Raw genomic sequence first — 144,179 nt, forward strand, 5'->3', positions numbered from 1 at the left:
TTACTTTTGTCACATAAGGGTGATCAGACTATTTCTACTGTTCTGTACACCCAAAATTGTTCTGTTTTTGTGTTTGCCAGTTAGCGATCAGTACTCAGCTGTTAGCAGCCAATGGCTAGTAGTTTCTTACCAGCAATAAAAACAGATTTACAATTTTAAGTCAATACTGAATTATTTAATGTAAGAAATCAAACATTAAATAATTTATGATAAGCTCGTCAACAATTTAATTTAGACCCAGCGTTTTATTTGCTATAATGTTTTCTGTTGCCCAGCTATTAAAACACAGGTGGCTATTTGAGACTCAGGGCTTAATTAATTGCAGTTTTACGGTAATTGAATACTAACGTCTGTTCGGATATTCAATTAACCATGCCCCTCCCTAAACTAAATCCATTTCAATACGAAAGACACCCATTCGTCTGTCTGAACATGACATACAGTGCCTTCAGAAAGTATTCATACCCCTTGACTTATTCCACATTTTGTTGTAGCCTGAATTCAAGATTGTTTAATAACCCATGACAAAGTGAAAACATGATTTTTGAAACAAATGAAATGTAGAAATATCTCAATTGCATAAGTATTCACACCCCTGAATCAATACTTTGTAGAAGCACCTTTTACGATGATTACGGCTTTGTGTCGTCTTGGGTATGTCTGTCAGCTTTGCACATCTGGATTTGGTGATTTAAAAAAAAAATTCTTCATTGCAGATTTTCTGAAGCTCTATTAAATTAGTTCAGGAGTAGCTGTGGACAGTGATTTTCAAATGGCATTCAAGTATGGCCTTTGGCTGGGCCACTCAAGGAGTTTTACGTTCTTGTTCTGGAGCCATTCCAGCATTTCTTTGGCTGTATGCTTGGGGTCATTGTCCATTTGGAATGTAATTCTTTTCCCCAGTCTAAGGTCGTTTGCTCTCTGAAGCAGGTTCTCATCAAAGATTTGCCTGTATTTGTCTCTCTATACTCATTGTTCCCTCAAGCTGTACCAGTCTCCCAGTCCCTGCTGCTGACAAGCATCCACATAGCATGATGCTGCCACCACCATGCTTCATGGTAGGGATGGTGTTAGACGGATGATGAGCTGTGCCTGGTTTTCTCCAGACATAGTGCTTTGCATTCAGGCCGAAGAGTTACATTTTTGTCTCCTCCGACCACAGAATCTTTGCCTTTTTGCAAACTGAAGGTGTGCTGTCATGTTTTTTTTCTTCTCAGGAGTGGCTTCTTCTGGCCTCCCATAAGGCCCAGATTGTTGAAGTGCTGTAGAGACTGGAGAACATGCCAGAAGGACTACAATCTAAGCCAAGGAACTCTGTAGTTCTGTCAGAGATGTTATTGGTCACCTCCTTGACCAAGGTCCTTCATGCCCGGTTACTCAGTTTGGTCAGACAGCTCTAGGCAGAGTCTGGGTAGTTTTGTATTTTTTTCAATTTCCCAATGATGATGACCACAGTTATTGAAAATACTCAATTTATGGACAGTTCCTTGAACTTCATGGTATAGTTTCTGCTCTGACATGCACGGTCAACTGTGGGAACTTAGAGAGGTGTTTCGAAATCAAACAATTGATTTGGCCACAAGTGGACTCCAAGTTGTAGTGACATCTCAAGGATGATCAAAGGAAATTGGATACACCTGAGCTCAATTTGGAGCATCATAGTAAAGGGGTATGAATAGTTATGTAAATTAGATCTCTGTATTTAATTTTCAATAAATTGGCTAACGATCAAAATAATCTTTTACTTTGTCATTATGGGGTATTGTGTGTAGATGCGTGACGAAGAAAAAAAATATTTCAACTATTTTGAATTCAGGCTGGAACACAACAAAATGTGGAATAAGTCAAGGGGTATGAATACTTTCTGAAGGCACTGTATTTGTGCCCCATGGTGTAACTATTGCCATGTCAGCATAAAATCTTTCCATACTGTTTGAAGCAAACACTCACTCTGATAGAATCCTCAGCACAGCTAAAACTTTCATGTTTCCCAACTTTGATCTAACAAGTGCTGGTACTCCAGAGACTATAGTGACAAGATGAGACATTTTAAAAGGTAATGCTGAAAGGTTAGCTTTTGACAGGCTGGCAGGTTGGCTGTCTGTTTGCTTGTGGTCTAGTGTCACATAGTTTGCTGTTTTGAATAAAGCCCCCCCCCCCCATCTACTGTAGTTCCCTTTTTTGCTTGCTCTGCTTTTCCTACCTGAGGGAGACAGACACAGCATAGCTCGCCCACAGAGGGATGGGATTCCCCCCTCGTTACATTGATATGGTTTTACTTTTTTGCTGAATGTGCCCCGGTAGAGCTTGCTATGGAGAACCGATGGAAATTCTGGAAACCACATGCTATCTGATCTAACTGAAATGTCTAATTGCCTCCTCCATAGCAATTTTTGTTGGAAATTGTGTTGAGGTGGCCTAACAATCAGCCACGTAACAACAACGTGGCTGGCTAAGTTTTATTATACAGCGTGAAGAAAAATGTATTTTGGATAGTTATTGCCTGCAAAACCAGAGATGGGGTAGTTGTAAACTAATCATTCCCATTCTTTCTCTCTTACAGGTATGGCCTCAATGTTGGTGTACCCACCACATGTTTATCAAACACAAACGAGTGCCTTTTGCAGTGTGAAGAAACAGAGTTGAGCTCAACAGCTGTTTTGTTTTATGATTGGACCCTGTCGACCTATATAATTGGAATAAACCTTGGCATTGCCCAGCCTACCAATATCCTCCATTTAAGACAAACTTCAACATCTTGTAGACCCCTGTTTGGGCAGGACATATCTTTGCAGGCCGCTGCATCCCTGAAAGAAGTACACAGTGAGTTGCTCCAAAAAACACCTCGGACCCAGGACCGAGGCAACTGTCCAGAGAAGCCGGAACAGCAGTGGAGCTACAGGGGCAGTCAGACTGGGTAGAGGGGACTGTGGCCAGAGAAGCAGCAGTGAAGGAGGTGAGGAGATAGAGAGCGGGGGAGGTTTGAACTCGTTGAAAAGCCCCCTGCAATGTGGGCTGAAACGTCAGGGTGAGCACCCGGAGAACAGTGGGAAAGCCATGCAGATAGTGGAGGACGTTTCCATGATACCTGCCATGTTGCAAACTAATATAGGGAACACGGTGGGGGGAGTGCCCCGCAAACAGAATGGGGGAGGGACTGGGGCTCGCAATGCGGTCGGGGATGGGGACTACCAGTTGGTGCAGCACGAGGTCTTGTGCTCCATGAAGAACACTTACGAGGTGCTGGAGTTCCTGGGGCGCGGCACCTTTGGACAGGTGGTGAAGTGTTGGAAGCGGGGCACAGGAGAGGTCGTGGCCATCAAGATCCTAAAGAACCACCCATCGTACGCGCGACAGGGCCAGATAGAGGTGGGCATCCTTGCCCGTCTGAGTGGCGAGAACGCAGATCAGCATAACCTGGTGCGGGCCTTTGAGTGCTTCCAGCACCGCAGCCACACCTGCCTGGTGTTTGAGATGCTTGAGCAGAACCTCTATGACTTCCTCAAGCAGAACAAGTTCAGCCCGCTGCCATTGAAGGTGATCCGGCCGGTCTTACAGCAGGTGGCCACTGCGCTGAAGAAGCTCAAGAGCCTGGGCCTGATCCACGCTGATCTGAAGCCAGAGAACATCATGCTGGTGGACCCGGTGCGACAGCCTTACCGGGTGAAAGTGATCGACTTTGGCTCGGCCAGCCATGTGTCCAAAGCTGTGTGTTCCACGTACCTGCAGTCACGCTACTACAGGTAGGTTGGGCCTGCCCTTTTACTTCACAATAATACAGTTTAGTACTGTGACCTGACTACATGAATAAAGTGTTGTTCATGCCTTTATCTTCATAGAAATATTTTAAAAGTTGGGATGAGAAATCAGGACAACTCCAGTTAGGCTACCAATTAAGCGCTGACCAGTCCAAGATACAGGGGTAGCATTTCACAAGGGTTAGTCTATTGTCCAGAGCTTTATGCATTTAGGCCATTATGTAATATGAACAAAGGGCCCTGTAATAACCTGCAGGTTTTTCAGAGGGAGCTTGACGGCATGCAAACACTTTTCCTGCACTGCCTCTGTTAACCATCAGACGGTCACACCCAAATGGGCCTACATTACGTAACCTGTTGAAGGAACAGAAATGTTTACATGAACAAGAATGCCGTTAATGTTTTACATGTTTCCGGATGAGACACATGGAAAATTCTCGATGTCTAATCCTTTTGGCCACTACCATATATAGGCCTACGCTTCCAATTTAACAAGTATGTGAAATGTTGAAACGGTGTTACGTAACACACCTCCGTGACCCGCTTCGGTGTTATGGTGCTTCTCAGAAATGGTCCTGGTCTATGAAGAGCTTAGAAGGCCAGTTTATTCTCATGGCTTGGCTGCATATAGCCAGAGAGGTCAGTAGGCGGGGGGAAGAATGTTGCGTGTAAACGCACATTTAGAGTCCGGAGAAAGGCATTTGGACGTTCCTCTGTTTTAGATTGCACGTGTGTGTGCAGCACACGGCACCAAGGTATTTTTATTTTCTTTCCATCTGCATCTTGGTATTGGGAACAGCAGTTCTCATGTTCAGTCAGCCATGGAGCTTGTGTCAGAGGCTGACATGAGGTTCACAACAGCTAAGGCTGGTTGCCTGCCTTCTGAACTGTACACAGTGAACAATTGGCTTCTCTTGGATTAAGATTTCCATATCATTATGTGATAACTGTAGTTTATCTAGGTGTAGACATGCCAGTATGTCCAATGAACTCAACCTACGCAAACAGCAATATGTGAACACCCCTGCAGTTGCACACCTGCTAAACTTCCCCCTACGCTGCTCATGTAGGTGTTGGACTTATCTAATTTCTTGATGTTGATTATGTAATGTTTCAGTGAGGGTACAGAACCTGTGTGTGACTTTGTTGCACTCAGGTTATCAGTCAAATAGATATAAAAAGGAACTGAGTGCACAAACTGGAGGTTGAAACCGAGTGTTTCGTAAGAGGGATATTACTTCATTCATAGCGCTACTTTTTTACTTCTCAACTAGACCCGGAATGCAGCTCTCAACTATTACTGCTGGATTAAATCAGAAATGTGTTCTAATTACAATGCATAGACTGCTGCCTGTGACATGTATTTTAGGCCTTATCGTTTTATAGCAGTGGTCACCAACCTTTTCTGAGTCCAGGTCACTTTGAGTCAAAATGTAAGCTGAGCTCTACCATATTTTTTTATTTTTTTTTTGTAATATGATTTAAACTTAAGCCTATGCAACATTAACCAATTAAAAGCAGTTCTGTAGCAATAAGGTTTGTGCAGTAGGCTATAGGCCCAATACATTATCACAGCTGTGCTTGAATTGCCCTGCCAATGTTGTTCTTGTCAGACTGTTTAAACATTTTTGGTATACACTAGTAATAGATCATTTGTATTACTTGTGGCACAGCTGAGTGAGCACAATGTATACGTTTTTGTTACTGGACTGTTGGCCTGCATCTGATGGTCAGTCTGAGGGGAAGGAGGGAGCAGCCGTGAGGCTGCCTCTCACCAGACACCGTCCCCTCCGCTCTCCCTCATTCCGCTGAGAAAAGGGGACACAGTCTTCCAGCTGATGGCGAAATTTAACTCGCACTGCATTATTTCTGCCTCCGAGACCAGAGAAAGCGCAATATTCCTTGATATTAAATAAGACACAAGCCGCAAATAATAACGGAAACACTTTGCTATACTCATTCATTGCAGCTGGTTGTAGCATGAGTGGAAGTAGGGAAAACGCACATTTCATGGCTTTATAAAGGGTTGAACAAAGTGTTGACAGGGCCGAATAACAACTTACACATGAACTTACTCATAAAAACAGCAGCTCTTTGCTGTATTCATTGAGTCTCTCTAGTCGTGGCTTTGAAGGTTTTGAAATCTCACATCAACTTTGCTGTGCATTCAAGGCTTCTTTTTACAGTCTATGGCATGAGGTAACTGAACTCGGATCACTGTCTCCAATCTGATTGGAGAGCGGTAGCCCTATAAGTGGACTTAATTTGCTCTCCGGGCCTGCCAGGTAAGTGGAGTTCGACCTTCAAACACACATGGTTCAAAATGGGAACACTTTTTTTCCTTCCCGGCACTAGGGCTGCTGAATCAAGTGCACCTATCGTCAACAGCGCTGTATTTTTTTTATTAATTAAAAAGAAAAAATGTTTTTGCAGAAATTTTGGGTGATTGACTGAATGTCTTGGAGACTACTAGTTGGTGACCACTTTTTTTTTTTATCGGAACATGTAAAGTGAGTTTTCTGAGGTACCATACTGTGCCTTAAAAGCTCTCGTTTAGTTTTTTCAAAGTCACTACAATGTCTTTTGCCTCTGCTCTCATTTGTACCTGTTGTTTGCAGTCTTCACTTTGCCTCCCATAAAGGTTACCTATATGTCTGGCATGTTTCAAATGGTAACCTCTTTTCTGACATCAATTATGCAAATCCAAGGACTGCAGGAAAACCCTGGTCTTGAGGGCTTGGTAAAATACCCTTAAAACCTCAGGATCGGTGTCCCTATACTGGGACGGTTGTTGCCTAATATGCCATAATGTGACAAGAAAATGTTGTATACAACAGTCAACTTTCTGGGACATAGACATGCTTTATATGGGCAGTTAGCTTAATTTCTTGTTAAAACAGACAAACAATAAATGAGGACGGTTGCTAAATGTCATGTGCCTTTTTAAATTGAAGTAGTTGCGTAGGTGTGTCTTTGCCTATGGTTTTGGGTTATGCCATTAACACATGCATCAGTTTCTTATTTTCAATGTGGTCAGTACCATAAACACACTGTTATTGATTGACCACGGTGAAGAGCAGCCTTTATTCATAGTCAGGCTCGTATGCTGGGTTGTCATGACTAAGCACACTTGAGGGGTGTACACAGTAATTTGTTTTTAGAAAGGCATCAATCCAACGTATGGTCAGACTGCTCCGAACTCTAATCACAGAAAGTATTCAGACCCCTACTTTTTCCACATTTTGTTACGCTACAGCCCTATTCTAAAATGGATCCCCCCCCCCCATCTACACACTACCCTATATAATGACAAAGCAATAACTTTTTTTTTTTTTTGCACATTTATTGAAAATAAAAAACTGATCACATTTACATAAGTATTCAGACCCTGCACTCAGTACTTTGTTGAAGCACCTTTTAGCAGCGATTACAGCCTCAAGTCTTCTTGGGTATGACGCTACAAACTTGGCACACCTGTAATTGGGGAGTTTGTCCCATGCTTCTCTGCAGATCCTCTCAAGCTCTGTCAGATTGGATGGGGAGAGTCTCTGCACAGCTGTTTTCAGGTCTCTCCAGAGATGTTCATGTCCGGGCTCTGGCTGCGCCATTCAAGGACATTTAGAGACTTGTCCCGAAGCCATTCTTGCATTGTCTTGGCTGTGTGTTTTAGGGTCGTTGTCCTGTTGGAAGGTGCACCTTCACGTAGTCTCAGGTCCTGAGCGCTCTGGAATGGGTTTTCATCAAGGATCTCTCTGTACTTTGCTTCGTTCATCTTTCCCTTGATCCTGACTAGTCTCCCAGTCCCTGAAAAAACATCCAGACAACATGATGCTGACACCACCATGCTTCACCGTAGAGATGGTGCCAGGCTTCCTCCAGATGTGACGCTTGGCATTCAGGCCAAAGAATTCCATCTTGGTTTCATCAGACCAGAGAATCTTGTTTCTCATGATCTGAGAGTCCTTTTAGGTGCCTTTTGGAAAACTCCAAGTGGGCTGCTGTGCCTTTTACTGAGGAGTGGCTTCTGTCTGGCCACTCTACCATAAACACCTGATTTGGTGGAGTGCTGCAAAGTTGGTTGTCCTTCTGGAAGGTTCTCCCATCTCCACAGAGGAACTCTAGAGCACTGTCAGAGTGACCATCAGATTCTTGGTCACCTCCCTGACCTAGGCCCTTGTCCCACAATTGCTCAGTTTGGCTGGGCGGCCAGCTCTAGGAAGAGTCTTGGTGGTTCCAAACTTTGTCCGTTTTTAAGAATGATGGAGGCCACTAGGTTCTTGGACCTTCAATGCTGCATACATTTATTGGTACCCTTCTCCAGATCTGTGCCTCGACACAATCCTGTCTCGGAGCTCTAAGGACAATTCCTTCGACCTCGTGGCTTGGATTTTGCTCTGACATGCACTGTCAACTGTGGGACCTTATATAGACGTGTGTGTGCCTTTCCAAATCATGTTCAATCAATTTATTCTCCCACAGGAGGACTCCAACTTGTAGAAACATCTCAAGGATGATCAATTGAAACAGGATGTACCTGAGCTCAATTTCGATTCTCATAGCAAAGTGCTTTAATACTTATGCAAATAAGTTCTGTTTTTTTTATTTTTAATACATTTGCAGAAATGTCTGTTTTCTCTTTGTCATTGAGGATTTTTTTATTTAACCTCTCTAGGGTATGTGGGATGAAATCGTCCCACCTACTCAACAGCCAGTGGAATCCCGTGGCGCGATATTCAAATACCTTAGAAATGCTATTACTTCAATTTCTCAAACATATGACTATTTTACACCATTTTAAAGACAAGACTCTCGTTAATCTAACCACACTGTCCGATTTCAAAAAGGCTTTATAACAAAAGCAAAACATTAGATTATGTCAGCAGAGTACCCAGCCAGAAATAATCAGACACCCATTTTTCAAGCTGGCATATGTCACATAAACCCAAACCACAGCTAAATGCAGCACTAACCTTTGATCTTCATCAGATGACACTCCTAGGACATTATGTTATACAATACATGCATGTTTTGTTCAATCAAGTTCATATTTATATAAAAAAACAGCTTTTTACATTAGCATGTGACGTTCAGAACTAGCATACCCACCGCAAACTTCCGGTGAATTTACTAAATTACTCACGATAAACATTCACAAAAAACATAATTATTTTAAGAATTATAGATACAGAACTCATTTATGCAATCGCTATGTCTGATTTTTAAAATAGCTTTTCGGCAAAAGCACATTTTGCAATATTCTGAGTAGATAGCTCGCCATCACGGGCTAGCTATTTTGACACCCACCAAGTTTGGCACTCACCAAACTCAGATTTACTATAAGAAAAATTGGATTACCTTTGCTGTTCTTCGTCAGAATGCACTCCCAGGACTTCTACTTCAATAACAAATGTTGGTTTGGTTCAAAATAATCCATAGTTATGTTCAAATATCCTCTGTTTAGTTCGTGCGTTCAAGACACTATCCGAAGGGTAAGTTACATAGCATATCGTGACAAAAAAAATCGAAATATTCCATTACCGTACTTCGAAGCATGTCAAACGCTGTTTAAATCAATTTTTATGCGATTTTTCTCGTAAAAAAAGCGATAATATTCAGACCGGGAAACCCTGTTTTCGTTCAAAGACAAAAAATCTAAAATGGTCTCCTCACGTGCACGCGCGCCCCCGTCTCATTGTTCTCAGATCGACCACTTACCAAATGCGCTACTGTTTTTCAGCAATGGCCTGCAAAGTCATCATTCAACGTTCTGCCGCCTTCTGAGAGCCTATGGGAGCCGTAGGAAGTGTCACATTACAGCAGAGATCCTCAGTTTTCAATAAAGAGAGTGTAGAAGGCCAAGAAATGGTCAGAGAGGGCACTTCCTGTTTGGAATCTTCTCAGGTTTTTTTTCCTGCCATATGAGTTTTAGAAGCTTTAGGGTGTTTTCTATCCAAATCAAACAATTATATGCATATTCTAGTTTCTGGGCAGTAGTAATAACTAGATTAAATCGGGTACGTTTTTTTTTTTATCCGGCCGTGCAAATACTGCCCCCTACCCTAGAGAGGTTAATACATTTTAGAATAAGGCTGTATAACGTAACAAAGTGGTAAAGGTCAAGGCGTCTGAATGCTTTCCGAACGCACTGAGCGACTGCATTTAATTATACCGCATCTGGTAGATGTGTGGTAGCTATACTGAATAAAATATAAACGCAACTATTTCAAAGATTTTCCTGAGCAACAGTTCATATACAGTGAGGGGAAAAAAGTATTTGATCTCCTGCTGATTTTGTACGTTTGCCCACTGTCTAATTTTAATGGTAGGTTTATTTGAACAGTGAGAGACAGAATAACAACAAAAAAATCCATAAAAACGCATGTCAAAAATGTTATAAATTGATTGGTATTTTAATGAGGGAAATAAGTATACTGCTCAAAAAAATAAAGGGAACACTTAAAAACCTCTTACATCTAGACGTTCCGCTAGCGGAACACCTGCTCCAATATCCAATGATAGGCGTGGCGCGAATTACAAATTCCTCAAAAATACAAAAACTTCCATTTTTCAAACATATGACTATTTTACAGCATTTTAAAGACAAGACTCTCCTTTATCTAACCACACTGTCCGATTTCAAAAAGGCTTTACAGCGAAAGCAAAACATTAGATTGTCAGCAGAGTACCAAGCCAGAAATAATCAGACACCCATTTTTCAAGCTAGCATATAATGTCACAAAAAACAAAACCACAGCTAAATGCAGCACTAACCTTTGATGATCTTCATCAGATGACACACCTAGGACATTATGTTATACAATACATGCATGTTTTGTTCAATCAAGTTCATATTTATATCAAAAACCAGCTTTTTACATTAGCATGTGACGTTCAGAACTAGCATACCCCCCGCAAACCTCCGGTGAATTTACTAAATTACTCACGATAAACGTTCACAAAAAACATAATTATTTTAAGAATTATAGATACAGAACTCCTTTGTGCAATCGAGGTGTCCGATTTTTAAAATAGCTTTTCGGTGAAAGCACATTTTGCAATATTCTGAGTAGATAGCCCAGCCATCACGGCTAGCTATTTAAACACCCACCAAGTTTAGCCCTGACCAAACTCCGATTTACTATTAGAAAAGTTTGATTACCTTTGGTGTTCTTCGTCAGAATGCACTCCCAGGACTGCTACTTCGATAACAAATGTTGGTTTGGTTCAAAATAATCCATAGTTATATCCAAATAGCGGCATTTTGTTTGTGCGTTCAAGACACTATCCGAAGTGTAAATAAGGGTCACGCGCACGACGCATTTCGTGACAAAACATTTCTAAATATTCCATTACCGTACTTCGAAGCATGTCACCCGCTGTTTAAAATCAATTTTTATGCAGTTTTTCTCGTAAAAAAGCGATAATATTCCGACCGGGAAAGCGTGTTTACGTACAAAAGAGAGAGAAAATAAAAGCATGGGATCCCCTCGTGCACGAGCCTGAGTCTCATAGTACTGTGACTGGCCACTATCCAAACGCGCTAATGTTTTTCAACCAGGGGCTGCCTCGATATCATTCAGCTTTTTGCCGCCTTCTGAGAGCCCATGGGAGCCGTAGGAAGTGTCACGTAACAGCAGAGATCCCCTGTATTGGATAGAGATAATCAAGAAGGCCAAGAAATGGTCAGACAGGGTACTTCCTGTACAGAATCTTCTCAGGTTTTGGCCTGCCAAATGAGTTCTGTTATACTCAGACACCATTCAAACAGTTTTAGAAACTTTGGAGTGTTTTCTATCCAAAGCTAATAATTATATGCATATTCTAGTTTCTGGGCAGGAGTAATAATCAGATTAAATTGGGTACTTTTTTTTATCCGGCCGTGAAAATACTGCCCCCTAGCCATAACAGGTTAAACAACACATCCTAGATCTGAATGAAAGAAATAATCTTATTAAATACTTTTTTCTTTACATAGTTGAATGTGCTGACAACAAAATCACACAAATAATCAATGGAAATCCAATTTATCAACCCATGGAGGTCTGGATTTGGAGTCACACTCAAAATTAAAGTGGAAAACCACACTACAGGCTGATCCAACTTTGATGTAATGTCCTTAAAACAAGTCAAAATGAGGCTCAGTAGTGTGTGTGGCCTCCACGTGCCTGTATGACCTCTCTACAACGCCTGGGCATGCTCCTGATGAGGTGGCGGATGGTCTCCTGAGGGATCTCCTCCCAGACCTGGACTAAAGCATCCGCCAACTCCTGGACAGTCTGTGGTGCAACGTGGCGTTGGTGGATGGAGCGAGACATGATGTCCCAGATGTGCTCAATTGGATTCAGGTCTGGGGAACGGGCGGGCCAGTCCATAGCATCAATGCCTTCCTCTTGCAGGAACTGCTGACACACTCCAGCCACATGAGGTCTAGCATTGTCTTGCATTAGGAGGAACCCAGGGCCAACCGCACCAGCATATGGTCTCACAAGGGGTCTGAGGATCTCATCTCAGTACCTAATGGCAGTCAGGCTACCTCTGGCGAGCACATGGAGGGCTGTGCGGCCCCCCAAAGAAATGCCACCCCACACCATGACTGACCCACCGCCAAACCGGTCATGCTGGAGGATGTTGCAGGCAGCAGAACATTCTCCACGGCGTCTCCAGACTCTGTCACGTCTGTCACGTGCTCAGTGTGAACCTGCTTTCATCTGTGAAGAGCACAGGGCGCCAGTGGCGAATTTGCCAATCTTGGTGTTCTCTGGAAAATGCCAAACGTCCTGCACGGTGTTGGGCTGTAAGCACAACCCCCACCTGTCGCCGTCGGGCCCTCATACCACCCTCATGGAGTCTGTTTCTGACCGTTTGAGCAGACACATGCACATTTGTGGCCTGCTGGAGGTCATTTTGCAGGGCTCTGGCACTGCTTCTCCTGCTCCTCCTTGCACAAAGGTGGAGGTAGCGGTCCTGTTGCTGGGTTGTTATCCTCCTATGCCCTCCTCCACTTCTCCTGATGTACTGGCCTGTCTCCTGGTAGCGCCTCCATGCTCTGGACACTACGCTGACAGACACAGCAAACCTTCTTGCCACAGCTCGCATTGATGTGCCATCCTGGATGAGCTGCACTACGTGAGCCACTTGTGTGGGTTGTAGACTCCGTCTCATGCTACCACTAGAGTGAAAGCACCGCCTGCATTCAAAAGTGACCAAAACATCAGCCAGGAAGCTTAGGAACTGAGAAGTGGTCCCCACCTGCAGAACCACTCCTTTATTGGGGGTGTCTTGCTAATTGCCTATAATTTCCACCTGTTGTCTATTCCATTTGCACATCAGCATGTGAAATTTATTGTCAATCAGTGTTGCTTCCTAAGTGGACAGTTTGATTTCACAGAAGTGTGATTGACTTGGAGTTACAGTGTGTTGTTTAAGTGTTCCCTTTATTTTTTTGAGCAGTGTATTTGACCCCCTCTCAATCAGAAAGATTTCTGGCTCCCAGTTGTCTTTTATACAGGTAACGAGCTGAGATTAGAAGCACACTCTTAAAGGGAGTGCTCCTAATCACAGTTTGTTACCTGTATAAAAGACACCTGTCCACAGAAGCAATCAATCAATCAGATTCCAAACTCTCCACCATGACCAAGACCAAAGAGCTCTCCAAGGATGTCCGGGACAAGATTGTAGTCCTTCACAAGGCTGGAATGGGCTACAAGACCATCGCCAAGCAGCTTGGTGAGAAGGTGACAACAGTTGGTGCAATAATTCGCAAATGGAAGAAACACAAAAGAACTGTCAATCTCCCTCGGCCTGGGGCTCCATGCAAGATCTCACCTCATGGCTTTTCAATGATCATGATAATGGTGAGGAATCAGCCCAGAACTACACGGGAGGATCTTGTCAATGATCTCAAGGCAACTGGGACCATAGTCACCAAGAAAACAATTGGTACCACACTACGCCGTGAAGGACTGAAATCCTGCAGCGCCCGCAAGGTCTCCCTTCTCAAGAAAGCACATATACCTGCCCGTCTGAAGTTTGCCAATGAACATTTGAATGATTCAGAGGACAACTGGGTGAAAGTGTTGTGGTCAGATGAGACCAAAATGGAGCTCGTTGTTATCAACTCAACTCGCCGTGTTTGGAGGAGGAGGAATGCTGCCTATGACCCCAAGAATACCTTCCCCACCATCAATCATGGAGGTGGAAACATTATGCTAAGGGAGTGTTTTTCTGCTAAGGGGACAGGACAACTTCACCGCATCAAAGGGACGATGGACGGGGCCGTGTACCGTGTACCGTCAAATCTTGGGTGAGAACCTCATTCCCTCAGCCAGGGCATTGAAAATGGGTTGTGGATGGGTATTCCAGCATGACAATGACCCAAAACACACAGCCAAGGCAACAAAGGAGTGGCTCAAGAAGAAGCACATTAAGGTCCTGGAGTGGCCTAGCTAGTCTCCAGACCTTAATCCCATGGAAAATCTGTGGAGGGAGCTGAAGGTTCGAGTTGCCAAACGTCAGCCTCGAAACCTTAATGACTTGGAGAAGATCTGCAAAGAGGAGAGGGACAAAATCCTTGTGAGATGTGTGCCAACCTGGTGGCCAACTACAAGAAACGTCTGACCTCTGTGATTGCCAACAAGGGTTTTGCCACCAAGTACTAAGTCATGTTTTGCAGAGGGGTCAAATACTTATTTCCCCCATTTAAAATGCAAATAAATTTAACATTTTTGACATGCTTTTTTATGGATTTTTGTTATTCTGTCTCTCACTGTTCAAATAAACCTACCATTAAAATTATAGACAGATCATTTCTTTGTCAGTGGGCACACGTACAAAATCAGCAGGGGATCAAATACTTTTCTCCCTCACTGTAAGGAAATCGGTCAATTTAAATAAATTCATTAGGCCCTAATCTATGGATTTCACAGGACTGAGCAGGGGCGCAGCCATGGGTGGGCCTGGGAGGGCATAGGACCACACACTTGGGAGCCAGGCCCAGTCAATCGGAATGAGCTTTTCCCCACAAAAGGGCTTCATTAGACAGAAATGCCACCCCTCCCTACAGGTGGTGAAAGCCTAATGTGGAGGTCCTGGGTTGGCGTGGTTACACGTGGTCTGCAGTTTTGAGGCCAGTTGGATGCCAATTGCATGCTCCCTCAACTTGAGACGTGTGTCATTGTGTTGTGACACAACTGCACATTTTAGTGGCCTTTTATTGTCCCCAGCACAAGGTGCATCTGTGTAATGCGCTTTAATTAGCTTCTTGATATGCCGCACCGGTCAGGCGGATGGATTATGTTGACAAATGATAAAATGCTCGCTAACAAGAATGTAAACAAATTTGTGCGCATTTAAGAGAGACGGTTTTTTTTTGTGCGTTTGGAACATTTCTGGGATCTTTTTATTTCAGTTTATGAAACATTAGACCAGCACTTTACATGTTGCGTTTACATTTTTGTTGGTTGTATTTTGCACTTGCCTTGAGTTTTCTCTCTTCAACTACGGGTTGAGGGTGTTGTTACAGTTTGGCTGAGGAGTGTGTAAGAGACGCTGAGCATGATACACTGCTGCTAGAAATAGGCCTAGCCTTTGGGTGTTGGACAGTGCAGTCTGACTGCTACAGATGGTGAGCTGCTGGCATGGGTCACAGTAAAACATGCCAGAAGTAAATCCCTAAGGGTCACACTCTTCTGGCTGATTTCGGATCAGTTTGTAGATGAAATTATACTTTCTGAATATTCCAGGATAACTTTCTTTTTTTGGGGGGGGGGGGTTCGTACTCTTAAAAGTAGAATAATTGTATGCAATTCACTACTGAGTGTTTGCCATCGATATCGTATGGCTTTCTGCTATAAGTCAAAGATCTCTGGATGAGTAGTCTGTACAACTACCATTTCTTTTACCCCTGTGCGTCCTTCTATTTTAATTTTTTTCTCCGTTCTTTTCCACTCTGCTCCGTGTACACATGCATGCTTTTCTGAAGGAAAGAGGCATCACAACTCTGTTTATTTGCACAATTTAGCTCATTCACTTTTGCTTGTAAATGTCCACACTCACTGAAAATGACATTTGGTAGCTATTAGCAATGCTTAACTTTGAGCTCGAGTTGCCTATCTTTGCAATTTTGTTTACGTTCGTTTTCGCACGTTAGCATTTGGTTAACGATTTCGCTATTAGTTTGTGCAAATTGTCTTAGCGTTCTGTTAATTGAGGCCCAATGGGCTTTTCTTATGTTTTAGCACTACAGTTTTGGCAAGTCGGTTAGGACATCTACTTTGTGCGTGACACAAGTAATTTTTCCAACAATTGTTTACAGACAGATTATTTCACTTATAATTCACTGTATCACAGTTCCAGTGGGTCAGAAGTTTACATGCACTAAGTTGACTGTGCCTTTTAAACAGCTTGGAAAATTCCAGAAAATGTCATGTCTTTAGAAGCTTCTGATAGGCTAATGGACGTCAATTGGAGTTGTACCTGTGTATCTATTTCAAGGCCTACCTTCAAACTCAGTGCCTCTTTGCTTGACATCATGGGAAAATCGAAATAAATCAATTGTAGACCTCCACAAGTCTGGTTCATCCTTGGGAGCAATTTCCAGACGCCCGAATGTACCACGTTCATCTGTACAAACAATAGTACGCAAGTATAAACACCATGGGACCACGCAGCCATCGTACCGCTCAGAAAGGAGACGCATTCTGTCTCCTAGAGATGAACGTACTTCAGTGCAAAAAGTGCAAATCAATCCCATAACAACAGCAAAAGACCTGGCAAGATGCTAGAGGAAACGGGTACAAAAGTATCTATATCCACAGTAAAACAAGTCCTATATGGAAATAACCTGAAAGGCCGCTCAGCAAGGAAGAAGCCACTGCTCCAAAACCGCCATTAAAAAAAGCCAGACTACGGTTTGCAACTGCACATGGGGACAAAGATTATACACTGCTCAAAAAAATAAAGGGAACACTTAAACAACACAATGTAACTCCAAGTCAATCACACTTCTGTGAAATCAAACTGTCCACTTAGGAAGCAACACTGATTGACAATACATTTCACATGCTGTTGTGCAAATGGAATAGACAACAGGTGGAAATTATAGGCAATTAGCAAGACACCCCCAATAAAGGAGTGGTTCTGCAGGTGGGGACCACAGACCACTTCTCAGCTCCTATGCTTCCTGGCTGATGTTTTGGTCACTTTTGAATGCTGGTGGTGCTTTCACTCTAGTGGTAGCATGAGACTGAGTCCACAACCCACACACGTGGCTCAGGTAGTGCAGCTCATTCAGGATGGCACATCAATGCGAGCTGTGGCAAGAAGGTTTGCTGTGTCTGTCAGCGTAGTGTCCAGAGCATGGAGGCGCTACCAGGAGACAGGCCAGTACCACAGGAGACGTGGAGGAGGCAGTAGGAGGGCAACAACCCACCAGCAGGACCGCTACCTCCGCCTTTGTGCAAGGAGGAGCAGGGGAAGCACTGCCAGAGCCCTGCAAAATGACCTCCAGCAGGCCACAAATGTGCATGTGTCTGCTCAAACGGTCAGAAACAGACTCCATGAGGGTGGTATGAGGGCCCGACGTCCACAGGTGGAGGTTGTGCTTACAGCCCAACACCGTGCAGGACGTTTGGCATTTGTCAGAGAACACCAAGATTGGCAAATTCGCCACTGGCGCCCTGTGCTCTTCACATATGAAAGCAGGTTCACACTGAGCACGTGACAGACGTGACAGAGTCTGGAGACGCCGTGGAGAACGTTCTGCTGCCTGCAACATCCTCCAGCATGACCGGTTTGGCGGTGGGTCAGTCATGGTGTGGGGTGGCATTTCTTTGGGGGGCTGCACAGCCCTCCATGCGCTCGCCAGAGGTAGCCTGACTGCCATTAGGTACCGAGATGAGATCCTCAGACCCCTTGTGAGACCATATGCTGGTGCGGTTGGCCCTGGGTTCCTCCTAATGCAAGACAATGCTAGACCTCATGTAGCTGGAGTGTGTCAGCAGTTCCTGCAAGAGGAAGGCATTGATGCTATGGACTGGCTCGCTCGTTCCCCAGACCTGAATCCAATTGAGCACATCTGGGACATCATGTCTCGCTCCATCCACCAACGCCACGTTGCACCACAGACTGTCCAGGAGTTGGTGATGCTTTAGTCCAGGTCTGGGAGGAGATCCCTCAGGAGACCATCCGCCACCTCATCAGGAGCATGCCCAGGCGTTGCAGGGAGGTCATACAGGCACGTGGAGGCCACACACACTACTGAGCCTCATTTTTACTTGTTTTAATGACATTACATCAAAGTTGGATCAGCCTGTAGTGTGGTTTTCCACTTTAATTTTGAGTGTGACTCCAAATCCAGACGTCCATGGGTTGATAAATTGGATTTCCATTGATTATTTTTGTGTGATTTTGTTGTCAGCACATTCAACTATGTAAAGAAAAAAGTATTTAATAAGATTATTTATTTCATTCAGATCTAGGATGTGTTGTTTAACCTCTATGGGCTAGCGTCCCACCTACTCAACAGCCAGTTGAATCCTGTGGCGCGTTATTCAAATCCTTAGATTTGCTATTACTTCAATTTTTCAAACATATGACTATTTTACACCATTTTAAAGACAAGACTCTCGTTAATCTAACCACACTGTCCGATTTCAAAAAGGCTTTACAACGAAAGCAAAACATTAGATTATGTCAGCAGAGTACCGAGCCAGAAATAATCAGACACCCATTTTTCAAGCTAGCATATAATGTCACATAAACCCAAACCACAGCTAAATGTAGCACTAACCTTTGATGATCTTCATCAGATGACAACCCTAGGACATTATGTTATACAATACATGCATGTTTTGTTCAATCAAGTTCATATTTATATCAAAAACCAGCTTTTTACATTAGCATGTGACTAGCATGTGACTAGCATTCCCACCAAACACTGCCGGTGAATTTACTAAATTACTCACGATAAACGTTCACAAAAAGCATAACAATTATTTTAAGAATTATAGATACAGAACTCCTCTATGCACTCGATATGTCCGATTTTAAAATAGCTTTTCGGTGAAAGCACATTTTGCAATATTCTCAGTAGATAGCCCGGCATCACAGGGCTAGCTATTTAGACACCCAGCAGGTTTAGCACTCATCATAGTCAGATTTACTATAAGAAAAATGTTCTTACCTTTGTTGTCTTCGTCAGAATGTACTCCCAGGACTTCTACTTCAATAACAAATGTTGGTTTGGTCCAAAATAATCCATCGTTATATCCAAACAGCGGCGTTTTGTTCGTGCGTTCTAGACACTATCCTAAAGGCTAAATCAGGGTTACGAGCATGGCGCAATTCGTGACAAAAGAATTCTAAATATTCCATTACCGTACTTCGAAGCATGTCAACCGCTGTTTAAAATCAATTTTTATGCCATTTTTCTCATAAAAAAGCGATAATATTCCGACCGGGAATCTGCGTTTACATAAACAGACAAAGGAAAACAAAGCATTCGGTCGAAGCGGGCACGCGCCTAAGCCCATAGTACTCTGAGTGGCCACTTGCCAAAAGCGATAAAGTGTTTCAGCCAGAGCCTGCCTCGATATCGTTCAACGTTTTCCCGGGCTCTGAGACCCTATGGAGGACGTAAGAAGTGTCACGTTATTGCACAGATCCTGAGTCTTCAGTAAAAAGAGCCAAGATGAAACACTACTTCTCAGACAGGCCACTTCCTGCTTGAAATTTTCTCAGGGTTTGGCCTGCCATAGGAGTTCTGTTATACTCACAGACACCATTCAAACAGTTTTAGAAACTTTAGGGTGTTTTCTATCCAAAGCCAATAATTATATGCATATTCTAGTTACTGTGCAGGCATAGTAACCAGATTAAATCAGGTACGTTTTTTATCCAGCCATGTCAATACTGCCCCCTATCCCCAACAGGTTAAGTGTTCCCTTTATTTTTTTGAGCAGTATATTTTTGGGAGAAATGTCCTCTGGTCTGATGAAACTAGAATTGTTTGGCCATAATGACCATCGTTATGTTTGGAGGAAAAATGGTGAGGCTTGCAAGCCGAAGAAGACCATCCCAACCATGAAGCACGGGGGTGGCAGCATCATGTTGTGGGGGTGCTTTGCTGCAGGAGACACTGGTGCACTTCACAAAATAGATGGCTTCATGAGGAAGGACAATTATGTGGATATATTGAAGCAACATCTCAAACATCAGTCAGGAAGTTAACCTCTCTTGGGTAGGGGGCAGTTTTTTCACGTCCGGATGAAAAGCGTGCCCAAAGTAAACTGCCTGTTACTCAGGCCCAGAAGCTAGGATATGCATATAATTCATAGATTTGGATAGAAAACACTCTAGTTTCTAAAACTGTTAAAATAATGTCTGTGAGTATAACAGAACTGATATGGCAGGCGAAACCCCGAGGACAAACCATCCCCCCCAAAAAAAAATAATTCAGCCTACCACTATTTTCAATGGCTGTCTCTTATTATAAGGCGAAGTCCTCCCAGATTGCAGTTCCTAGGGCTTCCACTAGATGTCAACAGTCTGTAGAAAGAGTTTCAGGCAGGTTTTTGGAGAAATGAGCCAGAAATTGTAGTTTTTCTAGGTGGATCTCATTTTGCCTGTAGTGTTTCCAAGCGCGTGAATGAATGCGCGTTCTTTGGTATTTTTCTCCGGTAAAGACAATAACGATTCTCCGTCTTAAAATGTAGTGTTTATTTACGTATTAGGGTACCTAAGATTTGATTATAAACGTTGTTTGGAAAAGTTTATTAGTAATGTTTGGGATTCATTTTGTATACATTGGAGGGAGACTGGGTGGATTATTGACTGAAGCGCACCAGCTAAACTGAGTTTTTATGGATATAAAGAAGGACATTATCGAACAAAAGGAGTATTTGTGATGTAACTGGGACCTTTTGGAGTGCCAACAGAAGATCATCAAAGGTAAGGAATTTATTATATCGCCATTTCTGACTTTCGTGTCGCACCTGCCTGGTTGAAATACGTTTTTCATGGTTTTGTATGCGGGGCGCTGTCCTCAGATAATCAATCGCATGGTGTGCTTTCGCCGTAAAGCCTTTTTGAAATCTGACACAGCGGCTGGATTAACCTCTCTGGTATAAGTGGGACGGTAGCGTCCCACCTCGACAACAGCCAGTGAAATTGCAGGGCGCCAAATTCAAAACAACAGAAATCCCATAATTAAAATTTTATAGATCAACTTTTTGTTAATCCAACCACAGTGTCAAAAAGGCTTTACGGCGAAAGCACACCATACGATTATGTAAGGTCAGAGCCTAGTCACAGAAAACCATACAGCCATTTTCCAGCCAAGGAGAGGGCTCACTAAAGTCAGAAATGGCGATTTTTAAATTAATCACTAACCTTTGATCTTCATCAGATGGCACTCACAGGACTTCATGTTACACAATAAATGTTTGTTTTGTTTGATAATGTCCCTCTTTATGTCTGAAAACCTCAGTTGAAATTGGCGCGTTATGTTCAGTAATCATTGTCTCAAACAAACATCCGGTGAATTTTCAGAGAGCCACATCAAATTACAGAAATACTCATCATAAACATTGATGAAAGACAAGTTTTATACATAGGATTAAAGATAAACATCTTGTTAATCCAGCCGTTGTGTCAGTTTTCAAAAAGGCTTTACGGCAAAAGCACACCATACGATTATGTTAGGTCAGTGCCAAGCCACAGAGAACCCATACACCAAGGAGGAGTCACAAAAGTCAGAAATGGCGTTAAAATTAATCACTTACCTTTGATCTTCATCTGGTGGCACTCCCAGGACTCCATGTTACACAAATGTTCGATAATGTCCCTTTCTATGTCCAAAAACCTCCGCTTTGTTGGTGCGTTTAGTTCAGTAATCCAAAGGCACAAAGTGCGCTCTCAACATCTAGACGAAAAGTTAAAAAAGTACAGTAATAGTTTTTAGAAACATGTCAAACGATGTTTAAAATCAATCCTCAGGTTGTTTTGTCATAAATAATCAATAATATTTCAACCGGACAAAAGCTTCGTCAATAGAAAAGGAGAAACAAGAAAGGCGTGTTCTTGAGCACGCTTTTCATCCAAAATTCCAAATGCTGCCCCCTACTCCAGTGAAGTTAACAAGAAGTTAAGCTTTATTTGATGTATTACACTTGTGATTTTATGAAAGTTAAATATTTATAATTCCGTAGTTTGAATTACGCGCTATGCAATTTCACCGGATGTTGGCCAGGTGGGACGCTACCGTCCAACCTGCCCATAAGAAGTTAAAGCTTGGTCGCAGATGGGTCTTCCAAATGGACAATGGCTCCAAGCATACTTCCAAAGTTGTGGCAAGATGGCTTAAGGGCAACAAAGTCAAGGTATTGGAGTGGCCATCACAAAGCCCTGACCTAAATCCTATAGAACATTTCTCGGCAGAACTGGAAAAACGTGTGCAAGCAAGTAGGCCTACAAACCTGACTCAGTTACACCAGCTCTGTCAGGAGGAATGGGCCAAAATTCACCCAACTTATTGTGGGAAGTTTGTTGAAGGCTACCCGAAATGTTTGACCCAAGTTAAACAATTTTAAAGGCAATGCTACCAAATACTAATTGAGTGTATGTAAACTTCTGACCCACTGGGAATGTGATGAAAGAAATGAAAGCTGAAATAAATCATTCTCTACTATTATTCTGACATTTCACATTCTTAAAATAAAGTGGTGATCCTAACTGACCTAAGACAGGGACTTTTACTAGGATTAAATGTCATGAATTGTGAAAAACTGAGTTTAAATGTATTTGGCTAAGGTGTATGTAAACATCTGACTTCAACTGTATATACAATACAGTAGGAACATTAGGTTATCTGTAAATATGGCATTATGAAATGACTCCAGTAATGTATGCTTATTAATTGTTAGGCTAGTCAGTTAATCATTCTCTTGTGGGAAATGTTTTTTTTATTTTGTGGTTAAGATATGGGTTAGGTGTAGTGTTTCTTCTTTCTCTCTCTCTCTGTGATGTTTAGCCTCTAGCTGTAGTTGGGCAGTGTTCCCCTTCAGGTTCTTATCCCAGAATAAATGGAGCACTGTGCTCTTTTGAATAATTCAACCACCGGTGTGTGTTTTTAGGTTTTCTGGACAAGAGAGGTCTGGAGTTACACAGCCAAAGAGTTTGCCTTCGTGCAAGGTTTCAAAGCAGCAGGCTATAACCGGGGTTTAGTGTACTTTCTCTGAGCGCTAGGCTATTTTTGGCCCGTAGTTTTGTGGTTTAGCCCTGCCCTGAGGTTGGACTTTCCCTGTACCACCCCAGGGCTGTCAAATGCAGGGTTTGCAGTGTCCATGCTGTTATTTTTGCAATAATTGTCATTAGCAGTGAGCCCTTCATTTTTTGCTTTTAAAGACACATTTCTCCTCCTCCGCTCCTGACTGCATGTGCTGGGGCTGCAGGGAGGGGGACGTTGCCTAGGCTACTGAAGACTCGTTTTCCGCAACAGCTTGCATGTTTTAGCAAGGAGCAACAAAGTTTCATCACGTTGTGGAGTCCATGTTACAGCAGAAACTGACTCAACCGCACGAATGCCCAGCCGTCACGTCTCCAGTCAGCTGTTCGTTCCATGGTTATGGCGGTTATTTTATTTACTGTCTTCATCCATAACCGTCGTTTAGACTGTAATTGTACCAGCCCTACTTGGAGTACTACCACAAGTGGCATCACTGTTTGAGAACGACAAGACTCTGTCAAATGTTAGTGATGGAGGTAAACCGGTTTTCATCAGTGTTTTACAGTTTGTATCAGCTCCTAGATCAAATCTTGATAACGACTATGTGGAATAAAATGCTTCTCACACTATTGTGAACTACATTTTCACCCTTCCATTTCCATGACTTTTGGGTTTTGTAACAGTTAGGCTAGCACCACTAAAACACAGCCAGGTAATTACAGACCGTTAGAACAGAGCTGAAATGCCAAGAAAGCCTTAATGCCCAAATGTGCCTAATTGGTTTAGTCTTGATACCTTTTTTTTTTTTTTTTACAGAAATGCTATGGTTAATTGGATCAGTCTAACTTTGCACATACACTGCTGCCATCTAGTGGCCAAAATCCAAATTGCGCCTGGTCTGGAATAATACACTATGGCCTTTCTCCTGCATTTCAAAGATGATGGTAGAAAAAAATTAAACTTTTCTTTATTTTCTTTTACCAGATCTGTGTCATATTCTCCTATATTAATTTCACATTTCCACAAACTTCAGTGTTTCCTTTCAAATGGTATCAAAAATATGCATAACCTTGCTTCATATCCTGAGCTACAGGCAGTTAGATTTGGATATGTAATTTTAAGCAAATATTGATAAAAGGTGCAGATTCTTAAGAGGTTTATGGATCGTGTGTGCTTTCCACATAACCAGCTTATCTTGTGCCAGCTCAGGGGAGAACCTTACTTTTATGGCTGACTGTTGCCTTTGAAGGAAGTACTGCTTCAGTCTTGCCGTCTAGCCAGTTGCGTTGTTGATCGTCATATTTAGTTTAGACTTGTAGAATGTTATTGTAGCATGTTCTTTTTTGTTGGTTTGATATGACACGGATCTCTGTGTACACAACCAGGTCAATGTATTTCCTACATCATGCTTATTGATCTAGTGCTAATAACTGCGATATAGGCCTATTAGTGCTCCGCAGTTGTCCTTCTAATTCTATTTGCTAGGAAAATATCCAACAATATGTTTTTCTTGCGCGGAGTCCGATGTTAAGCGTCGAATAGGAGGCACTGGTCTTATTGCCTAGTATACTATAGGGTAGGGATATGGGTTTTGTACTTTTTATTTTAAAGCCATAAGCTTCCTGGAACAACACCCATTCAGGGCCTTTCTCTTTGGGTACATGCCTTGTGAAATGCTTGCATGCAAGCCTAGGCAGGATCAGTCTGTGGGTGCAATACAAGCTGCTTGACGTTAACCAGAGCTATTTGCCTTTGCCACAGTAAAATGCATTACTCCCTCCCTCAACATTATGCAACATCACTGTTTTTCTTCCTCTTCGGTTCATAAAGCACATTTTTCATGTCTGCTGTCGTATGGCAGACTTGAATGGCCTTAACATGCATATACCTGCTGTTATGTTTTAGGTTGGACCCCATTCCATAGAGCCAGGAATGGCTCACAATGTGTTTGAACACTACCTCCTTCAAATCTGAACATTCTGTACCGAGCGTTGGTAAACTTTTAGAAATTAGAAAATGTTAGGCAAAACAAATTTTACTTGCCCAGGTGCCTGCTAAAAGTGTCCTTTTGATTTCAATAGACATTCCCTGGTTCTCTCCACCCAAGGCTATTTTGTCCATATTAAAAGTGCCCTCTTAAACTTAAAAGCAAACTGCAGTTTTCATCACAATGTGTTGGATATTATCTAATCCATGACCTGCGTAGTTGTATTTGATCCGATCCCATGTCAACAGATGACAGAACTGTGGTGTAACAAGCCTCCTCGGAGGTCTTTAACCATGGGCATAGTCTCTCGATGAGGTCTGGCAATTGACTTGACTCTTGGTGTATTGAAATGCCTGCAGGGAATGAGGGCAGTTTTAATTACGCATTGGCTTTGATGATTAAGTTGTAAAGACCGATCTGAAGATTTACACCACAAAGTGTAGAGAAGCTAGCCGTGTATCCTACTAATAGTTACCACCATAGTAGTGCATCTCATCTTGGTATGGAGCTCTCTATGCAGTTGCTCTACTTTCTTTGTGATTTGTCTTGGTAAGCATGCTGGCTCTCATGGGGCGGCAGGTAGCGTAGTGGTTAAGAGCGTTGGGCCAGTAGCCGAAAGGACACTGGTTTGAATCCCCGAGCCGACTAGGTGAAAAATGTGTTGATATGCCCTTGAGCAGGGCACTTAACCCCAATTTGCTCCTGTAGGCTCTGGATAAGAGAATCTGCTTAATGACTAAAATGAAATGATATTGTTGCTCTGTGTTTGATTGCTTTACCCTGTCCATATCACAGTGTCTGGTTAGGGTTGGGCGACTTACTGTCTTGTCTAGCTGTTAAAAAAAAAAAACAGCCTATATTCACTCGCTCGCTCTCCATTTGATAGGCTAGGAATATGACTGAAGGCTACGCTTCATCGGTTTATGCATGGCTGTCCCCGATTTTTTTAAATACAAAAAAAATACAAAATAATAATATGTAGGAGTTCCATCTCAGTTATTTGAATAGCCTAAAAATGCACGATGCTTACAGAAGGTATTCACACCCCTTGACTTTTTCCCACATTTTGTTGTGTTACAAGGTGGGATTAAAAATGATTTAATTGTCATTGTTTGTCAAAGATCTACACAATACTCTTCTGTAGCGTCAAAAAGGTTTGGCCTACAAACTACTATGACCCGTCTGGAAAGATGACTCTCATTAACACGATGGTGTCCTCTGTTTTGCTCGTAAGACCCCCACAAGCGTTTTGTGACTCGTCTGAAGTCGGTACAGCCGATCTGCCAACTTCTGTCTGTAGCGTCCGAACAGTTTGGGATACACACTAATATGAACTGTCTGTGGAAAGGTGAGACTAATTTTTTTAAATATATTTTTGGGGGATCCACACAAAGGAAATATCAGAATTTTTCCACCAGTGGTGTGTTTCCACCAAACTGACTTGTTGCGGATAAATAACAGTGCATACAATATACTTTTTCACTTAAGTTTTCGTTCACCAAATAATCCAATGTTCAATGTGTTTTGATGGATTTTCAACTCTACCGATTTTAGTTTTGTCTCAAATGTGCCTACTCTGGTCTTGGCACATACACTCTAACCAACAGCTGGCAGATAGTGCTGGTAGGCTCTGTGGATAGGGTAGTCTACGTCAGGGATCATCAACTAGATTCACCCTCCGGAATTTAGTTTTCATATTTTTCTTGAGCAGATGGTCAGGAGGCCGGAACAGAATTTGACTAAAACCTAATAATTTCAAACCTTGCTTACATTTTGTATACGATAATCTATATTCGTTGAAGTCGGAAGTTTACATACTCCTTAGCCAAATACATTTAAACCCAGTTTTTCACAATTCCTGACATTTAATCCTAGTAAAAATTAATTCCCTGTCTTAGGTCAGTTAGGATCACCACTTTATTTTAAGAATGTGAAATGTCAGAATAATAGTAGAGAGAGTGATTTATTTCAGCTTTTATTTCTTTCATCACATCCCCAGAGGGTCAGAAGTTTACACACACACACACACACACACACACACACACACAATTAGTATTTGGTAGCATTGCCTTTAAATTGTTTAACTTGGGTCAAACATTTCGGGTTGCCTTCCACAAGCTTCCCACAATAAGTTGGGTGAATTTTGGCCCATTCCTCCTGACAGAGCTGGTGTAACTGAGTCAGGTTTGTAGGCCTCCTTGCTCGCACATGTGTTTACAGTTCTGCCCACAAATTTTGGGATGGCCAATCCAACACCTTGACTTTGTTGCCCTTAAGCCATTTTGCCTCAACTTTGGAAGTATGCTTGAGGTCATTGTCCATTTGGAAGACCCATTTGCGAGCAAGCTTTAACTGACTGACGTGAGATGTTGCTTCAATATATCCACATCATTTTCCTACCTCATGATGCCATCTATTTTGTGAAGTTCACCAGTCCCTCCTGCAGCAAAGCACCCCCACAACATGATGCTGCCACCCTCGTGCTTCACGGTTGGGATGGTGTTCTTCGGCTTGCAAGACTCCCCTTTTTTCCTCCAAACATAACGATGGTCATTATGGCCAAACAGTTCTATTTTTGTTTCATCAGACCAGAGGACATTTCTCCAAAAAGTACGATCTTTGTCCCCATGTGCAGTTGCAAACCGTAATGTTTTTTTTTTTATGGCGGTTTTTGAGCAGTGGCTTCATCCTTGCTGAGCGGCCTTTCAGGTTATGTCGATATAGGACTTGTTTTACTGTGGATATAAATACTTCTGTACCGGTGTCCTCCAGCATCTTCACAAGGTCCTTTGCTGTTGTTCTGGGATTGATTTACACTTTTCGCTCATAAGTACGTTCATCTCTAGGAGACAGAATGCGTCTCCTTCCTGAGCGGTATGACGGCTGCGTGGTCCCATGGTGTTTATACTTGCGTACTATTGTTTGTACAGATGATCGTGGTACCTTCAGGCGTTTGGAAATTGCTCCCAAGGATGAACCAGACTTGTGGAGGTCTATACATTTTTTTTCTGAGGTCTTGGCTGATTTATTTTGATTTCCCCTTGATGTCAATCGAAGAGGCACTGAGTTTGAAGGTAGGCCTTGAAATACATCCACAGGTACTCTTCCAATTGACTCAGGCTAACTGACATAATTTATCAGAAGTTTCTAAAGCCATGACATTTTCTGGAATTTTCCGAGCTGTTTAAAGGTACAGTCAATTTAATGAATGTAATCTTCTGACCCACTAGACTTGTGATACAGTGAATTATAAGTGAAAAAATCTGTCTGTAAACAATTGTTGGAAAAATTACTTGTCATGCACAAAGTCGATGTCCTTACCGACTTGCCAAAACTATAGTTTGTTAACATGAAATTTGTGGAGTGGTTGAAACACTTAGGTTGGAGTCAAACTTGTTTATGTTAACTTCCGACTTCAACTGTATAGCTCTGTGTGGGAATACTTTGGAACAGATTTCCGAAATATTAAAATCACCTGTAGTTGATTTGCTGGAGTTTTCAGTCTTATGTCCAACTTTTTTTTAAATGTATTTGCTGAAGACTTTGGGGACCAAATAGAATCCCCCGTGGGCTGCAAGTTGGAGAAACCTTGGTCAACATGATAAAATGATTATGCATAAGTACAAGAATGTATGTATTTGTGAAACGGGAGTCGAGCATTGATCATAATGTCACCAAAATAAAACCCTCACCATTTACTGGAAAGGAGCATCAAGCTCATACCGTGCACATTCACCACCCTGTGAAGTTCATCACTTATTTAATCTGTAGCCTAATAAACTGCATGGTTTCCCCGAGTCGTAGTAGGACCATACGCCATGTCATCGTTTGACTCCAAGTTTGCTTCCATATCATGGTTATTATATTAATATTTGCGCCTAACATGGAACCCAAACCGGCTGCTTGTGTGCGCCATCGTGCATACGTTTATTTTGTCCCCCCACACCAAACGCGTTCACGACAAGCAGGTTAAAATATCAAAACAAACTCTGAACCAATTACATTAATTTGGGGACAGGTTGAAAAGCATTAAACATTTATGGCAATTTAGCTAGCTAGCTTGCACTTGCTAGCTAATTTGTCCTATTTAGCTAGCTTGCTGTTGCTAGCTAATTTGTTCTGGGATATAAACATCGAGTTACTTTACCTGAAATGCACAAGGTCCTCTACTCTGACAATGAATCCACACAACGGTCAACCGAATCGATTCTAGTCATCTCTCCTCCTTCTAGGCTTTTTCTTCTCTTGACTTTATATTTCGATTGCCAACTTTCATATATTAGGTGCATCGACCTTGTTCGTCTTTCAGGCACCCACGTGGTTATAACCAATGAGGCGATGGCACGTGGGTACCTGCTTCTATAAACAAATGAGATGGGAGAGGTAGGACTTGCAGTGCGATCTGCGTCACAAATAGAACTGACTTCTATTTTAGCCCTTGGCAACACAGATGCTCGTTGGCGCAATAATTGAATAATATAGTATCTTTCGGCATTTATTAAATTGTACCGAAACTTCCTGTTTCCATCACAGCTGTCGTGATGTTTATTTTTTATATACGTTATGACTTTTCTGTGGATGGAAACAACACTGTTATTGACCATGTAGTTTCAGTGGATTCAATGGCAGTTCTTACTTTCGCCACAAGGGGCACTGTGCCATGTGTGCACATGCCAAAAGTACCTTAAGCGCCAGCACTGCTTCACAGGAACTATTCATGGTACAAAAGTACATGTGCATGCATACCCAAAGCTCTTGCTAGCAAATTCGATAGGGTCTGGCTCCAGCAGATACCTTCTCAGGACACAGACGTGAGACGAGCTCAGACGGGTCTAATGGTGCCAGAGAGGATGGTGCGTTACCGCCACCAACAGTTGGTGTGTGCGTCACACACTGATGCCCTGCAACAAAGCTACTGACTCGTGCGATACACGCGACCAACAAACGTCTACAGTTTGCACGCACACATACCATCTGAGACGCAAAAATACAATTGGGCGGTTCGCAGACCAGGCGGTGTCAGCATGCATAATCTGCAGCTGGATGCTTCTCAGCAAATTGGCAGTTCTTGACTGTTAGCAGTCTCTTACTGGCAGTAAGAATGGATGATTGCCAGACTTGTTTTACTTTCATCAATATTACATTTCTATTTCACATACGAAACATTGACATACCATTATGTAAGGTAAAATAGAAATCCAAACCGGTCTGTGCATCAATACTGGTGTATATAGTAAAATGCCGTTTACTGCCCAGCCCTACCACTGTTTTACAATCTCACTTTAAGTCGAAGATTGAAGCTTCTATGGTTATCCAATCCCACAGTAGAGAGAAGGTTGTGTGGTCTGACCAGCCATGGCTGCTGTTTTGATCAGAGAAACATGCCCTTGGCAGTATACATCATTAAAGTACAAATGGTCAGGAACATAATGGCCTGTGGCTGCTTGATGAAGACCTGTTTCTTAATTGGCACATTTAAAGGAGGGTCATCTGGCCATGTCTGGGCTGATGCTGCTGATGAGTCCTTAATAAAGTCAGTCAATGTCCTGTGTCGACAGACTGCAGATGGGTTCAATGGAGCGCTTGTCTTCATTCTGTGCCTTCTCCAGTTGGAGAGCAGTTATCTGCTGGTGCAGAGGCTCTACACCGTTTGTTTAATCACCCAATCAGGCATGGAAGATATTTAATGGCCGTTAAGTAAAGTAAATGATGCCCCTTTTTTTGGTGTGTGGCTGTTGGCTAGAAGCTAATATCTTCCTTCCCTGTGTAATCTAATCTACATTCTTAGCTGCTATTCCAAATGCTCTTTTGGCATCATAGTATTCTAGCTATGTCAGTTTGGTCTGTTTTTACCCAGATAAGGCAGCTCTCATGTGAATGGTCCAGTGTATTTTAATTCTGGAAATGTTTGCCCCACCCCCGACGAGGCTCCACAAAGTGCTGTGTTCCATCAAATATGGTGTGGGCATTGTACGGGCAGCTTCTGGAAAGGCAGGCCGTGGCTGCAGCCTTTATCACACTGCCGGAGTTCAGTTTTGAGCGGTATGCTTTCCCCGCTGGGTGTGAGCGCTACACAAATGGTCCGATATGTATATTCACAGGTTCAGCCACTCACGCACGCACACTTCAGCCACAACCCATAAAGAACGCACTAGCTTAAATGAACTTGATCGTATCTCCTCTTTTTTCTAAATATCCAACATTGGGTCTATTAACAAAACATTTAGTTAAACTAGTCTTTCTGGGTCCTGTGGCATCTGTATGGAGGAATTTTTGACTTTCTGTGAATTTGAAGGGCAGTAAAATTGGTTCCCTGTTCTGCTCTAAGAGTACAGGCAAAATGGAAACACTTGAGTAAATGATGGATACCGGTGTGGTTCGTGAGTTAATTACCGTAATTTCCGGACTATAAGCCACAACTTTTTTCCCACACTTTGAACCTCGCGGCTTAAACAATGACGCAGCTAAATATATGGATTTTTCCCGCTTTCAATTTTTTTTTAAAAGAGATGACTTCAGTGGTTTCAGTGCACAGGAGGAGGAAAATAGTCACCAATGACTTTCTTTGTAGGCTGTTTACTGCTAATTTGTTACAAGCCTATTTGTGTTTCGTTAAAGCCTGTGTAAAGTTCATTTGTTTCAATGTACCGGTAGGCACCTGCGGCTTATAGACATGTGCGCCTTATTTATGTTCATAATAATATATTTGTTTTAATTCAGTGGGTGCGGCTTATATTCAGGTGCGCTCAATAGTTCGGAAATTACGGTAAGCAATTAACTAACATCATGCTTAGTCGTGTGTAAATATGCCGACTTTGGCTATGCCCCCATAGAATAACAATGCCCCCATCCACAGGGCACGAGGTCACTGAATGGTTTGATGAACATGAAAACGATGTAAACTATGCCATGTTCGTCTGTCACCAGATCTCTACCCAATTGAACACTTATGGGAGATTCTGGAGCAGCACCTGAGAGATCAGTTTTTTCCACCACCATCAAAACACCAAATAATGGAATTTCTCGTGGAAGAATGGTGTCTCATTCCTCCAATAGAGTTCCAGACACTTGAAGAATCTATGCCAAGGTGCATTGAAGCTGTCCTGGCTCGTGGTGGTCCAACACCCTATTAAGACACGTTATGTTTGTGTTTCCTTTATTTTGGCAGTTAGCTGTATTTGCATCAAAGAACGCTTCTGTCCTTGTTCTTGCTGCTTGGGTAATGGGCTAAATTGGGTAATTTATCCTTGACCCCTGTTAAGGCATCTCAATGGAAGGTTGATGTACTACATTTAAACATTCTCCAAGTTTTTCCAAAGAACACATGGCTGTGTTTATCAGCTGTGGAGATTGCTAGCTACGCACCCCATGAGGCAGAGTATTTTTAGCCCAGCAGGTTGAGAACCGTGGCAGGAGAGCTGTATGTAGAGCCGTATGTCTCTAGACACAGCGTGAGAACAGTCTGAACTGGAATAAACTGATGTAGGAATGGAGAGCCAATGTCACTCAGAGATTTTCTTCGCCTGCACCCAGCTGTGCTCACAGGTTGAGGAAACCCCCTCACAGCTCCCCCCTAATCGGCATTCCCCTGACACATGTAGTGTTTATTTTAGTAGATTGAGTTTAGTTAGGGCCATGGTTAGATATTCCCTGCCCCTGGGCCTGTGGAAGACATGTGTTTTCCCCAGAACAGCTGCAGTGTGCAGAATTCCCCTGGACCACAGGGAGGCGGATACCCAGGCCTCGTTGACCAGGCGGTCAGATCCTCGGTCACAGTAGCCTAGGATACACGTTCTCTGGGGATGAACTTCCAGCTCCAGCCTGGATTAATCAGTTACTTGCATGTTATCTATATTAGTTCATGCTGGTGTTATATAGGGTAGGCTTTATCTCTAACAGGACATTTTGTAATATGATATAACAGACTCGTCTGAACTTAGCCGTAAGCACACCATGTACAGGAGTTTTTTTAAACAACCCACCCACCACCCTTCTCCATTCCTTTACCAATGTTTTGCAAAAAAGGGGAAGACTCACTGCTCTGGATAGCACTCAGACCTAATTTCCACATTAAGCGACGGATACTGACGTTGAAATGTTTTGCGTTTCTCAATGTCCCCTGTCCTTTCTTTGCTTTACATAACTCTAACTTTCATTATTTTTAGGATTGACAGGAAATGGTTAATTGTGGCTTTCCCTTCCAGCCCAGGGTAGAAAAACATGAACTGTCCTTATCTTCCTGTTAGAGACAGTCCCTTTTATAATAGGTGTTACATTCCCAGATAGCCAGACATAGTATAAAACCTCAGCTATCTCTTGTTCACAATGGTGCCTGAGGCGAACACTGACCATCTCCCTGTGGGTGTACATGATCCCCCTCAGCTGTTGCCAGTGTTGTCCAGGGCTGGATATAGAGTAACTCTGCGTCTCCTCTCCCTCATCCTGTATGCTGGGTGGGCTAAGCCATGCTGTCATCAGGGCACAGAATTAACTGCTGATGCAAGAGAGGGTGCCCATGGTCACAATATCAGATTCCACTGTTGATATTCTCTTTTCAGACGTCTCATAGCCATGCCCACTCTTCAGATGTCCAAAATAGGTTTTGAGAAAGTAGTTCATTCTTTCTTGTCTGAAATAATTACAGATGGCCTATTTGTCGGTATCTGAACTGAAGTTGTATGGGTCTCTGCTGCACAATATGATAGACTATATAACCAGTTCCCCCAAAAATTGACCTATTAAAAAAAAAAAAAAAGAACATTAAAGTTATCTTTCGTCTCTGTGTTTCATAAAAATAATAGCCAATCAGCATTGAGCTAAACTGAGTGAGCGCAACTGTGAATGATCCTAGCACAACAACAAAAAATGGTGTTAATGGAAGCCAGTTTGTATTTGGCTTCACACCAATCACACCACATCAAAAACAGAATGTAATTTACAGAAAAACTTGAATTGTTACGTCATTGACCTCCAGTGGCTGGCTACCTAGCTAGCTAAAATTGTCCCTTATCTAAATAACACATGCATTTGGATTTGTGGTTTTACTTAGCTCTCCACACTGGCCAATGCTTATAACGGCGATTCTAACCATAAATTCATACGTTTTGCCCATGGCCTGAGAGGATCGAAGTTTAATATGTAGTAGGCTAGTGTTAACTAGCTGGCCTAGCGCATCGTTGCCCATGAAAGGAAGTTAGGCTAGCGAGCAAGCATTTTAGCCAGGTAGCCTAGGACAACAACTAAAAACGTGTACTTTGACAGTCATAGACCTTTTCGTCAACATGAAGGAGGGGAGGATGTCGTTTGCGTTTCTCTACAAGTAGGGTGAGTCAAAAGTTTCTTTTTTTTTTTTTTTTACTCACGTGCACACATCAGCACCATGGATAGCTACTTCATATTTAGCTTGGACTTAATCGTTTTTGGTATCTTTTAGTTGTCACTATATTAAACTAAGCATAAGTGAGTTGATGTTGAAATGGTGCTGGAATAGTGGAGGCAGCTCCTGTTTTCTTTTAGACTTGCAGTAACTCTCCGTGGTTACTAAACAACCGTTGATTTAGAGTCTGAAAATGTCGGAAACATTAACTTGCTTGATACTGCTGTAGGTCATGTAACTGTTTGATACATGTGAAATGCTTTGTGGACTTAACCTGGCCTATTGCTCTCTGGTTTTGTGACTAAACAAAGGTGTGGTTGAATTTATTCTGTCTTATTGTCTCGGCATTAGGCCTATACGCACAGTGCATACGGGAAGTATTCAGACCCCTCGACTTTTTCAAAATGTTACGTTACAGCCTTATAAAATGGATTCAATAGTTCCCCCCCCCCATCAATCTACATACACTAACCCATAATTTAGAAATTGTTGCAAATGTATAAACATGAGAAATTGAAATCAAATTTGCATACGTATTCAGACCCTTTACTCAGTTCAATGTTGAAGCACCTTTGGCAGCAAAGGTCTTCTTGGGTATGACGCTACAAGCTTGACACACCTGTATTTGGGGAATTTCCATTCTACTCTGCAGATCCTCTCAAGGGCTCTGCCTGGGCCACTCAAGGACATTCAGAGACTTGTCCCGAAGCCACTCCTGCGTTGTTTTGACTGTGTGCTTAGGGTCATTGTCTTGTTGGTAGGTGAACCTTCGCCCCAGACTGAGGTCCTGAGTCCTCTGGAGCAGATTTTCATCAAGGATCTCTTTGTACTTTGCTCTGTTCATCTTTGCCTCGATCCTGACTAGTCTCCCAGTCCCTGCCGCTGAAAAACATCCCTACCGCATGATGCTGCCACCATGCTTCACCGTAGGAATGGTATTGGCCAGGTGATGAGCGGTGCCAGTTTTCCCCCAGTCATGACGCTTGGCATTCAGGCCAAAGAGTTCAATCTTGGTTTCATCAGTCCAGATAATCTGGTTTCCTTGAGGTACCTTTTGGTAAACTCCTAGCAGGCTGTCATATGCTTTTTTACTGATGTGTGGCTTTCACGTGACCACTACCATAAAGGCCTGTTTGGTGGAGGGCTGCAGAGATGGTTGTCCTTCAGGAAGGTTCTCCCATCTCCACAGAGGAACTCTGGAGCTCTGTCAGAGTGACCATCGGGTTCTTGGTCACCTCCCTGACCAATTCCCTTCTCCCCCGACTGCTCAGTTTTCCTAGAGCTGGCTGCCCAGTCAGAGACTTGGTGGTTCCAAACTTCTTCCATTTAGGAATGATGGAGGCCATTGTGTTCTTGGGGACCTTCAATGCTGCAGAAATGTTTTGGTACCCTTCCCCAGATCTGTGCCTAGACACAATCCTGTCTCGGAGCTCTACGGACAATTCCTTCAACCTCATGGCTTGGTTTTTTGCTCTGACATGCACTGTCAATTGTGGGACCTTTTATAGACAGTTGTGTCCCTTTCCAAATCATGTCCAATCAATTGAATTTACCACAAGTGCACTCCAATCAAGTTGTAGAAGCATCTCAAGGATGATCAATGGAAGCAGGATGCTACTGAGCTGAATTTCGAGTCTCATAGCAAAGGGTCTGAATTCTTATGTAAATAAGGTATTTGTTTTGCAACAATTTCTAAAAACCTGTTTTGGCTTTGTCATTATGGGGTATTGTGTGTAGCTTCTGTATCATGGTGGCAAGGCATAAGAACTAACATGTTATAGAGCAAACAACTTACCCAGTTATTTTACCCGCCCACCGCTACTGGATATAACCTCCCATTTTGCATGCACTTCTCTGATTGAGGGGTTGGGTTAAATGTGGAAGACGCATTTCAGTTGAATACATTCAGTTGGATAACTGACTAAGTATCCGCCCTTTCCCTAGGACTAAGAGCCTGTTTTTTTTTGTCACACCTTCTCTCGCTGAATTTGTTTCAGCATTTGACAGACGTTTCCTGCCAGCAGGATATCAAAACCGAGTGATGACAGTAGGACGTCACAGATTACCTTGTGTGTCACACTATAATGGTCGCATTAGGGTGTTGCATCTGACCATCGCTAGGCAATGGATGTTTTATCTGTCAAGGCAGCCGCTGTGCTCAGCCTTGGTTTTAAAATGGTAACTGATTGATTGGCCTTAATTTTTTATGGAAGTGGAACCTTGCACTAATGCCCGCAAAATTGCTTGATGGCCGTTAAAGACCACGAGCGTCACTCTTCAGCTTGATTAAACATTTGTTTTTTGTGTGTGCTCTCTCAGTATTTGTGAAGAACTAACAGGAGTTCAATAAACAGTACATAATGTGTTTCGTTTGTGTGACCTCATGGTCTTCATACATGAGTTCCCACAATAAATCATGTTAGTTAAGATCTTATCTTGAGTTTCCTGCCCTCCCATGAGTATAACAAATCCAATGCCTGTTGTGTATGTGTGTACTAGTCTAACAATGGTTGTTGAAAGTGCTCCCCACTAAACTCTTTCCTGTTTGTATTCCCTATATACAGGGCTCCAGAGATCATCCTGGGTCTGCCGTTCTGTGAGGCCATCGACATGTGGTCCCTGGGCTGTGTCATCGCTGAGCTCTTTCTGGGCTGGCCCCTCTACCCAGGAGCACTGGAGTATGACCAGGTAAATCAAAGCACCTGCCTGACATCTCCAAAGCTAGCAGACTGTCAAGGGAAGAGAACGATACTGACAGAACTGACATCTCAGTGAAGACTGGCCACACACAGACCAGTGGAGCAGTGTAACAGCCCCTGATGCCTGTGTCCTGGTGCATTTTGATTCTAAATGTGATGGTTAAAGCCTCTACTTTTAGTTTGTTTTCCTATTGAAACCCTGTCTGTTGTTTTGTTGGTGCTCTCTAAGCAGTGAAGCATACGAATACAAAATGTCTAATCTGGACATTAATGGAACAGGAAATTGGCTGTGTCATCTTTGATTATTTCCCTTAGGCCAGTAACTACGTGATTGGGACTGAGTCCCCCGGCTTAAAGGGGAGACCATGGGAAAGCTCTGTGGTGTGCTGGGGTAGGACTGTCATTCTTGGGTCTAGTGGTCATTTGGACCACGACTAGGCAGTAGTGCTTTGCTGACCATGAGCCCCCCCTGACTGCTGCACCGTGCCAGCGCTGGGTCCAGTTCCACGCCACACAGCAAAATGTATTTATAAGCCTAATGCTAGACACACCACACACACACACCTCGACCCTCCCCCCCCCCCCCCCCAAGCCTGCACCATCAGCAGGTTCTCACTTCATTGCTCTCACTGTGTTTGTGCAGCGTTGTGGCAACCCAATTTGAATCTCTATAACATCCAAATCATCAAGCCTTAAACAGAGCCAGTTAATCTCGCCGGTCTCCTGGCTGTGTTGAGAGATACAGCGGCGGCTTTGCAGAGTGAGGAAAAACCCCTGCCTCCTGTCCTAACACATGCCTGGTCTTGTAGTTTTAGCAGCTCTAAGGCACAGTGTTTTGGCTGGAAGAGAGTAGCTATGACGTACCCTTTCTGAGCAATAGGCCTTACTGACTTTACTGTCAGGGACAGATGCTAACTTGTATGTCATACTGTCAGTGTCACTGCTCCCACGGGAGATCAAGTGTCCAAAAATCTAAGTCTGGTTTCATGCTGTTTTTAAAAACAATTTTAGTAATGATTTCAGGGGCAGCAATGACATTGTTTGAATAATAAATAAGTAGATATCTTCATTATTGTTTTTGCTATGTTACCAGATGAGCAACATGTCTTTTTGTAAGGTGATTTTTTTTTTGCATTTATCTAGGTCACCCTACCTCCACTTTGTGGGATTGGAAAGGTTTCCATGGCAATTTTGGAGCACATTACATCTGTCCTGGGCATGTCAAGTGGCTCTCAGCATATTGACCTGGCAAAGTAGCAAGGGATGAGCAGCAGTACTATAATAGAAGAGTAACCGATATTCCTACTGGGATTATATTTTACAAGTGTATGACGTGTGTCTATTTACTCCGTTTGGAAGACCTACATGTAACCTTTTTGATTAGCTTGGATTAGTAGAGACCGAAACACCCTGTTTGGCTTAAGTGTCTTTGTCCTGCGGGTATGTTTGGGAGGGCTGGGATAGCCGTGTGCCTGTGTCAGGCTCCCGATGTGGGGGTGACGGAATGCTGCTAATGGGAAGTTCTGTTCGACACCTCTCACACATACCTCACACAGAACTCCATGACCACACTTGGAGGTCCAGTCATCGCATGCCATCAGTAGCAGTGCAGTGGTCAGCTCTATTTACGTCCTGCATTAAAATACTATTGTCTCGTTTGTTTTGATGAATATCTGTGTAGTGCTATCAGGATTTTTGCAAGATCAAAATGGGGTTTTGGGTGGTTGGCATGTCCGTGGCCAATGGTGCGGTCGCCAACCACCATTTTTAGAGGCCCTCCTGTTGACTGCAGTAACAAAAGTTAATTTCCTGCAATTCTACACATCTTGCCATGGCTTATGCAATCTGACTGACTCAAACATTATAACAAAATCAATGGGGGCCCTATTCAATGACAAAAATACAATACACATTTCTGGGGGGAATTTTTGATTCTCTGTCTATCTTTTATTTTGGTGATTGTTAGTTCTCAAAGATGATCTTATTTGAAAATATAGGTCCATTATCTTTTCGACATACTTTACATCTGCTTTTAGTCATTTAAGTTGATATGTTTTTCCATTATCCTTAATGTTGGTGATTCCTTTGTAGATGTACAGTGCCTTCAGAAAGTATTCGTACCCCTTGACTTATTCCACATACAGCCTAAATTCGAAATTGATTAAATATATTTTTTTCATCCTTCTACACACAATACCCCATAATGACAAAGTGAAAACATGTTTTTAGAAATGTTGGCAAATTTATTAGAGAAATATCTCATTTATATATGCATTCACACCCGTGAGTCAATATTTTGTAGAAGCATCTTTGGCCATGACTACAGCTTTCAATTGACTTCGGTATGTCTGTGTCAGCTTTGCACATCTGGATTTGGGGGATTTTCTCCTATTCTTCCTTGTAGATTTTCTCTAGCTTTTGTTAAGTTAGATTGGTAGCGGTGGTGAACAGCCATCTTCAAGTCTTACCATAGGTTTTCAATGGGATTCCAGTCTGGGCTTTAGCTGGGCCACTCACATTCTTGTTCTGAAGCAATTTCCAACGTGGCTTTGTCTGTATGCTTGGGGTCATTGTCCTGTTAGTCTGAGGCGAAGATTTACATTCCAAGGTTATTTGCACTTTTTGATGCAGGTTCTCAAGGATTTGGCTCCATTCGTTGTTCCCTCTATCCTTACCAGACTCTCAGTCCCTCCTCACTGAAAAGCTGCCAACATGCTTCATGGTAAGGATGGCGTTAGACGGGTGATGAGCGGTGCCTGGTTTCCTCCAGACACGGAGGGTACATTTTCTCATCAGACCACAGGATCTTTTACATTATGATATCTGTCTGCTCTCCAGATTGGTATAGTGTAGTAGAGCTCTCATCTCAGCCAAGGTACTCTGTAGTTCTGTCATTGGGTTCTTGGACACCTCCCTGACCAATGTCCTTCCTGCCCGTTTGGTCGGACGGCCAGCTCTAGGCAGAGCATGATCAAAGGAAATTGGATGCACCTGAGCTGAATTTGTAGTTTCATAGCAAAGTTGTGTGAATATTTGTATAACTGAGATTACATTTTCATTTAGTTTCATTTTCAATAAATTAGCTAAAATAAAAATGTTTTCACTCTGTCGTTATGGGGTATTTGTGTATAGATGGGTGAGAAAATCAATATAATCAGGCTGTAACACAACAAAATGTGGAACAAGTCGATGGGTATGAATACTTTCTGAAGGCACTGTATATTAGTAGGTCCAACAAGCAGGAATATGATGTAAACGCTGCAATCATATTGTCTTGCTCTGTTTCTCTCCTCCACAGATTCGCTACATATCTCAGACACAAGTGTTGCCGGGGGAGCAACTGCTAAACGCGGGGACCAAGACATCCCGCTTCTTCTGCAAAGAGTCCGACTCGCCTTATGCTGCCTGGAGACTGAAGGTAACATTGACACTCTCTGATTCCTGAACATGGGCATCCTAGACCAACTACACTGAACAAAAATATATAAACATCAACATGTGAAATGTTAGTCCCATGTTTCCTGAGCTGAAATAAAAGGTCCCAGAAATGTTCCTTACACACACAAAGCTTATTTCTCTCAAATGTTGTGCACAAATTTGTTTACATCCCTGTTATGGAGCATTTCTCCTTTGAAAAGATAATCCATCCACCTGACAGGTGTGACATATCAAGAAGCTGATTAAGCAGCATGATCATTACACTGGTGCACCTTGTGCTGGGGGCAATAAAAGGCCACTCTAAAATGTGCAGTTTTGTCACACAACACAATGCCACAGAGTTTTGAGGGAGCATGCAATTGGCATGCTGACTGCAGGAATGTCCATTAGAGCTGTTGCTAGAAAATTGAATGTTAATTTCTCTACCATAAGCTGCCTCCAATGTCGTTTTAGAGAATTTGGCAGTACATCCAACTGGCCTCACAATCACAGACCATGTATGGCATGGTGTGGGCGAGTGTTTGCTGATGTCAATGTTGTTAAGAGTGCCCCATGGTGGCGGTGGGGTTATGGTATGGGCAGGCATAAGCTACGGAACACGAACACAATTGCATTTCATCAATGGCAATTTGAATGCAGAGATACCTTGGCGAGATCCTGAGGCCCATTGTCGTGCCATTCATCCGCTGCCATCACCTTTGTTTCAGCATGAAAATGCACAGCCCCGTGTCGCAAGGATCTGTACACAATTCCTGGAAGCTGAAAATGTCTGTTCTTCCATGGCCTGCATACTCACGCTATGCCACCCATTGAACATATTTGGGATGCTCTGGATCGACGTGTATGACAGCGTGTTCCAGTTCCCGCCAATATCCAGAAACTTCGCCAGCCATTGAAGTGGAGTGGGACAACATTCCACATGCCACAAATACTGACTGGTTTTCTGATCCACGCCCCTACCTTTTTATGTTACCTGTGACCAACAGATGCATATGTTTTTCCAGTCATGCGAAATCCATAGATTAGGGCCTAACCTAATTAATTTTATTTCAATTGACTCATTTCTTTATATGAACTGTAACTCTTTGAAATTGTTGCATGTTATGTTTTTTTATATTTTTGTTCAATATAGATTTAGCCGCGGGATGATTTATCATAGCAGATGGTAGAGGGGCTGGAACATAATTGTAATAATTTTGAGTACTGCAAATGGACCACAACTAAGCCAAAAAATGTATTGTATTTGATTACATTGAGACACGATCACATATCTATTTTATTTGTGGGAATACTTGGGAACACATTTCCTGAATAATTCATTTTTTTGCTGAACTGGTGATTTTATTTTTGCATTTTTTTGTGTTTGCAAAAAATAAATCACTCACGAGCCAAAAACCGAACCGCCTGTTGCCGACCCCAGTCATAAACCATCAACAGACCCAGTTCTGAGTACGCTAGGTAGAATTCTAGAGAATGCATGTTCACAATTGAAGACTCCTCACATTTTCTGTTTCTGCAGACGACAGAGGAGCATGAGACTGAGACTGGGATGAAATCCAAAGAGGCCAGGAAGTACATTTTTAGCAGTCTGGATGACATAGCACATGTGAGTACAGAACTTTGCTTAAATGTGTCAGATGATCACATCATTCAAAGTACGAATTTGCGTACAAGTAAATTATGATTTGTGAAAACGACCACATGATACAGTAGTGTGAATACCTGTGTATTTTGATACATAGTAGCTAAAGATGTTGGTTTCGTTTTCCCGCCTTAGGTGAATCTGGTGCTGAATATGGAGGGCAGTGACTCGCTGGCAGAGAAGGCAGACCGGATGGAGTTTGTGGGCCTGCTGAAGACCATGTTGCTGATCGATGCTGAGAAGAGGATCGCTCCCTCAGATGCCCTCAACCATCCCTTTGTCACCATGCAGCACCTTCTTGACTTCCCCCACAGCAATCAGTAAGTCTAACCTAGGGCTAAAAAATAACATGACAAACCAACAAAAGCTCTACCAAGAAATTAACTACAAACTGATTACAGATGGACACGGATCAGAAGTAGGCTACAATGGTCCTTGAATGCGCTCTGCCCGATCGTCCATCTCACCCGTTCTCCTCCCTTTTCTCCAGTGTTCAATCGTGTTTCCACATCATGGATGCCTGTCAATCACGTCCCAACGCTTACGATACACTCAACCGCAACAAAGCACCGTTCCACAGACCCTCAACCAACTCAGCTGGACTGCCAATGGCCTTCAATAAAATGGGATCGGTTCACTCCCAGGTAATCTATTCATCACAATTACAAGAAGCTTAATGTATGGTCTGAATGGATGTAAACTGGAAATCTACGTTACATTTATAGTTGGGGTAAATGGACTTCTTATTTAACCAATATTGCCACCTACAGGATTATTGGTGCTATTGAATTGCTATTAATATTTACCTTTAATGGTACTGCTGTCTCTCTCACTTCAGTGTCTGAAGTAAATAATGAAAAGAAAAGTTGATTAAACTTAAGCCCCCCTCCCCCCATGCAGGCTTTGACGCATTCTGCTCCCTCTGTGATGCATCCTGGGATGCTGCAGACTGGAAATGGTCAGTTTGGGTGTAACGACTCCTTTCAGCCAGCCCTAATCCTTTGCCCCCCAACCATGCAAGGTATGGAGCGTCTCAAATTAGCACACAGTCAAGTCATTTCATGAAAGATACAGTATTAATGCTGGATTTACAGTGGCCATGTCGATCAAAGTTCAAATCCAATACTAGGCTATGCTTGTTGTTTTTGTAGGTAACCCAAACCAGTCAGGATATGCAGTTCGGATGGAGAGCACGATACCAATGGTGAACCAAGCCCCTCCCATACAGCCTTTGCAGATGCGACCTGGAGTTATGGCACAGGTGAGACTGACTCACATTGGAGATATTTGCATAAAGGGTTCAGATGCCACACTGTACTTAGTTGAGGTCCTTGACTCATGCTAGTCGGAGGTAACACTTTCAAGTGAGGCGGTTCAGGAGTTTGCCGCTTCCCTTACCGCATCTTAAAGGTTTATGGCGTGCTAATGATTCCTGTCTTTGTTCTTTGCAGCAACCGTGGTCAAGTAGAGGCCAGCAAATCCTGGTACCAGCCTGGCAGCAAGTGGCTCCTCCTACCACCTCTATGGCTTCTGATACTGTGGCTGGCCCACAGAGGCTCAGTGACTGGGGGTGAGTTAGTTCACCATAGAAGAAATTACCTTTAACTTACTTCACTTGCCCCTTTCTTTGTACTGTGGAGATAAAACGTATATAATGTTGTTGTTGTTTTGCCTTTTTAAAGGAAAGTACGGCAACACAGCAATCATTACACCAACATGATGCAGCCTATTCTAACCAACCAAATGACCATGTCCGGTCCACAACCAATCAACATTGGCATTGCACACGTGGTGTGGCCACAGCCGCACGCCAACAAGAGGAGCCAGCCCAGTCAGAACAGGTGAGATTTCCTTCTTCAGCCCAACGCTTCTCCTCCATGTTCCAGTTAGATAGTGTCCATGACAAATCAATGCTGTTGAATAGACCCGAGTTCTTTGTTTCTGGCTTGATAAATTATTGATTTTGCATCATCATGATAATGTGGCTGGTGACACTTTGCCTCTTGAAAGTCTAATATCTTTAACTTGACTGTTTTGGGACTATAATGGACTAATAAAAAAATTATAAATATATAGTTTTGAGTGAATTTTCCCTTTTAGTGAGTGTACTACTAAATCATAGTCATATTGTTCTTACATAAACAATAGTCAATGTACGGATAAACAACTTTTACTCTACTACCTATTAGGTGCATGAACTACTCACACAACAACAGGGACATCCAAATCTCAATGTGCCGATCTCCAAAGATGTCAGACCGTCTTAGTAACACAGGAGGAGGCGATTCGTCCCATCGGGAGAGGCCTGTGGAGGTTCAGCAGGAAAGACATGAAGAAGTGAGCTGCTGTAAGGCAGTGGAGGACGAGCGGATAGATATGTCCCACCAGCAACGAGAGTCTGTGGTCATCGATGACCTACCCAGCCCCACCCTCAGCGTAATCAGTATCAGCAGTGACACGGATGGGGAGGAGGATTCTTCCTGCAGGTGCAAAGGCGGCTCTGACTGTGAGGCTTGTAAGGGCTCTCTGAACATGGAGAGGGTGTGCTCCCTCAGCAGCCCAGACAGCACCCTCAGCACCAGCTCCTCTGCCTCGGTGCAGTCCAGCCCGTCCCCCTGCAAGAGGCCCAACAGGTACTGCTAAACTGCACAACTTTTGATAACTTGCCTGAGGGGCCAAAGTCTTGATCATAAGTAGCAAGCCTGGGAATTTAGTTGTTCTGTTAGTTATTCTGTTATTGATTGTGTTTGTCTGTTTTCAGCATGTCTGAGGACGATGGTCATGGGAGCGGCTGCGAGACGGTAGACGGTTCCCCCGCCTCGGACTCCAGCCAGAGCCACAGCCCCTACCTGGAGAGCCGCTACCTAGGCAACCACAACCATCAGTCCCTGGATATGACAACGCGTGGCATGGACCCTGAGAACGAGCCCAGCAAGCTCCCAGTGAGAACCATGGTGGTGCCCCCTATGAGGGTGGTGCAGAACAACAACAACATGGACCAGCACACAGCCAGAACGGGTCAGTTTCTATTCGGAGAATTTCACGTCAAAATTGTTTCCGTATTAACAGTAAGAATAGGCCTATACATTAATCTTTTGTTTCAGTTTTGTGTAATGCAAAGGCCTGGTTAGAACTCATCTCTGAACTGTTAAAAGTTAATTTGTGGAATTTCTGTCCTCAATGCGTTTGAGCCAATTAGTTGTGTTGTGACATGGTAGGGGTGGTATACAGAAGATAGCACTATTTGGTAAAATACCAAGTCCATATTATGGAAAGAACAGCACAAATAAGCAAAGACAAACAACAGTCCATCATTGCTTTAAGACATGAAGGTCAGTCAATCTGGAAAATTTCAAGAACTTTGAAAGTTTCTTCAAGTGCAGTTGCAAAAACCATCAAGCACTATGATGAAACTGGCTCATGAGGACCACCACAGGAAAGGAAAACCCAGAGTTTCCACTGCTGCAGGGGATAAGTTCATTAGAATTACCAGCCTAAGAAATTGTAGCCCAAATAAATGCTTCAGAGTTCAAGTAACAGACACATCTCAACATCAACTGTTCAGAGGAGACTGTGTGAATCAGGCCTTCATGGTCGAATTGCTGCAAAGAAACCACTACTAAAGGACACCGATAAGAAGAGGAGACTTGCTTCGGCCAAGAAACACGATTTAATGTACATTAGAACGGTGGAAATCTTTCCTTTTGGTCTGATGTGTCCAAATTTGATATTTTTGGTTCCAAGCGCTGTATCTTTGTGAGATGCAGAGTAGGTGAACGGATGATCTCTGCATGTGTGCGTCCCACCGTGACGCATGGAGGAGGTGTGATGGTTTTGGGGTGCTTTGCTGGTGACACTGTTGGTGATTTGTTTAGAATTCAAGGCACACTTAACCAGCATGGCTATCACAGCATTCTGCAGCGATGCACCATCCCATCTGGTTTGGGCTTAGTGGGACTATCATTTGTTTTTCAACAGGACAATGACCCAACACACCTCCAGGCTGTGTAAGGGATATTTGACCAAGAAGGAGAGTGGTGGAGTGCTGCATTATATGACCTGACCTCCACAATCACCCGATCTCAATCCAATTGAGATGGTTTGGGATGAGTTGGACCGTAGACTGAAGGAAAAGCAGCCAACAAGTGCTTAGCATATGTGGGAACTCCTTCAAGACTGTTGGGAAAGAATTCCAGGTGAAGCTGATTGAGAGAATGCAAAGCTGTCATCAAGGCAAAGGGTGGCTACTTTCAAGAATCTAAAATATAACATACATATAACAACTTTTTCATCGTTTTGATGTCTTCACTAGTATTCTACAATGTAGAAAATACTAAAAATACAGAAAAAACCTTGTGAGTAGGTGTGTCCAAACTTTTGACTGGTACTGTTTTAGTCGAGCAGTAACAAATATACAATCTTGGTTGACCAACAGCCTAACGACCAAACAAGGGACCAGTCGACTAATTGGAGTCAGCCTTAATTGCAATCTTAAGACACTGCTAATGCCACAATCCAGACATGATCAACCTCAAACCATCCATCTGCACTGTCAGATGTTCTTGAATATTCATATACAGCGCATAATGGCAGGAGTTTTTCTGCCACCTACGTCCAAGCAGTATAAAGTAAATACATGTTTTTTGGGGGGGGGGATAAGTCAAAGATAATGGACTTATATATTTTGTAATCATATAATCTTTGAGAACTAACAATCACCAAAATGAAAGCTAGGCAATCGGAGAATAGAACATTCAGAAAACAGTCAATTTTTGCAGTATTTATTTTGTTATGTTTGAGCGAAAGAACACCGCATGGCAAAATTCATGGCATTGCAGAAAATTTGCTTTAAAACCTCAAAGATTTCTCTCGGCTCTATGGAGAACAGTGTAGAAATGCAGGAAACAGCTGACTGAAGAGAGGATGGCTGGGATTTGTGGGGTTAAATTTGTTTTTGCGGTAACGTGGACTTTATAACGTGATGAAAAGTTGTTGCTCTTTGCTTTAACATGTAAGCAAGTCTTTGGTTGTCTAGGCACCACCCTGCAGCATAAACCAGCACATTCAGTCAGGAGCGGAGGAGAATGACCGCGGTCATTTGGCTGACCAATAAGTAATCCAAAATGCCATGACCGTCACAGCCCTGCCTTTACACAGAGCAAAGGACTGTCAGCGTACAATGGATTTTTTTTGTTATAGGATTTAGAATTTTAGGACACTTTTTAGGTATCAAATAAATATATATAAAACATTATTTGATTTAAATTTAGTTTTTTGCCTTTACTACTAAAGCCCGTAGAAACACATTGACTAACACATTCAGAAATGCCAAAAAGGACAGTCAAAAAACGTATCATAAGAAACAAGGTTTTGAAGTGTCCTAAATCGAGGAGATATTTTTTTTAAACTAAAAATATATATTTATTTATATATAACACACACATACACACTGCGTTTGGAAAGTAATCAGACCCCTTTTTCCACGTTGTTACGTTACAGCCTTATTTTAAAGTTGATTTAAAAATCAATCTACACACACTACCCCATAATGACAAAGCAAAAACAGGTTTTTAGAAATTGTTGCAAATGTACAAAAAATAATACTGAAATATCGTTTTTTTAATGTAAGTATTCAGATCCTTTACTCACTACTTTAATCACCTTTGGCAGTGATTACAGCCTCAAGTGTTCTTGGGTATATGCTACAAGCTTGGCACACCTGTATTTGTGGAGTTTCTCGCATTGTTCTCTGCAGATCCTCTCAGGTTGGATGGGGAGTGTCGCTGCACAGCTATTTTCAGGTCTCCAGAGATGTTCGGTTGGGTTCAAGTCCGGGCTCTGGCTGGGCCACTCAAGGACATTGAGACTTGTTCCGAAGCCACTCGTGTTGTTTTTGCTGGGTGCTTAGAGTCGTTGTCCTGTTGGAAGGTGTACCTTCGCCCCAGTCTGAGAACCTGCTCTAGAGCGCTCAGAACTTCATCAAGGATCTTGACTAGTCTCCTGGTCCCTGCCGCTGAAAACATCCCAACAGTGTGATTCTCCCACCATGCTTCACCGTAGGGATTGTGCCAGGTTTTCTCCAGATGTGACACTTGGCATTCAGGCCAAAGAGTTCAATCTTGGTTTCATCAGACCAGATGATCATGTTTCTCATGGTCTGAGTCTTTAGGTGCCTTTTGGCAAACTCCAAGCGGGCTGTCATGTGCCTTTTACTGAGGAGTCTGGCCGCTCCGTCTGGCCGCTCTACCATAAAGCCCTGATTGGTGGAGTGCTGCAGAGATGGGAGAACCTTCCGGAAGGTTCTCCCATCTCCACAGAGGAACTCTGGAGCTCTGTCAGAGTGACCATCAGGTTCTTGGTCACCTCCCTGACCAAGGCCCTTCTCCTCCGATTGCTTAGTTTGGCCGGGTGGCCAGCTCTAGGAAGAGTGTTGGTGGTTCCAAACTTCCATTTAAGAATGATGGAGGTCCGTGTGTTCTTGGACTTTCAATGCTGCAAAATGTTTTGGTACCCTTCCCCAGATCTGTGCCTCGACACAATTCTGTCTCGGAGCTCTACGGACAATTCCTTTGACCTCATGGCTTGGTTTTTGCTCTGACATGCACTGCCAACTGTGGGTCCTTATATAAACAGGTGTGTGCCTTTCCAAATAATGTCCAATAAATGTAATTTACCACAGATGGACTCCAATCAGGTTTCAGAAACATCTCAAGGATGATCGATGGAAACAGGATGTACTGGAGCTTAATTTCCAGTCTCATAGCAAAGGGTCTGAAATATATATGTAACTAATTAATATTTTGTTTTATACATTTGCTAAAATGTCTTCCTGTTTTCACTTTGTCATTATGGGGCACTGTGTGTAGATCGAGGGGGGGTGGTATTTAATAAATTTGGAGTAAGGCTGTAACATAACAAAAAGTGAAGGGGTCTGAGTACTTTCCGAATGTGCTGTATATACTGAACAAAAATATAAACGCAACATGCAATTTCAAAAATGTATGGAGTTACAGTTCATAGAAGGAAATCAGTCAATTGAAATGAATTCATTAGGCCCTAATCTATGGATTTCACATGACTGGGCAGGGGCGCAACCATTGGCAGGTCTGGGAGGGCATAGGCCCACCCACTTGGGAGCCAGGCCCAACCATTCAGAATGAGTTTTTCCACACAAGGGCTTTATTACAGACAGAAATACTCCTCAGCACCACACCTCCCCCTCCTCAGGTGAAGGTGAAGAAGCCAGATGTGGAGGACCTGGGCTGGCATGGTTACATGTGGTCTGCGGTTGTGAGGCCGGTGGAATGTACTGCCAAATTCCACCTTCTAAAACAACGTTGGAGGCGGCTTATGGTAGAGAAATTAACAAAAGTATGCATTCACTACTGTAAGTCGCTCTGGATAAGAGCGTCTGCTAAATGACTAAAATGTAAAAATGTTAATATGCCACACCTGTCAGGTGGATGGATTATCTTGGCAAAGGAGAAATGCTCACTAACAGGGATGTACACAACTTTGTGCACAAAATTTGAGAGAAATAAGCTTTTGGTGCATATGGAAAGTTTCTTGGATCTTTTATTTCAGTTAATGAAAAATGGGACCAACACTTGTTGCGCTTAGATTTTTGTTCAGTATATTTTTTTTCTGCACATTTAACCCCTTTTTTGGGGTAGGCACAAAACTACCTTCGTACTTCCATACATTTTTGTAAACTGGTACCAGTTACCTTCAGACGAGTCCCATTGCACTTGTGTCCATGAGTCTCCCCTTTCCATAGAGTGGTCATAATATTCTGTAGGTTAAACCGTGCGGACGCTACAGGGGCAAATCGACAGATTTATTTTATTTTTTTCAACTTGTCGGCTTGTGTATTTGAACCGGCGACCTGTTGTTTACCGGCCCTACTCTTTAACTGCTAAGCTACCTGCTGCCCTTAGCCCTGAAATCGAATCCATGTGCCATCTGCTGATCGGAAGCCTCAGACCTGGTGCCAAATAGAGATCCTCTCTAGTGGGCCATGCGGATGAAACCGAGATGAATACTCTTACTAACGGGCTTCATTACCACTAGCAAGGAGGAGCAATTCTATTTCTGTCTGCCGAAGTTTCTCTCTATGTGTTTATTTCAGCAAGGCATGCTCTCGTTTCCACTGGGTCCTTATTGGTGTTGTTTTACCCTGTCATATTAAAATACTTATTTTATCTGTTAGTCTTACCGAGCCCTTTTCTGGTTTCTCTTGCAGTCTTCGAAATCTCGTGCCAGTCCAAAGGGCGTTGCGCCCCCGGACGACTGAACCACCACTCCACACCTCTCCATCCCCGGCAGCAACAGAAGATGACCGCATTCCAGCAGCAGCCCCTGGGCTTTGGCCAGGTCAGTCCCCCCTTATTACTGGTCTCTTCCAGGTTTTGTCATTCAAATCTAATTCTACCTGCATCATTTTACTTTGTTTACATTTTAAAACTTTAGTCATTTAGCAGGTGCTCTTATCTAGAACGACTTAGTTTCTAGTAGTGTCCAACGGTTTCTCCCTCTCCTCTGCCCACCCTCAGGTCCAGCATTACGGCTCCTGCAACAAGGAGTGGAACGGAAACTATGGGCAGCACCGGCGGCCGCACGCTTACATCCCTCCCACGGTGCACGGCCACGCTTTCACCCTCCCCCACAGCAGCCCCACCCACAACTCGGGACACCACCCCCAGGCCGCCCTACTCTCCTACCCTCCCTCAGCGCCCGTCGCCCACCTTCTGGCCTCGCCCTGCGCCCAGCGGCCCGTCCTGCAGCCCACCTACGGCATTGTCCACCAGGTGACCATGGGCATCAACCACCGGCTGCTGCCCTCGCCCACCATCCACCACCAGGGCCAGTACAAGCCCCTCTTTCCACCACACTCCTACATCGCCTCGCCCGCCTATACAGGTTTTCCCCTCAGCCCCACCAAACTCAACCAGTACCCTTACATCTGAGAACCAGCCACCCAGGGCCATGGGCCAGCAGAGGCAGCCAGCAATGACAACTACAACCAACGCCTTCATCTGTCATCTCTCAAGTTATGACAGATATAGAATCCTCTGACTTTTACAAATCATGTTGGTTGATGGTGATGATAATAGAATTGAAACCGTTAGCTTTAAAAAAAAAAAAATAACATAATGAAAAAAGAATGAATGAATCAGTGAATGATTAAGTAATTCTCACTTAATGTGTTTTTGCACATTTGCTCTGCTTTGTCATTTGGATCGAATGGTTCTCTCTATGAAATGGGTCAAATGGAGGGGTTAGAGGTCATTTTCTCAACCCCCCCCCTTTTCCTGTTTTTCTATATTGCCTTCTATCTAGCACGTGTGCTAATCACATCACTCGTTAAGCCATCCCAGTCTCCAGTGCTAGGACAGCAGAAGTTTGTCTCCGTTCGTTTGTTGGTTCATTGTGGTGTAAAGGTGTTACTGTGTTGTTTGCTAATGTCCTCTGTGTTTTCAGTGTGTACCGTCAGTGGTCTGAAAAGGTTGTTCCACACGCTGCATGACGTCGCATGGTCAAAATAACTTAGTCGAGTCGTTGACAGATGCTTAGATGTCACTCTTTCTATGTGTACTGTGAGACTTGCTGCATCGTAACTTGTTCCCACACCTACTAGTGCCTTAAATATGAGGTTGTTAATGTTACTTATCGCGCGTGTGTGTGTATATATATATATATATAAAATAAATGTACTGGACTGCAGCACTTGAAGATTATTTTTACTCTGATATGCTTATCAGATAATCAAATAAGTCATGCTTATTTGGCCTCATTGTATATTTGAGTAGTTGAGCTTCTTTTACCAGAGGACGCCAGCATGCTTTGCTGTGGCAAATGTTTATTTGGTTTGGACTTTTCCCAAATGAACTAATGTACATAAAACACAATTTGAATGATTTTAATATTTGATAATCAATTTCTAGTCACTTAGTACTTAATTACTAACATTATTTTTTGAAACTGCAGTACAATCTAGATATTAGGCGCTGGTTTGCGGTGTTATGGTTTTTTACAGCCTTTTTCTTAGATTAATACTGATGTGAGGCATAACATTGACTATCGACAAACATGCAAATAGTTGGTTGGTTCTTAGTACAATATGATCTCATTATCTTCAGAACACCTATACAGTGTTTGATATACCCATCTATCAACCTACAGTATAATTGCTGGACTATGTAGTGCTTGACAAGGTGTATTGGTTGAGTGCAATTTGCTTTCATTGTTCCATTTAAAGATTTGTCGTCGTCAACTGCTTAGTGCTTATTTTCTACATTCCGTCAGGGAGGAAATATATTTTGTGTGAATTTTGTTTTTAATTGCTTGCATGAGCATTAGGTTTTTGTCTTTCTTTACTTTCAAATGAAAATGCTCTTTCAGCACCAAAGACTAATTCATATCATAAGCAAGGTAGCTACTTTCTTTTTCCGTTGACCTCAAGTATTCTGGAGTCATCGAGATTAAATATATTTTAAAAAGGTTTGAGGTTTTATTTTCAGCAAGTTGTATGATATTATGTATTGAATGTATCCTAGATAAGCTGCTAGCTATGTACTGATTGCCACATCAAAATGATTAACTTAGTTCTTACTCTGCGTTCTTACTTTTGTATAGTTTTAATGACCATATAATAGAGGTGGATTTTATTTTAGTATAGAGTATACTTAATGGCATTAAGACTTGTTAGTGCCTCTGTATATTTGCTTTGAGTTTTGAAGTGCGATTGTATCTACTGTATTGCAAGTAATGGAATTTAGTGGGGGGGGTTTTCTGTTTCTTTTGTGTGTGCCTAGAGCATCAGTATTTTATCTTATTAATTATAGGTTGGGTTCATCATTGCATACAGTAATTGATGTGTTGACGATTTTGTGTTGATTTTAGTTATTGTTCTGTTAACACGCTCAAAAGCCTACATTTTACTCACATTATCATTGATTGACAGATCTATATTAACATGCAGATATATTTACTGCAACACATCTATTTGGTCCTTATCTAAACATTGGGCTACAGAGAGGCCTTCACACACGTACTATTTGTTATGAAATGCATCAGTAAGCACTTGTTCAAATGAATTGAACTCTCAATATGCTCATCAGGTTCAGTATAAGGCAAAATCCCACACAGTTTTCATGAAATTGCTGTGCTCTGTGGACTTTGACTATATGATTTTTTCCTAGCCATTTATTTTAAGCCTAAGAAAATGTTCTAAACCCACTTTTTGTATCTAAAGTTGATTGCGACATATTTTCTACAGATTATGCTGACCTATTCATAGTTGATTGACTGAGGCATATGGGTGGGATATTTCTTTAATCCAAACAAGGGGGATTGTCAAATGATGACTGATCTTTTTCGCTTTCAAATCTTGCTACTCCTTTTGTAGTCTTTCATTACATTGTGGACTGAGAGATTGTTTAAATGTGTTTACTCACTAGCCCCACAACGATGCATTTTTCTCATTCTGACTGTCTACAACCTAGTGCCTTTTCAGATTTGTGGTCCAGAGAATAACTGTTGGTCGATAACTCCCTGACCCCTAGGCAGTCCCCTCTCCTGCAGAGGGGTGGCAGTAGAGTCAGACGTGGATGCTCCTCAACAGAATAGAGTATTACACATCCAAGCGGCCGGATGTTAGAATTAAGCAGCCTCGTGTTTTATCAGGACTTCTGCAGCCTGTCTCCAAATCCAAATATGTTTTACATGTTTGCCATCAAGTGAGAAAGCATTCTGCTTTTGGACTCGTGTACAGTATAGTAGAGCTGACAAATACAATGCATTCTTCTCTCTGAGAAGCTCTTATGGGTGCTGGCTTCTATCTTCAGATCACTCGACCCCAATGCGCAACCTTAACCATATGGTCTGAATCCATAAAGCTTTTCTACAGAATATAAAAATACAATGTTATTCTTAGTCAGGGAATATTTTTTACACTCTTCACCCAAGACGCAGTTGATCTCTTATTGGACATGCACAAATGCAAAGCTTTACATACAATGTGAATGTATATGTGGAGTTGAACATGTTGGTTTGCAGACTTGACAAAATGTTTTTTGTTTGTTTTAGTTTTTGACGGCTACAGAGAATTCTATTCTGTGTATATGATAAACATCCATATAGCAGCCTTAGTTTTGATGAATCACTTGTTGGTATTTGCTTTAACATCCCACGTAAATATTAGGTCCAAAGTTGTCACATATACTGCAACTGTATTGTTTTATGACTTCCTATGTGATTCATTCAGGGTCTTTTGTATTGTCCAGTATTCTACTGTATTAACCTTCCAATCCTTACCACTTTGTTTGATTGCTTTCGATCTTTTTTGCAGTAATTTCACCTGTTAGCACAAGTTGTATTTCACTTCAATTTATAGGATAATATACCGTATCTAAACAACACAGCATATAGACTTAATTGTGGAATTGGAACTGTTACTGGTTTAATGTGTAGTTTTTGTGGCTTTATGATTTTTGTTTGCTTTTGATTTTATGCTACACTAGTTTGCCATGTAGCAAATGCACTGTGCAATATATATACATTATGAGGACTGGGACAATTTATTATTTTGGATGTAATGTGTTTTCCAGTTTGCGGTCGTATTTCTCTCTAGTTCTCAGTGATTTCAATGTGACCAAGCCTTATGTACTTTGTCACAAAAAGCGGGTTTTCCTGGTGAATATTGGCGAGTGTCAAATTAAGAATTGGTGTACTATTGTCAAGATTCACTTTGAATAAAAAAAAAAATGATATTGCTTCAGCCATCTTGTTTGTCACTGTTTCTCCAGTTTTGCATAAGGTATTTGCTAACTTGTATTTTACAGTTTATGTCCAATTTCAGATGCAGCACAATACAGTAGATGAAACAGGTCGAAGCCAATAGCACCACCCTGTGCAAGCAGAGCAGAAAAGCACTACCTGTATTTTGATTGCATTGACCATGTATAGGGCAGGCTACATCACTATGATTTACATGACACAATGTTCCTCAGCTGATGCCTGGAGTGTTCTAAATAATAGCAGAGGACATGTTAATATAAGCTGTCATTTTGAAACCAGGCCATCTTTTAAATGACATGTAGCTTATGCAATGCTGTTCACAACCCAGATCTCAAATGTCTCATCACTTATGTATGCGATGCCATTGGCCCGCCCTGGCTGGCCCCTGGTGACAGCCTGTCCTTTTGAAGCCCAATTTTAATTCATGCAAATGATAGAATTAGCGTTTTCCAGTTGGTTTAGTATTGATTACTTATTAGTTTGGTTTGCCATCTATACCCCCAAGCGGTCGTCTCACTGAGAATGCCAAATATTTTTAGCAGTCAGTGCTAGCGTCACTGGCGTGAAATGACGGGTTTGAAAGTAAATATTCTGACGGTGTAGTATGATTTATCAGTTCGTTTTTTCAATGGGAAACGTTTGTTTCGTCAGAATGAATGAATTCACTACTATGGATATGAGTGCATCTTACATTTTTCGCAGATAATAGCTTATTACGCGCTGTCAGGTCGACGTGGTGCATGGAGTGTGCCCTACAGACGCATTACACACAAGTGTCAATGCTGCCGTTTGTGTCAACCTCGGGGAGAGACGGGCTTACGCAGAACCTCTCATTGTCCGCAGTGAAGGATTGATCAAATGTATTTTACAAGATTAAGACTGTTAGATGTATCAAGGATAAACAAATGGCTTCAAAACATGCGTATAACAGCCTCGATTTGATCGCCAGCGGAATAAACAATGCTCGCGCGCTTGGTTCGATTGAATGGATAGGTATGGGGATGGGATCCACCTTATGTTTCCAGAAAAACGGAAAAACACTGGGGCTGGATCGAATGTGGACTAAATGTATTTTATCCGTTGGAATGGTTTTGCTTTTAATGCCGTCGGTCCTAGCTGCTGATGGTAAGACTTATTTGGTTGATGACAACCTGTTCGAGTAATATTTTTCTTGATTTTGGTAGGACAAACTAATTGGTCTTCATGGCGATGTTGGGCTGTTTTATTATAGAGCCGTACCCCAAATTGGTTGCTCCTCAGGTTGGTGGAACTCTTCGTACCCTGTCCCTATATTATGACTGTCAGCTCACACACGGGGATAATGACCGTGGAGAAAGTAGCCACCTTCTAGTTATTTTTGTCGATGTAGGAAATTGCGATTTATTACAACAATCTAGATTTTAGAAGACAAAAAAAGCGCCACTTGAAATGTAGCCTATGTGGAGGGCACTTTACAAATCCACATACATTTTTTTATATTCAAACAATTTGGGAAGTAGTGGTTTATTGTGAGTAAATGATGACATTGCGCCTATTTTTTGCATTATCTAAATGTCCCACTAGCCGTGTTATCTGTCGCAGACACATTCAAGCTATTGAACGTCCCTAAATCAATATGAATGTTGATTTTCTATAATGCAGCCTCCCAGACACTGTCTTTCGAATGAGTAAAATAGCCGCTGGAGTGGCCTTTGTGCCTGGGGTGGCATGCCTGTGTGCAGTCAATACTGCAACGTGTGCGCGCCGCAGACGCGCGCTTTTATAATATCCATACTAACTTACTTGATCGACAGTGTTGGCAACATTTGTGGAGGTTATTCACAATATAGAAGAAAAAAAAAACAACTCGTGAAACGTTCATACTCATTATTTATAATGCTTTCACAAGAAGCAAAAACAATCCACTAGGCTAAATTAGGTTTAGTTTTTTCTTTTCCTCTCTGATTTGGACCTGGTGTTTATTAGTTTATAATTTAACCATGGGTAGTAGTTTTCATCTCATTGTTCCTTCAAGTAGGAAAAACAGCTCGTGAATTAGCCATGGGCCTGACCTATACACTTTCAAGTCCTCTCAGATTGCCATAATATACCCCCTATTCCTCCATTCATAAAACAATATTTGAATTTGGAATTTGACGTTTGGCTGTGATCCAGGGAGGGCTAGATCCACGTACCATTTTGAGAATGAGGTGTTTTTTCTGTATTTCCTGAGGGAGGGGGCGGTGAGCTGTTCCTTTGAGTCAACATGGAGCCCACTGTGCCTTGTTGCCATGGGAACTGATCTGTCTAATGCTTTTTTTTTTCTGACAGGGAAATACATAGCCTGCCCTATAGCACCTGACTAACCAGTACACACTCCAATTTGTGTCTGCTTTTAGACAATAGTTTAAGATTGATTTAAAATGATTTTAAATGCTGTGTGATTCGAATGGTACGTGCAAACAAAATGCTTCTTTGTGTAAATTACGGAAGATAGGATTTCACACTGCTCAACAGCATCAACAGCCATTTTGGCGATACAGTACAGTGCATGCCTTGGCCTATAAGCCTTTCTTCACAACAAAACACTGTATTTTGTGCTCCATTTTCTTCCCAGTGTTGTTCTACCATTACACACAACTAGACCTTTCACATTTCTTTAACCAGGCTGTCCATGCTGTGGTCATGTCTTGCTGCTGTATCATTATTGGTGTGGAAAAATGGGCAGCACACTGGTCCTGGAGTAGGCTGCTGAAACGACCAGTAACCCACCACTGGTTTAGTGGTGGTAATCCAATGAAAAGCCAGTGTATTTATTGCAGAGTATATAATGACAGCTGCTGCTGGTCGCAAGGCAATGCATTCCCAATAATAATGAATCTGTCTTCATCAATAACACTGATCAATTGGGAAACACTGGCCTTATTCAACCCCATAATAAGATGCCCCCGATTTGGATTAATAGTTGGGTTGCTTGGATACCTAGTCTTTTTAATAGATCAGCCTCAAACATGGCCTGTACAGCACCTTGCCCCATGCACTCTGCTTTGCTTCATTAGGGTGATTGCCTGTGCTGTGAAAGTTAATTATGCATTGCTAGAGCCCCTCTCACTGTGTCAGATCTTAAATAGATATTTCCCTTGTACATTAAATACATTATGCATGACAAGCCTCTACAAATCATGTGGTTGGGATGAGCTTGTTGGCTAATTTGATTTCTAATCCCAATTAGGTATAGTACTTATTTCCCGATCTATGGGGAATTCGATATCGTGTTCTGAACATGAGAGTATGTTCGAAACACAGTTTGTGTTTTTGTTGTTGTAATGAAGGGTAAACCTTGATGCAGAAGATTGAATTCTATATGCACAATATAATGTATTCGTGGGTAATACATGTTATTACATAAATACATGTTAGTATATTATACTGTGTGTGTATATGTGTGTTTTCCAAATGTCTGTATTTTGGAGTCTGCATAGCAGCTATAAGTCCAGCTACTGTGTCCCCTATTTAAAAGCTCTAATTCTATCTGAGCGACATGTAATCTGTATCTGACAAGCTTAGACGTCCCCAGAGATTGTCCATATTCATAGACACAGTGTTTTGTCATTTCTTTCCTTGGGGAATAGCGTTGACCCCAAAACCAACACATTGGGTAACAGATTTTTACATTAAAAATCACGGCCAGTGAATGCTCTTGACTTGCATGAACATTTTCATCAAGTCCCTCAAGATTGAATGAAGAATGGATTTATGCCTCCCTCTCCTTGAGCATTTCTGAACTCACAATGTATTAGAGCGCCCTCTCGTCATCGCTCACAGTGACAGCTGTGTGACGGCCTTAATAGATGCTGCCTGCTATGTAGCAGCAGTCTTCACTTTGTGTTGGCCTGGCAGGCTTCAGTACTGACTAAAGAGAGAAACACAAAGAGAAGAGCTGTCTGGCTGGCCTCAAACTCAAAGAAACTGAAACAGGAACAGAAAAATAACGGCTTTGATTCATTTCAGCACGGCCATACAGAAGCTCTGTGTAGTTATTTGGCACAGCTTAAAAATAGGGGTGTAAAGGTATTTGGAATTTGCATGTAAAAAAATTTGTGCTGTATACCCTGAAGGTAAAGTGAATGAAACCTGGTTGGCACAACCCCAATGACTTTGGAATCTTAGAAATATTCTTCCCTACGACTTTAGCGTCCGTTTAGAACCCACTTGCTGTATCCTCAACTGGCGGAGACCTGCAAAGATGCTTCTCACTGGGTATTGTTTGACTGTGTCTATTATGTAACGGGAAAGGACAGCCAACTGAGTCCTGACCTTCTAATGAATACTATATGCAATGGAATCAGAGTCATTTAACAAATGTGTTTCCTAAGAGGGGTTGGAAAGTCAGGGGATCATGTGGTGGCCTCTGTCAGGTTAATGCTTCTGATTCCCAGAAACAATGATGAAATCTCTTCTGTGCTCACACCATATGTACCTGCAAGTCTCCCGCTACAGTAGGTTATGAATCTGGCTTCTTTGTAGCGCAGTTGGTAGAGCATGGCGCTTGTAACGCCAGGTTAGTGGGTTCGATTCCTGGGACCACCCGTATGTAAAATGTATGCACGCATGACTGTAAGTCGCTTTGGATAGAAGGCTTATATTATTATGTACTGAGCCACGGTAGGGGACAAGAAAGGGCAAAGCATGGCTAGTGGTTCCTCATTGGACAAGTGGCGTCACGTGGTCCTGCAGCAGTTTTGGCATTTGTTATGAAAAATCAATGCATACTTTCATGTTAAAAGTCTTATCAATTGAAGTGCTTCTGCTTCTCTGGGATAGGCTGTTGCTAGGGGCTTTTTATGATTTACTGTCTGTGTTCGGCCACTTCAGTCAATATGAATTCATAATCAAAAATATGGTTTGTGTACATGCCTGCCAGTGTACTGTGTGTGTGTGTGTGTGTGTGTGTGTGTGTGTGTGTGTGTGTGTGTGTGTGTGTGTGTGTGTGTGTGTGTGTGTGTGTGTGTGTGTGTGTGTGTGTGTGTGCGCGCGTGTGTGTGTGTGCGCGTGCGCGCGTGTGCGTGCATTTGTCACTTAGCTACAACAGTTCAGGTGACTGACAGTCCTAATTTCGCTCTACCCTCAGTGCCAGTTCTGACAGTTGATCATACTGTAGTGAAATAACTGTGAATTCATCACACGCTATCTGAATTTGAGAGAAGAAATGTTCTTAACACCTTTAAAAAAAAAATATCCGGACTGAAAAAAATATTCTTAATATACAAATTGGTGTTATAGAAGGCTAATGTAAGCAAGTCAGTTTTAAAACAGGCATGTTGTATTGAATTGTATAAATTCTATATTTTTTTTTATGAGAAGGTTTTATTTTTGTATAATCAGTAATGTATTTGCCTTACACTCGCTGTAATGACGACCAATCATGTCAGTATCTTGTTTTGACTAAAGGCCATACGTTGCTTCTGATAGTATTTGGAAATTAAGTGGATTGTCTTTAGAGTTGGTCTTATATTTATGAGTGAGACTTACTCACGTGGACATGATATTGTCTGTCTGAGGATCAGTAGGCTACAAAGAACAATTCAACAAGAACTAATGCAGAGTGAAACTAACTTTCCCAGTGTCTATGTCTTACTTCTGGTACCCTGAGGTCGGTTTCGACTCCTCAGATATGAGAAAATAAATTCTTGCTGCTCTTTTGCAGGGTGGTACTGGAGGAGCAAGACACTCATCCACTTTTAATAGGGTTGTGATTGCCTGCTGCATCCCTGGGACTTGAAGCTTGAAGCATGTGTTTCTTAGGATGCACTGAGGTGAAGGAATCTCACATGCTCTCCCTTGCAGGAGCTTAGAAAGCTCTCAATATTTCAGTCCCTGGCTGCTGTGATGCTAACCAAAGGAGAAGGCTGCAGAGCCAGACTGAACCAGACTTAGAATACAAAACGAACAAGGCCTGCTGAAATCCACGCTCCATCCATCATTGTCGCCATTCATTATCACTGTCCCGCAAGCCATCAGGTTTGTTGTAGAAAGCCAGTGTGGCAGGATCAGGATATGTTTGTTTGCCAAGGTAGATTAGGGCGATGTACTGTAATGCTGTTTGCTGTGTCCCTTTCTGTGTTGCTTTTCACGAGCTACAGTGCTAGACTAGGGCTCTCCCAGCAGTGTCTTTCCCCTCCAAATCAAAGGCATGCAGTGGAAAAAGTCAAAAGAGCCTCTCTCCTCAGTGCAACTCACTTAGTGGATTCTTCATTGCTGCCTGCCTCATCACCACATGGCCAGATTGTCAACTGCATCATTTCCACTCTCTCAGTATGTCCTTACGTGACCAATTTTAAAATTGTCGTGGCTCAGAATGTCTCGCCCTCACTCTGTTTTTGCTAGACTGCCTTGACATACCCCGAGCCGGAAATGGTCACATGATTGTCTTGTCTAGTCACATGGGACCAAGTAATGCCTACACAGATGAGCTGCTATCCATCTGCATCATTGAGATCACAACCTAGTTTTGTTTATCACGTTTGGAAAGCATTCTTCATGTGTGTCCAATGTGCTAGTTTCCTTGTTTATTCCTCCATTGAAATCAATTTCCAGGTTCTTTAACACCAAATCATTTTAGTTTGTGGTTGAAAGTTTTGCAAGTAGGCTTATTAGTTGTGTTTTTGCGATCTTGTGTAATGATAATACAGTTGTACTAAGCTATAACGTATAACTTATATTCTTCAAGAATCAATGGGTATTTTTGTCACAGCCTGAATTTGAAATTGATTCAATTTAGATTTTTTTGTCACTGGCCTAAACACAATTTTCAATGCCTCGCAAGGTTGGGCACCTATCGGTAGATGGGTAAAAATAAAAAAGCAGACATTGAATATCCCTTTGAGCATGGTGAAGTTATTAATGTTATTCATTTCACTTTGAATGGTGTATCAATACACTCAGTCACTGCAAAAATACAGGCATCCTTCCTAACTCAGTTGTCGGGGGGGAAAGATACCGCTCAGGGATTTAACCATGAGGCCAATGGTGACTTTAAAACAGTTACAGAGTTTAATGACTGTGATAGGAGAAAGCTGAGAATGGATCAACAACATTGTAGTTACTCCACAATACTAACCTAATTGACAGAGGGAAAAGAAGGAAGCCTGTACAGAATAAAAATGTTCCAAAACATGCATCCTGTTTGCAACAAGGAACTAAAGTAATACTGCAAAACATTTAAATGAACTGTGTGTCCTGAACATAAAGTGTTATGTTTGGGGTAAATCCAATACAACACATTACTGAGTACCATTCTCCATATTTTATTTTCAAGCATAGTGGTGACTGCATTATATTATGGGTATGCTTGTAGTCAGTCGTTAAGGACATGGGGAGTTTTTCAGGATAAAAACGAAACGGAATGGAGCTAAGCACAGTCTAAATCCTAGAAGAAAACCTGGTTCAGTCTGCTTTCCACCAGACACTGGGAGATTAATTCACCTTTCAGTAGGACAATAACCTAAAAACACAAAGCCAAATCTACAGTGGTTACTTACCAAGAAGACAGTGAATGTTCCTGAGTGGCCGAGTTACAGTTTTGATTTACAGTAAATCTACTTGAAAATATATAGCAAGACCTGAAAATAGTTGTGTAGCGATGATCAACAACCAAATTGACACAGATTTAAGAATTTTTGAAAGAATAATGGGCAAATGTTGCATAATCCAGGTGTGGAAAGCTCTTAGAGACTTACCCAGAAAGACTCACGGCTTTAAATTTCTAAAAACATGTTTTCACTTTGTCATTTTGAGGGATTGTGTGTAGATGGATGAGAAAAAAAAATATTGAATCCATTTTGAATTCAGGCTGTAACACAACAAAATGTGTAATAAGTCAAGGGGTATGAATACTTTCTGAAGGCACCGTATCCGATCAAATCACATTTTATTGGTCATATACACATGTTTAGCAGATGTTATTGCGGGTGTAGTGAAATGCTTGTGTTTCTAGCACCAATAGAGCAGTAATATCTAACAAGTAATGACTAACAATTTCACAACAATGCCCACAATACACACAAATCTAAAGTAAAGGAATGGAATTAAGCATATATGAATATTTGGACGAGCAATGTCGGAGCGGCATAGACTAAAATACAGTAGAATAGAATAGAGTATATACACATGAGATGAGTAATGCAAAATGTGTAAACATTATTAAAGTGACTGGTGTTCCATTTTTAAAGTGGCCAGTGATTTCAAGTCTATGAAATCAATGGCCACTTTAATCAATCATTAATTGTTTGGGAAATATTGCAGGCAGTAGCATATATTGCAGACTGTGGCTTTAACGTGTGTGATAACTGAAGTGCCAGAGTATGTCCATCATATTCTCCCAGGACCCAGGAGTGTGATCACTGCAATATGGGTCACACACACAGGGCCTGGGCTCCAACAAGAGATCAAACAGAATATGGCACTTAGTTTATTCTGCAGCTGAGTCTTTTTTTTTACAGCTGTCTTTAAGCAGCGTGTGTGCAGCACTGTCACAACACCACATCATTGGCTTTTTTTCAACTTTGGAAAAACGTTTAATACTCTCCTTAATCATAAGCTGTGCAAAACTCAGGCTCTGATTTGACTTTAGGTTGGCATTTCTATGAGTTAGTGTGCTGTAGGGTTTACTGCCATAACTTAATACCTTGCTCCTATCATGAGAATAATTGGTGTGCGTTTTCTTTCCAGTGTGAAATGGAACACAAAAATATCTATCTTCAGATCGTCATTTATGGTAATGTCTTACCTGGGAGACAGTGGCACTAGCTTCCGATTTTTTTGTGTGTGCATGCAAATACAGTAGCCTAGGTTGTTTGCTTTGCTTCTACTGATTAGTAATATTGAATGACCACTAGTAACAGTACTATTGAATTACTGTGAATACAATTCCATTGACTCAGATGGAAAAACAGCCTTTTGGTATTTTGGTATTTGGTATTTTATTAGGATCCCCATTAGCTGTTGCAAAAGCAGCAACTACTCTTCCTGGGGTACACACAAAACATGAAACATAATACAGAATGACATAATACAGAACATCATTAGACAAGAACAGCTCAAGGACAGAACTACATACATTTTTTTTTAAAAGGCACACGTAGCCTACATATTAATGCATACACACAAACTATCTAGGTCAAATAGGGGAGAGGCGTTGTGCCGCGAGGTGTTGCTTTATCTGTTTTTTGAAACCAGGTTTGCTGTTTATTTGAGCAATATGAGATGGAAGGAAGTTCCATGCAGTAAGGGCTCTATATAATACTGTACGTTTTCATGAATTTGTTCTGGATTTGGGGACTATGAAAAGACCCCTGGTGGCATATCTGGTGGGATAAGTGTGTGTGTCAGAGCTGTGTGTAAGTTGACTATGCAAACAATTTGGGATTTTCAACACATTAATGTTTCTTAATAAAAGAAGAAGTGATGCAGTCAGTCTCTCCTCAACTCTTAGCCAAGAGAGACTGGCATGCATAGTATTTATATTAGCCCTCTGATTACAATTAAGATCAAAACGTGCCGCTCTGTTCTGGGCCAGCTGCACTTTAACTAGGTCTTTCCTTGCCACACAGGACCACACGACTGGACAATAATCAAGATTAGACAAAACTAGAGCCTGCAGAACGTGCTTTTTGAGTGTGGTGTCAAAAAAGCAGAGCATCTCTTTATTGCGGCTAGACCTCTCCCCACATCCCCATCTTTAAAAGGCAATGTTGTTGCTATGCTGTGACTGAAGATGCATGAGCTGCAGTGTGACCATGCTTAGCAGGTGTCTGTGCAGTACCACTCAGGGTAAATAGGTGACATATTCTGTTGTGTTTGACAAACAAAACAGTGAAATATCAGCTGAACTTTCATATAGCTTAGAGCTCAAATCTGCAAGCCCTGCTGTCACTGCATGCTGAACGCACTCTGTCCATACTTGATTATTCCCTTTTCTTATTGGCCTTGTCTTCAAGTGAGATGACATACAGTGGTAAGAAAAAGTATGTGAACCCTTTGGAAATACCTGGATTTCTGCATAAATTGGTCATAAAATTGTATCTGATCTGCATCTAGGTCACAACAATAGACAAAATGTCTGCTTAAACTAATAACAGCAAAGCAGCCCCAAACCATGATGCTCCCTCCACCATATTTTACAGTTGGGATGAGGTTTTGATGTTGGTGTGCTGTGACTTTTTTTCTCCACACATAGTGTTGTGTGTTCCTTCCAAACAATTCTATTGTAGTTTCATCTGTCCACAGAATATTTTGGCAGTAGTTCTGTGGAATATCCAGGTGGACTTTTGCAAACTTCAGACGTGCAGTAATGTTTTCTTGGACAGCAATGGCTTCTTCCGTGGTGTCCTCCCATGAACACCAGTCTTGTTTAGTGTTTCGTCTCATCAACAGAGATGTTAGCATGATTTCCAGAAGTCTTTAGCTGACACTCTAGGATTCTTCTTAACCTCATTGAGCATTCTGCGCCATGCTCTTGCAGTCATCTTTGCAGGACAGCCACTCCTAGGGAGAGTAGCAACAGTGCTGAACTTTCTCCATTTATAGACAATTTGTCTTAGCGTGGACTGATGAACATCAAGGCTTTTAGAGATAGTTTTGTAACCCTTTCCTGCTTTATGTAAGTCAACAATTATTAATCTTAGGTCTCCTGAGATCTCTTTTGTTCAAGGCATGGTTCACATCAGGCAATGCTTCTTGTGAATAGCAAACTCTAATTTTATGAGTGTTTTTATAGGGCAAAGCAGCTCTAACCAATATCTCCAATCTCGTCTCAGTGATTGGACTCCAGGTTAGCTGACTCCTGACTCCAATTAGCTTTTGGAGAAGTCGTTAGCCCAGGGGTTCACATACTTTTTCCACCCTACACTATGAATGTTTAAATGATGTATTCAATATAGACAACAAAATACAATCATTTGTGTGTTATTAGTTTAAGCACACTGTGTGTGTCTATTGTTGTGACTTAGATGAAGATCAAATTTTATGACCAGATTCTGCAGACATTCACATACACTACCGGACAAAAGTTTTAGAACACCTACCCATTCAAGGGTTTTTCTTTATTTGTACAATTTTCTACATTGTAGAATAATAGTGAAGACATCAAAACTATGAAATGACACATATGGAATCATGTAGTAACCAAAAAAGTGTTAAACAAATCAAAATATATTTTATATTTGAGATTAGCCACCCTTTGCCTTGATGACAGCTTTGCACACTTTTCGCATTCTCTCAACCAGCTTCAACTGGAAGGCTTTTCCAACAGAGTTTCCACATATGCTGAGCACTTGTTGGCTGCTTTTCCTTTACTCTGCGATCCAACTCATCCCAAACCATCTCAATTTGGTTGCGGTCAGGGGATCGTGGATGCCAGGTCATCTGATGCAACACTCCATCACTCTCCTTCTTGGTAAAATAGCCCTTACACAGCCTGGATGTGTGTTGGATCATTGTCCTGTTGAAAAACAAATTATAGTCCCATTAAGTCCAAATCAGATGGGATGGCGTATCACTGCAGAATGCTCTGGTAGCCATGCTGGTTAAGTGTGCCTTGAATTCTAAATAACTCACAAACAGTGTCATCAGCAAAGCACCCCCACACCATACCACCTCCTCCTCCATGTTTACGGTGGGACTCACACATGTCTCACCGTGTCTCTCAAATTTGGACTCCAGACCAAAGACAAATTTCAACTGGTCTAATGTCCATTGCTCGTGTTTCTTGGCCCAAGCAAGTCTCTTCTTATTATTGATGTCCTTTAGTAGTGGTTTGTTTGAAGAAATTTGACCATGGAGGCCTGATTCACACAGTCTCCTCTGAACAGTTGAAGTTGAGATGTGTCTGTTACTTGAACTCTGTGAAGCATTTATTTGGGTTGCAATTTCTTTTCTTTTCTTTATTTTTATTTCACCTTTATTTAACCAGGTAGGCCAGTTGAGAACAAGTTCTCATTTACAACTGTGACCTGACCAAGATAAAGCAAAGCAGTGCAACAAAAACAACAACACAGAGTTACACATAAACAAACGAAAGATCTATGTACTGTGTGTGCAAATGTAGAAGAGTAGGGAGGCAGGTAACTTGAATGAACTTACTCTCAGCAGCAGAGGCAACTCTGGGTCTTCCATTCCTGTGGCGGTCTTCATGAGAGCTAGTTTCATCATATTGCTTGATGGTTTTTGCAACTGCACTTGAAGAAACTTTAAAAGTTCTTGAAATTTTCCGTATTGACTGCCCTTCTTGTCTTAAAGTAATGATGGACTGTCATTTCTCTTTCTTTTTTGCACTGTTCTTGCCATAATATGGACTTGGTCTTTTACCAAATAGGGCTATCTTCTGTATACCTTCTCACAACACAACTGATTGGCTCAAACACATTAAGAAGGAAAGAAATTCCACAAATGAACTTTTAACAAGGCACACCTGTTAATTGAAATGCATTCCAGGTGACTATCTCATGAAGCTGGTTGAGAGAATGCCAAGTGTGCAAAGCTGTCATCAATGCAAAGGGTGGCTATTTGAAGAATCTCAAATATAAAATATATTTTGATTTGTTTAACCTCTATGGGCTAGGCGGGACGAATTCGTCCCACCTACGTAACAGCCAGTCTAATCCAGTGGCGCGATTTTTGAATCGTTTGAAATACTATTACTTCAATTTCTCAAACATATGACTATTTTACAGCTATTTAAAGACAAGACTCTCGTTTATCTAACCACACTGTCCGATTTCACAAAGGCTTTACAACGAAAGCAAAACATTAGATGATGTCAGGAGAGTGCCCAGCCAGAAATAATCAGACACCCATTTTTCAAGCTAGCATATAATGTCACCAAAACCCAAACCACAGCTAAATGCAGCACTAACCTTTTATGATCTTCATCAGATGACACACCTAGGACATTATGTTATACAATACATGCATGTCTGTTCAATCAAGTTCATATTTATATCAAAAAACAGCTTTTTACATTAGCATGTGACGTTCAGAAAAAGCATACCCGCAAACTTCCGGGGAATTTACTAACAGTTTGCTAAATTACTCACGATAAACGTTCACAAAAAGCATAACAATTATTTTAAGAATTATAGATACATTACTCCTCTATGCACTCGATATGTCCGATTTTAAAATAGCTTTTCGGATGAAGCACATTTTGCAATATTCTAAGTACATAGCCCAGCCATCACGGCTAGCTATTTAGACACCCGGCAAGATTAGCCTTCACCATAATAACATTTCCTATAAGAAAAATGTTGTTACCTTTCCTGTTCTTCGTCAGAATGCACGCCCAGGACTTCTACTTCAATAACAAATGTAGGTTTGGTCCCAAATAATCCATAGTTATATCCAAATAGCGTCGTTTTGTTCGTGCGTTCTAGACACTATACGAATGGTAATCCACGGTCGCGCGCATGGCGCATGGCGTGACAAAAAATGTCTAAATATTCCATTACCGTACTTCGAAGCATGTCAACCGCTGTTTAAAACCAATTTTTATGCCATTTATCTCATAGAAAAGCGATAATATTCCGACCGGGAATCTGCAATAAACTAAACAGCCGAATTAAAATACTCCACGGGGGCTAATCGCGCACGCGCCTCATTCCATTGTCACCTAATGGGACACTTGGATAAGGTGATAATCTGTTTCAGCCTGAGGCTGCCTCGTCAACCTTCATGATTTTCCCGGGTCCTGAGAGCCTATTGGAGCCCTGGGAATTGTCACGTTACAGCTAAGATCCTTACTCTTCAATAAACAGATGCAAGACGCACGACTCCTTGTCAAACAGGCCACTTCCTGCATGAAACCTTGTCAGGTTTTTGCCTGCCATAGGAGTTCTGTTATACTCACAGACACCATTCAAACAGTTTTAGAAACTTTAGAGTGTTTTCTATCCAAACCTGAACAATAATATGCATATTCTAGCTTCTGAGTTGGTGTAGGAGGCAGTTAAAAATGGGCACATATTTTTTCCCAAATTCTCAATACTGCCCCCTAGCCCAAACAGGTTAACACTTTTTTGGTTACTACATGATTCCATATGTGTAATTTCATAGTTTTGATGTCTTCACTATTATTCCACAATATAGAAATTAGTAAAAATAAAGAAAACCCCTTGAATGAGTAGGTGTTCTGAAATGTTGGACCGGTAGTGTACTTTTTGTTGTGATAAAACATAGCTTGGGGAGTCTTAGATTTGTGCAATTTTGCTAAGTACAATACAATGTGATACCTATTTTTGTATTTTTCATATTCACGTTTCCTGTGTTTTGCTGGTGGAATAAATTGCCCTAATCATACATTTCAAGGTTAATTGTTGCCTTTGGGTCCTGTAGTCTTCCTGAAAAGTACTGTAGAATTGTAACTTACTCTCTAGATCCAATATTCAACCCAGAGAGACAGATGGACACTATGAATAGTTTCAGGAAGTGTGTATCTGTACATCCTGTTGGAAAGGTGTCACTCCATGGAAAGCACACCACACTGTCGCAATGGGTTTAATTTCAGTTGGACACTTCCCAATGGCCCCCTCCTCACCAGCTGCGACTTGGATGGTGGTGCACTGTGTTTCTCCATGCTTCCCTCTTTTCTGCCCCAACGGCTCACTGTTTTGAATGGGCAGAGGTTCTTCATGAATCCCAGGACGGCTGGAGCTGCCATGTGTTGTCATAGGAGCCCAATGGAGGAGCTTTGCTGTCTACTGCCATGGCTCAGCCTCTCAGTGATCTCTCAGTGCTTCTGAGGGAGGGCCCTTATGTTGCACCCTGTTAGAGCAGGTGGCTTTCTGTGGGGGGATAGGATAGATACAGGAGAGGTCTTCAGTGTGTCCTGTCTTGAAGACACCAAATACTGTCACACTCTTACTGCTGAGCCTATAGGGTCTTTTAGGATAAATATCTCCTGATCATGTTTGCTATAAAGAACGTACAAACTCGTTGTCATATATATATTCATGTAGGGCTTTAAATGATTGGTTCATCTGAGCTTTCTGGAGGATTAAGTGCTGCTAGTTTCTGCTAGACTCATTGTTTGAGATGAACAGTCCAGTGGGTAGTGTTAATGGAAGACAGTGGGCTTGCATCCTGGGGATGTAAGCACAGGCCTGATTGTACTGTACAAAGCCAGCCTGGTTTGGAAATCATTCCTTTTAATTAAACAATCCTCCAATGAATAAATTTAGAGTGTGGGGGAAGCATGTGTTCGGTATGGAAGTACAAATGCGCTCTGGAGGTTTGCCAGTATTTAATCGTCTCCCTTATAGAAGGCAATAAACCCTGCTAGCTGCCCATTCCTCATCGTTCACTTGTACTGAGGAAAGACGTCTTTGAAAACACCACCACCGTATCAGCACAGATTCAACGCACTAGCTTTCCCTTGTAGGTTGGGATTATATGTTTTTAAATCACAGCAGCTGCTTATGTATGCCCCAGATATGTACTTGAGAGCATCTAAATGAATGCCCTATGCTTATCCTGAACATAACATAAGTGACCTACTTATTAAGATTATTTTCCCTCTGTCACGGTTTCATAATACTGCTCCTGGATGACTAAGAAGTGTTTGTATCCTCAAATGTTCTGCTCCGTAGTTTGAAGTCGGTTTCTCCCCGTACCACTCATCGTTGTTGACAGGGGGCACGGCCAGGCTGCGTTTTGGGGAACAATATTTCATGCTTTCAAGATGTAGTTGTAGAGAGAGACGATGTTGATGAGAAACATAGGGGGACAGTCAGGATGTCATCATCAGGCCTCTGGGATTGATGAGTCAAATGGAGAATGAACGTGTTCCTGCCTTCCCAGCTAACAATTCTAGGGAGAGAGAGAATGTTTTTGTAATGTTAGCCGTAATGGTCCCTAGATGTTTAAGTGTCCAGTTCTCAGTTAGTTAGGTGAACATTCTATGTCTGTAAGCAAAACTCTCCTGAGAACCTATTTTGCATGTTTTGGAATTAGAGTCAGAATATCCTATATTAATATTCTAGACACATTTCATTGGATGCTGCAAGAACATTCCTGTGTCCAGTTTTCTGAGGGTTAGGATAATATTCTATCAACGTCCCACCAAACATACACAGTACATGGTTACCATGTTCTCAGAATATAAGATATTAATGTTGTAGACACGTTTCATGGGAACATTGCAGGAACATTTCTGTGTAGTGGTCTAAAAGTTGGTGGGGCATTTTACCCGGTCTTAATGTTACTCATGAATCACTATAATCAATAAAACAGTTTTTCTTGAGTGTACTTTTAGGAGAGCTGAGATTTGCTTCAAAGTGCATTTCAAGAAGACGATGGAGAGATGCTCAGCTATTCAGAATGAATAAATACTCATAATTTATGAGAGGTAGTGGATATTATTTGTGCTGAAAGTAGAATTCTATAGATTCTCATCTTTCAATGAGGAACTTATTTTAATTAGACCAGATGAGGGTGTTGTAAATCTTGCCAAGTAATGACATTAACGTATGTTGCTAAGAATGTGAGAGTAGTGTGACTCCCCTAGTGGGTCTTGAACCCAGGCCACCAGCACCAATGACAAACACCTTAACCACTTTCCCAATAAGGGATATCTCTAGGTCATGTGCTTGTTCGGCCTGTCCAGAAGCAAAACTTAGCTAACATATGGAATTGTTTTGAGAGGGTCATAAAATGGACCATTTAGCTATTTGATTTTGAATGTTTAGGACCCTTGTACATAAAACAAAAATATATGTAGTAACCAAAAAAGTGTTCAACAAATCAAAATATATTTTATATTTTAAATTCTTCAAAGTAGCCACCGTTTGCCTTGATGACAGCTTTGCACACTCTTGGCATTTTCTCAAGCAGCTTCACCTAGAATGCTTTTCCAACAGTCTTGAAGGAGTTCCCACATATGCTGAGCACTTGTTGGCTGCTTTTCCTTCACTCTGTGGTCCAACTCATCCCACTAAGCAAATTCTAAACAAATCAGTGTCACCAGCAAAGCACCCCCACACCATCACACCTCTTCCTCCATTCTTCACGGTGGGAACCACACACAAGAAGGTCATCCGTTCACCTACTCTGCGTCTCCCAAATACACGGCGGTTGGAACCAAAAACCTCACATTTGGACAGATTTCCACCGGTCTAATGTGTTCTCGTGTTTCTTGGCCAAAGCAATTCTCTTCTTCTTATTGCTGTCCTTTAGTAGTGGCTATCTTCTGTATACCAACCCTACCTTTTCACAACACAACTGATTGACTCAAACGCATTATGAAGGAAATCAATTCCACAAATGAACTTTTAACAAGGCACAAATGTTCATTGAAATGCATTCCAGTTGACTACCTTATGAAGTTGGTTGAGAGAATGCGAAGAGTGTGCAAAGCTGTCATCAAGGCAAGGGTGGCTACTTTGAAGAATATAAAATATATTTTGATTTGTTTAACACTTTTTTGGTTACCGCATGATTCCATATGTGTTATTTCATAGTTTTCATGTTTTCACTATTATTCTACAATGTAAAAAAATAAAGAAAAACCCTGGAATGAGTAGGTGTGTCCAAACCTTTGACTGGTACTGCATATATATATATATTTTTTTTATGAAACATTTATTTTGTCCTTTACTATTATAGCCCATAGAAATGCATTGAGTAACACATTTGTACATGGCAAAACAGATAGTCCAAAAATATATCATAAAGAATAAGGTTTTGAAATATCTGTCCTATATCTGAGATACAATAGATCCAATTTAGACACAAGTTTGGGCACTTTATTCATGACACTTTTTACCCATATGGACGTTGTGCCTTCACTCCTGTGAAGCTTGTGTGCTTCATAGAGCAAAACCACCTGACACCTTCGTGTTCGTGAGAGACTCCCCTTTTGATATTGGTGTCTTATAGCTCAAACTGTTCGGTCTGGATAGTCGGTTTTGTGAGCAGACTTCTTCGAAATGAGAACGTCCATGTCAGAGAGTTCAGATGATTGCAGTAAAGCTTGTGGATGTCGTAGAGCAAGATGATCGTTATACAGACGATTACGTGACGATTCTCTTGTCCAGATCCTCTCATGTGTAGAAAAACACCTTTTACAAGCCCCGTGTTATGGAATAGGCACAAACGCTATATCGGCAGAAAGAGGTGATTGAGCTGCAGCCACTGCAAGAAATGCTCATTCTCTTGCGTAAACATACAGGAAGCTATTCGATATTCAAAATTGCATCACCGTGTGATGCACGGGTGCGTCAATCGACTCTAGGTGGCTAACCCTCAGAAAACTGGACACGTATGTTCCAGCAACGTTCCCATGAAACGTGCCTGGAACATTAATATCTTATATTCTGAGAACATGGCAACCATGTACTGTGTATGTTTGATGGAATATTCTCCTAACCCATAAAAAAACAGACACAGGTATGCTTTTGCAACGTTTCCATGAAACGTGACAGGAACATTAATGTTAAATATTCTAAGAACATGGTAACCACGTTCTGGTTAAGTTCTGTTTGGCATTAAGGGAATGGTCTATTGGAAACAGTCCTTGTATGTCAGTGAAGCCAGGGGTGGACTGGGACAACAATTCGGCCCTGCCATTTTATCTACACCAGCCCACGTCACTGCATGCAGGGCCGTACACAGACCTTTCAGGGGGCAGGTGTTCAAAATTGTTGATGATTGATGTAAATCTACTAATTAGCTCGTTCAATATTTGATTTACTGATTGCGATTTAGCTTCAGTGCTCTTAAATAATAATTTTATGATATATCCTAATATTCATAACCTTCTAACTCATGATTTATGGCTGGCTGGCTGGCTGGCTAGTGGCTTATGTGGAATTTGAGTATATGGTGGTTAAACTACCTGTGAGCTTCTTTTTTAATACCTCACAGAATATTTTTTAATACCTCACAGAATATTTTTGAATACCTCACAGAATATGTTTTAATACCTCACAGAATATTTTTTCAATACCTCACAGAATCATTTTTCAATACCTCACAAATGATCACGACAGGCTACTTTAACACAAACAAACTGAGAATCTGTGATCAATCAAAAGGACCTCATCTTGAATCCATCAATAGATTAGCCTACGCCTAGGTGTCTGGAGACACATATTGTACAATATGAGGAGTCCTAAAAAAGCTTTCCAGTTTCACTAAAATACCTAACGTTGCGGAGCTCACTCGCCGATGGCTGATGCACTTGTGCTAAAAGCCTATCTCTCTCTTGTTTTGCTTTGTAAAACAATGTTTGCTCAATAGGCCTATTTGGATGTTAACAGAATATTTTGGTAGCCTACAGCAGACAGATTATAGTCTTCTCTCTTCAGTAGGAGCCATTTGCTTTCCAACCTCTTTTCCCTGGATTGTATTAGAAATGTAGTGAAAGGCCTGTTTCGTCTGCATGCTGTTCACTGATACATTTGTCGCACGTTCCCGACTGCAGGCCTAGGATATGCCTTCTTATTGGGCTTCACACAATCCACAGGTAGGCCATTTTTTTTAAAGAAGCTATGGCTCCTCTGTGGCTATGTTATAAGCCTACTCATGGTGTAGTAGGCTATTCTGAATGACTTAATTTATTTTTGAACATACAGCAGTTAATTCTATAACTTTGGCAAATGTATTTAAATTCATCAGGGGGTTGCAGCACCTCCAGCACCTTTCCCATAGCTATGATTCTATAAGGAAATACATGATGAAGTGCTGCTGTGTGTAGGCCAACCAGGCTGAATATTGATGATGATGTAGCCTAAATCAAGTGTTATGCTGCTGTGGTAGTAGCCTAATGTTGATATTTCAACTAAATAGCTTGCTACACACACTCGACCGGTCAATTCTCAAGCCATGCATGTTTGGATACTGGGCGCACGCAATCTCTGTAGCCTGCAGGGCAGACTGGGAAAAGGCACAAACGGGCACACGTGAACTCCATACAGGCACAGGGCAGACCAACAGATGGGTTAGGGGTGGGGGGGTGGTGATCTTCACGACATCACAACGATTTGTGGCCAACGACAAAAACTGTATACAAAAAAATATATAGTGATACCAATACCCAAAAGAGCACTTGGAGAGTGAGAGGGCAAAGGGGCAGGTGCTCAGGCACAGGTAAACCTCTATCCGTGCCTGACTGCATACGCTGCCAACTCAGTGACAGTGCCACCAACCACATGGAAGAATAAACACATTTGCTGTACTTTCTTGTGTTCAAAATCTGTTAAATGATTGTCACTGTATCACATTTGTATCCTGTCACTTTAGTTGATACATGATGGAGTGCTGTGTGTGTGTGTGTGTGTGTGTGTGTGTGTGTGTGTGTGTGTGTGTGTGTGTGTGTGTGTGTGTGTGTGTGTGTGTGTGTGTGTGTGTGTGTGTGTGTGTGTGTGTGTGTGTGTGTGTGTGTGTGTGTGTGGGAGAGACCATATAGAATGTGTTCTTTCTACATTTCCATGTTACATCTACATGCTTTCAGTTGCTGTTTAAGTCCCATCTCTCTCCTCGTTTTCCAGATGAAGGGCACTACAACGAGTCATTAAGGCATGCGGCTCTGCCTCGGGACCCAGCCGTGCCCTCTAACCTCTCTGCCAGGGCAACGCCAGTGGAGGGCGGGCCCCGGGCCCCTCCAGCCATACCCACGGACCCAACAGACCCATCAGGGGTGACAGCAGAAAGCACCAGAGAGCAGCCTGTGCAACCATCAGTGCTAGCTAATGCCTCCTCCTCAGCCATCAACAGTGACAATCAAACAGCAGGAACAACAGACCCTTTGTCTTTAGCCCCTGTAACCAACAGCACCTCAAACACCAGCCCAGGTAGGACACGTCATCAAACAATAATCAACCCCATCTTGTTGTAGAAGGAAAAAAAAACAATCGTAATGTTATGTACGTACATACAGCCTCATGACTGTTGTCAGTGTCTATACACGCTAGAGAGACTTTGGTTTCTTGTCATCATCGTTGTCGTCATCATCATCATCCTCATCATCATCATCATCCTCATCATTATGCTCTGCACCTTCATTCCCTCAAAATCCCATTTTCTTTTGGTCCAGCTCAGTCCCACATTACCCTGCTCCATCCCCTCCATCATGCTGCCTCTCCAGGTCTGACCTTATCCTCACATTATGGGACATCATCCAAACGGGACATTTTTCACCTGATATGAATGACCTGATATGAACCGATTTTGCATCATTTAAACGCTGCTCCTTCTTTCATTGCAGAGGAGGGAGACAGCAGTTTGCCTGCGAACCCAGATTTACCTACAGTCGCAGTGTCCTCTCTGGCCACATTGGGGGAGAGCGACGCCATCCTCCCAGACAATGTGACTAGTCCTTTCTCCACTCACACATGGAACACCACCACACCTGCAAGGGCTGACACCAACACCACTACACCATCCACCACAGCAGCACACACCAACCCAACACCAGACACTGTGACCAATGACAGTCTACAGCTCACGACTGTGACCACCACGACCGTCACGCCCCTGACCGTGACCACCACAACTGTGACACCCCAGACCACCACAGCTTCGACCACAGAGGCTGTTACAACCACAATGTGGACCACTACGACCACACAGGAAGTGACCACCCTCCAAGAGACCACAGTGATGGCAACCACAACTGAGCAAGCCACGACCACAACCACAACCGCTCCCACTACAACTACAATTGCATCGACTACCACTTTGACCATCCCCACCACGACCAAAGGAACAACCCCCGGACCGACCACAACCGAACCTACCCCCACCAGTCCTGAAGGGGAGCATCTACCATGTAACATCACTGAGAAGACCTGGGTCAAAACAGGTACAGTACGGGCTCTCAATCAACAGCAGCTCAGTTTGAAAACCTTTCGTTAGTGCACTCTGTTTCGCCAAATAAGTAAAACAAGATTTGAGATGTCACCGTATGATTACATCCCTAATGAAGACCTTCATAAAAAAAAATATATGTAACTGTTTGTTTCCCTCCAAAGTTTTGTCCGTGCAGCTGTGGAGGAACAGGCTTGATATCATGACGAGGCAGAATCTGTCTAAAGGACTCACCCATGCTCTACAGAGGGCCTTCAATGACACCAATGTTTATGTCCAGGTCCGTATTATTCTGCACTCTACTCTCTGTGTTAGAATGTTGTTACTGCTGTAGTGTAACTGGAGAAGAAAATCTACTACATCAAATACAGAATACAGTGCCGTAGTCCTGTTTAAATGTTGATAGTCCATGTTCACGTTGTTGGCCAAGGATTTCATATTAGTTACTCTGGATGGCCAGAGTAACTAATATAGTTCTAGGAACTATAGCGAGTGTATTTACTTATTCTGGCTCCCCTCTTAGGCATACTATTCATGGGGTACAATCTCTCACTTTGATAGCGGAGGAGACTGAAGTGACTAATGGTGAAAGGATTTCAATATGATGATAAATGGCATCTTGAATGGTGAATAGGCTTCGCTTTATAGAGGCTGTTAACAGCATGTGAAGAGAATAGCTCTTTATTGACCCTACTAGCTGAATGACTAAAACCTATTATTACCAGCGTTTCCTCTTCAGACATGTCCGTTATTCAGTTCTCTTGTTCTCTGTGTTACTGTCTTTCTATTTTACTCTCAGTCCTTTTTTGTCTCATCTCTCTCTCTCTCTCTCTCTCTCTCTCGCTCTCTCTCTCTCTCTCTCGATCTGATGGCTGACTCAGTTTAAGTCCATTGATTTCCTACCTGTGCTGTCTGTCTGTCTCTCTGTCTATCTGTCTGCCTGAGGTGTAATTCAGTGGTTGCTACTCTATCCCAGTCCTCTTCTCTCCCCATCAGAACCCATGTATTATTACTGAGCCCAGAAGTGATCAGCAGGAAACAACACAAACACAAGCTGCATAGTTATGTGTCCGGGGATAGCTAGCTAACACATACTGGTGGAGACTGGAGAGGAGTGAGTGGTAGTACATAGGGCCAGAAACACTAGTCTTGACCCAATGCAATTGTGTTGGGCGTTAGCGTTAGCGATCAAGGTATAAACAACACGTTTTCTCTTCTCAGGTTGAACGTGACCTCTGCAGCCCTCATAATGTCACTCTTGGGTACTATGTAGCCAGTGGGAAAATGGTCTACATAGCATCTGTGGTGGTGGAGACAATGAATGCCTATGGCTTTGACAAAGTGCAGGCAGACATCCGGCAGCACAGTCCTCTGGTGAAGGCTGTTCTGCTCCCTGTAGCCCCCTGGGCCTCCAGCCTCAGTGTCCATCTGCAGCTCAAAACAGGTAAGGCCCAATAGGGACAACACTCCACAACAACACATCCAACTACTGGATGATGTGACCATGATTGTAGAAAATGTTGTACTGCGCTCTTATGTACTGTAACTGAATGTTATCTACTGGTATATTGATTGTTGCTCTGCGTTTTTTTTTAGTTCTCAGGTTCGTAGGCCCAGAAGACAACGTCAACTCCTGCAGTTTTGTTCAAATGATGGAACAACGGCTGGAGAATGCATTTGAGGAAGCTCAGGACAAAGTGCTGGAATCTTACAGCAGGCTTTCTGTGGAGGTCTGTTAATGACTTTGGGCCATATTCAATCCCACGCAATTAGCATACCTGTTTAGCGTGTTGTATTTACTACGACATGTCTGATATTGTACAACATCCTTGTCTGTGTTTGTTCAGATCCAGAGCACCGCCCAGGTGATTGGCTCTCCTGCCGTGTCTCTGGTCTATGTGGTGAAGAATGAGAACGCGGTGCTGAACGGAACCGTCTCCAGCGGGCTCCTGAACCAGCTGACCGCAGAGCTGGTGGGCTACTTCCTCTTCTTCCCCCCGCTCATCATCGCTGAGCGTAAGTGCCCCAGGGCATCATGGGAAGGGTTTGCGTGACAGATGTTTCCAGTGGCGTTTTCTTCTTGTTTTCTTCATTTTTATACAGAAATATGTCATATTTCCACTGAGTGTTGTCCTTCAGCGACGTTTGTGTGTTTGTAAGTGTGTGGTCTGAATACGAAAATATGAATGGTGTCTTTATTTCATTATACCAGCAGAGTACTGATAATTAGATGTTGTACTAATTGACAAAGGAGACGTTATGGTCCAATATTGTGCAGTGGAGAGGAGGCTGATTAGCTCACTTCATGCTAACCTGCAATCATTTGTATCACCTTCTGGGTCTTTCTTCAGAGAATGGATGATTTGAGCACGAAGGGAAGATCAAATAACATTATATTTATACACTGAGAACACAAAACATTAGGAACACCTGCTCTTTCCATGACATAGACTGACCAGGTAAATCCAGGTGAAAGCTGTGATTTCTTATGTATGATGTAACTTATTAAATTCACTTCAATCAGTGTAGATGATGGGGAGGAGACAGGTTAAATAAAGAAGGATTGAGACATGGATTGTGTATGTTTGCCATTCAGAGGGTGAATGGGCGAGTGCCTTTGAATGGGGTAGGTGCCAGGCACACCAGTTTGAGTGTGTCAAGAAGTGTAACGCTGCTGGGTTTTTCACATTCAACAGTTTCCTGTGTGTATCAAGAATGGTCCACCACCCAAAGGACATCCAGCCAACTTGACTCAACTGTGGGAAGCATTGGAGTCAACATGGGCCAGCATCCCTGTGGAACGCCTTCGACACCTTGTAGAGTCCATGCCCCAACAAATCGAAGCTGTTCTGAGGGCTAAAGGGGGTGCAACACAATAGTAGGAAGGTGTTCCTAAAGTTTTGTACACTCAGCGTATTTGAACCCTTCAAATCAAATGACGCTTTATTTATAAAGCACATTTCAGACATGGAATGCAACCCAATGTGCTTTACAGGAAAACAATGAAAATAAAAGCTAAAATATCCACTACACAACAAGCATAATATAAAAAACACAAAGAATAACACAAACTGAACAACTAAAAAGCACCCAAGGAAAAGTAAAGCTAAAAATATGTGTTAAATATGTCCACAGTTTCGGCCCCCCTCAGGTTCTTTGGCAGGCAATTACAGAGACTGGGGTCGTAATAAATAAAGGCTGCCTCTCCATGCCTCTTGGTCCTAGGTTTTAAAATAGTTAAAAGGCCAGTGCCAGAGGACCTGAGGGACCTACTGGGTACATAACTTAAAAGCATGTCTGACATGTATTGGTGTGCACAGTCGTGGATTGATTTAAAAACCAATAGAAGAATCTTAAAATTAATTATAAAACTCACTGGCAGCCAGTGCCGTGACCTTGAAACCGGTTTAATATGGGCTCGCCGTCTGGTCTTGGTCAGTACCCATGCTGCAGCATTCTGTATGTTTTACAGTTCACCAATGGCTTTCTTGGGTAGACCAGACAGGAGAGCATTACAGTAGTCAAGCCTGCTTATAATAAAAGCTTGGATGAGTCTGTCTGTATCAGCCTGAGAGAGAAAATGTTCCTCAGGTGATAAAAAGCTATTTTAGTCACATTCCTAAAACAATTGTTCAGAATCTAAAGTAACACCTAGGTTTTTTACCTGGTGTTTTATCTGTGTTGCCCGTGAATAAAAATGAAAGGCTAGATTCTCTCTCTGTGCTTTGGCTCCAACAATGAGTACCTCAGTCTTGTCTTGATTTAGCTGGAGGAAGTTGTGAGCCATCCAAGTATTTTAATCACTAATACAGTATAATAATTTATCTGTGGAGCTAAAGTCGTCTGGTGACACAGAAATGTAAAGTTGTGTATCGTCTACGTAGCTGTGAAAATCAATGCTGCACTTTCTGATAACACTGCCAAGAGGTAACATACAGTATATAAACTGAACAGTATCAGACCCAAAATCGAACCTCATGGAACTCCACATTTGATATGTATTTTCTCTGAGTTATGTAAACTAATTTAGAACTGGACCAGAGAGGCCAACCCACCTCTCCAGTCCGTCCAAAAGGACATCATGGTCAACAGTGTAAAATGCAGCACAAGGATCGGACCCTTTTTTCAATTTTCACCTAAAATGACATACCCAAATGTAACTGCCTGTAGCTCAGGACCTGAAGCAACGATATGCAAATTCTTGATACCATTTGAAGGAAACACTTTGAAGTTTGTGGAAATGTGAAATGAATGTAGGAGAATATAGCACATTAGATCTGGTAAAAGATAATACAAAGAAAAAAACATGCTTTTTAAATTTGTTTTTGTACCATCACATTTGAAATGCAAGAGAAAGGCCATCATGTATTATTCCAGCTCAGGCGCAATTTAGATTTTTGCCACTAGATGGCAGCAGTGTATGTACAAAGGTTTAGACTGATCCAATGAACCATTGCATTTCTGTTCAAAATGTTGTGTCAAGACTGCCCAAATATGCCTAATTGGTTTATTTTTAACTTTTTAAATTCATAACTGTGCACTCTCCTTAAACAATATCATGGCAGTCTTTCACTGTAATAGCTAATGTAAATGGGACAGTGCAGTTAGATTAACAAGAATTTAAGCTTTCTGCCAATATGAGATACGTCTATGTGCTGGGAAATTTTCTTGTTACTTACAACCCCATGCTAATCGCATTACCCTACGTTAGCTCAACCGTCCTGAGAGGGACCCACCAATCCTGCAGAGGTTACATCTAAGAGTACATGGACAGAGAGCTGTTTGGCCTGTGTTGGCTCTAAGATCATTTATCACTTGAACTAAGGCTGTCTATGTGCTGTGGTTGGCACGAAAACCAGATTGTATTTTTTTTTAAATACATTTGTCACTTAAAAATAATTTTGCTGTTTGAACACCAATTTCTCCAGGGAGTGATTAACAATAGGTTACACTTCTTCAGATATGCAATTAAAAACATTTTTGACGAAGGTGGTGGGGATAGGATCGAGAAGGCAGGTAGATGGCTGAAGTTGTGATATCACTTTCCTGAGCATGTCTGTGTCAACCAGGTAAAATACATCCATTGTGCCTTTGCTTGGTAGCCTGTCATCAGGTCTTGCTTGACTGATACCCAGCCTAATGTTGGTTCTTATCTCTGTAATATGCCACAAACTCATTTAGATTGCCTTGATGACAGCTTTGCACACTCTTGGCATTCTCTCAACCAGCTTTGTGAGGTAGTCACCTGGAATGCATTTCAATTAACAGGTGTGCCTTCTTACCAGTTAATTTGTGGAATTATTTTCCTTCTTAATGTGTTTGAGCCAATCAGTTGTGTTGTGACAAGGTGGGGGGGGGAGATACAGAAGATAGCCCAATATGGTAAAAGACCAAGTACATATTATGGCAAGAACAGATCAAATATGCAAAGAGAAATGACAGTCTATCATTACTTTAAGACATGAAGGTCAGTCAACATGGAACATTTCAACCATCAAGCGCTATGATGAAACTGGTTCTCATGAGGACCACTACAGGAATGGAAGACCCAGAGAACCTCTGCTGCAGAGGATAAGTTCATTAAAGTTACCAGCCTCAGAAATTGCAACCCAAATAAATGCTTCAGAGTTCAAGTAACAGACATATCTCAACATCAACTGTTCAGAGGAGACTGTGTGAATCAGGCCTTCATGGTTGAACTGCTGCAAAGAAACCACTACTAAAGGACACCAACAAGAAGAAGAGACTTGCTTGGGCCAAGAAACACGAGCAATGGACATTAGACCAGTTGAAATTTGTCCTTTGGTCTGGAGTCCAAATTGGAGATGTCTTTGTGAGATGCGGTGTGGGTGAATGGATGATCTCCGTATGTGTATTTCCCACCATAAAGCATGGAGGAGGAGGTGTTATGGTGTGGGGGTGCTTTGCCGGTGACACTATCTGTGATTTATTTAGAATTCAAGGCACAATTAACCAGCATGGCTACCACAGCATTCTGCAGCGATACTACAGTGAGGGAAAAAAGTATTTGATCCCCTGCTGATTTTGTACGTTTGCCCACTGACAAAGAAATGATCAGTCTATAATTGTAATGGTAGGTTTATTTGAACAGTGAGAGACAGAATAACAACAAAAAATCCAGAAAAACACATAAAAAAAAATTATAGAACTATTTGCATATTAATGAGGGAAATAAGTATTTGACCCCTCTGCAAAACATGACTTAGTACTTGGTGGCAAAACCCTTGTTGGCAATCACAGAGGTCAGACGTTTCTTGTAGTTGGCCACCAGGTTTGCACACATCTCAGGAGGGATTTTGTCCCACTCCTCTTTGCAGATCTTCTCCAAGTCATTAAGGTTTCGAGGCTGACGTTTGGCAACTCGAACCTTCAGCTCCCTCCACAGATGTTCTATGGGATTAAGGTCTGGAGACTGGGTAGGCCACTCCAGGACCTTAATGTGCTTCTTCTTGAGCCACTCCTTTGTTGCCTTGGCCATGTGTTTTGGGTCATTGTCATGCTGGAATACCCATCCATGACCCATTTTCAATGCCCTGGCTGAGGGAAGGAGGTTCTCACCCATGATTTGACGGTACATGGCCCTGTCCATCGTCCCTTTGATACGGTGAAGTTGTCCTGTCCCTTTAGCAGAAAAACACCCCCAAAGCATAATGTTTCCACCTCCATGTTTGACGGTGGGGATGGTGTTCTTGGGGTCATAGGCAGCATTCCTCTTCCTCCAAACACGGCGAGTTGAGCTGATGCCAAAGAGCTCCATTTTGGTCTCATCTGACCACAACACTTTCACCCAGTTGTCTTCTGAATCATTCAAATGTTCATTGGCAAACTTCAGACGGGCATGTATATGTGCTTTCTTGAGCAGGGGGACCTTGCGGGCGCTGCAGGATTTCAGTCCTTCACGGCGTAGTGTGGTACCAATTGTTTTCTTGGTGACTATGGTCCCAGCTGCCTTGAGATCATTGACAAGATCCTCCCGTGTAGTTCTGGGCTGATTCCTCACCGTTCTCATGATCATTGCAACTCCACGAGGTGAGATCTTGCATGGAGCCCCAGGCCGAGGGAGATTGACAGTTCTTTTGTGTTTCTTCCATTTGCGAATAATCGCACCAACTGTTGTCACCTTCTCACCAAGCTGCTTGGTGATGGTCTTGAAGCCCATTCCAGCCTTGTGTAGGTCTACAATCTTGTCCCTGACATCCTTGGAGAGCTCTTTGGTCTTGGCCATGGTGGAGAGTTTGGAATCTGATTGATTGATTGCTTTTGTGGACAGGTGTCTTTTATACAGGTAACAAACTGAGATTAGGAGCACTCCCTTTAAGAATGTGCTCCTAATCTCAGCTCGTTACCTGTATAAAAGACACCTGGGAGCCAGAAATATTTCTGATTGAGAGGGGGTCAAATACTTATTTCCCTCATTAAAATGCAAATCAATTTATAACATTTTTGACATGCGTTTTTCTGGATTTTTGTTGTTGTTATTCTGTCTCTCACTGGTCAAATAAACCTACCATTAAAATTATAGACTGATCATTTCTTTGTCAGTGGGCAAATGTACAAAATCAGCAGGGGATCAAATACTTTTTTCCCTCACTGTATTCCCATCTGGTTTGCGCTTAGTGGGACTGTCATTTGTTTTTAACAGGACAATGACCCAACACACCAGGCTGTGTAAGGACTCTTTTACCAAGAAGGTGTAATGATGTCTGTGTGTAGCTTGTGTAGAGGAGTCAGGCGCAAGACAGCAGATATGAGTAAATAAACGTAATTTACTCAAAATAGTCAAATACAATACAAATAAAGCAAGCCCACATAACGGACCGTATAACATACAACCAATCACTCACAAAAAAACATGGGGAAACAGAGGGTTAAATAATGAACAAGAAATTGGGGAAGTGAAACCAGGTGTGTAAAACAAAGACAAAACAAATGGAAAATGAAAAGTGGATCGGCAATGGTTAGAAGGCCGGTGACGTCGACCGCCGAACGCTGCCCGAACAAGGAGAGGGACCGACTTCGGAGGAAGTCGTGACAGAAGGAGAGTGATGGAGTGCTGCATCAGATGACCTGGCCTCCACAATCCCCTGACCTCAATTGAGATGGTTTGGGATGACATGGACCGCAGAGTGAAGGAAAAGCAGCCAACAATTGCTCAGCATATATGGGAACTCCTTCAAGACTGTTGGAAAAGCATTCCAGTTGAAGCTGGTTGAGAGAATGCCAAGAGTGTGCAAAGCTGTCATCAAGGCAAAGGTTGGCTACTTTGCAGAGTCTAAAATCTTTATTTAACACGTTTTTGGTTACTACATGATTCCATCGTGTTATTTCATAGTTTTGATGTCTTCACTATTCTACGATGTAGAAAATAGTAAAATGAAGAAAAAGCCTTGAATGAGTAGGTGTGTCCAAACTTTTGACTGGTACTGTATATATGCATTTTTTAAGCACAAAACTATTTAGGCAACAGGGATCTTGATCCAGAAGGGGATGGAATGTCTCTGCTGTAACCAAGAGGCTTGATCTTGGTATCTAGCCACTTAGCTTTCAAGTTAGCCAACCAAATGCATAGCTGGACTCCTGAGCTGGATATAATTTATTTGGTACATCTTAGATTTCTTATAGTTATACTTAACTTATTGTTATAAGCAGTGGCCTAGCACGCACCCCTGCAGCCCTTTGTATACGGTATGAACTGTATATTGCCCAAGCCTACTCTCTGTAACCTCTCTCTCCTCTCTGCTCTCCCTCTCTCTCTCTCTCTCCCTTTCACTCCACAGCACTAGAGTACCACAACCTCAACACATCCACTGCCACAAAGAACTACTGGGTGATCACAGGTAATTTAAACTGTCATTGATTTTCACTAACTGCTAGTTAGTTAGTGCTTTGGTCGACTGTGTGTTGTGTACATTTGCCTGTGATGTTCTTTCTCCCAACATCTTTGAGCTCCTCCTTTCCTTCCGAATCCTATTGATGCATTATTTAGAGCTTCCTGACATCTGTTTCTGAGAGATCACATCAGATCAGTGCTCAGTGTGAATGGGGCCCTGTTTTGTGAGAGGACTCTAAATGGCATACCTTTCTGCCACTGTCGTGATGAGACTGCAGTGCGCCCAGGTCAGCCCAACTATAATATGACTTACAAGTTTTAAATTGAGGAATGACCAAACCTCTCTTTCCTCCTCTGTCCCTATCCCACCTCTCCATTACCTCTCTATCCCTCTCTTCTTCTCTTACCTCTCTTTCTCCCCCCTCCTCTCTCTCTCTCTCTCTTCCCCCCCTCCTCTCTCTCTCTCTCTCTCTCTCTCTCTTTCTCCCCCTCCCCCCTCCTCTCTCTCTCTCTCTCTCTCTCTCTCTCTCTTGCACTCTCTCTCTACCTGATCTCTCTCTCTCTCTCTACCTGCTCTCTCTCTCTCTCTACCTGCTCTCTACCTGCTCTCTCTCTCTCTCTCTCTCTCTCTCTCTCTCTCTCTGTGTGCGCCACTGCTCTGCAGTAATTCAGGATGTTGACAGCTCTTCTCTGGAAGGGAATTATCAGAGCTTTGCTAGTTTAATGGAGCAGCGGCTGGCTGAGCTGTTTTTGGTGTCTGGGCGTCAGGGGAGTCAGGGGAGCCGCTTTAGAAGGGCCACCACCGTCGGAAGCTACACCGTCCAGGTGAGGCGGGCACGCACACACACACACACACACACACACACACACACACACACACACACACACACACACACACACACACACATACACACATACACACAGGGGACTGCATGCTCACTCACTGATAAACTCAGTCCCATTTTATGTTCACTTGCCCCAGAGTTTCACTATTTTATGAAGATTCACATAATTTCTATGTCCCCTTTTAGGTTTTGTCACAGATTAACATTTTTATCTAACGTCACAGATGATCAGGTTTTATGAGGGGGGAGAGAGCTCATGTAATGGATGTTGATCTCTTCCATTTAACCCCCCCCCCCTCCCTTCTTTATGGCAAGCTTTAATCACAGCCCTTGATGAAACCATTATGATGTATTATGGACATTAAACATTTGATCTATACTAAAATACAATGAATTCCACTGATTCATATTAATCCCATGAGTGTGTTCCCCGAGTGCTGTTATTTTTTGAGTGTTTGCCCCTTCAGATACATAATTAATGCTATTGTATTTTTGCAATGGCTCTTTCATACCATATAACAGCACTGAATCCACCAAATTGTGTTGCTCTTGTTTAGATGGTTGGCATTCGTCGACTCCCTGGGCCTAAGAACTCAGCCGAAATGACCTACTATGCCCAACTGAACGGTGCCCCCATAACGGGCACCACTGCAGCTAAGACCCTCAGTACCTTGGATTCCCAAACCATGGCCCTCACTCTGGGCTACTTTGTCCTGCTCCAAGCTGATCGTAGGTTATTTTTTACACATCTTTACCAAACAGCCTTAACATTATTCTCTTACATGAAGTGTACAGAACTAGCTTTTCAGTCATAAACAGATGCATGCACAGGAGTTATTGCAGTATATTTTAGTTTTGAAGTACTCAGGCTGAAGCACTTCTATCTGTCTCGTAGCCTGTTGAATAGCTATGTGCCTCAATCATTTTGCAGTGATTGCAAACAAAAATACATATTGATAGATAGTGTGTGTAGGCGTGTATTTATTTTGTCTCCATGGTTTCCCGACAGCTGTGGTAAAGGTCCCACCTGCCAATCTGTGGATCATGGCTGTGCTGACGCCTGTTGCCCTGGTGATGGTTGTTGTCGTCATGGTCACCGGCATCCTGTGCAAGAGGAACAGGGTCATCTTCAAGACCAATGCTTTCAGGAGCTTCAAACCCCGCTCTAAGGTGAACTTTACATATCTCTTAACATCTTAATGTGCAGTTCAGAGAAATGTCACATCTGGGCAGGTCTTAACACTTCGTCTTGCGTTCGCTCAATTACTTATAGCCAATGGTGACGGTAGTGATGGGTGCTCAATAAGCATGATGGGGGGCGAAATAAGAATCCAGATGGTTAATGTGATGGAATTGAATCCTCAGCTAAATGTCCCTTTAATTGTCTTCTTGTTTAGACATCCTATCGGAGGGAGGGCAGTTATCACCACCAGGTATTGACTGAGTGTTATTTGTGAATAAATGCATGTTGACAGTGCCTGGGGGAAATCAATGGAAGGGATGGAGTGGGCTCACCATGGCTCATCGTCTATGATCAGTGGGCCATTTTATACATCCTTGTTGCCTTCCAATGCATAGTAATGATTCTTATCCACCAGGCTTCTTCTCATCTCATACCAGCCAGTGGCACAGTGGCGCAATCCAAGCGATCAGTAATTTTGTTACTGGATTAAATATTGTGCCATTTAGATTAATAGAGATAATGTGGGGGAGTATAACCAAGATCTGCCCCTCAACCTTTCAGATTCCGACTCAACATGCACTCGTGCAGCAGCAGAGAAAGTCAGCTGATTTCAGTGTCATTTCTGTACGTCACACCAAAATCACTCCCTCCAGAGGAACAGATGTAACATCATTGCATATTTTTGGATGGGAAAAGAGAAGTGCTAGCTCCAGTTTATGGTGTAGGACAAGGTCAGAGATACACTTGATTAGTGTCAAGTAAAAATAGGACAGTGGGATAGGACTTCTCTCCCAAAACGTGGCCAACTAGCACCATATTTGCCAACTGTATTTTACATGTGCGAGTACAGTGCTTCAAGGTTTTGTTGATTTGCAAAACTGTTTGTAAACATTTAATGTCACTGGGTTGGTTTTGAATGTGACATGAATTATTTAAAACGGTACCAAATAGGAGATTTCTCTCTCTTTCCCTTTCTGATCCAGAGATGTGGCACACATGCGCAAATTAGATACACGTTCTTATAATTACTTGGTTTATGAATAGCTTGTGGCGATATGACAAAAGGACATTAGTGGTAAATGTGCTGAGTTGAGCTCTTTGGTTCCACTACACTGCACATATGTGCAGTCTGTTGCAGTGGAATGTGTTTGTGTCCAAACGTTCTGGGAATGAAGACAGAATACCAAGCAGAGCATAACCCACTAGGGAGATAGTGGACTTCCTGAAACACTAGTCCCAGCACATAATTATCCATCAAAGTGGGACAACAACAAAGCTGCAAATCAATGGCATGGCTTCAGTCTGCATGGGTGTTTTTTTTGTTGTTGCGTTGATCATTCAATATGTGAGCGTATTTCATTGCTCTCCAAATACAGTATGTGGTATAGTCCGTCACGTGGCTTTATTTTTGACAGATTGTGCAACGAGAACAAAAATCCTATCAATCATAATTGTGCTGTTTGTCTCTTTACATGAAGTCCCTTAGGGTTTTTTATCAAACCTCTCCTTTTTCATCAGTATACCAAAGGAGCCCAAGTCAAAACACAGAATCCATCTCTGCCAAATACATCACAGAGTAGCCTTGTGCAGAGTCTCGGATCAACTCCATGTCTTTATCAAACTGGGCAGTTGAAAGATGAAAGGAGGCCATTTATAAAGTTAACCGCATCAAGTGGATGGAGAGGTCTGCCTCCTGCCAGTGAAATATATCTCTGTTGAGCTCAGCCTTCAAGGTTCATCTGTAGAAACATTTCCCCTAACTGTGAATGTCCAATATGATGAAGCCATCCTGTCCTCATACATTATCTCAGCCAGACTCTCACTGTTGTGAAATATCACTAATCTCAGGATGAGGTAAAGATGTCTGCACAAACAGTGTATCGATTTATCTCACAACCAGGTGTGATGATACAATTGATGGCACCGTGCAAGACACTTTAATTATTAAAGCTGATACACTAGAATACACCAGATACACTAGAAAAACATTGAATATAAAGTATTTACATATTTAGAGTTTTCCAAAAATAGTATAAAAAAATGGAATTTTAAAACAAGTATATCTGTACATTCTGTTCCTTTAGCTGTTTTGCAATGCAGATAGGCTTCATGAAATGAGAGTAATTTGGTGAAACAAAGAAACTGCCTAGGTATAATATAAGTCATAAACCAATTTAATTGTCCATTTCTTTCTTCCAATATATCCCAACTTCAAAGGTGCCATTAGACATATAGTTTTAACATTTAGTATACTTTACTTGCTGACCGAGAGAAATCAGAGCTCACCGAGCCAACTTTGCTCATTTACCTTATCTGTAAATTAAATGTCATTCTCCTAAGGCACTCTTTTACTTTACCATAGATCATATGTCATCGTAAACCCTTTCGTAAAACCCTCTCTGTCCCAGCATGTGCAGGGATTTGACTATGCCAAGAAGCACATGGGCCATCCGCAAGGTGAGGAGACCATCTCTGTTACCAAGGAGACGCTGGTTCTGGGCCTCCCAGTGAGAGATGCCCCGTTGTCATTGGACAGGAAGGTGCACCAGGATGGGACCGCCTCTAAAAGACCTCCTTCTGCTGACATCATCCACAAAGGGTAAGAAGAACACCGAATTCAATTTAAACAGAATGATCTCTCTGTTTTCTTTAGATTACCAGAACACATTTGGATTTGTTTGTGGCAATACTTTAAGTCAAGGAAAATGCACCAAAAATATGACAATCTTGGACAGATTGCATAGAATCTGCTTAAATCTGCTCATGTTGACTGGCTTACAGTTTGCCCGGGTGTTGCCAATTCCAAGAATTGTAGCCATCTATCACTAGGAAAGGCAATAGAAAGAAACATTTGTAATGAAAAACATGTGATTCATGAATGCGTTATTGCCGTGCCACAAAATGAATACAGCCTCCTCTCTTCCCTCTAGTCTAGAACACTAAGACTGTGTTTAGACAGGCAGCCCAAATCTGATATTTTTTCCCACTAATTGGTCTTTTGACCAATCACACCAGATATTGTCACATCAGATCTTCGTAATAGTGGATCTGATTGGTCAAAAAAACTGTTAGTGGGGAAAAAAATATCAGAATTGGTCTGCCTGTCTAAACGCAGCCAAAGCTAAGCTTGAACTGCCTATTGAGCAATCTTTCCTTTGAATTTCCAATGCATACAAATGCTCATTCTAACACACTGGAAGAAATGTACAGACCACCAAAGGCTTGATTTTTTTTTACTGACCCAACCCAAAACATCAGTCATTGTCAGCTGCCAAACAGATCTCCCCCACCTTTGGCTGATTTAGACCCACTTGGACTTTTTAGTGCCATATTTACGGCCGTCATGCTGGAGGTGTGACATGAGTCTGCCGCAATGATTACTGGGCCTTGAAGGCACTGCAGTGCAGACCTGGGTTCAAATAGTACTGTAAGTCTTTCAAATGCTTTGAGTATTTGCTTTGCTCTAGCCTGCCTGGAGTACCAGACAAGCGGGCTTTGTAGTTTTTGACTATTCTATTGATTCATTAAGCCAGGCAAGCTCAATCAAACACTGATCAAGTATTTGAAACAATTTGAAATAGTATCTGAACCCAGGTCTGCTGCAGCGGCAGCTGCTGTTCCAGTCACCCTTTGGATGGACCCCAGGGCTCATTCAGGCTGGGATTAGCAAGGCTTCACAAGGCTACAAACACAGCTCCTCTGCTGCTGTCATTGGGATTCTGCAGTGTGATGATTATACAATAAAACGCCTTTGAAAGGATACTGAGAATAATAACTGGGAAAAAAACAAACAAGGGGTAAACACACAGTGGTGTATAGTGAATAGAGGCTGAACACTGAGCATGGAAACGTGAGTGAACTACACAGCCTGGAGAGATGCTTCCAGGGCCATGTTTGATTCAGTGTTGTTCTGGGCTCACGTTGACAGGAATACACACAGACATTCTCTCTCTCTCTCTCTCTCTCTCTCTCTCTCTCTCTCTCTCTCTCTCTCTTTCTCTCTCTCTCTCTCTCTCTCTCTCTCTCTCTCTCTCTCTCTCTCTCTCTCTCTCTCTCTCTCTCTCTCTCTCTCTCTCTCTCTCTCTATCACAGGAGTAGAACGGTACCTCATTATACAAGCCTCATGAATGCGAATGTGGATTCCATTTTGCATTTGTGAATGCATAACACCCTTAGAATGATCCAATTCATACATTCTGAAGAGCGATGTCGATATGAGCTGACATGATGGGTGTACTTGTTCCAAGCTAACTTATATGACATCACATCAGACCGGTGTGTTAGTCACTTGTGTCTGCCTGTTGGTTACTCCTGAAAAGATACCAGGGGAGATATTTGACATTAAGATAGAAGCACCCACTGTGCTACCCTGTGGTCTTAGCTAGCACACCACCTGTAGAGGTGTCTGTGTTACGCACTGCAGTCAGTCTTCACGGGTTAGAACTGTGGCCAGGGGGCTGTGTGATAGCAGCATTAACCTTGGATAATACTGTATGCACAGAGCTTACCACTGCCTGCCTCTGTTGCTATGGTTACCCGCAGCAGGTTGCCAAGCGAGGACGGCTCGGTTGCGAGCAACGAATCCGGGAAACTCAACACGGGCAAGAGCTTGGTGGCACGGAGGGCTGCGGCACAGAAGAGCACCAAGGAGGATCTGCTGCACAAGAGGAGCGGTGAGAGAGAGGCGAGAGGCCACGCTCTGGCTACTGTAGGCTACTGCTGCTTGTCCACACAATGTTATGTCATCACACAGGCTTGAGACACTGTAGGACCAATAGGAGAGAGCTAATGAATTGTAAATAAACACATATATGCATGGACACATGCCTTCACACACACACACACACACACACACACACACACACACACACACACACACACACACACACACACACACACACACACACACACACACACACACACACACACACACCGCATGTCTTACTGCAGTAACTCAGGCAGTGTGAGTGGGGATAACAGCAGGATCAGTAGTTGCTGGGCTAGCTAGTGGTGTGCTAAATAACAATGTCCTCTCACCCCAGCAGATCCCTATGAGGACCACACTGGCTCACTGCGACTCATCACCATCAAGCCGATGGCGGCCCAGCCCACATACTCCTACCCATCAACCTCCAGTCACAGCCAGGACTCAGTCGTCCTCAACGGGGAGGTGAGCGCCCGTCCCTGGCCTGCTGGGAATGATGTCATACTGAGTCTGCCAGCCTGTCCCAAATTGCTCCCTTTCCCTTGGCCCCAACCCTTTATATGCAGATCTGAAGATAGTTCTGGATAGGTACAGAACAGGCAGTGTAGAGATGGAGCTACTGTATATTGCACTTGGACTACAGATCTGCAAACATCAATGGGTTAGGGCCAAGGGGAAATAAGAATGGAATTGTTACCAGTTGTTTATTTATAGGGAAGAGGAACCTCACCAAGTATACTCATAATACCAAGCAATGCCAAACTAGAATCAATATACAAATGTAATGGATACAAATGACTTTGTCCACAGGCAAACATGGGGCTCAAGCAGAAAACCGACATCGAACACTACAGGAACAAAGTACGCCAGAAAGCCAAGCGAAAAGGCTACTGTGATAGCCCCATCACAGACAATGGCATCCACCCATTCAACCCCAGAGAGAGGCACAGTAGGCCTGAAATGGCAAAGGAGCCAATGACTGCTGAGGAGAAGAGGGCCTCCTATGCAGGATGCCACATCAGGAGGTGGGGGAGCATCCACATTATGTAATATGCCAAGAGACAACCAGTATGCATTCCTTTCATGTTTGAGTGGGTGTTCGGTGGGTGTTCAGTGTATGCAGATCCACTGATTTAAAAGTCACTTTTCAAAATGCCTGTGCTGCAGCACCGGTGCTTTTTCTGGGTGAGAGTATCTGCTGACGTGATGCTTGACTGCCACTTCTCCCTGGCACCTGTTTAGTAACTGTCTGAAATATTCCTGTAAGGGAGCAGTTGTAAGTCCATTTGGTGTATCCAGGTTTTCAGTTTAAACCTGTGCTGCAGCGCGGAGAAATAAATGACTCAGCCCAACTGTAGATGTTTGCAGATTTTTTTTTTTTACTAATGATGATGATGATGATATTAATGATGGCTATAATAATGACGATGGCAACTATGATATATCCCTACTTCAGGCACCCCCCATCGAGAGAGCCAGCCTACTGGAGCCGTCAGTCCCTGGCCGCCAGCAGCCCTAGCCCCGTGGAGACGGAGATGGACCTGCTGGTCCTCAGGGAGAGGTCCAGGAGAGGCATCCGCAACAGCGGTTATGACGTGAGTCATCACTGAATGTCACTGCATCCGTGAGACATAGATGTCCTCAAATGTACACCGTACCGCCGAAGTAACTGCAGGGTGAATGTCCTAAAATGAACACCGTACTCCTGGAGTTACTGCAGGGGCAAAGGTGGTTGAGCCTAGAGAAGTTCTGGTACTGGGGTGCAATAACCTAGAGAAAACCCTAGGACAAAGCCTTTCCCATTATACCTACCTCTCCCAATTCTCACTTTTAAGCTCCATGGCTGAAATGAAGAGGATTACCTTCAGCCGAACTTTAAAACCTCCTTCTAGCGCAGCCTGGGAGCCCGTTCTTTATGCTGCCTGAACCTTGCTGAATGTCAATGACAGTGAATGTGATTTATAGCCTGTTCAGTGATTTAGATTGGAAATTCGATACCAGTTAATAGCTCTGAATGTTCGATGCTTTTAAATTGTAAATGGATAACCATGTATGTGTGCGATTCGTGTGTGTGTGTATTTTGTCTTCCTGTGAGTCAGGCAGAGCCAGAGACGTTCCAGGAGACCAACGTGGACCGACTGATGTGCTCCCTGGGTTATGGTGGAAGCCATCAGGTCAAAGGTCTCTCGGACTCGTCCACTCTGAGCTCTCAGCCCTCCATCGACGAGGTCCGGCAGCAGATGCATATCCTGCTGGGTAATGCCTTTGGGCTGGCCCCAGACGAGCCCCCGCCTGCCAGCCACCACCACCACCACCACCCTCACCCCCACCTCCATAGTTCCTACAATCCCAGCCACACCAGTGCTTACTCCGAGGGGGTGACCAGCGCCCCTGGCACCATGAACCACCCATGCGGAGGAGGCCACCAGCGCGGGTCTGCCTACGGGCCGGAAATCCACCAGTGTAGCTTACCCAAACCTGTGAGTGCATTGAGTAGACTGTGCAATGTAAAGCAAATGATTTAGAACGAAGCATTTGTGTACGTGTGCTCTTGTAGAATTGCTTATGGTGGTGCTTCAAACAAAAATCCTGAATGCTATTGTAGAAAATCAAGATGTGTCGAGAGAGTAGCTACACAGTACATATGTTTAAACACCCGCACACTGATTTAACTATGTTGTGTGTGTGTGTGTGTGTGTGTGTGTGTGTGTGTGTGTGTGTGTGTGTGTGTGTGTTGTGCTTGGTGCTGCAGGGCTTCAGGTTCACTCAGCTTCCTGACATGGGCGTTGGACCCCCACCTCCTCTGATACCCTCCAGGCCTGGACCCCCTACCGGGACCTCAATGAGGCTGTACGAACCCCCCCCCCCTCCTTCTTCTCCCTTCAACACTCCTCTAGCTGTTAGAAAGACAGTAAACTGATGAAAATAACATTCATTCTGATATATTCACATCCTCCCAATGCTAAACATGCCCAACCTATTTCTTTTTTAAAAGTCTACTTAACTAGTGCACTGTGTATCCTTGTAGTGCATCCCCCATATTTTTTTCACTCGCTTAAAGGGAAACAGAAAAAAAATGTCAACTTCATATTCATCAACTCCAGCACCACCCCAACGTCAACATATGTGAAAATGGCACATTTCTATGTTTTGTAGTTAAAAAGATAGAGGAAGATAAGCGTTTCCTATGACGTCATCGTTGTGCATTGTGTGAGTTTGATCAGTTTTAGAGTAGGCATTGCCTACTAATTGCCTGCTAATTGGTTGATGATGTCATTAGAAACACTTGTCTTTCTTTATCTTTTTTACTACAAAACATAGAAATGTGCCATTTTCACATAATATGTTGGTGTTGATGTTGGGATGGTGCTAGAGATGATGAATATGAAGTTGGTCAAATTGTTTAGTTTAAGTCCTTTGGCTTTAGATGTTATATTGTTCATGCATTGTGTTGTAATTCTACTCTGAGCTGTACTTTTTTCCGCATTATTTAAAACAAACAGCATCTTCATTTGAATGCCTTGATTGTTACCAGGTTTGCGTGTGAGGTATACAGGCCACCAAGTGGTGAGATGTATGAATTACAAGGCTTTTGTCTTTGTTTCCCCTTCTGCAGTTCTTCACCCGATGTCAGCCTGAAGCCTCGTGTTTCCGAGGCCTCTGAGATGCAGAGTCAGCACAATGGTGCCCCCTATCTGCCTATCAACAGAGCTCCCTTCCCTGCTGTTACTGTTGACCAGTCCATGACCAGCTACTCAGGTCAGAATAATAAATATTATATATATATATATTATGACTAGTAAATGTATACGTATATACATGTAAATGTGTATATATATATAATATACATAAGGCATAAGTATACCTTTCTCTGTCAAACTGCTTCAGTTCACTCATTCAAGCCTCTGATTGGCTAAACACTGCTTATCTCATACAGGAAACCCAATGACAGGAGTCTACGCCATATCAGCCAACCGCCCTGGTTACTCAGACTACTTTGTCATGCCTCCACCAGCGTCGTATGGAAGCCCATCCTGGATGTCCTACCCACCAGAACCTGAGGACATCCCACACCAGTGGAATGATACTGTAAATACTGTTAGTATCTGAACCAGACAATATCCTCTGATATTATTGTCCCTATATAACTCTGTTGGTTTGATCTGGATTTATCCTCACTATTTGTCCCTGTTTTAAATCAGTCTCTTCTCTTTGCAGAATCCGTGTCATTTAGAAACCATTTGTTGAGATGACATGATCTTTGGAGCTGAGTGGAGACAGCATATATTTCGGTGGGCACACACACAGAATTTTCCGATCAATGTACAGGGTTGTTGTGGCTCATTTCCTCTCATTCCATTTCCTTCTCTTTGTCTTCCAGGTGTCCTTTTGGTTAGGCAGTAGGGCCTCCCTCCCTCACATTGAGTACCCCTGGACTCGAGCACCCCGCCCTGCCCTTCACCCCTGGCCCTGGCTACTGGCCCCTGGCCTGCCTCCTCAGCCCAGCCAGGCCCTCTCTGCTCTGCTCTCTGAGCCCCAGGTCTCCCAGACCTCACAGCCTCCATGTCAACTGCCACCAGCCAGCAGAGGACGGCCTAGACTACAGTACAGCAGCACTATCCCCCATGGTAGTGCCACATACAACCTCTACCCTGGTCCACACCATCCAACGACAGGGCTGGCAAAGCTGGACTAACTAACTGTGCTTTTTGATTATCCAAATTCCTTAATGGACAGAAGAGTTGTACCTACTACTGGTGGTTTGTGTGTATTTAAAAAATGAACTTAGTCTCTGTTTCAGTTGTTGGATATTTGTGTGCTTTGTCATTTACTTTCATGCTTTACTTCTTTTTAAAAGGGGAAAATAATTTAGTGAGTGTATGGTGTGCGCTCAACTTATTAAAAGGCAACAACAACAACAAAAATGTGCGAAGAAAGGCTTTGGTGTGAGTGGCTATGTCATTCTGTATTTTTAAAATGTACTCATGACCTTTTCCCCCATCAGATTACAGTAAAAAAAAAACGGTCACCTGCTCTGTCATTCATATGTTTATGAAGTTCGTCTACTGACCATGACTATGAAAAGATGAATAGAGTCGTATATTGCTGCACACAAATGATCTTACAATGGTTCTACGGTTTTGTGTTTGGAGATTTGGACTTATATTGGGTCCTATCTATTCACTGGACAGAGTGGTAAAGAAGATGGGTGTTGGATGGGCCACAGGTGTGTTGATGAAATATATTATGTAACGTGATGACATGAATTATTGAAGAGACTTATGCCAGCCGTGAGAGACAGAGAGAGAGAGAGAGAGAGAGAGAGATTTTCTTGTATATTTTGACACCATTTTCTTTAGACATGTTGACTTGCTTTACTGCATTTTTGAATTTGAAGGATGGTCAGATTGCTTTCAATCCTATTTTCTAATTTGTCAAAGGGTATTCATGTAGGTGCATATGCTGGTATATGCAAAATTACTCACTCGGTCATAACATAAGCAAAATGATGGATAATTCTATGTTTTACTAGTATTTACTGAGTTTCCAGGATCTCAAAACAATGAAAATGTGATGGTTAGGGCCCTTTACCATGTACTGTACATGCTACTAGTTCAGTTCATCAGTGCAGTTAGGTGTAGATCAACAGCCACCAAAAGATGTTACCAGACTTGACGATGTGTATTACTGCGCTGATATTGCATATCGGATAATGACATAGCATTGGAAAAGCTTTCACACTACGAAATAGTAACAGAATAAGGTCTAATCAATGTGATATAATAGGAAATAGAAAATACAGTTTGGTCTATCACAATGTAGGTACGACATTAGTTTAGTATGGATTAGACAAACATAGCACTTTCTTAGATTACCTGGCCCTACAAAACTGCAGTATCAATGTGAATACTTTGTTATGCATGCAATATTCATATTTGAAATATTAGATTTTTTTTTTTTTTTACTAATTATTTGAGTCATACTCAATGATAATGACGCAAATGCAAAGTCAGTATCTAGTCCATTCGTTTGACTGGGTAGGTGTCTTTAAATGGATCTCAACTGTTGCTACCCAGTTTGACAAATGTTATTTTACTATTTTTCTACAAAATTATGAATCAATTATTTTTGGGAGATGTAGGTCCAAAAGTGTAAGCGTAATATTCCAAAGGAAATATGATGACATTTTAAAAAGCTGAAACGCAAATACCTTTTGAGAATCTATATGATTTGCTCTGTAATACTACATCCCTTTTCACCTCTACTCATACATTTGTAAAAATTCCTCTACCAGATTTATTCACAATAAAGCTTCACTCAACAATGTGGATGAGACTTGAAAAGGAATCATAATGTAGCCTATACATTTAACATCTTGGCCTTTGTCAAGCACAAACAATTTGGTTGGTGCTTGGAATCATCATCACTATCACTTGTATTGCTAAAAGACAAAAGGTACTTCCATTTGTTTAAAATAATATCATTGGTATGTTCAGTTACCCCATATTTCAAGCTAATGAATGGAAAATATGATTGATTAAAACAGTCAAAAGGAACATAATGAATGAGTTGACACAAGTTGATGTACTGTTGGCGCGTCTTTTATCAGACACATTTCTGAGATGGAATGTGATTATAGGCCCCTGAGGTTTCTGAAGGAACAGCAGTTTGAATCATGTCATGCAGAATGCAGTTGGATGTAGTTATGCAGAATTTGGGTGAAATAAAAACCAATAAATTACAACTTAGAATTTGTTTCTTGTGTGGAACATTACAGTTTGCAACCCTGAATAAAGAATAGCTAGGGGAGAGTGAGGTACGTTGAGACATTCTTTATATTCAGCTTCCCTACGGGAAATATAGTATTCTTTCTAACAAAGATATCTACTGTACATATATTTCAGGATGTTGTATATCCCTGGAAATAATCAGAATTCATGTAAACATTACAGTTTTGAAAATATAGCTTGCCCAAAAAAAGTGTTCTCTTGAAACATTATGAGGTAAATTGAGCATAAGGACAGGGTAAGTTGAGCTGCTTTGGGGCAAGTGGGTGGTGGTGTCCTGTGACAGTGGGTGATTTTGCTGGTAGGTCAAAGTTTAATTCATGAAATGGGGTTGTGGTATATTGCACATCATAAATGTAGACCAACATTCGGATATAGATCTCTCTATTCAATATCACTTACCCTTCCATTTCACATTTTTGTCATTGAGCACTCATCCAGAGCGGCTTACAAGAGCAATTAGGGTTAAGTGCCTTGCCCAATGGCACTTCGGCAGATTTTTCACCTAGTTGGCTCGGGATTCAAACCTTATCCCACCCCACTTCAACTTACCCCAAGACAAACATTTTGACTATATTGGCCCACACAGCTAAAAAAAATGCACATTCATGCTAGGTTTAGAACCTCATATTGTAGCTTATAGAGACCCCAACTGATGTATAAAATCATCTTAAAACGATCTACTTTTGGGTTAGATACAATCATCATAAAACCTATAACACAATAAATTAATTTTACTTTGTGAAAATCAGTTTAAAATGACCTAGCTTGCTTACCACTTTTGTAATGTGTTTTCTTCCTTCACAGACTCCATGAAATGATGACCTCTTCCTAAATATTTGGTTGCGTGATTAATTTTGTGTATGGTTTCCTAGAAACAAGGGGTGACTCAACTAATCATTTGGCTCAATTTACCCCACTCTCCCCTACGGTAGAAACCTGCATGTGAGGGAGGTGTCTGACATTTTCAGTTTGACATTTTCTACTAGTTCACTGAATAAATGTCAGGGTCTCAGTCATCGAACGAGCATTGTTCCCATTGTGTAAAGAGCAGACCTTCCCCAGTGTGAAACTCATTTGACCAGTGACATTGGAGGATTTTTACAAAGACCGCATCTCTAGCCTTTTAAAAGGACTTTTCTTGAATGGATTTCTTGACTTTTCTATGAGCACTGAATCCCACGTCATGGACGTTGACTTTTTTAGGTGAGGGAACGCAACAGCAAAAAAGTAAAATGAAGTATGTATCGTTATAGAACAGGACTCGCCAACCCTGTTCCTGGAGATCTATCCTCCTGTAGGTTTTCACTTCAACCCTCACTTCAACCCCAGTTATCACTAACATAATTCATTTTATAAACCAGCTAGTTATTAGAATCGGGTGTACATGATGTGGGTTGGAATGAAAACCTATATGATGGTAGCTCTCCAGGAACAGGGTTGGAGAGCCCTGTTATAGAATATGCATATAATGCATCCTCCAATTGCAACGTCTGCCTATGCCCACACATATTGTCTCAAGAAAAACAGATATTTATAGTACCCTCAAACACAGGCATACCTAATTTTAAAATAGGCCATCATCACTGTCAATCGCGAATGGTAATTATTTACGTTTTACCAGTGAAACTGCATCTGCATGCCAATCATTTTCAGGGGAATAGCCTATGCATTTCGATATTCCTGAATTAGTGTTTCGTGAGCGAATTAGAACAGATGATGTTAACAAACTATTAGCCTTTCTTGTATTTTGTTTCAATCAACGCATAAATCCTGCCTAGTGTCGAGCTCTGTTGAGTTTTGGCGCATGATATATTTTTGGGTGACTATTCGGCTTCAGCTAACCATCCTAAAATCTCATTAGAACTGAGGAGGTGCTTTGTTGCTGTATAACAGTAACATTATAATCCTAATACTGTATGCTATGCTATTATATTCGGTTCTGACGTGTATAATACTAATGAATCGTTATGCAATCTCCCATATACAGATTCTCGTGGACATGAAACAGCGAGTCAATCATTCAGTAATTCAGCTTTGATCGAGATGTTCGAAACGACCACCATTGTGCGAAGTGATCATCTTTTATTTGTAATAATAAAAACAATACGTGATGAGGAGGACTATTAGGCGTAGGCAACAGATCTTGATGAGTGCTATTCTAAACGATTGGAGCGCCCTTCATGGTTGTGAAAGGACAGCGCCAGGATCGCACAATGATGTTAAAGAAGTTGAACCAACTTGTTGTGCTTTAAGGATAGCTGAATGTTAGTTCAGGAAAAATACATCATTTGCAGTAAACCCTAATAGGCTTACGACTACCTGGTGTAGCTATTTGTAGTCTATAACCTAATGTTAATACAAGCATTGCACTGTCTGCGAGGAGAGCTTTAGTTGCTATAGCCATTTCATTGTATTGTGTAGCTACATATGGTTACACTATACCCTACTGCAGAATAAAATAAAACAGAGAGATGAACTACCAATTCATAGACTGTATTTGCATAAATGATATCATCAAATCAATTGAACAAGAAGTGAACATAAATCATTACTGCATAGAATTGCAGGAAATTCGCTGTAAAAAAAAACAGACATAAAATACAGCTTTTGCTGTGGCGTATTCATGCGTCTCAATACACATTTTTACCTCCTTTCTGATTGGTTAAAGTGGTCAAGGCTTATACAGGCCTCAGCAGTGCACACAAGTAGCCTATAGTTCATCATAATTCTCGCCAGTGCCAGAGACTAGACAGGGAAGAAACCACCGTTTACTTCACCTCTAGGCTGTTATGCACATTTATTTGGTTTTTCATTCTATCGTTTTTAATAGAATTTCTGTGGTAATTAAATATAAACTATTTAGAATTTATCATAATTTATTGTTTACCAGCTTGGTGTATTCTCAAATTGAAAAAGGTGAAGGAGCGCCCGGCAGCACTACACCCCGGGTTAAGATACACTTCCGTTTTAGGGACATAAATCCATATGAGATCTGAAGTAACATGGGATGAGTTTCGCTTTTAAATCCAGATTGTCAGTAAGCCTGAGAGTAAAGCAAAGAGTCCCGATCAGGTATTTTATTGTTTTACTCTCAAGGCATAAAGCCTGTAAAACATGAGGTCAAAACACTCAGCTCAAAACACACTCAGCTCGTAGTAAATGTGTGATCCTCAACTGGCAGTTCTCCTGTATTTCCATAAGGGGGAGGCAGCATTCCTCTAATGCATCAAGGTTTCATCTTACTCTCCTTTTGCAAAACCTTTCTTGCATTAATGGAGGTCTAGATGCTATTTTCCTCCCATGATGCCCCTGGATTTCTTCTCAAACACGTTATAGTGTTATCCAGACATGGCTCTTGTCTAATGGGCCTGCCCAGTGGGCAACATTGGTTGGAATGACGTCATTGCTGGCTCTTTATCTTGCTGCTGCTGAGACAACCCTGTTTAACAACAACACCTAACCCAGGTAACCCATCCCCTGCGGCTCTGGATCTGATGTCCCTACCTGCCAAGGTGTCTGTCGCATCTCATCTCCCTGACCATGGAACAAGCCTCAGGCAGTGATGCAGTGACAAAAACAATCCCCTCTTCACCACAGGAAAGAAGACCCTGCCCACATTGTTTTTATCTGTTTCTTCCTCTCTCCTGCTGAGGTAGTCAACACACAGAGCACAGCCTCCAGGACCACTGCTTCTGCAAAAGCAATGGGATTATATCCAACTTTAATAACAAGGTGTCTCTCAACCAGTAGAGGCTACTGGGGGGAGGACGACTTATAATAATGGCCGGAATAGAGTCGTCCTCCCCTCAGCAGCCTCCACTGCTCTCAATCCCTGATAGTTTAGTGTTTTGCTTGATCTACATCTGGTTGTCATGATGGATCCATACTACCCCTGAACTGGACCAAACTACGCACACAGAAGGTGAAATCATTAATGAATTAACCACCATAATGGCAACATTGACCTCTAGAAACATATATATATATATATATCATATACTATATATATATAGAAAATGTAGCTATATATATATATATATAGAAAATTTAGCTATATATATATATATATATATATATATATATATATATATATATATTTTCCCAATGTAGCTATATATATATATATATATATATATATAGCTACATTTTCTATATATATATATATAGTATACAGTTTCTTCATAGCGCTTGATGGTTTTTGCGACTGCACTTGAAGAAACTTTAAAAGTTCTTGACATTTTCCGGATTGACTGACTTTCATGTCTTAAAGTAATGATGGCCTGTTGTTTCTCTTTGCTTATTTGTGACCGACTGGCTCAAATCAAGCTTATGAAGCAAAATTTGAAATGGTGTTTTTTACATTGGATAAAAGAGCTATAAAATGGTATATCATACACTACAGTTGAGGAGCAATGGGAATGTAATTCTGCTTTGAAAGTAAACTTGTAAACTTATTTTTGAGAAAATGGCCTTTGAATGTTTTGGTACTGCTACTGGAGAGCCCTTCTTTGTCTGCACCCATTCAGCATCACCCATTCACACCCTCTTAAGCTTCAGCCTCACCCATCTCTTTAAGGGTTGATCCGAGCGTTCTGTACCTACAACAGCAGTCAAGCACCCAAGCTAACATGCTAGCTACTTCCAGACACAAATGAGAGAACAGCTCACTGAACATTACTCACCCTAGCAGAGCTGGTTAGGCTGTTATGTTATCCAGAGTGTTGGTGACTGCAACTGTGCTGTCAGATTGTCCATTCGTAAATTCATAGCGATTCGCTCTCGGCGTATTCAGAGCGCACACTGGATGATCTGGCTGATGAGTAGGGTTGATCCGAACGTTCTGACCTCACAACGGCAGTCAAGCACCCAAGTTAACTGGCTAACATTGGCTAGCTTGAGATGAGAGAACACCCCACTCTGACCATTTTACTCGCCCTAGCAGAGCTAGGTAAACTGTTTTCATGTTATCCAGAGTGTTGGTGACTGTAACAGTGCTGCTGGCAACAATGTAATTATGCTTTTTTTGCCAACGTTTACTGACACCGGCCATATTCAACGGGTGTTGAGCATTCGTAAATTAATGAGTTATTCTGCAGCTCTGGCACACTCAGACGAGAGTACTCTGAAATCGGAGTAGATAGCCAGACTGAATTTATGAACGCATCCGAAATGTTTACTTACATAGTGGAGTCTTTTGTTAAGACAATTAACCATAATCCCAACTCATGACGTTACTACCCTATGTCAAAATTAGAAATGTTATATATCTGAAAATGTAGCTACCATAGCTAGACTATCTTACCCGTGGTCTGAAATCGGAGTAGATAGCCAGAGCGATTTTACCAGCTAAGTTACGTCTATCAACAGTTGTCGCAGTGACATTCTATTGAAATGGATACTTTCATAGATGAGTCTTTTGTTTAGTCATGTAGCTAGCTAGCTAAACAATAAACATAATTCCAACTCATGACGTTACTACCCTGCATGAATCTGCAGGTAGCTAACCAACCAGGTTCAATGTTAGCTAGCTAACATTAGGCTATAGCAAGCCAAGCAAATGGCTCTGAGATAGGAATAATACGATAATACACGTAACTTTAGCTAGCAAGCCAGCCAGCTAATGTTAGCTAGCTAGCTAACAGTACACTTTAACTTGAAATGAAAACAACTTTGTCAAAATTAGAAACGTGTAATATCTGAAAATGTAGCTAGCTAGACTATCTTCCCCTTATACATCATGGTTGGACACTTCTCCCTGTCACGGATGCCATGGTTGCCGTTAGTTTGAAGATGTAATCTGGGACAGGTGTTTCATCAAAACTATGAAATGGCACAGATGGAATCATGTACTAACCAAAAAAGTGTTAACTTGTTATGGATAGGGGGCAGTATTTTCAAGGCCGGATAAAAAACGTACCCGATTTAATCTGGTTATTACTCCTGCCCCGAAACTAGAATATGCATATAATTAGTAGCTTTGGATAGAAAACACTCCAAAGTTTCTAAAACTGTTTGAATGGTGTCTGTGTGTATAACAGAACTCAAATGGCAGGCCAAAACCTGAGAAGATTCTGTACAGGAAGTACCCTGTCTGACCATTTCTTGGCCTTCTTTGTCATCTCTATCCAAAACAGAGGATCTCTGCTGTAACGTGACACTTTCTAAGGCTCCCATAGGCTCTCAGAAGGCGCCAGAACGTTGAATGATGACTTTGCAGTCCATGGCTGAAAAACAGTAGCGCATTTGGATAGTGGTCGATCTGAAAACAAATGAGACGGGTGTGCGGGTGCACGTGAATTGTCCATTTTGCATTTTCAGTCTTTGAACGAAAACAACGACTCCCGGTCGGAATATTATCGCTATTTTACGCGAAAAAATTTTAAACAGCGTTTGACATGCTTCGAAGTACGGTAATGGAATATTTAGATTTTTTTTGTCACGATACGCGTCCGCGCGTCACCCTTCGTTACCCTTCGGATAGTGTCTTGAACGCACGAACACAACGCCGCTATTTGTATATAACTATGGATTATTTGGAACCAAACCAACATTTGTTGTTGAAGTAGAAGTCCTGGGAGTGCATTCTGACGAAGAACAGCAAAGGTAATCCAATTTTTCTTATAGTAAATCTGAGTTTGGTGAGTACCAAACTTGGTGGGTGTCAAAATAGCTAGCCTGTGATGGCCGGGCTATCTACTCAGAATATTGCAAAATGTGCTTTCACCGAAAAGCTATTTTAAAATCGGACACCGCGATTGCATAAAGGAGTTCTGTATCTATAATTCTTAAAATAATTGTTATGTTTTTTTGTGAACGTTTATTGTGAGTAATTTAGTAAATTCACCGGAAGTGTTCTGTGGGAATGCTAGTTCTGAACGTCACATGCTAATGTAAAAAGCTGTTTTTTGATATAAATATGAACTTGATTGTATAACATAATGTCCTAGGAGTGTCATCTGATGAAGATCATCAAAGGTTAGTGCTGCATTTAGCTGTGGTTTTGTTTTTTGTGACATTATATGCTAGCTTGAAAAATGGGTGTCTGATTATTTCTGGCTGGGTACTCTCCTGACATAATCTAATGTTTTGCTTTCGTTGTAAAGCCTTTTTGAAATCGGACAGTGTGGTTAGATAAAGGAGAGTCTTGTCTTTAAAATGGTGTAAAATAGTCATATGTTTGAAAAATTGAAGTTTTCGGATTTTCGAGGAGTTTGTATTTCGCGCCACGCCCTATCATTGGATATTGGAGCGGTGTTCCGCTAGCGGAACGTCTAGATGTAAGAGGTTATTAAACAAATCAGAATATATTTTAGATTTTAGATTCTTCAAAGTAGCCACCCTTTGCCTTGATGACAAAGGGGTACACATCCGAAGTATCGAAGAGCCCTCACTGCTGCTCGATCATCCTATTTTTCCCAATTTAATTGAGGAAAATAAGAACAATCCAACATTTCTTTTGATACTGTCGCAAAGCTAACTAAAAAGCAGCATTCCCACAAGAGAGGATGGCTTTCACTTCAGCAGTGATAAATTCATGAACTTCTTTGAGGAAAAGATCATGATCATTAGAAAGCAAATTACAGACTCCTCTTTAAATCTGCGTATTCCTCCAAAGCTCAGTTGTCCTGATTCTGCACAACTCTGCCAGGACCTAGGATCAAGGGAGACACTCAAGTGTTTTAGTACAATATCTCTTGACACAATGATGAAAATAATCATGGCCTCTAAACCTTCAAGCTGCATACTGGACCCTATTCCAACTAAACTACTGAATGAACTGCTTCCTGTGCTTGGCCCTCCTATGTTGAACATAATAAGCAGCTCTCTATCCACCGGATGTGTACCAAACACCCTAAAAGTGGCAGTAATGAAGCCTCTCTTGAAAAAGCCAAACCTTGACCCAGAAAATATAAAAAACTATCGGCCTATATCGAATCTCCCATTCCACTCAAACATTTTAGAAAAAGCTGTTGCGCAGCAACTCACTGCCTTCCTGAAAACAAACAATGTATACGAAACACTTCAGTCTGGTTTTAGATCCCATCATAGCACTGAGACTGCACTTGTGAAGGTGGTAAATTACCTTTTAATGATGCCAGACCGAGGCTCTGCATCTGTCCTCGTGCTCCTAGACCTTAGTGCTGCTTTTGATACCATCGATCACCACATTCTTTTGGAGAGATTTGAAACCCAAATTGGTCTACACGGACAAGTTCTGGCCTGGTTTAGATCTTATCTGTCGGAAAGATATCAGTTTGTCTCTGTGGATGTTTGTCCTCTGACAAATCAACTGTAAATTTTGGTGTTCCTCAAAGTTCCGTTTTGGGACCACTATTGTTTTCACTATATATTTTACCTCTTGGGGATGTCATTCGAAAACATAATGTTAACTTTCACTGCTATGCGGATGACACACAGCTGTACATTTCGATGAAACATGGTTAAGCCCCAAAACTGCCCTCACTGGAAGCCTGTGTTTCAGACATAAGGAAGTGGATGGCTGCAAATGTCTAGTTTTAAACTCAGACAATACAGAGATGCTTGTTCTAGGTCCCAAAAAACAAAGAGATCTTCTGTTGAATCTTACAATTAATCTTGATGATTGTACAGTCGTCTCAAATAAAACTGTGAAGGACCTTGGCATTACTCTGGACCCTGATCTCTTTTTTGACAAACATATCAAGACTGTTTCAAGGACAGCTTTTTTCCATCTACGTTACATTGCAAAAATCAGAAACTTTCTGTCCAAAAATGATGCAGAAAAATGTATCCATGCTTTTGTCACTTCAAGGTTAGACTCCTGCAATGCTCTACTTTCCGGCTACCCAGATAAAGCACGAAATAAACTTCAGTTAGTGCTAAACACGGCTGCTAGGATCTTGACTAAAACCAAAACATTTGATCATATTACTCCAGTGCTAGCCACTCTACACTGGCTTTCTGTTAAAACCTCTTAGGGATCATTTAACGCTCGAATCCCATTAGCGGGATTGATTTGACAACATCCGGTGAAATTGCAGAGCGCCAAATTCAAACTACAGAAATATAAATATTTAACATTCATATAAATACAAGTGTAATACATCAAAAATAAAGCATAACTTCTTGTTAAACCAGCCGCTGTGTCAGATTTCAAAAAAGGTTTATGGCGAAAGCACACCATGCGATTATCTGAGGACAATGCCCCGCATACAAAAAATGAGAACCATTTTCCAACCAGGCAGATGCGACACGAAAGTCAGAAATAGCGATATAAGAAATGTCTTACCTTTGAAGATCTTCATCTTTTTGCAATCCCAAATGTCTCAGTGACACAATGAATGGTCGTTTTGTTTGATAAATTCCTTCTTTATATCCCCAAAATGTCTATTTATTTGGTGCGTTTATTCAGAAATACACCGGTTCCAACTTGCCCAACATGACTACAAAGTATCTAAGAAGTTACCTGTAAACTTGGTCCAAACATTTCAAACATCATTTCTAATCCAACCTCAGGTACCCTAAAATGTAAATAATCAATACAATTTCAGACGGGATAAACTGTTTCCAATACCGGAGAAAAATAACGAGGATCGCGCTCCTGTTCACACGCGCCAAAATACTTGAGTCCATCTGAGTGACACATGGAAAGAATAGGACTACTTCTTCATTTCTCAAAAGAAAAACATCGAACAATTTCTAAAGACCGTTGACATCTAGTGGAAGCCATAGGAACTGCAATCTGGGCCCTAATAAATCAGGTTTCCCATAGAAAAGCATTGGAAAACACAATGACCTCCCCCAAAAAATTTTCCTGGATGGATTGTGCTCAGGGTTTTGCCCTGGAAAATCAGTTCTGTTATACTCACAGACATTATTTTAACCTCACTAGTGTACGCTAGCGTCCCACCTGGCCAACATCCAGTGAAATTGCAGAGCGCCAAATTCAAAAACAGAAATACTCATTATAAAAATTCAGAAAACATACAAGTGTTATACATATGTTTAAAGATTAACTTGTTGTGAATCCAACCACGGGGTCAGATTTCAAAAAGGCTTTACGGCGAAAGCATACCATGCGATTATTTGAGAACATTGCCCAGCAGACAAATCATTACAAACAGTAACCAGCCAAGTAGAGAGTTACACAAGTCAGAAATAGAGATAAAATGAATCACTTACCTTTGATGATCTTCATATAGTTGCACTCAGAAGACATTCATTTACTCAATAAATGTTAGTTTTGTTCGATAAAGTCTCTCTTTATATCCAAAAACCTCAGTTTTGTTTGCGCATTTTCTTCGGTAATCCATAGGCTCAAATGCAGTCACAACAGGCAGACAAAAAATCCAAATTGTATCCGTAAAGTTCATAGAAACATGTAAAACAATGTTTATATTCAATCCTCAAGTTGTTTTTAGCCTAAATAATCGATAATATTTCAACCAGACAATAACGTCGTCAATATAAAAGGTAAACAAGAAAGGCACACTCTCGGGATTGCGCATGAAAAAGCTCTGTAACACTTTAGGGTCCAGTCATTCAGACTGGTCTTACTCCCTCATTTTTCAGACTACAAGCCTGAAACAATTTCTAAAGACTGTTGACATCTAGTGGAAGGCATAGGAACTGCAATTTGAGTCCTAAGTCAATGGATACTGTAATGGCATTGAATAGAAAACTACAAAAATAAAGAAATTCTACTTCCTGGATGGATTTTTCTCAGGTTTTCGCCTGCAAAATCAGTTTTGTTATACTCACAGACATTATATTAACAGTTCTGGAAACTTTACAGTGATTTCTATCCAAATCTACCAAATCTATTCATATCCTAGCTTCTGGGCCTGAGTAGCAGGCAGTTAATTTGGGCACGCTTTTCATCCAAAATTCCGAATGCTGCCCCCTACCCTAGTGAAGTTAACAGTTTTAGAAACTTTAGAGTGTTTTCTATCCAAATCTACCAATTATATGCATATCCTAGCTTCTGGGCCTGAGTAACAGGCAGTTTACTTTGGGCACGCTTTTCATCCGGACGTGAAAATACTGCCCCCTATCCCAAAGAAGTTTTAAGGCAAGGGCTGATTTCAAGGTTTTACTGCTAACCAACAAAGCATTACATGGGCTTGCTCCTACCTATCTTTCAGATTTGGTCCTGCCGTACATACCTACACGTATGCTACGGTCACAAGACACAGGCCTCCTAACTGTCCCTAGAATGTCTAAGCAAACAGCTGGAGGCAGGGCTTTCTCCTATAGAGCTCCATTTTTATGGAATGGTCTGCCTACCCATGTGAGAGACGCAGACTCGGTCTCAACCTTTAAGTCTTTATTGAAGACTCATCTCTCCAGTAGGTCCTATGATTGAGTGTAGTCTGGCCCAGGAGTGTGAAGGTGAACGGAAAGGCACTGGCGCAATGAACCGCCTTTGCTGTCTCTGCCTGGCCAGTTCCCCTCTCTCCACTGGGATTCTCTGCCTCTAACCCTATTACAGGGGCTGAGTCACTGGCTTACTTGTGCTCTTCCATGCCGTCCCTAGGAGGGGTGCGTCACTTAAGTGGGTAGAGTCACTGACGTGATCTTCCTGTCTGGGTTGGGTTGTGCCGTGGCGGAGATCTTTGTGGGCTATACTCGGCCTTGTCTCAGGATGGTAAGTTGGTGTTGAAGATATCCCTCTAGTGGTGTGGGGGCTGTGCTTTGGCAAAGTGGGTGGGGTTATATCCTACCTGTTTGGCTCTGTCCGGGGGTGTCGTTGGATGGGGCCACAGTGTCTCCCGACCCCTCCTGTCTCAGCCTCCAGTATTTATGCTGCAGTAGTTTTTGTGTCGGGGGGCTAGGGTCAGTCTGTTATATCTGGAGTATTTCTCCTTTCTTATCCGGTGTCCTGTGTGAATTTCAGTATGCTCTCTCTAATCCTTTCTTTATTTCTCTCTCTCAGAGGACCTGAGCCCTAGGACCATGTCTCAGAATGACCTGGCCTGATGACTCCTTGCTGTCCCCAGTCCACCTGGCCGTGCTGCTGCTCCAGTTTCAACTGTTCTGCCTGCGGTTATGGAATCCTGACCTGTTCACCGGATGTGCTACCTGTCCCAGACCTGCTGTTTTCAACTCTCTAGAAACAGCAGGAGCGGTAGAGATACTCTGAATAATCGGCTATGAAAAGTCAACTGACATTTACTCCTAGGGATTATTATTATTTGACCCTGCTGGTCATCTATGAACATTTGAACATCTTGGCCGTGTTCTGTTATAATCTCCACCCGGCACAGCCAGAAGAGGACTGGCCACCCCTCATAGCCTGGTTCCTCTCTAGGTTTCTTCCTAGGTTCTGGCCTTTCTAGGGAGTTTTTCCTAGCCACCGGGCTTCTACACCTGCATTGCTTGCTATTTGGGGTTTTAGGCTGGCTTTCTGTACAGCACTTTGAGATATCAGCTGATGTAAGAAGGGCTTTATAAATACATTTGATTTGATTTGAGTATCACATTTGTACATGGCAAAACAGACAGTCCAAAAATGTATCATGAAGAATACGGTTTTGAAATGTCTTACATCTGAGATACAATAGATACAATTTAGACACAAGTTTGGTCCCTTTATTCATGGCACTGTTTACTCTTGTGCCTCCACTCCTGTGAATCTTGTATGCGTCATTGAGCAAAACAACCAACACCCCTTTCAATATTGGTGTCTTATAGCTCAAATGTACAATGTAGAAAATAGTCAAAATAAAGAAAAACCCGGGAATGAGTAGATGTGTCCAAACTTTTGATTGGTACTGTAGATAGATAATTAGCTTATCAGAATATTACATTTTTCATCGTTCTGTCTTCCAAATGGCCCAAGGACATGTAACTTTGAATGGAAAAATCCAACAGCTCTCTTTTGTGCTTGCGAAGGATTTTGATTTGAGAATGTTCTATTTTGTCCTTGGATGGCTTGCCTTGTCTCTTAATCCTTTCACCGCCTGCTGGAGTTTATTTTGCACTCAGCTTGGACTGTGCACTTGTCCATCAGATTTGCACAGACAGCATCTTTAGGCCAGCAGTTTGTGTGTGTAAATAAGGGCTTGGAGGCCCTTCAGGCAGTGCTGGCTCAGCTCCTCTGCCTGGGAGGCCCAGTGTAATGAGAGATGTTTAATCGCATCTCGCAGTAATTAATGAGCAATCACTGAAAGGCAAACAAATGAGAATTATGAAATTGGGGAACTCAGCAAAAGATCAGAGCACAGGGCTCAAACTGTTCAGAGGCTTTGCGTTTTGATAGAGAATGGGGAACACAGGGGAAATTGCTGCTCTAACTCAGTGTATTAAGAATGTATTTTTATGGAGAATACCACATAGGTTAGGCATACTTGCGTTTTTCAGTTTTAAAAATGGAAGGTAAAACTACAGAGATTCTTTAGCTACAAAAACAAAGAAAAAACACTTTTTTTTTTTTTACTGTTGTCACAAAGCACATTGTGGCAATCTAAAAGAGGGAAAAAAGGACATGGCAGCAAGCTAGCCTGGTGGAACCAGTCTGATCACTATGTTCACCACTCTATTTCACTTCATAGTAAAATCAGGCTGTGATGAACAAATATCCTTGCTATCTGGGATCCTTGGGACAGCCCTACCCCAATGAAGTTGAAATGTAAAATGGTTAGGGTTAAGGTTAGGGTTTAGGGTAGACACGTCCCAAGGATCCCGGATAGCACTAACAATGAACAAACAAACTCAAACTGCAAAATTCTGTAAACAAAATATTTGACAATTCTGAGTTATTCGTAACCATACCCAACAAATGTCACAAAATATAAAAATGTGCGAAATTGCTAATTGCTAGCTAGACATGATGGCCACTGATGATATCATTCAAAACTCCAATGTGCCGATCATACTGGGTCGTTTGCAACGGACAGGCAGAATTTAACGAGCTCCTGCAGGTTATCACTGGATTTCTTAAAACGCTAATAACAGGACTAACAGTAATAAACCAACAGATCGGTTGATCTCTCGCTACCGTGTCAAGGGATTATGATACTAGACAGCTGTTGTCTACGTTCTCTACTCCCACCCCTAATGAAATATCAACCTATCAGGAGTATCGGAAACCGCACCCTCTGTTCCATCAGCAAAAATCAGAGACAATCGGTTTTCAGGTGAAAAGGAAGAGAGCCTGTGACGCAACTTCTGCTTTTGGATGTGCACGTTGCTATTTACAGTCCCCGGTGAAACATATAGCAGCTAGCTACGGCATATTTTCTAGCTTGTAACCTAATGTAGCAGGCGTGGCTAGCTAGCTCTCTGAAGTTGATCCTATCCGGAATATTAACAAGGCGACACTCCATCTTAACTCCTCCTTCACATTTACCGGATTGACAGTGCAGAAGAGAACCTCCCCTGAATTTTTTTTCTGAATATTTAGCTAACATTTTCTCCTATCTCACAATCTTTTTAAGTAATTTAGCGTAGGGTTTCCCAAGCTCGGTCCTGGCCCCCTGGGTGCACGTTTTGGTTTTTGACCTAGCACTACACAGCTGATTAAAATGATCAAAGCTTGATGATAAGTTTGTTATTGAATCAGCTGTGTAGTGCTAGGGCAAAAGCCAAAACAGGATTGGGTTCAAGAAACCCTGATTTATCCAGAGCAACTAGGGTTAAGCACATTGCTCAAGGGCACATTGACATTTTGTCACTTAGCCCACTCAGGGATTCAAACTCAGAAACCTTTTGGTTACTGGGCCAACACATTTAACCACTAGGCTAACTATCCCTCTATGAGTAAATAGGCTATATCAGTCATTTTTGGAAAATATCTCATGTAGGGCTTACTGGTAATGTAATCGCCCAATGCTCAATTATGAGACTTATTTTAAAATGTTCAGTTTGTCATATTTTTTGAGCCGTCATTGTAAGAATAATTCATGTTTTTTAGCTCTTATCCTCCAACCCTCATTCAGCTGGGAGTCAGTAAGGCCAGAGATATGGATATAGTGATGAGATGCTTATGTCTCCGTCCTAATAATGGGAATCGTTGTCCATAGAGCGGAACTGCCGGGTGGCTAGCTCCCGCCTATTCCTCTCTTTGTTTCAACTGTGCAAAACAGAACCAATCCGGTAAAGGAACAGAAAGAATGAAACACCACTCAGGTTAGGTTAGCTTTCTAGGTACATCAATAGCTTTAGGTTGGTTGTTTTTAGGCACAACTTCCAAGATTTCCATCAAGGACGTTGCCTCTTAGATCATCACTCTCCCTCGCTTGGGCAAGCAACACTTAAGTTACACTCGGATGTGACAATGTGAAACATCATTCAAGGGCTGATGGCAGAGGGCCAAGGGCTGTCTACTTTGCATTTGGAACGCAGCCTGAGTGTCTCCTTGTAATTGGCAGGACCAAATGGAGAGATGGTGGAAAGAAGCCACTGCCTCATAGCAAATGTCATTCATTGAGAGAGAATTGGATGTCCTTGTTAGATTCAAAGCCACAGGGGGAGACAGACACTGGTTCAGTTGAGCCAGGATGATGACAGGGTGCCATCCGCTCTAGATGGCTGTCTTTGTAAACTACGGGGGACAGGCCAGTAGAGGGCTGCAGTTTTCCTCTTATCTGTTCTGGGACACTGATCTCAACAGCCGTTTGTTCCAGTGTATTATGGGAGCGGTGAGAGTTAGCCAGACACCTTGTTTGGGCAGAATTAATTAGGTTTGGTTTCCCTCCCAGGGCACATTATCAAAGTCTTATCTGCTAATAAGAAACTGAAACTGTAATTACAGTTCAATATACCTGGCAGAGGAGAGGCTCTGATTAAACAGTAATGTGAAGACCTGTAAAGTGAAGAGAGAGGGGGGAGAGGTGGAGGGCAGGGGGGGAGAGAGAGAGCAAGCGAGTGATAGAGAGAGAGAGAGACAAAGGAAGAGAGAGAGGGGGGAGGGCAGACATGGCGAGCCAGGACAGTGATGAAATATGTAAGCCTTTGGCACGTAAAACTTTACAGATCTTACAAACGTTTCTGCAGTGTGTGTATGTCTCTGTGTATGTTTTGTCAGATGTAGGCCATTTTTGTTCATGTTATGAAATCGTAACAATTCATGACTTTCGGGTACGAATGTTTTTTGCTTTATTAAATGCAAATGATCAGGCAGTAGGGGATGCAATATCAGCACTCTAAGCACTCACACGCACGCACACACGCACGCACGCACACACACACACACACACTGTTGTCTCCTTTCCACACTAATGACTCCTCGCAGCACCGCCACAATTACAGGTAGCAAGCACTCAGGGAGAGATGCTTGCTCTTCAGTAATGGGATAGAAAGCAAGAGCCAGGCATGCTTTTCTCTGAAAGGATGGCATTTCGTCATCTAAGTCTCCTGAATATGACATCTCATTGTCTGGTCTTGTGTATCGATTAGGGCTCTCTTCTAGTTTAGCTGGCTTTGCAAGTCTGTCCCCAAGATAATTGATTACAGAATATAACCATATCCTGCAGGCAATTTTTATTTTTATGGTAGCAGTGGACAGCAGCATCTTTCTGCACAGAATATTGTCCTCTGTTTTAAAGAAGGCAGTGACGGGGAAATAACCTTTAATACATTTTTATAGCCTGTGTGAAAGCACAGAATATTAAGCCGTTCCATGTGAAATAGTTTTCTGGGACAAAAAGTATTTATCTCAATGTACCAATGTATTGACAAAAGTTTGGGTGTACACCTACACCATGATTCCTTTTCATTGCAAGGTGTATTTAGATTATACGTCCTTATAACATTTGGTGTGTTTGACGACGGCACACCTGTTTTTTTTTAACTCTTGAAAGAGAGATTGCAGTGATGTTACCAATAGGTGGATCTCTGTGTCATAGAGTATGAACTCATCTGATGAACACATCTTGCTTAGGCTACGTTCCAGGGGTGGGTTGCTTCATCTCCAGACCTAAACTGAGACAAAGGGATAAAGGCAAGGCCGTGGGAAAATGTCTTGGGGGGTGGGTGCTGTCGACCAGGACTCTAATGTAGGATCGTCTCAGTGTGCCCGGACAAAGTATTTGAAGATTACTAGAGCAGTGTTTCCCATCCCTGGTCCTCGAGTACCCCCTACAGTAAACATTTTCATTGTGGCCCTGGACAAACACACCTCACTCAACTCATTGAGGGCTTGACGATTAGTTGACACGTTGAATCAGGTGTGCTTGTCTAGGGTTACAATAAAAATGTGTACTGTAGGGGGTACTGGAGGACCAGGGTTGGGAAACACTGTATACTGAGGGTGAAGAATTTCTCTCTGCTGACTAGTATTTTGTTTCCGATCATACAGGAGTAATAAAGGCCTAGTGCAATAATGTTTTTTCATTTTATTTATTATTACTATTATTATTATTTGATTTATTGTGATTTATCAGGGCTGCTGATTTATCAGCACCCCTACTTCCCACAGCTATGGATAAAAATCTTAACACTCAGTGACTTGTCAGGGCTTGCACTATTGTCCCAGTGTGAATAAGTGTATTAGCTACCATTACTAGATAACACTAAGCCTAGCTTCATGTCCACATCTCTAACCATAGGTTTGTGTCCACATCTCTGGTCTACCGTTACCCTACACTCTTAGATGTTTTTTTTGTTGCTATCTAGAACATAAAATGGTTCCTTGGCTGTCCCCATTGGAGAAACTTTGAAAAATCATTTTTTGTTCCAGATAGAACCCTGTTGGGTTCCATGCAGAACCCTTTCAGGAGAGGGTTCTACATGGAACAAAAAGGGTTCTACATGAAACCCAAAAGGGTTCTACCTGGAACCAAAAAGGTTTCTCCTATGGGGACAGCCAAATAACCCTTTTGGAGTGTAAGAGTGTAGCCCTAAACCTAACCCTTGTTTGGGTGGGTTTCTAAGGCGTCCTCTGACTAGGATCCTCTTAGACTGGTTGGTACTGTGTAATATGTTACTGTTCTGTGTCCACACTTAGCACAGTAATTGCGAACGAGGCCACAAGCAGCTCTCTCTATTGCTGCCACTGTCCAGTTTGGGATATTTTTCTTCCTCTCCATCTATCTCTCCCTCTATCTATTGACTGGCACCCTCGGCGGGGGCTTTATGTGATTGTTCCTTTGTGTCCTGTTATCCCCTCTCTCACCTCCACATGGCCAGCTGTGCCCCCCCCTCCCCACAAACACACACAACCCATCAGCACCACCTCCTCTAATCCCAGAGCCCGCCAGCAGCTATTTCTGTCCCTGTGTGTCTCTCCCACATCCCCTTCACATCCTGAGACCAAACCACCTCTTTATCTCAGAGGTAGAACGACCGCAGGAGAGGTGCTCTGGAAATGTCTCTGCTGACCTGGGGGAGTTGTCCATAATGATCCACCAGTTTGTATGTTCTTATATTCCACTGTACTTGTTGCCCTCTATCTTCTGTAATCGTCTGATGCACTGCAGTGTTTTTACACTTATCACGTAATCTCTGACTTTGTGGTATGTGAGAATGCTGTTCATCGACTACAACTCAGCCTTCAACACCATAGTGCCCTCCAAGCTCATCACTAAGCTCAGGGCCCTGGGTCTGAACCCCCTCCCGGTGCAACTGGGTCCTGGACTTCCTGACGGGCCAACCCCAGGTGGTGAAGGTAGGAAACAACACCTCCGCTACACTGATCCTCAACACTGGGGCCCCACAGTGGTGGGTGCTCAGCCCCCTCCTGTACTCCCTGTTCACCCATGACTGCGTGGCCACGCACGTCTCCAACTCAGTCCTCAAGTTTGATGGCTACACAACAGTGGTAGGCCTGGTTACCAACAATGATGAGACAGCCTACAGGGAGGAGGTAAGAGCCCTGGGGGATTGGTGCCTGGAAAATAACCTCTCCCTCAATGTTAACAAAAGGAAGGAGCTGATTGTGGACTATAGAAGATAGAAGCGAGAGCACGCCCCCATCCACATCAATAGGCCTGCAGTGGAGAGGGTCAAAAGCTCAGCGACAACCTGAAACCGTCAAACAGACAGCGTGGCAACCTCAGGACGCGGAAGAAATTCGTATTGGCCCCTAAGACCCTCACAAACTTCTACAGATGCACCATTGAGCGCATCCTGTCGGGCTGTATCACCGCATGGTACGGTATTTGCACCGTTGGCAACCATAGGGCTCTCTAGAGGATGGTGCGATCAGCCCTCCAGGACATCTATAGGACCCGGTGTCACAGGAAGGCTAAGAAGATCATCAAGGACCTCAGCCACCCGAGCCACGGCCTGTTCACCCCGCTACCATTTCGAAGGCGGTGACAGTACAGATGCATCAAAGCTGGGACCGAGACACTGAGAAACAGCTTCTATCTCCAGACCACCAGACTGTTAAACAGTCACCACTAGCCGGGCTCCTCCTAATACCCTGCCCTGAACCTTAGTCACTGTTCTAGTCTGGTACCATCCGGACTCTACCCTGCACCTTAGAGACTGCTGCCCTATGTACAAACTGTTTCACTCACTTCATACTGTATGCTAGTCATGGCTCATCCTGGTTTTATACGCTCCTGAATACAGTAATATCATCATAATTATGGTCAGAGTTCAATATTTATTCACTGTAAGCAGCGATTCAAGAAGTGTCTTCTGTTTTTCAAAACAACTCTCATTGCTGAGATGAATGTATCTGCTGTCTGTTGTCAGAGCTGACTAGAGGAGCGTTCAGGGCATCTCGAGAAAGTTCATATTTTACTTAATTGCCACAAGAGCCCAATGAGTAGTTATCGTTCTGGGCATACTGTCTGAGCAGCCCTTGGCAATGATCGTGAATAGATGAGCGGTATAGCCTACAGAGCCCATTATTGTAAAGTTACTTGATATATCTCTGGTTCCTGAGCCACCTCCACTCCAGACCTCCCGAACCTTTCATGACAGGATGTCATTTTCACACACTCTCCCTCTGTACACCTGTCTGGTAAACCTCTTAAATCACACTGTTTCTGTGTAATAGACGTGCTAATGAAATCTGGCTTAATTAAACAGACCAGACAAATGGCGCTGTAAATCAGCAAAGTGCTTTTTTTGGGGTCGTGAACTTTCATTAACTCATCCCTTTGATGAAAATTACAGGAAACCGTTCATACAGCAAAAACTTGGTTTTGATGGATTATCTTTATCAGATACACATTATCTCTGTAATAGGCACTTAATAATATTAATTCTAAAGACAAAATAAAACAAATGTTGAATGGACTTGTCATTGATACATGAATGGAATAACACTCTCTCGCTCCTGGTTCTCTGGTGCACATATTCCCCAATGAGTTCCACACTACCTTGTTTGAGACTCTGAGCAGACTCCCACCAGATGGAAGCATGCTGCATGCACTCTTTTGTAGGCAAGTCTTTATTTTCCCAGCCTCTTTACCAAAATTCCAATCCTCGACAGAGAGTCTGTTAGACACAAGTTGCGTGTAGGCATGTGGAAGCACTGGAGTCTGCTATGTAATGATCCACTCAGTACATGAACTGTTTCTAAACAATGAGGAGTAGGAGTAACCATCCCTCAGTGCCTAAACACGCCACAATGACACAGGAGGGGTTTGTTCTGGTCTGATAAGCCTAAATCTCCTGCAGCCTGGGTGCACAGTCAGCACACTGAGGGTTGTTGTGAGCAGCTGAATACGGTTCATCTGAAAGCGTCTTTCAGGTGGTTCCAACAGGCATTACTCATGTGGTTGGTGATAACTCCACCTGGACTGATTGTTGAGTGTCTTTGCAGCATGGGGTAGGGTATATACTCTACTCTGGTAGCGCCGGCCAGCATGAGCACAGTCTGTGGCTTCAGCCAGCCGTGATAAGGCTAAATCAATACATTTCTCCAAAGTATTAATTATAAACATTTCAAGGACCTTTCCCCAAAAAATTGGAAAGGTAACTTTCTATGGAGGAATTGTGGTCACTTTCCAAATAAGTGCTTCTCGTAATTCTTGGGTCAATGGGAGGTTTTCAGTGAAATTATTAGTTGAGAGAGATAGAGTGCTTTGAGATTAAGCAGCGTTGTCTGTGTTTTTGTAGTAATGCAACATTTCAACCCTGCTATGAGTAACTTCTCATAACCTAGCAGGTTCCCATCTTAGCAACCAATAAGGCAATTCAATTAGCTCTTTTTCTTATAACTAGCTTATATAACTTGTATGGAAATCCCACAGGCTCATTTCTGGTATGTTTCATTCAATTGACCTGGACCAGGCCATGTGCAGCTGGTTTGAAAATTGATTAAAGGACAGTGTGTATTTACTGAAGATGTTAAATCCAATTGCGTGTACAGTATAAACCCGGGATGACTGACAGGGGGTGCTGTATCGAAGCCACCGCTCAACCATCTTGGTACTCCTCCTCCATTGTAAAAAAAGATTTTGGAAGCTATAGAAATACATGTATTGATGTCTACATTCGTTTTTGATACATGTATTCTATTACAGACACCTTAATGCATACTTTTAAATTATATTATGTGAGCTAAACATAAATATATATATATATATATATATATATATATATATATATATATATATATATATATATATATATATACATACAAACAATTTCCTTGAATTTTTTTTTTAGAAAGTACTAATGTTACTGTCCCCATTACAACAAAAAATACTTAAATACATGTAATTTTGCCTTTGAAACATTTATTTGAAATACTGTAGAATTCCATTCATTCCTTTGGAGGACTGCTCCTACTGGGGAGTGCTAATATGGCCGACTGGTGGCTTCAAAGCCTCTCAATGGCCAATACATAGCATCAGCAATCCAGGGTTTATATACATCGTTGGTTAAATCAGGTTGTCCCACAGGGATCGATTCTTGGTCTAGTTCTTTTCACTATTTACATTAACAATTTTGCTTTATCTGCAAAATAAATGGTAACTTTCACCTGTATGCAGATGACAAAGTGGTGTATGCTATTGCCCACACAGCTGACCAGGCTCTGTCAGAGCTTCAATCTGCCTTTATTACCCTGCAGAAATCCTTTGTTGAACTGAAATTGGTACTTAGTGCAGGTAAAACCAAGTATATCTTATTTTCCAAATCATATAAAAATGTATTTGATGATTTACGCATACGTACCTTGGACGGTGCCCTCATTGATCGTTTGCGCGATTATAAATATCTGGGCTTCTGGATTGACGAAAATCGATCTTTCAAAAAGTAATGGAGTGTGGAGTGACATAGTCATAAAACACTTACAGGCTAGAGCAACACAGGTTATAAAAGGAATACAAAAAAGCCTTATTATCTATTAGAAAACGGAACGTACAGACAAAGAGCTAAGCAACGAGAGGGGAACGTACGCTGCCGGGATGAAAATGACCAGTCTTATTTTCTGTCAGTGAAATGATAAAAGATGATATCAAGATATTATAGGTACTTACTGTCAATTATAAAAGGCCGGGACCTGGTGAAGTAAATGGACATGATAGGCTACTGAGGACTAGGTATTAATCATAGCATAAGACACAGAGGAAACGAATTAGCTACTGTGGCGTATTCATTGAATAAATTACCAGAGAGCATGTGAAATAATTCATAGGTAACTTATGGCACTCGCTATATATCTTAGCAGCATTTAGCAGGTTTTTACATAAAATAACACTGGGATAAAACTGGGATAGGACTATGGTCATACTCATTAGGGGATTGTTGCACGTTCATTCATCTATGTCCACAACACAGTAGCCATCTCCTCTTTCAACAGAGAACCCGTAAAAGCCTGTAGAGTGCTCTATTTAAAAAGCTGAACCAAACAACTTCACATTAGATGGGAAGCTGCAAATGAATATGGGCATAAATTACGCCACTAGATGCTCATTAGTTCAGCTACCAAAAACTACTTTTAAATTCAGGTGAGAAAGGAACAAATTCAGGTAACTTAAAATATGATCAAAAGAACGCATGCCACTTTTGGTTGGTAGGTTTGATTTGATTTGATTTATTAGGATCCCCATTAGCCGACGCCAGTGGCGACAGCTAGTCTTACTGGGGTCCGACACATAACGAAAAATACATTACAGATCAAAAACAATACTTACAATTTACATGTCACGTTCTGACCAGTATGAGGGTGATTTTGTTAGTGTAGGCTGGTCAGGACGTGGCAGAGGGTATTTGGTTTATGTGGTTCGGGGTGTGTGTATTATGTAGAGGGTAGTTGATTTATGTATTCCGGGGTTTTTTGGTCACTGCTCTGTTAGTCTATGTTCTTTCTAGTTAGTCTGTTTCTATGTTTAGTTAATTGGGGTGTGGACTCTCAATTGAAGGCAGGTGTTGTCTAGTTGCCTTTGATTGAGAGTCCTATATATTAGGGTGTGTTTGTAATTTGTGGGAGGTTGTCACTTGAATTGCTGTTGTTCGCCTTCAAGTCTGTATTCGTCGTCCATCGTTTTGTTTTGTTTGTATCAGTGTTTTCATTAAAAAGTTAATTATGAGCACTCAACCCGCTGCGCCTTGGTCCATTCCTGACGACCGTCGTTACAGAACCTCCCACCAAATCCGGACCAAGCAGCGAAGGAAGGAGCAACAGGTGGACGTTGAGGAGAAAAGGGAATTTGAGTTGGACCAACGGGAGAAATGGACATGGGAACAGATTTTGGCCAGAGAGGGCCCATGGAAAAAATGGAGCGAAGACCGGGAACGCTACAGGGGAACACGACTGGCTATTAAACTGGAGAGGCAGCCCCAATACATTTTTTTGGGGGGGCACACGGGTAGTTTGGCAGGGCCAGGATTGAGCCGCAAGCCAAATCCCCGTGCTTATTGGGGGCAGCCTAGTATTAGTCAGGTCCCGTGCGTTGGAGAGAGGTGCACGGCGTTGAGGCCTAGTATTCACAGGCCGGTGTGCGCAGTACCTGCGCCCCGCATTTGTCAGGGGAAAGCGGGCATCCAGCCAGGAAGGGTGGAGCCAGTACTGCGCTCGAGACCGCCAGTGCGCCTTCACGGTCCAATACATCCTGTTCCCGCTCCACGCACTAGCCCTAAGGTGTGTGTTTCCAGGCTGGCATATCCAGTACCAGCACCACGCAGCAGGCTTACAGTGCGTCAGCCCAGTCCAGTACGTCCTGTTCCCGCTCCACGCACTAGCCCTAAGGTGTGTGTTTCCAGGCTGGCATATCCAGTACCAGCACCACGCACCAGGCTTCCAGTGCGTCAGCCCAGTCCAGTACGTCCTGTTCCCGCTCCACGCACTAGCCCTAAGGTGTGTGTTTCCAGGCTGGCATATCCAGTACCAGCACCACGCACCAGGCTTCCAGTGCGTCAGCCCAGTCCAGTACGTCCTGTTCCCGCTCCACGCACTAGCCCTAAGGTGTGTGTTTCCAGTCTGGCATATCCAGTACCAGCACCACGCATCAGGCTTCCAGTGCGTCAGCCCAGTCCAGTACGTCCTGTTCCCGCTCCACGCACTAGCCCTAAGGTGTGTGTTTCCAGTATGGTACCTCCATTACCAGCACCACGCACCAGGCTTCAGTGCGTCAGCCCAGTCCAGCACGTCCTGTCCATGTTCCTCGTACTAGCCATGTGGTGCGTGTCCTTAGTCTGGCACGTCCTAAGCCAGCCCCACGCACCTGGCCTTCCGGCAACAGTGCCTCGTCCAGAACTTCCGGCAACAGTGCCTCGTCCAGAGCTTCCAGTATAAGGGTGATTTTGTTAGTGTAGGCTGGTCAGGATGTGGCAGAGGGTATTTGGTTTATGAGAGAGACGGCCCACTGTTCGGAACCAGGTGAGACGGCCCACTGTTCGGAACCAGGTGAGATGGCCCACTGTTCAGAGCCGAGTGAGTCTGGCTACAGTCCAGAACTTCCGGCAACAGTGCCTCGTCCAGAACTTCCGGCAACAGTGCCTCGTCCAGAACTTCTGGCAACAGTGCCTCGTCCAGAGCTTCCGGCGACAGTGCCCCGGAGAGAGACGGCCCACTGTTCGGAACCAGGTGAGACGGCCCACTGTTCAGAGCCGAGTGAGTCTGGCTACAGTCCAGAACCAAGTGAGTCTGTCTACAGTCCAGAGCTCCTAGAGTCACCCTACAGTCCGGGGTCGACAGAGAGGGACATCACTGTAGAGAGGGGAGTGAGCCAGGGGTGGACTGGGGTCTGTGTCCGGCTCCTGAGCCACCTCCTGAGGGGGAGTATTGGGGTTAGGGGGGGGTGTTGCAGGAACACCGTCGGTGACGGTGGCCACCCTCCCTTCCCTCCCATGTACTGTTGGGGATTTATTAGTGTTTTGGGGGTTATTTGTTGTTGGGTTTTTTTTGTGTGTGAGGTGCATCCGGGGTCTGCACCTTTGGGGGGGGGGTAATGTCACATTCTGACCAGTATAAGGGTGATTTTGTTAGTGTAGGCTGGTCAGGATGTGGCAGAGGGTATTTGGTTTATGTGGTTCGGGGTGTGTGTATTATGTAGAGGGTAGTTGATTTATGTATTCCGGGGTTTTTTGGTCACTGCTCTGTTAGTCTATGTTCTTTCTAGTTAGTCTGTTTCTATGTTTAGTTAATTGGGGTGTGGACTCTCAATTGAAGGCAGGTGTTGTCTAGTTGCCTTTGATTGAGAGTCCTATATATTAGGGTGTGTTTGTTTGTAATTTGTGGGAGGTTGTCACTTGAATTGCTGTTGTTCGCCTTCAAGTCTGTATTCGTCGTCCATCGTTTTGTTTTGTTTGTATCAGTGTTTTCATTAATAAGTTAATTATGAGCACTCAACCCGCTGCGCCTTGGTCCATTCCTGACGACCGTCGTTACATTACACACATTTCAAATAAGCATTGACGAAGTGCACAGTGGAACACATACATTTCATAATACATTTTTATCTAGAAAGTAGAATTTTCTCAACTCAGACATATGATTCAGTGTCTGTATGACGATATATATGTGTTAATGTGGAAGGGGAGATGGGTTCCATCATTGTGTAATTCCTTGTCCTGGTGTACAGTACTTCAATGTCATTGTGTAGCCTGATGTGTGTCATATTCCAGCTCCATTCCTACTCCAAGAGCAGGAGACAGTGTACAGAGACACACAGAGTCAGCTGGGTGAATAGTTACCTAATAGAGGGGGTACAGGCCAGGACTCAATATCAACAGTCTTTTTGAACTTGCTCCCAGTTCCCTTAGCAATGCAAAGTACTCCGGAAAAGCAATTTGAGGAAAGCATAAGCCTATTGCTGCGAATCGATACAAATTATAGAGCAGAATGTTGCATCTAATCGTTTTTCTAACGACTTCATTAAATTGATATGTATAGGTTACAGGAAACAGCCACAGATTGTAAAACAAGCTTCTTTCCTACTCAGAACTCTGACATGAGTTTTCATCTTGGCGACACCGGGCGTGTCGCGCCAAGCCTCCAACATTTTTTATTACAGGATGTAGCTATGACATCCACCGTTTTGATTTATAATCCTTGTGATGACTCTGCCATAGTTCGCTGCTCATATTATTGCCAATCTTGGTAATTTCATTCAAAAACAGACTAGGTTTTTCTCCACTTCACTGTCTTGAACATTGCCAAGGTCGATTGGGTATGATAATTCCAATCAGTAATAAATTGATTTCTTCATGCTTGCTAATACATTATCCCCCCCAAACCCATCCTCCTGAACCCCCAATCCTAAAGCACCTACCACTTGAAGAGGGAGAATCCCAATTGAAGTGATTCAATTTAAGATCAGAAAAGCATTACTGGCTTCCTCTGTGTGTGAGAGTACACCATAAGGAATGGAGGGTACATAGGGATAGAGGGTACACAGTCCAGAACGCCTACTGTTATCTGCCAGTCTACCGCACTCTTTGGCACCTAACATGACTGAAAAGCTGTTCATCTAATAAGAACAGTGATAAGCAAAGGTGCAAGTCTGCAAGCAAATGTCTGACAGCTCACCTGCCCAAGCCCAAGCCCCCCCCAAAACTTAGGCTTTTTTAGAACACTTTTCAAACACACGAGACTGCTTTGACAAATAGTGATGAACTCTGTTCATTTTCCAGATATCACAGCAATATTCTCACTTTTAACAGTGTCTTGAAATATTCTATATGGATCTTCAAAGTGCTGTAAAATACCATATAACCACAGAGCACTCTTAGTGAATAGAAAGTCAATTGTATCCTGAAAGTTTTGCAGAGAATCTCAGAAATGTGTTAAAATATCTGTTTTTCATCCTATTCATCGTAGTCAGCTCCCCCGGCTTCAAAAGCTTATGATGTCGAGCCAGTAAATAAGAAAATTTTCAAGCTGCAGGCACGAAATGATTCATCTCACTTGGAACTTATATTTTCATAGATTGTACTTTTTTTCCTCCAGTAATGAATGGTTATAAATTAATAAATGACCTGTCATAACAGTCATGCAAACATTAATAGTGTTGAGAATAAGTCTATCAGAAATAAGTAGCCTAAAAATAATGAGTATCACGGAGTTCCCTATGCGCTTTGGTGATACCTAGAGTAGGGTGGTGTAGTCATAGAATGAGGGGAATAGTTAGATACTGAATGAATGTAATAGTGAATTGAATAACTAATTGGGCTTTTCGCCATCTTTCTTTCATCTATCCAAGGGGCCATTAACTTAGAGCATTTTGGAACCCAGCCCACAGTCAGCTCTTCTCATGAACCATCCCAGCGGAAAGGTCAGCCATACTGAAAAGGAACCACGGAATCTTGAGCTGCATCCAATTGGTATTAGTCTGTCACAGCCATCAGCTCTGACAGATCCAGACAGATAGGAGCCGGGAGATTTGAGGTAGTGTCTGAAACATGGGCTGAAATGTCTGGTTCCCCCCTCACAGCTTATCCACCTATGAGCCTGTCCACCATTATTTATCTTCTTAAAGAAAAACCGTCCCACGAACAGGTGATCATAAAGTCTCACGGTCACCCAGCTGTCCAAATACTTGTTACGTCCAAAAACAGAACCATTTGGGTTCACTGTGAGGCATCATTACGGGAAATTGAATTGTCATCAGGTGGTGGTATGATTTGGCTAGCGGCTTTGTGGGCGCTTTCGGTCAGCTATTCAAGTCTGCCGACCCATGATCCCACAACCCCCCCAGATACGTCTGGGACCCTTCTCCAATATACAGGTACATCATTTTTTCCCATCCTGTAAATTGTTGGATTTGCGCTGGTTTATCTAAATGACATTCTTAGAGCCTGAAAAGTTCCAAATTAATATAAAAATACCACAGACAAGTAAATACACAGTGCCATATTCAATAAAACCTGCCATAGCAATGTTTATGCAGCCTATCTTTCTTTAGGTGAGCATAACGTCCTCCTCCATTGAAAAACATTGGCTTCCTCAGTACTTAATGCTGTACAGGTACTTGACCCAGTGAAAAGGTGCCGCCACAATAAACAGACTATACCGACAGACAAAACAACGAAGACCTGAGCGGCAGCAAAACATTGTGGCTGCCTCTCTGGGCGCCACACACTCGCTGTCAATGTAAAGCCAATTCATTGTATCTATTTTTTCAGTTCCAAAGGAAGCATAGATATGAAATTGTAGGTAGCTATTGCCTTCTGTAGTGTCTCATAAAGCACAATAGTTCACTGATTGCCGCACTGGCCATGCAATTGTGAATTCATGTGCTATTAATATGCTATTGTGAAAGAATATGCTTGCGAGAAGATTGATTTGGTCTAAATCCACAGACTACCACAGAGGTCCACACCATGCTCAGTGCCCAGTACTATGACTTGGCGAGTCCACATCATGTATTCACTACAGCTATTTCCTGAGCCAAACCAAATCTAAACTTTCATACACTTAAAACCGGCCTGCCTTTGATAACTTTGACATCTCGCTATGAGAGAGTGGCTCTGACTTTTGATTGAATTCCAGTCCCTGATAAAATCACCATTGTTAAAAAAAAAAAATTCATAAGGCATAAAATGCTGAAATGCGAGCATTTTCTCAAGTCTGTCCCAAACTCCTCCTGATAAATCGATAAAGAAATGATTACCCCCCCCCCCCACACCCTGTGCGGACAAACCAATCTCAGAGGATTCCTTTCCTTATATTGAGCACGATTCATAAGAAGTGGAGTAGAGGGCAAATATAATCAAAGGAAAGCCGTTGTCTCTAAGAGAGCACATAGCTCCATGTCAACTCCCAGGTATATGACGAGATCAATATTTTATTAGATGAGATGAATAATCTAGGGATGCATTGACCCAGGAGAATGGCAGAGTAGTACGGTGTCCATATTAGGACAGCCTCAGTCTCAGCAGGACATTATTTTAGTGTCAGCTGCTTTTCAGCTGCTTTTTTTTTTTTTTTTACTCGCCGCATGGAGCATTGCCTATAGTGACTGCTGATGTTTGCTTGCTATACATTTTGAAACGGGGACGTTGTAATTGTACTATTGTACAGATGCAGTCTGCTCACTCTCCTTATGAGTCATTATTGCGTTAAACTTCAGAACATCCACATGCATATAATTAAGTCTCAAAGCATTGCCTTATCTGAATATTGCTCATTCTAATCACCAACTGAAAGTTTTATGGCAGACACTCACTCAATAATTGCTTGGAGAATAAGGTAATTCAAATCAGGTATCTATCTTAGCATATATCTTTTACGATATCTACTGAATCATAATAGATAATGTTTTATAAAATGGCAAAAGCATGCTTTTTAATGAGAAGGGTATTGAGGTAGCTCTACGCCAGCACTGTGTAAATCATGTGTGAAAGGAAGGTAGAAATGTCTCTATCTCCGTCTGAAAGTTCCTGCGGATGGACAGATTTTCTGAAAGGGACAGGAGATTAGTATCAGTAGTCGCCTTTCACTGCCACACTGCCACAGAGCACACATAACAATCACCTCGCTACTCCAATACATTAGCATGTGAATAGAGGCCAATGGTCCAGGAGGTGAGGGTAAGATGGCAGAAAAATAATAAATAGCGCTTGGCATTCAAACCGTCAAAGCATCACTATATGACTCATTGGCTCTATAGTCTTCAAACTCTACGGTGCAGCTTGAACAGACATATATCAGACCCAGTCTGGTCACACTTTTTCATGCTCAATGGAGTTGTGAACAGTAGGCCTTAAGCGCTTCTCTAAACATGAATATATAAAGTTGCTTTAAACACATATTATTCTTTCAAATATTTGGAAGCAGATTTTAAACAAAATGTTTAATAGCTTTTTACAACAATGCAGATTACAATGTACGCCCAAAGATTGTAAACCTACCAGCAACTTTTTTTCTTAATAATCAATGTGAATGAAGTGAGCTCTGTCGCCTGGAAATATCTGGACTCTGTTGATTGGCTGAAAAGGGAGACAGCATATTTACCCAGGGGTCAAGTTGTTGAACCCTCCCTTCTTATTTACCACAGCTGTGTGTGTTTAATTTCCATGGCAACAATTATGGCTCTTTCCAGCTCAGAACAGGCACAGGGTTATCTGCACAGCTGTAATAACACCGGGGCTCGGAAACAAATTACAACCGTCAATCAGAGCCTGTTAGGGGGCGGAGAGGTCTTAGGTCACTTATGAGGCCCCATGAGACTGGCTCAGGCAACCGCAACACAACTATGTATAATTCAACTGCTTTTCCACTTACCTTCCACTATCAAGGAAGCAGGATTCTGTGGAACAAACTGTAGTGCCCCAGGACCATCAAACTAACGATAAACCACAAGACCCAGTGACCTGGATCCTTTGATCTCTCAGACTCTCTCTCTCTCCCTGTTTGCAAAGGAAGACTGACTGCTAAACATATATGGAAATTCATGGCTTAATGCCTATCAAGTTGAACATTTAATGATATTGAAAATAAGAAAATGTGAAAAAATATAATGAATTCAATTTAAGGATTTCCCTACATCATGTCAGTTTTATATGATCATGTTACTACTCATTATCAGGCTGAATGCCAGCCTTGTAAAAACATACACTATTACCTAGCAGGGACTAATGGGAGAGAGTGAAAGAGCTTTCCAGATTTAAGCCCACACTTCCACAAAGGGGTGAGGGCCAGAGCCTTCAGCTCACTCCACGTCACCCTCACTGGCTGTTCTCTAACTAATGACAGGCTATCCCTCCACCCACCCACCCGGCCACCACCTGACCCTGCAAGGTGACCCCATTTAGAGAGACGCATCAATTAAAGTCCATGAACTGAAACTAAATGACAGTAATGAGGGAATAGTTTCACACTCACCACCACACCAGTTGGCATACAGTGATACACAATGTTCTGTTCATACAGTACCCCCATAGCATACCATGCTTGCTGCACACAGCTCTTCTCCAGAGTGCTAAACTCTGGACAAACATCACTCTCAGATTGCCTAAACCATGCATTGGTAATTAGTGGACATTATAATATAAACTTAGAACGAAATAAAATAAACCGTTTTGTTTTGCTTCAGTCTGATTCATTTTGATGAATCGTCCCTTCCTTGTGGTGTTCTTTATCTAAACAACAAGCCCACTGAAATGTCTGACTGTGTGCAGTACGAGGATGAAGAGATAGGCTTGAAATCAGGAGGAAATAACATAATGGAGATTGAAGAGAGAAATACATTTCTGCCCCACACATGCACAGAAAAAATAAATTGACACAGCCAAACTTGTGTTGAATTAATTTCAAACTAAGAAGGATTACTCATAGGTTGTTCAATTGGACACACCCCACTGGGCACAGACGTCAGTTTCACGTGTAATTTTGTCAACTAAGGTGAATTCAATGTGAAATCAACCAACATTTCAACCCGTCATTGGATTTAGGTTAAAGAAAATACGGAAATTCCCAGACTTTGTGCAAATCCAATCAGTTTTCCACGCTGATTCAACGTCATCACATTTCATTTGTTTGGTTCAAATGACGTGGAAACAATGTTTATTCAGACACTTTTTGCCCAGTGGGTCAAGACAATAAGCTCAGGGTAGGAAAGGAAAGAACTAAGAACTTTTCTACCTCATGCAATAGTGATGGCTAAACTTAAGTGTGTTAACTTGCCTTAAAATGTGTATCTGAATATAATCAGTGCTACCGTTTGTCTGGTTTCTGTAGGCAATCACACTCCATACTGCCCTTTCCCATCTGGACAAAAATAACTCCTATGTGAGAATGCTGTTCATTGACTACAGCTCAGCGTTCAACACCATAGTGCCCACAAAGTTTATCACTAAGCTAAGGACCCTGGAACTAAACACCTCCCTCTGCAACTGGATCCTGGACTTTCTAACGGTCCGTCCCTGTTGGTAAGGGTAGGCTAGAAAACATCTGCCACACTGATCCTCAACCCAGGGGCCTCTCAGGGGTGCATGCTTAGTCCCCTCCTGATCTCCCTGCTCACCCACGACTGCGTGACAAAGCACGACTTCAACACCATCATTAAGTTTGCTGAAGACACAACAATGATGAGAGAGCCTATAGGGAGGAGGTCAGAGACCTGTCAGTGTGGTGCCAGGCCAACAACCTCTCCGTCAATGTGAGCAAGACAAAGGAGATTATCGTGGACTACAGGAAAAGGAGAGCTGAACAGGCCTCCATTAACATCGATGTGGCTGTAGTGGAGCGGGTCGAGAGTTTCAAGTTCCTTGTTGTCCACATCACCAACGAACTATCATGGTCCAAACACACCAAGACAGTCGTGAAGAGGGCACGACAACACCTTCTCCCCCTCAAGAGACTGAAAAGATTTGGCATGGGCCCCCAGATCCTCATAAAATCCTACAGCTGCACCATCGAGAGTATTCTGACCAGTTGAATCACCACCTGGTATGGCAACTGCTCGGTATCTGACCGCAAGGCGTTACAGAGGGTAGTGCGTACGGTCCAATACATAACTTGGACCAAGCTTCCTGCCATCCAGGACCTACACTACCATTCAAATTTTGGGGTCACTTAGAAATTACCCTGTTTTTGAAAGAAAAGCACATTTTTTTTGTCCATTAAAATAACATCAAATTGATCAGAAATACACTAGGCAGAGTTGCAGAGAAAAAGCCATATCTCAGAATGGCCAATAAAAAGAAAAGATTAAGATGGGAAAAAGAACACAGATACTGGACAGAGGTACTCTGCCGAGAAGGCCAGCTTCCCAGAGTCGCCTCTTCACTGTTGACGTTGAGACTGGTGAATTGTCTGAGGTCTTGGCTGATTTCTTTTGATTTTCCCATGATGTCAACCAAAGAGGCACTGAGTTTGAAGGTAGGCCTTGAAATACATTCACAGGTACATCTCCAATATACTCAAATGATGTCAACTAGCCTCCACAAGTCTGGGTCGTCCTTGGGAGCAATTTCCAAACGCCTGAAGGTACCACGTTCATCTGTACAAACAATAGTACACAAGTATAAACACCATGGGACCACGCAGCTGTCATACCGCTCAGGAAGGAGACGTGTTCTGTCTCCTAGAGATGAACGTACTTTGGTGTGACAAGTGCAAATCAATCCCAGAACAACAGCAAAGGACCTTGTGAAGATGCTGGAGGAAACAGGTACAAAAGTATCTATATCCAAAGTAAAACGAGTCCTATATTGACATACCCTGAAAGGCCGCTCAGCAAGGAAGAAGTCACTGCTCAAAAACCGCAATAAAAAAAGCCAGATTACAATTTGCAACTGCACATGGGGACAAAGACCGTACTTTTTGGAGAAATGTCCTCTGGTCTGATGAAACAAAAATAGAACTGTTTGGCCATAATGACCATTGTTGTTTGGAGGAAAAAGGGGGAGGCTTGCAAGCCAAAGAACACCATCCCATCAGTGAAGCACGGCAGTGGCAGCATCATGTTGTGGGAGTGCTTTGCTGCAGGAGGGACTGGTGCACTTCACAAAATAGATTGCATCATGAGGAAGGAAAATTATGTGGATATATTGAAGCAACATCTCAAGACATCAGTCAGGAAGTTAAGCCCAAGCATACTTCCAAAGTTCTGGCAATATGTCTTAAGGACAAAAAAGTCAAGGTATTGGAGTGGCCATCACAAAGCCCTGACCTCAATCCTATAGAAAATTTGTAGGCAGAACTGAAAAGCGTGTGCGAACAAGGAGGCCTACAAACCTGACTCAGTTACACCAGCTCTGTCAGGAGGAATGGGCCAAAATTCACCCAACGTATTGTGGGAAGCTTGTGGAAGGCTACCCGACACGTTTGACCCAAGTTAAACAATGTAAAGGCAACGCTATGAAATACTAATTGAGTGTATGTAAACTTCTGACCCACTGGGAATGTGATGAAAGAAATAAAAGCTGAAATAAATCATTCTCTCTACTATTATTCTGACATTTCACATTCTTAAATAAAGTGGGGATCCTAACTGACCTAATATAGGGAATTTGTACTCTGATTAAATGTCAGGAATTGTGAAAAACTGAGTTCAAATGTATTTGGCTAAGGTGTATGTAAACTTCTGACTTCCGACGCTGCACTTGGCGGTGTCAGAGGAATGCCCCAAAAATTGTCAGAGACTTCAGTCACCCAAGTCATAGAATGCTGTCTCTGCTATCGCACCGCAAGCGGCACCAGAGCGCCAAGTCTAGGACCAAAAGGCTCCTTAACTCTTTCTTGAACTGCACTGTTGGTGAAGGGTTTGTAAGTAAGCATTTCATGGTAAGGTCTACACTTGTTGTATTCAGGGCATGTGACAAATAAAGTTTGATTTGATGTAAGACTGCTGAACAATTAATCAAATGGGCACTCAGACTATTTACATTGCCCCCCACCCCCTTTGTTGATACTCTCTGTTTATCATCCATGCATATTTACTTTACCCCTACCTACATGTACAAATTACCTCGACTAACCTGTACCCCGCACATTTACACGGTACCGGGCCCCCTGTACATAACCTCGTTATTGTTATGTAATTCTACTGTGTTACTTTTTATTTTTACTTCATTTAGGAAATATTTTCTTAACTCTATTTCTTGAACTGCGCTGTTGGCTAAGGGCTTGTATGCATTTCACGGTAAGGTCTACTACACCTGTTGTATTCGGCGCATGTGACAATTACAATTTGATTTGATTTGAAGATTACGCAACCAAAACACAACCACAGGAGAAGTTCCTTTGTCTCCATCTGTCCGTCCGTCTCTCTCTCTGTCCGTCTGTCTGTCTCACACTCCCTTTCTCTGTCTTTCACACTCTCTCTTTCCTTGCTTGTTGGTAACGCTATTCCAGTGTAACGGCCGTCGTTAGAGAAAGACCAAGGTGCAGCGGAGGATGTGTTCATCTTGAAATAATTTTAATACAAAAAGAGAACACTTCACAAAATAAACAAAATGACAGCCGACAGTTCTGTCAGGTACTAACAACGAAACAGAAAGCACTAAACAGAAACAATCACCCACAAAAACCCAAAGGAAAAACAGGCTACTTATGTGTGACTCCCAATCACCAACAACGAACTACAGCTGTGCCTGATTGGGAGCCACACACGGCCCAAAACAAAGAAATACAAAAACATAGAAAAATGAACATAGAACGCCCACCCAATGTAACACCCTGGCCTAACCAAAATAAAGAACAAAAACCCCTCTCTATGGCCAGGGCGTTACAGTACCCCCCCAAAGGTGCAGACTCCGGCCGCAAAACCTGACTCTGAAGGGGAGGGTCCGGGTGGGCCTTCTTATGGCGGCGGCTCAGGTGCGGGACGTGGCCTCTGCTCCACCCTCGGCGTCGCCCACTTAGGTGGCGCCCCTGGCCGCGCCGGAGGACTGGTGGGCGACCCTGACTGCGCCCGGCTGGCGGGCGATTCTGGTTGCGCCCGGTTGGCGGGCGACCCTGGCTGCGCCCGGTTGGCGGGCGACCCTGGCTGCGCCCGGCTGGCGGGCGTCCCTGGCTGCGCCCGGCTGGCGGGCGACCCTGGCGGCGCCCGGCGGCTCCGGGCTGGCGGGTTGGCTCCGGCGGCACTGACCCAGAATTCACCAGGCTGGGGAGACATGAAGGAGGCCTGGCCCTGGGCGCAGGCACAGGACTCACCGGGCTGGCGGGCGGCTCTGGCGGCTCCGGACTGGCGTGCGGCTCTGGCGGCTCCGGACTGGCGGGCGGCTCTGGCGGCTCCGGACTGGCGGGCGGCTCTGGCGGCTCTGGCCCAGGACTCACAAGGCTGGGGAGACATGAAGGAGGCCTGGCTCTGGGCGCAGGCACTGGACTCACCAGGCTGGGGTGACCCACTGGAGGCCTGGTCCGTGGAGGAGGCACAGGACTGACCAGGATGGGGATACCCACTGGAGGCCTGGTCCGTGGAGGCGGCACAGGACTGACCAGGATGGGGAGACCCACTGGAGGCCTGGTCCATGGAGGACGCACAGGACTGACCAGGATGGGGAGACCCACTGGAGGCCTGGTCCGTGGAGGAGGCACAGGACTGACCAGGATGGGGAGACCCACTAGAGGCCTGGTCCGTGGAGGAGGCACAGGCTTGACCAGGATGGGGAGACCCCCTGGAGGCCTGGTCCGTGGAGGAGGCACACGACTGACCAGGATGGGGAGACCCACTGGAGGCCTGGTCCGAGGAGGAGGCACAGGATAAACCGGGCTGTGGGGGAGCACTGGAGTTCTGGTACGTAGGGTCTTTACCCACACCACCGAACGCACTTTGGCCCGGCACGGGCGGAGCGCAGGCATTGGGCGAACTGGACCCTCCAGCGCCCTGGAGACCAGACGCGCTGAGCTGGCACAATTCGTCCTGGCTCGATGCCTGCACTCGCATGGCACTTGCCGGGGACTGGCCTATAGCGCACCGGGCTACGAACGCGCACTGGAGACACCGTGCGCTTAACCGCATAACACGGTGCCTGACCAGTACTGCGCTGCCTCCAGTAAGCACGGGGAGTTGGCTCAGGTCTACCGCCTGACTCCGCCAATCTCCCCATGTGCCCCCCCCCAAAAAAGAAATTGGGGCTGCCTCCCGTGTCTGTCGCTCTCCCTTGGCAGGTTGTTGCAGTGGTCAAATAATTGATCCCATGTCCAGTCAATCCTTGACTCCAACACCTCCAGCGACCAGGATGCCATGACCTCCCGAGCACGCTGCTTCATCCCTTCCTTGTGCTGCTCCTTCCTCCGCTGCTTGGTCCGTTGTTGGTGGGTGATTCTGTAACGGCCGTCGTTAGAGAAAGACCAAGGTGCAGCGGAGGATGTGTTCATCTTGAAATAATTTTAATACAAAAAGAGAACACTTGACAAAATAAACAAAATGACAGCCGACAGTTCTGTCAGGTACTAACAACGAAACAGAAAGCACTAAACAGAAACAATCACCCACAAAAACCCAAAGGAAAAACAGGCTACTTATGTGTGACTCCCAATCACCAACAACGAACTACAGCTGTGCCTGATTGGGAGCCACACACGGCCCAAAACAAAGAAATACAAAAACATAGAAAAATTAACATAGAACGCCCACCCAATGTAACACCCTGGCCTAACCAAAATAAAGAACAAAAACCCCTCTCTATGGCCAGGGCGTTACATCCAGGAGTGATTTGAACCAAAAATAAAAACGAATTCAACATGTTCTTTGGAGTTTAGGGACACAGAGGATAGAGAGAGAACATACATAAAAGCTGTTATTCTGAAAAACAGAAGCAAAAATTAAGGACTGGATTCAATCTGTAGTGCCGAAGATCAGCGTTGTAGCACGGTTGAAATCTAAAAGTAATTTTTGATTGAGCCGACATATGCAGCGTTTACTTTTAATGCTGTCTCTGCGAACACAGAAGGATTGCCTTTAAATTTCAATCCCGCTTCAACACTGATCTTCGGTGCTACAGATTAAATCCAGCCCTAACTGTGTAAAACTTTCCTAAAGTTGACATTGGAGTGCATTTTAAGGGGGAAATATATTCAAATTCCTTTGAGGGGCAGGAAAGCTAGTACCAAGTTGAGTCAGGCAGAGATATGTATTGAGAATGTACTGTATATAGGCCTACACCTGTCTGTGGGTGAAAGTGAAGGTGGGAACCAAAGTTTTCAGCCAGTAATTGAGGTGGGTATTTTATTCATGCATTCACTGTATTAGGTTTACAAAATAACCCCCTTTTGAAGGCCACATTGTCAACTCTGTTTCACTTAATAAGAATGATTGGTTGGTGACTGATAGAAAACTATAATGGAAAACTGTAACGAATTCCAATGCAGAGATGACGAGAATCTAATTTTGAGTAATCGCTGCCCCATTCATCCGGATGATGGTCTTCTTGGCAAAGCACATGACATTATTACTCTCGATTTCTGGAGGAGACACATTGCCCTCCATAAATCTGTATTAGCTGGGATTTCACTTTAAAATACTTGAAGGTACAATTGCTTAAATCAATATTACATTCACATTTAGTTTCTCATAACAAGCAGTTTCGTAAGAGTGATGAATTACTGACATTGTTAAAATGTCACACGGAGAACAGGCAGTTTAAATTTTGCTCTAACATTTCGTGTTCAATTTTTGTACCATTAAACAATGGTTATGATTCAATGTTGCTAAATAATTCATGTACACTCTTACAGTAAGTTCACTGGAACCGATTGTGTTGGATTTTATGGGAATATATTGCAATATCTCTGATTCATCTTTAAATTTGAAACACTACTGTGACTGACTGCCATATTACAAATGATGCCAGATGTTGATACAGGACCATACATCATGTATGCCAATGGACTAATCACAACATATTTTAGACCCTCTGTATGCAGCTCTATGGTTTCAGACTGGGCTAGCTGATGCTTCTCAGAGACCTTGAGGAGCTACCAGCCAAATCTCAATAATGCTGCAATCAGTGTCTGCCACGGCTCCTGTGACCACATGGTTTCATCAAGGTTCTAAATGTTATCTGCTATTTGTATTTTTTTTAGATTGAAGCGTTGACCTTCCTTAACCTTCAACGATTTCAGATAAGTTGTGCAAGGTTTAAGAATGTTATCCCTAACTCCAGCCCTATATTGAATGTTTTAGTCATTGTCTACAGCCTTGTGCAAATGTGATCCTGGCAAGACATCCAGCTAGGGACTTACAATAAAAGTTATTTTATTCTCTGCTAGTGAAATGACAGTCCCATTGTCCTCTATCCTAAGCTTTCAACACACAGCGCAGCGATTACAGCGAAAATAAAACAGGACAGCTCCAGCATTAGTCTTGGCAGACAGGACAAGCACAACCACCAGAAGTGAAGTCCTTTCAAATAAAATAACATCTTATACTATAGTTGTGCATATTAGATAAGCGGAACAGTAGATACATTAATAGGGAACTAAAATTAGCTAGGTCTAAAGTACAGCTCTAAAGTCCCCAAACTGGATAGAACTGAAGACAAACCTAAGAATGGGAGAACAGTCATTTCCCAATTAGCCTACGACAGAGGATTTTCTCCTCCTGTCAGATGAGTGCGTTAACAACCAATGACACGGGGGGGATAGAAAGAAGGGCTTAACTCTGGAGGCATGAGGAGCCCAAAGAGGCTTGTTTGACATAGTTCTGATGAATGGCACACCAGGCCTGCATCTATCAGCCCAAGCAGAAATGGCTTTGCACAACGTTTGATGTGAAATGAAGGTGTAGTGAATCATATCAGCTCTTATCACTGCAGCATGGCCTCCTTGTGTAGTCTGTCAGGGGCATTAAAGCTCCTTGCTAGACGTTGCCCCGGGGTGTGTTTCTCCACACCCTATTACACATGGACGATGCATGTCACCTTCAGGCCCATGGTGATAAATGAACACAGGTCGAGACCCATTCTGTTACACAGGCTTTACAATACTGTCAAGATGTACAGGTAACTGCCAAACTAAAGGAAACACCAACATAAAGTGTCTTAATAGGGTATTGGGCCACCAGAACAGCTTCAATCCATTCTTCCATGAGAAATTCCATCATTTGGTGTTTTGTTGATGGTGGTAGAAAATGCTGTCTCAGGTGCCATTCCAGAATCTCTCATAAGTGTTTAATTGGGTTGAGATCTGGTGACTGAGACAGCCATGGCATGTGGTTTACATAGTTTTCATGCTCATCAAACCATACAGTGACCACTCCAGTTGATGCGGCATTGTCATTCTATGGAGGCATAGCCATGGTAGCCAAAATACTGGCCTGCCCAGCATTTTTATATATTTTTATATTTTTATCCTAAGCATGATGGGATGTTAACTACTTAATTAATTTCAGGAACCACACCTGTGTGGAAGCACCTGCTTTCAATACACTTTGTATCCCTCATTTACTCAAGTGTATCCATTATTTTGTCAGTTACCTGTATTTTAAACACTGTGCAAATGTATTCAAGTGTACAAACTCCATAACAGCCTAATAGACTATCAACTTCCCAGCTTCGATATGCCTTTCTACTACCATTGTTTATTTTTAAATGACTATCCCTTTAACAACTGAGTTCTCTCTTGTTATCTGGAGAGGTGTCAGACCAGTCCACAACATAACCTTTGACTAGAGCCAAAATTAAAACACTACCTGAATCGGTAACACTTTACAATAAGGTTCCATTTGTAAAGGGTTTATAAAGGGTTTGTAATTACATTAGCCGGTTATTTAATCATTCGTAAATGCATTATAAACCATTAAAATGGGTTATAACAAATGTATCAAATTAGTGTGATAACCAGTCAGTGCTTGCCAAATAATGAGACACTATTTACCTCCAGCTGTTAACCATTTATAAATGCACTTACTGTACACATGCATATAATATTGAACCCTTATGTATCATCATGCAATCTTATTTTAAGTGGTTGCACAGTTAAACAATAGTTATTTTCTCACTTGTTAGTGTGATGCATTGTTGCTCTGTCGCAGGAACAGAAATGGTTGGTTTTCAGAATTTCCATGATGTGTCTTGCACCACGTTTGAAACCCTGATGATGCATTGGTACACTTATTCATTCCAGGAATGAAGGCCTCAACTGAAGATCTCAAGCCATATTACTGGTGTGGTTCGCTGGTTTCGGAGAAATTCCCCCGACTTTGTGAGATCTGCCCATCTGTGAAACGCGCTTGAAATAAAGCAGACCTGGAACATGCCCTGAATTTTGTGTTGACACTTACATCATGTGACAGTGCATCTTGAAGAATCAGGATGGAAGTGGCTATGAGAAGTGTGCAAAGGCCAGACAGAAGAGATTGCACGAAAGAAACATTGTTCACAAGATAAAAATATTGAGAGGAGAGAGACGGTATATTCTCTATGGAATGTATTTCACTTTTTGATACAGAAGTTCAGCTGGATGATTTATCACACTGCTCAGTTAGCTAATTAGCTAGCTATCTAGCTAACGTTTGCTAGCACCACTGTCAAAGACAGACCAATGAGACAGATATTTCACCGGATGTATAAAGATGAAGCATCTGTTTGGCGCTTCCACTCACTATTAAATATGGTAGTGAGAGGAAGCCCAATGGCCAGCAGTGGGAGAAGATGGGTTTTGTCCGACATTCTGATAATTTACTCATCGATTAAACATTTGATCTCAATACAGTTTTCTGTTCCCAAAACTACAATCTGTCACGAACAGAGTGGACTAAGTTTTGTAGACTGTACCCTTTGCTAAGGGTTAATTTTTTTGTTTTGTTTAGGAGTGCAAAGGCAAATTTATTTATCGCACACCCGCACTTCACAGAGTAGGCGTTCCCTAACGGAAATATGCAAAGGTATGCTAGAATGTGCCAATTTGATCTTGCTAGCTCGTGCTTGGCTTTGCCCACCTCCTTGCTTGTTCTGCCTTCTATGGCTCATTTGTTCCCATTTGAAACGACAGGCTGTGGTCTGTCTTGGTTGTAAAAAAATCTTTGTCTCTGTACTTCCTAGCTAGCTATGAAACATTAGCTAGCTAGCTAGCAAGCATTAGGTAGAAACGAAAATGTATTTTTGAGTATAGAAATTCTGCTAGACGATTTAGCATGAGATAATTTTTGGCATGATATAGTTAGCTAGCTAAGTATATTGTGCTTACTGGCTAGTTATCTTAGCTAACTAGCAAAAGTTAGCTGCCAGCTAGCTAAATAACATCGACATGACCGAATTTCCATGCAATTTGTTTAGCTAGCTTTTTGGGGATTAGCACACTAGTTAGCTAGTTATCTAACCTTCGAACTCAGGTACTGTCTCTAACTAGGTAACTGGTAAGTTAGCTAGCTAGCATCCTTTGTCAGCACACTAGCGGTTTCAATTTTAAGACTAACTTAAAAGCTGTGTTTGAATACTCATACTAACATATTGTATACTACATACTGAATGAGTATATACTACATACCATAATTTCCGGACTTTTAAGCGCACCTGAATATAAGCCGCATCCACTGAATTTAAAAAAAATATATTATTTTGAACACGGCTTGTAACAAAAATAAATAGGCTTTAACGAAACACGGCTTGTAACAAAAAATACAACATTTTCAGTAAGCTTTACCAGTAGTTGTCATTTTGCACTGATTCAATTCCTCACGCTGCTGTTTCCAACGTCTTATCATCGACTCATTAAGTTGGGGCTAGGGGGCAGTATTGAGAATTTTGAAAAAATATGTGCCCATTTTTAACTGCCTCCTACACCAACTCAGAAGCTAGGATATGCATATTATTAACATATTTGGATAGAAAACACTCTGAAGTTTCTAAAACAGTTTGAATGGTGTCTGTAAGTATAACACAACTCATATGGCAGGCAAAAACCTGAGAAAAATACAAGCAGGAAATGAGAATTTTGTGGCTGTACTATTTTCGAGTCATTGCTAATAGATCACACAGTGACAAAGGATTCATTTCGCACTTCCTACGGCGTCCACTAGATGTCAACGATCTTTATAAAGTTGTTTGAAGCGTCTATGATGAACAGAGACCGAATGAGAATGCAGGGAAGTTGACGTCCCTGGGAGGTTGTCACTTCATTATTGCGCGCAATGTGAGGCGAGACATTTTTCAAAACGTTTTTCAAGGCACAGGAGAGTTCGGGTTGAAATATTACTGATGTTTCACGTTAAAAATGGCCCTAAAGATTGATGCTAAACAACGTTTGACATGTTTGAACGAAGGTAAATAGATTTTTTTTACTTTTCGTCGTGACTTCCCCCCCCCCGCCCTACATTTTCAGGAGCCTACTGAACGAGCTAACAACATGGAACAACTTGGAGTTATTTGGACATAAATTATGAACTTTGTCGAAAGAAACCACATTTGTTATGGACCTGGGAGTCCTGGAAGTGCCTTCTGATGAAGATAATCAAAGGTAAGGGATTATTTACAATAGTATTATTGATATTAGATGGTTCCAAGATGGTGCTAACCTGTATATCCTAGCCTATTGTTCTTAGCATAGCACCCCCTTTATTGCAAAGTGTGATTTCCCAGTAAAGTTATTTTGAAATCTGGCAATGCGGTAGCATTTACGAGATGTTAATCTATAATTCTTTGAATGACAATATTATAATTTACCAATGTTTTCGAATATTAATTTTGTAAATTGTAACGCTGATTCACCGGAAGCATTTGAGGGAAAAAAAAATCTGAATTTCACCGCCACTGTAAAATGCTGTTTTTGGATATAAATATGAACTTGATGGAACAAAAAATGCATGTATTGTATAACATAATGTCCTAGGAGTGTCATCTGATGAAGATTGTCAAAGGTTAGTGCATAATTTTAGCTGGTTTTCTGCTTTTGGTGACCCCTGTCATTGAATTGACAAAACATTACACACAGCTATTTTCAATGTACTCTCCTAACATAACCTAACTTTATGCTTTCGCCGTAAAGCCTCTTTAAAATCGGACAATGTGGTTGGATTTAGGAGATGTTTATCTTTCAAATGGTGAAAAATAGTTGATTGTTTGAGAAATTGAAATTATTAGATTCTTGCAGTTTTGAATTTTCCGCCATGGTATCTTGTCAATAAATCCCGTTAGCGGGATCAGAGCGGGAAGGGGTCTTCTAGAGGTTAAGACCAAGCTCCCGTGCAGCAGCTCTATTTCCTTTTCCAACAGCCAGATCAATCGCCTTCAACTTGAAAGCTGCATCATATGCATTTCTCCGTGTCTTTGCCATGATGAGGGTGACAAAATGACTACCGTAAACAGAATGATGGGAAGTTTGAGAGCGCTCGATTTAATCTAAACAGTAAACAAAAAGGTTGTTTGACCTTAACCCGTTCGGAAATTTCATTGGTCTAATGAAAGCTTCATGCCGCCAAAAAACTGAGCACGTCACAGAATGTGTTTTTTTGGAGAAAAAAAATTGAAAGCGGGAAAAATCCATATATTAGCCGCGTCATTGTTTAAGCCGCGAGGTTCAAAGCCTGGGAAAAAAGTTGCGGCTTATAGTCCGGAATTTACGGTACTATATACTATTAGTTCATTGTAGTATACTGTAAACAAACAGTATCCTTTCAGTTGAGTGTTCTAGCACTTTGCGTATCTACCAGATGTTGATGTTATTGCTATGCAACTTCTGCAAGCTTGTTAGCATAGCTTGTTAGTATAGTTTGTTAGCATAGCTTGTTAGCATACGACTTCATTAACAATGTCCATTGACAACGCACAATGACACTTAGCTAATCTAAGACTTACATGAATAATCAAGTCAATAAACGTTGGGTAGATAGCTAGACAGCATATAGTTAATATACTGGCAAGTTCAATATATTAGTAGCCAACTAACGTTAGGATGGTAGCTAGCTTACATACCGGTACATACAGTGCATTCGGAATGTATTCAGACCCCTTTCCCTTTTCCACACTTTGTTACGTCACAGCCTTATTCTAAAAAGTATTACATACTGTTTCCCCTCAACAATCTACACACAATACCCCATAATGACAAAGCAAAAAGAGGTTTTTATAAATTGTTGATAATTTATTACAAATAAAAACAGAAATTCCTTATTTACATAAGTATTCAGACCCTTTGCTATGAGACTCGAAATTGAGCTCAGGTGCATGCTGCTTCCATTGATCATCCTTGAGATGTTTCTAAAACTTGATTGAGTCCACCTGTGGTCAATTCAATTGATTGGGCATGATTTGGAAAGGCACACACCTATCTATATAAGGTCCCACAGTTGACAGTGCATGTCAGATCAAAAACCAAGAAGTAATTGTCCGTA

At 42.4% G+C, this 144,179-nt stretch overlaps 2 protein-coding genes across 6 annotated transcripts; both read left to right on the forward strand.

The window, feature by feature from the left end:
* Positions 1-2,811: 2,811 nt before the first annotated feature.
* On the forward strand, positions 2,812-54,900 carry LOC106573228 (homeodomain-interacting protein kinase 3; the record flags this gene model as incomplete). Its single annotated transcript, XM_014148069.2, has 14 exons — positions 2,812-3,743; positions 36,908-37,031; positions 40,341-40,460; positions 42,000-42,086; positions 42,258-42,442; positions 42,613-42,766; positions 43,023-43,143; positions 43,274-43,383; positions 43,574-43,692; positions 43,805-43,963; positions 44,312-44,755; positions 44,884-45,140; positions 50,365-50,495; positions 50,675-54,900. Coding segments are annotated over 14 exons (3,357 nt in total), but the record flags the coding sequence as incomplete, so codon positions are not given.
* Positions 54,901-55,399: 499 nt separating this feature from the next.
* On the forward strand, positions 55,400-99,086 carry LOC106573227 (UPF0606 protein KIAA1549L). Of its 5 annotated transcripts, none has more exons than XM_014148067.2 (23): positions 55,400-56,045; positions 75,440-75,742; positions 76,156-76,752; positions 76,922-77,037; positions 77,979-78,201; positions 78,354-78,487; positions 78,605-78,773; positions 85,556-85,615; positions 86,273-86,433; positions 87,011-87,182; positions 87,463-87,623; positions 87,851-87,886; positions 90,045-90,235; positions 92,182-92,309; positions 92,679-92,806; positions 93,152-93,366; positions 93,798-93,936; positions 94,441-94,821; positions 95,094-95,191; positions 95,958-96,100; positions 96,279-96,439; positions 96,560-96,633; positions 96,723-99,086. In XM_014148067.2, exons 1-22 carry the CDS (start codon positions 55,826-55,828, stop codon positions 96,587-96,589), a joined length of 3,966 nt encoding a protein of 1,321 aa, XP_014003542.1. In that variant the 5' UTR covers positions 55,400-55,825; the 3' UTR covers positions 96,590-96,633; positions 96,723-99,086. The 5 variants fall into 5 exon arrangements, with proteins under 5 accessions (XP_014003542.1, XP_045552898.1, XP_045552896.1 ...); XM_045696940.1 differs by having other exon boundaries at positions 55,403-56,045; positions 92,179-92,309; XM_045696941.1 differs by having other exon boundaries at positions 55,403-56,045; positions 92,682-92,806.
* The last annotated feature ends 45,093 nt before the right edge of the window (positions 99,087-144,179 follow it).

This window comes from Salmo salar, chromosome ssa16 (assembly GCF_905237065.1).
Source record: "Salmo salar chromosome ssa16, Ssal_v3.1, whole genome shotgun sequence".
Taxonomy (NCBI): Eukaryota; Metazoa; Chordata; class Actinopteri; order Salmoniformes; family Salmonidae; genus Salmo; species Salmo salar.

Excerpts from the sequence above, each read along its gene's own strand:
- LOC106573227 (XM_045696940.1), top strand. The coding sequence starts at position 55,826 with ATGGCTTCAAAACATGCGTATAACAGCCTCGATTTGATCGCCAGCGGA. Across the intron at positions 87,183-87,462 it reads TGTCCTGCTCCAAGCTGATC|CTGTGGTAAAGGTCCCACCT; the intron begins GTAGGTTATTTT and ends GTTTCCCGACAG. Across the intron at positions 94,822-95,093 it reads AGTGTAGCTTACCCAAACCT|GGCTTCAGGTTCACTCAGCT; the intron begins GTGAGTGCATTG and ends TTGGTGCTGCAG.